The following is a 144,179-nucleotide window of genomic DNA, read 5'->3' as shown; positions in this document are numbered from 1 at the left end:
AACTGTCTCTAAGATATGGCACCTAAAAGAAGCTAAGTCACTGTACGACTTTAGATGGATGTCAGTGCTTCCTCATATTTATTTATGTCCTGATATTTAAGTGAAATAAACAAAATAATTTGAATTAGGTATTCTCCAAGTTTCTTTTCAGTCATCAAATTCAGTTCTTAAGAGAGTAACCAAATTAATCTGCCAAACTAGATAAAGTCAGATTCTAAATATTCCATGCTTCTGACCTTCATGTAGTCTATAATATAAAAATCCCCTTACTTTAATAAATTGTTTTTTTTTCTTACTATTCTATTTGGTAGATTAGATATGTAGTTTTTTGGATGATACGTAAGAAGTGGGATACTAATAATTAATGGCTCTGTTGTATTTTCAATGACTTAAGTCCTAAGGATTAAACTTCTTTGATGTAGGTCAAGAGGAGGGCTTCCCTGGTGACTTAGTTGGTAAAGAATCTGCTTGCAGTGCAGGAGATTTGGGTTTAATCCCTAGATTGGGAAGATGCCCCAGAGAAGGGAATGGCTACCCACTCTAGTATTCTTGCTTGGAGAATTTCATGGATAGAGAAACCTTGTGGGCTACAGTCCATGGGGTCACAAAGATCCTATGTATAGATCAGACATGCCTGTGCAAATCACACACACACACTAACACACACACACCACACATACATAGCCAGAAGAACGTTAAATAAGGAGGTGGGCTCTTTTTAGGGATATCTAAGGCATTTCATAAAGGTAGTAGAAAAGTCAGAGAGAGCTGAAGTCAAAGTAGTTCTGATTTCTACCATAGGAATTTTGTAGAAATGAGGTATATGCATTTGGGAAGAGGAAACTGGAGCCAACACAATTTTGTGTCTGTGTGCTAAAAAGTTCTGGGGACAAACATACGTTTTGTTGTCTGTGCAAAATAGCAAAATAACACTGGGGCTAGGAAAAGATAACTTAGCCACTTTCTCTAGGAAATACGTTTTTCTGAAAGCTAAGACTGTGAACCAATTTAAAAAGCGCATGGTTTGAGCATCAGGCCTCATTTCTGGACCTTAGTTTTGCTGTACCTACAATCAAAAGCTCTTTCATTGTAAACTTTGCCCAGTTAAACCATTCTGGGTCTTGAAAAGTGAAGTGAAGTGAAGTCGCTCAGTCGTGTCCCACTCTTTGCGACCCCATGGACTGTTGCCTACCAGGCTCCTCTGTCCATGGGATTTTCCAGGCAATAGTACTGGAGTGGATTGCCATTTCCTTCTCCAGTGGATCTTCCCCACCCAGGGATCGAACCCGGGTCTCCTGCATTGTAGACAGAGGCTTTACCGTCTGAGCCATCTGCCTTAAAACCTGGCCCAAGCCCAGTTAGTATCCCTCTGCATGCATGCTTCAGTCGTGTCCAACTCGTTGCCACCCTATGGGGCACAGCCCGCAAGTCTCAAGGCAAAAATACTAGAGGGGATCACCATGCCCTCCTCCAGAGGATCTTCCTGACCCAGGGATCGAACCTGCATCTCTTACCTCTCCTGCATTGGCAGGTGGGTTCTTTACCACCAGCATCACCTGGGAAGCCCTCTTGTTTCCTCATTTTGAGACACCATTGATATGGTCAAATTCATGGTCTCTTTTTCTACAGTAAGTCTAACAAACTTAGCTTGGCTTGATCAACAGGTGTGCCTTGTGCTATTTTGGAATATCACAGTTCACATCATAAATTTTATTAATTTGTAAAATCAGATGGTTAGCCTATGTTATGAACTTCACTATAGCTAGCTTGTATTATAGTTTCCACAGCTAGAATCATGCTTTTCTAAAGAGCTTTATCTGTTCTGTGAAAGGTTCAAAATCTCTTGGCCTTGGAAATATTTTCATATATGAAGTTTTTTTTTTGGTAACACTTCCAGCTTGGTTTATTTCTCAAAACTAAGATTTGTCCTTAAGTTAAATAGGAAAGAAACAAAAATGGTAAAAAACTTTGTCTTTCAAATCCTCCCCACACATTTTGTCATTTCCCCTCTATTAACTCTGTCCTAGGGTTGAGAAGCAGACAGCTTCCTGAACTCTCATTAACATACTGCGCTGAAGCTTGGACTCTGGCTGCAGCTTGTTAAATTTATTGACTAGAAGTCCCTTGAGCTATGGAAAACTCTGACTTACTGTTTGAGAGATGCCACATGTAGTCAACTGAAGCTTTTTACTTTCTACCATTTTTCCCACAAACAATTTATATTCCCTATTTTTCCTTAAAAGGAAAGAAAAACATTTATTACAATATACTGGTGGTTTCATTTGCTTAAAATATACAAACAGAAAGGAGAGATGACTCAGGAGAGAGCTCCAGGGATGCATCTACAGCAAAGCCATCTGAGGAATTAACCAAAGACTGTAAATTTGCTCAGATTGTTCTTTGGCTGCAGCGAGCTCTATACTGGAGCTAGTGAGTCAGTACAAAGATTTGTTTTCTAACAACCTTAATACTTCTTTTCTGCAAGAAAGCCCTGAAGTGTGGATGGTCAATCTATTTTGAACCTGGATGTAAAATAAACAAGAAAGCAAAGGAATAACAACAATAAAGTATCCTCAGAAGCCTGATTTATTTTTCACAATGCATAGGAATGTGGGTTAGTTCTTGTCTCCACTAACATTAGAACCTACACCCCTTGCCTCCCAAAAAGGGGATTTGGGAACTTGGGGCGCTCCCTTCTTGATGGGCCAGCCTCTGCTCTCAAGCACTACAAAGGAACGGTTGGGTTAGCTTACTCAGAATGATAGAGTCCTGGTGATAGTGGCAGACAGTGAGTGGCTGGGATAGGTGTATTGACTTAACTGCTTCTCTAAACATATTTTTTACATTGGGACCTACAGAATGGACCATGCAGAGCAGGGGTCCCCAACCTTTTTGGCACCAGGGACTGTTTCATGGAAGAAAAGTTTTCCATGAACTGGAGAGATGGGGGATGGTTGTGGCTGATTCAAATGTGTTACATTTATTGTTCACTTATTTATATTATTATTACATTAGCTCCACCTCTGATCATCAGGCATGAGATCCCGGATGCTGGGGACCCTGATATAGAATAAATTAAGGCCAGACTTCAAACACAAAGAAACTAATTTTGTTACCTGTTTCTCATGTTCGATTTATGATCCTCAGAGATATTATTGTTTATTTTTTCCTTATCCTATTTGTGTATTTCCCCCCCTATTTATATCTTAGTTGTCATCTGTGTCCTTGCCATGTGTGCAGAAATGAAGGCATGTTGTTAAGTCTTCACTGACCAATTTGATTGGTAATTTTTTGCCAAGTTCTGAAGTTATTTAAACCAGTACCCAATATTTTAAAATGGAAAATTGTCATAAAAAATTCTTATCTGTTTTAAAAAAACAGATTATTTCAAAATACTGAGTTGATATTCTCACATGGCAACAATTTCCTGGGTTGAGGAGGCTGATTTCTTTGTTTAGGGCAGAGTTCATAAACCAGTGTACCAATACCTTCATTTGCAGTGCTCAGTAGATTTGGTAAGAATGACTAAACAGTATTTTATGGTTTCAGTCAGTTACATTGGTCCAAAAGGGTAAATGCTTTCAGGAAATTGAACTAGAGAAGTTTGCATTGGCAGCATGGACTTCAAATAAAGGAGTTGACTTAAATAAAATTTCTTCCTCCCTCCCTTTCTTTCTTTCCTCCTCCTTCCTTCATCCCTCCTTCTATTCCTCCCTGCCTTCCTTCCTGCTTTTCAAAAAACATATTGAGGCTCTTCTGTGTCCATGATTTTCTACTAGAATGGCAAATGCAGTGGTAGGTCAAACACATAGTTACATGTTCATATTCATGTAAATAACTACATAAACTATGATAGGAGCAAGGAGAAAAGTAGGTGAGGCGTTGTGACAATTTAATGATGTAGCCTCAGTCACACTGAAATATTAGATGAGTCTTTTACAATGTAGCATTTAGAAAAAAAGCAGTAGCTTTTCAGGTAAACATTGGACAGTGGATCATTTCTTTTTTTCTTTGTTTTTAAATTGATGTATAGATGATTTGGAGCTGCCCTTGTGGCTCAGCAATAAGGAATTTGCTTACCATTGCCTGCCAATGCAGGAGACATGGGTTTGATCCCTGGCTTGGGAAGACCCCCTGGAGAAGGAAATGGCAACCCACTTCAGTATTCTTGCCTAGAGAACCCCATGGGCAAAGGAACCTGGCAGGCTACAGTCCATAGGGTCACAAAAGTGTCAGATACAACTTAGTGACTAAACAACAAATCGTTGATTTACAAAGTTTCAGGTGTACCAGCAAAGTGATTCAGTGTGTTTCTTTTACCAGATTGTTTTCCACTGTAGGTGGAAATATCTTATTATAAGATATTGAATATAGTTCTCTATGCTGCACAGTGGGTCCTTGTTGTTTATATTATATATAGTAGTGTGTATCTGTTAATCCCAAATTTCTGATTTATACCTCCCCTTTCCCCTTTGGTAAACATAAATTTTGTGTTTTATGTCTATGAGTCTATTTCCATTTTGTAAATAAGTTCATTTGTATCATTTTGTAAGATTCCACATACAAGTGATGTCATATGAATGTCTTTCTGTGTCTGATTTACTTCACTTAATATCATTATTTCTAGGACTGTCCATGTTACTACAAATGACATCATTTTTCATAGCTGAGTAATATTCCTTTGTGTATATACACAACTACATCATCTTTATCCATTCATCTGTTGTTGGACATTTAGGTTACTTCTATGTCTTGGTTATTGTAAATAGTGCAGCAATGAATATTGCGGTGCATGTATCTTTCTGAAGGAGACTTTTCATTAATAGAAATAGTAGGCATTATACAGGGAAGGGTGTAGCTCAGAAGGAAACTTTTGAAAGGTTGCTGTGACTGATGTGTCATGAGCAAAATCATGGCACAACTGGGATTGTCACATAAAATTCAGGACACTAGGCTAAATTCAAATTTCAGGGAACAATGGATAATTAAATTTCTGAGTATGAGACCCATTGTTTATCTGAAAACTTAGACATGCCCTGAGACTGTAGAGAAAGAGAACAGCCAGGTGAGGCAACAAGTTGGAAATTACTTTAAGAACTTTTATTTTCAGTTCAGTAAGAATTGGTTTGAGCAGGTGAAAGATGGTACAGTTTATAATTTAAAAATTTCACTCTTCTGCTCTATTTAGAGTGGATCAAAGGGGGTAAGAATGGAAGCAGAAAGACAGTAACAGGGTTGTTGACAGAATTGTTTAGAAAACGAGGTGTCAGCCTGCCACTGTGGCAGTAGCAATGCAGGGAAGTGATTTGAATGTAGATATTTTGTGGAAATATAAACAGTCAGGAAGGCTTGGATGAGTGGCAAAGAGAAGATGAAATCATCAAAGATGGTTCTGGAGTGGAGGATAAAGGGACCATACACTAAAATGTAGATATTCCAATTTTTGGAAAATGTTTGAAAGGGAATTTTCAAAAGTTAATACTTGTCCACATTACATTTGGGATGCTCATAAGATGTTCAAGTATAGATGTCAGGTTGGCAGATGGATATGTAGGTCTAAGGCTGAAAAAAGTGCTCTGGGCTAAAAATATAAATATGTCTTCAGTCAGATTATAATAGAACAGACATAACAGAGTTAGTTGCTATTTTGTTTGGCTTGCTTAAATCACTATTCCAATTACTTCCTTCTGGGAATGTACCTTGTACTTTTGATGGATAATTGGGAAGCAATCTGGTTTAATCTGGAAAATATTTAAAGAAACATTTCATGGGGTGAGTTATCATGAAAATGGCAATCTGTTCTCTCTTGAATTTTCCTTTCTTTCTGTTTCCAAGGGTGATCACCTAAACTTGTTCTTCCATGTGGGAGAGAATGGCAGCCCACGTGCACCCCATTGTCTCCTAGCATGCCTGGACCAGGGCATCAGGCTGATTATTCATGGGGTAGTGTGTGGGGCTGCTTGAAGGAGGGAGAGGCAGGGCATTTGTATATTTTTAGACGTTTTTTGAAAATCCAGGTCAAAAATTATCAGAAAGTAAAAGAAAGAATTTGAGAGCAATTTCAGGGGATTGATAGAACCTCAAAGCTAATTGAAGATGAACTCTAAGGGCAGAGGATGATTTGAGAGTTAGTCTTGTGGTTTTTCTTCCACACGTTATAGAGCTAAAACACAGAGCATTTCTCAGTTATTTCTAGCACTAGCCCAGGCAAAAAGGCTAGCTAGCTAATGGAAAATGTCAGAGGTAAAATTCAGGAATTTCTGAAAGCTCTGGATGCAGCTGTTGGATCTAGAGATATAATGAAATCTAGGGAACCTGGATATTGCATTATCTCACACATGGAGGCAAACAGCTGTCTTTATGTATCATTTTCTGAAATGGTAGGAGATATGCCATTAATTAAGATCTCTTAGTTTAGGAACAATCATGGACATGAGAACTTGAAATTAGGGAAGATTAAACATAGTAAAAGTGGCATCTGTGCATGCTAAGTTGCTTTAAGTCATGTCCAACTCTGCGACCCTGTGGACTGTAGCCCACCAGGCTCCTCTCTTCATGGGATTCTCCAGACAAGAATGCTGGAGTGACCTGTCATGCCCTTCTCCAGGGGAATCTTTCCAACCCAGGAATCGAATGTGTGTCTCTTATGTCTCCTGCATTGACAGCTGGGTTCTTTCCACTAGTGCCATCTGGGAAAGGCAGGGTAATAGGATATAGTGAAGAAGCAGTTCACTGAAGTAGCCAATAGGAAGAAAGGATTCATGCTGATTCTTTGAGATGAGCTCATATGCACACATACTTTAAAATAATACTGATAATAGCAGTAATGATGATAATAATGGTAATAATGATGACAATGTAGACATTTTTTACAGTTTTTTATTCTAATATGGCTCTTAATACACCTCTACAGCATTCAAAATAATGTTACACCCTTTCTTATATTATCCATATTTTAAAATGTGGGTGTTGTCTCATCATTAAATTTAGATTTAATGAAGAAACCTTTAGAGCTAGCCTATTCATATATATATTTGATTTAGAAATGGCAAGTTTGATATAACTGTATCAAACAACTGATGGGTAGTTTGATCAATATGGATAGTTGATTCAGTGGCTAGTTGGATGGATAGTTGGTTCAATGGCTTCCAAGGTGGCATAAAAATCCGCCTGTTAATGCAGGAGATGTAAGAGACCCGGGTTTGTTAAGATTCCTGAGTTGCTAAGATCCCCTGGAGGAGGGAATGGTAATCAACTTCAGTATTCTTGTCTGGAAAATTCCATAGACAGAAGAGCCTGCAGGGTTAAAGTCCATGGGTTTGCAAACAGTTGGACACAGAATGCTCACACACCAGTTGGTTCAATGTATCAGTTGTAGGGAATAAGATTCAGCATTTTATGAAATTCTACAGGTGTTTCTGTTATACAGTTTGTGTAAATTTATATAGACTGAAAGTAACACAAAATCAGAGTTTACTTCTGTTAATCAGTTGTTGTCCAATTTATGAGAATTATTGAATTGACCCTATTTCCTTGTATTTCAATTCAAGGAGCAACTAATGTGGCATGAAGACCCATTTTCAAACTTCTAGTGCTGTTTTAGATTGTATTAGTAGTTTTCTGCATCATGTCTATTTTTGAAATAATAAGTATAATAATACTTGACCTGTTTCCTGAGAAATCTGTATGCAGGTCAAGAAGCAACAGTTAGGACTGGACATAGAACAACAGACTGGTTCCAAATCAGGAAAGGAGTACGTCAAGGCTATACATTGTCACCCTGCTTACTTATATGCAGAGGAGATCATGCAAAATACTGGGCTGGATGAAGCACAAGCTGGAATCAAGACTGCTGGGAGAAATATCAATAACCTCAGATATGCAGATGACACCACCCTTATGGCAGAAAGTGACGAAGAACTAAAGAGCCTCTTGATGAAAGTGAAAGAGGAGAGTGAAAAAGTTGGCTTAAAGCTCAACATTCAGAAAACTAAGACCATGGCATCTGGTCCCATCACTTTATGGCAAATAGATGGGGAAGCAGTGGAAACAGTGTCAGACTTTATTCTTTTGGGCTCTGAAATCACTGCAGATGGTGACTGTAGCCATGAAGTTAAAAGACTCTTGTTCCTTGGAAGAAAAGCTATGACCAACCTAGACAACATATTAAAAAGCAGAGACATTACTTTGCCAACAAAGGTCCATCTAGTCAAAGCTATGGTTTTTCCAGCAGTCATGTATGGATGTGAGAGTTGAACTATAAGGAAAGCTGAGCACCAAAGTATTGATGCCTTTGAACTGTGGTGTTGGAGAAGACTCTTGAGAGTCCCTTGGACTGCAAGGAGATCCAACCAGTCCATCCTAAAGAAAATCAGTCCTAAATATTCATTGGAAGGACTGATGCTGAAGGTGAAACGCCAATAATTTGGCCATCTGATGCGAAGAAGTGACTCTTTTGAAAAAGACCCTAATGCTGAGAAAGGTTGAAGGCAGGAGGAGAAGTGGATGGCAGAGGATGAGATTGTTGGATGGCATCACTGACTTCATGGACATGAGTTTGAGTAGGCTTCAGGTGTTGGTGACAGACAGGGAAGCCTGGCATGCTGCAGTCCATGGGGTAGCAAAGAGTTGGACACAACTGAGCAACTGAACTGAACTGATACTTGTATATTAATGATAAATCTACCATTTGTTGATCACTTCCCATACTCTGTGAATGTTAATTCTCACAATATTCTGCTAGATATGTATTATTATTACAGTTTTATATATGGTGATAGAGCTGAAAAAGGACCTTTATAGACAGTGGGTGCGTGGAGGCCCTGGCATGTGCCTCGCTTTCAGGTGGGTGGGCAACCTGGAATGTTCCTTAACAGTGCACTCAAGTGTTCCTTAACGGTGCAACACTTTCTCCTTTTCTTTTTACTCATTTCCACTCAGGCTGGGAATAGACTTGTGTGGTCCCTATTTGTCCTGGGACATCTTTGCAGAATTGTCACTTTCCTGTTGATGTGGGCAGGGTGGGGGGCGGTGGGGCTGGGCTTCCTTGGTAGCTCAGCTGGTAAAGAATCCACCTGCAGTGCAGGAGACCCTATTTTGATTCCTGGGTTGGGAAAATCCCTGGAGAAGGAATAGGCTAACCACTCCAGTATTCTTGGGCTTCCCTGGTGGCTCGTGTGGTAAAGAATCTGCCTGTAATGTCAGAGACTGGAGTTCAATCCCTATGTGGTGAAGAGAGAATCCCCATAGATAGAGGAGCCTGGTGGGCTATAGTCCTTGGGATTACAGAGTTGGACAGACTGAGTGAATAAACAACAGAAAGGGCAGAGACCAGAATTAGAATGCATGTCTATTTGTCTTTGTAGCCTGAGGTTTGCTTGCTGTTTGTTTCCTCTATAGAATTAGAATCTGTTTCCAATATAAACTACACTTTTTTAATAGTGTAGTAAATTGTAAATCATTTTATAGATATTACCTAATTTATCTTCACAACAACACCATGGGATAAGTTTGCTAGCTAAACCAACATTAAGATTCTGTTTTGAGATTCAGGAGTTTAAATCCCTTTCTCAAGTTCAAATATTTGGGTTTAAATTTAAATTCAGTTTAACTTCTGGTCTTCTAATGTCATTTTATCTTCTCTTGAAGATGGAGCACCTACTTTGTACAAATAACTAGAGAAATAGAAAGTGCTGCCCAGAAGTAATAAAGGGGCTTCTGCGTGTAGGTAAGACTTACAAACTTTTAATTAACAATGCTAGGAAATACTCTATATGCATAAAGACAGAAAAAGTAATAGAAGTTCAGAAGGAAAAACGTGTATTTGTGTGTGTGAGAGTGTGTGTATGTGATCAGAGTGGTAGAATTTGAGCTGATTCTTTAAAGAAGGGTAGCATTTGATAGAAATGAGTGTCTGTTGTAAATTAGGTATAGGAAAAGAGATGAGTGGTATCTGTGTGGCAAACGGCTTTTATCTTTGGTTATCCTCCCTGGCAATAAAATTAAAACAAACAAAAACCCCACAAACCTTGATAGGAATCTCCAGCGAGTCATTCTTCTCAGGTTTAAATACTTCTCAGAGGTTCAGTAAGTTTATTTGTTTTTTCCTTTTCAGAGTAAGTTTTCTTTTGTAATTATACAGCAGTGATTTTAAAGCATCTGCCAAAAGATTCAAAATAATTTTTTACTTTTGCTTTTCATTACTTGTCGTGTAAATGAAATAGACCTGAGGTCAAATCATTCACTGTTTTAAGACTGTAAGCTTTTCATCAGCGTTTTACTTCCTTGTATTAGGCTTGTGTTCTTTCCCTTTCAATGAATAAACTTACCATTTTGAAAAATTTGAGCACCTTTTGCTCACAACCCACCAGTCATCATTGGAAGGTGTTTATTATTTTCTATCAAGATGATTTTTTTTTCTGAAAAAAAGTATATGTAACTAGACTATAATTATAAATTATTTTAACAAATTTGAAGTTTAATTTAGGTTTGCTCTTTCACTCATCTTCAGATTTTTGATAATTATAAGCACAGAAAAATAAAGATAATGATGATTATCTAAGCTATCAAGAAATCTCCTTATATAGAAGTGTCCTTCCCCCCAAAAAAAGATTTTAAAAAATATTTCCATAGGAGCAAGCATTCATTGTAGTTAAGTTATGGTAACAATGAGGAACATTTGAAATTGAACAAGTTTACCTATATTCACAGTATCTTCATTTTATTTTAACTTTTTTTCTTCCCAGTTTTGGTCGTTTTATTCTCTCTATCCGTCCACACAAACGCACACACACACACACACACACACACACAAATACGTGGCAAAACATTCTCGCCATTTTGAGTGCTGCTTGTGATGATTTCAGTGTCATAAAAATGTGTTTTTGACTTCCTACACACTATTCATAATTTTATTATTATTTTTTTTGTTTTGCTCTGCTAAATTATTTGCCAATTATTGAAGAAGATGTAAATATATATATATATATATATATATATATATACACATTTTTAATTCCTGTTTCTCTTCCCTTTTGGTTGTAACCCCTCTTCTGGTCTTTGTTCATCTCTGGTAGATTTAGATAGAATTAAAAAGGATAGAGCTTACTTAAACAGGAATACTTAAGCAGGACACCTTATGCCCAAGACCAAACCTCTGCAAGTATGAATACGGCATTCAATAGTATCACTTGGGAAAGTTTCTAAGTCCTCATTCCTTTAACCTGAGGAAACCTGGTAGCAGAAAGCAAATTGCTGTTGAAATCAGGGTACCTGAGTCTAAATTCTGACTCTGCATGCACCAGTTGCACTTGGTTTGCACAGGATATGATACATCAACTCTCTGGGCCTTGATTTCCTTATCTGTAAATGCAAGTAGTTAGATTTCTAAAATGTCGTGCATATAAGACAGACAAAGGAGAGAGGAAAGTGTCTGAAATGCCATATTTTTCTAACAGGAACAAAGAATGGGATTGGTTTTATGGCCTTTTTAATGCGTGATACTGGCTATGTATTACATGGAAAACAAAAACTAGGCTGGTGAAGATTTAGAGCTGTTAGCAGATGATTGCTGCAGATTGAAACTCTGTAGAGTAGTCACATATAACTACAGTCCATTAAAGCTTTAAATGGTGCGAGGAAGTCTGACTGAATAGAAACCAGCTAAGAGAGGATGAATGGGGTAGAACAGGTTTACTGGTTCTGCATCAATTCATTTCCGCATTGCATCTTGTCAACTAGCTAAAGGGAATAGTTCTCATTTCTTTTCAATACTCTTGCATCTTAATTATGCTGTTATGAATCGAGAATCCTGTTCTTTCACACAGATGTCTGCTACCTCACTTTAGTAGTCTTGAAAAGAATAACTGAAATGTGCTACTGAGGTTGACATAGGAACAGATTAATACATTTACTTATTACATTAAACTGTTCCTGTCATATACCGGCAAAAGATATATTGGTAGATTCCCTCCTATTTATTTTTTCCCCTTCCTTTTGAAATTCTATTTGAGTTGAACCAATTAGCATTATGGGATTGAAGACGTTTTAAAAAAGATTGGCTGATGATTTTTCTGTCATCAGAAAAATGTTTGCTTGTTGTTTTACAATTGATGACAGATTTCACATATGGCACTCTCAAGAATTAGGAAGGTGAGAAAAATGTTGATTTAATGGAAAGAAAGAATATGAGTTCCTGAATCTATCTACTTTTTACTGGGTGTGTCTTCTGTTATCTGTGTCTTCTAAACTCAGTTTGTAAATGATTTTAAGTACAGAAATGATGAGGATGCTAAACTAATTTGCAGAGCTTCTTGAGTGCATCAAATAGGGAAATGGAGGTATATGTGTTTTATGTAAATAACAATACATGTGTGAAGAGGACCTCTTACCATCAATGATCATCTTTTAACATACCCATTTGTATGAGGTGGTGTTGTTGTTGCTGGTATTGTTAGCTGCTCAATCATGTCTGACTCTTTTGCAACCCCATGGACTGCAGCATGCCAGGCCTCCGTGTCCCTCACCATCTTCCAGTTTGCCCAAGATCATGTCAATTGCATTGGTGATACCATCCAGCCATTTTATCCTCTGACACCCACTCTCCTTCTGCTTTCAATCTTTCCTAGCATCAGGGATTTTTCCAATGAGGCGGCTGTTTGCATCAGGTGACTACAATACTGATGTAGTTCAGGTCGGTTCAGTCGCTCAGTCGTGTCTGACTCTTTGCGACCCCATGAATTGCAGCACGCCAGGCCTCCCTGTCCATCCCCAACTCCCAGAGTTCACCCAAACTCATGTCCATCGAATTGGTGATGCCATCCAGCTGTCTCATCCTCTGTCATCCCCTTCTCCTCCTGCCCCCAAATCCTCCCAGCTCCAGAGTCTTTTCCAATGAGTCAACTCTTCACATAGTGGCCAAAGTACTGGAGTTTCAGCTTTAGCATCATTCCTTCCAAAGAACATCCAGGGCTGATCTCCTTTAGAATGAACTGGTTGGATCTCCTTGCAGTCCAAGGGACTCTCAAGAGTCTTCTCCAACACCACAGTTCAAAAGCATCAATTCTTTGGTGCTCAGCTTTCTTCACAGTCCAACTCTCACATCCATACATGACCACTGGAAAAACCATAGCCTTGACTAGACAGACCTTTGTTGGCAAAGTAATGTCTCTGCTTTTCAATATGCTATCTAGGCTGGACATAACTTTCCTTCCAAGGAGTAAGCGTCTTTTAATTTCAGGGCAGCAATCACCATCTGCCGAGATTTTGGAGCCCAGAAAAATAGTCTGACACTGTTTCCACTGTTTCCCCATCTATTCCAGATGAAGTGATGGGACCAGATGCCATGATCTTCGTTTTCTGAATGTTGAGCTTTCAGCCAACTTTTTAACTCTCCTCTTTCACTTTCATCAAGGGGCTTTTTAGTTCCTCTTCACTTTCTGCCATAAGGGTGATGTCATCTGCATATCTGAGGTTATTGATATTTCTCCCAGCAATCTTAATACCAGCTTGTGCTTCTTCCAGCCCAGCATTCCTCATGATGTACTCTGCACAGAAGTTAAATAAACAGGGTGGCAATATATAGCCTTCACGTACTCCTTTTCTGTTTGGAAACAGTCAGTTGTTCCACGTCCAGTTCTAACTGTTGCTTCTTGACCTGCATACAGATTTCTCAAGAGGCAGATCAGGTGGTCTGGTATTCCCATCTCTTTCAGAATTTTCCACAGTTTATTGTGATCCACACAGTCAAAGGCTTTGGCATAGTCAGTAAAGTGGAAATAGATGTTTTTCTGGAACTCTCTTGCTTTTTTGATGATCCAGCAGATGTTGGCAATTTGATCTCTGGTTCCTCTGCCTTTTCTAAAACCAGCTTGAACATCTGGAAATTCACGGTTCACATAGTGCTGAAGCCTGGGTTGGAGAATTTTGAGCATTACTTTACTAGCGTGTGACATGAGTGCAATGTGTGGTAGTCTGAGAATTCTTTGGCATTGCCTTTCTTTGGGATTGGAATGAAAACTGACCTTTTCCAGTCCTGTGGCCACTGCTGAGTTTTCCAAATTTGCTGGCATATTGAGTGCAGCACTTTCACAGCATCATCTTTCAGGATTTGAAATAGCTCCCTTGGAATTCCATCACCTTCACTAGCTTTGTTCGTAGTGATGCTTTCTAAGGCCCACTTGACTTCAAATTCCAGGATGTCTGGCTCTAGGTGAGTGATCATACCATCATGAAAATTGTACAGTTCTTTTGTGTATTCTTGCCACCTCTTCTTAATATCTTCTGCTCCTGTTATGTCCATATCATTTCTGTCCTTTATCGAGCCATCTTTGCATGAAATGTTCCCTTGGTATCTCTAATGTTCTTGAAGAGATCTCTAGTCTTTCCCATTCTGTTGTTTTCCTCTATTTCTTTGCAGTGATCGCTGAGGAAGGCTTTCTTATCTCTCCTTGCTATTCTTTGGAATTCTGCATTTGGATGTTTTTACCTTTCCTTTTCTCCTTTGCTTTTTGCTTCTCTTCTTTTCATAGCTATTTGTAAGACCTCCCCAGGAAGCCATTTTGCTTTTTTGCATTTCTTTTCCATGGGGATGGTCTTGATCCCTGTCTCCTGTACAATGTCATGAACCTCATTCCATAGTTCATCAGGCACTCTATCTATCAGATCTAGTCCCTTGAATCTATTTCTCACTTCCACTATATAATCATAAGAGATTTGATTTAGGTCATTCCTGAATGGTCTAGTGGTTTTCCCTACTTTCTTCAATTTCAGTCTGAATTTGGCAATATGGAGTTCATGATCTGAGCCACAGTCAGCTCCCGGTCTTGTTCTTGTTGACTGTATAGAGCTTCTCCGTCTTTGGCTGCAAAGAATATAATCAACCTGATTTCGGTGTTGACCATCTGGTGATGTCCATGTGTAGAGTCTTCTCTTGTGTTGTTGGAAGAGGGTGTTTGCTATGACCAGTGCGTTCTCTTGGCAAAACTCTATTAGTCTTTGCCCTGCTCCATTCTGTATTCCAAGGCCAAATTTGCCTGTTACCCAAGGTGTTTCTTAACTTCCTACTTTTGCATTCCAGTCCCCTATAATGAAAAGGACATCTTTTTTGGGTGTTAGTTCTTAAAGGTCTTATAGGTGTTCATAGAACCGTTCAACTTCAGCTTCTTCAGCGTTACTGGTTGGGGCATAAACTTGGATTACTGTGGTATTGAATAGTTTGCCTTGAAAACGAACAGAGATCATTCTGTCATTTTTGAGATTGCATCCAAGTACTGCATTTCAGACTCTTATGTTGACCATGATGGCTACTCCATTTCTTCTAAGGGATTCCTGCCCGCAGTAGTAGATATAATGGTCGTCTGAGTTAAATTCACCCATTCCAGTCCATCTTAGTTTGCTGATTCCTAGAATGTTGATGTCCACTCTTTTCTTCTCCTGTTTGACCACTTCCAATTTGCCTTGATTCATGGGCCTAACATTCCAGGTTCCTATGCAATATTGCTTTTTATAGCATTGGACCTTGCTTCTGTCACCAGTCACATCCACAACTGGGTATTGTTTTTACTTTAGCTCCATCCCTTCATTCTTTCTGGAGTTATTTCTCCACTGATCTCCAGTAGCATATTGGGCACCTACTGACCTGGGGAGTTCCTCTTTCAGTATCCTATCATTTTGCCTTTTCATACTGTTCATGGGGTTCTCAAGGCAAGACTACTAAAGTGGTTTGCCATTCCCTTCTCCAGTGGACCACATTCTGTCAGATGTCTCACCTTGACCCGCCTGTCTTGGGTGGCCCAACATAGCATCGCTTAGTTTTATTGAGTTAGACAAGGCTGTGGTCCGTGTGATTAGATTGACTAGTTTTCTCTGATTGTGATTTCAGTGTGTCTGCCCTCTGATGCCTCTCACAACACCTACCATCTCACTTGGGTTTCTCTTACCTTGGTCTGGGGTATCTCTTCATGGCTGCTCCAGCAAAGTGCAGCTGCTGCTCCTTACCTTGGACGAGGGGTATCTCCTCACAGCCACCCCTCATGACCTTGAATGTGGAGTAGCCCCTCTTGGCCCTCCTGTGCCCATGCAGGCACGGCTCCTTGGACATGGGGTAGCTCTTCCTGGCCGCCACCCCTGGAGTATACCTACCTTTAATAATAGTACTACAAAAAATCTCTGTTTATTGAATAGATAACCTCTTTATTTGTTACAAATGCTATGTATGATAAGTTGATTTATTTTTTGGTACAGGGATTGATCATCATTTAAATTACTGAAAAGTTCTTCTGTACTGTGGTTGTGGAAAGCACTTTTATTACACTGTCTAAGTACTTAGTGAAGCTAATTTTTTGAATATCACACACAAGTAACTGGCAGGTTTAGGACCGAAACACCTGTCGGTCTGGTTCCTATGTTGCTGATGTTGCTGCTGCCACATCCTGTGGCATGCTGCTTCCTGACCTGATCCCATCTCTATCCACTAGCTCACTTGATACTGAAAACTACTTGCCCTGCTTTTCAAAGCTCATAACTCTAGTTCAGTGAACTGATAATCTAAAACAGAAATTGATTGCAGTAAAGACCAAAACAGACTCAAACATTAGGTACCTGTTAGGGTGACCTCATTTTAGGTGGGAGACAAGGATAAATTTGTATTATTTATATATGTGGTATAGGTAAGGCATTTGGCATACATTTAAGGCAAGGGATATCAGCAAAAAGAGGATATGCTTGTGGCAAAGCTTAGTTATGGACATTAAGTGCCCTAGAAGCGGAAACCCTGGTTTGAATGTGTGTGGCTTTGCACAGGTCATTTAACCTCTGTAAACCACTCAGTTTCTTCATTTGTAAATTGGGTGTTCAGAAATATTTTCTGCATTATAGTGATATTGTGAGATCATCTGAGAATAAGAGGTCACCAAACCAAGGAGTAAAGAGAAATTTTCACCTAATGGGGAAATGGAATTTCCATGTTAAAATATCCTTGTACATATTTTTGGATTAATTTTCAAGTCTAGATTTAGATACTTTGCTTTTGTTTTATGTTGATTAAACACTGGCATTGATTAAATATTGGCATTGACATTTTTGTTTTTATGTGTGTAAAGCATCTCTTATGGAAACAAAATTAAACCATGGTTCAGCTCCACCCAGAAATATCATGTTGTTGGCACTAGCAAGCTATAGTAAAATGTTTGGAAGATATCAATAATGGATTATGATATAAATATTTATTTAGTGCTATGAGGTAGTTACTTTCCATCAAGCTGGGGACATGCAAAATTGAAGAGATACTGACACTAAGCAGGAATTTGATTAAGTGGCTGTAGCACAACCCTCCAGTATTAAACAAATACCATCTTTAAGACTGTTGGAGATAAAGTGTATTTTGGAATTTTAGTGGCAGCAAAAGTCTCTCTGATAACATATATGTTATTTTAATGGATTATGAACATAGTATGACTTCATTAATATCCATATTTTTCCAAGTTTACACAGTGGGTAGGAAAAAATGAGAAACATATGCCTGTGTTATAAGTACCTAGATATTTTGGAAATAAAAAGTAAGATACTGAATATGTTTGTCCCATAAATAATTGTCATATTAAGACATTGCAATCAGTTTGAATGTTTCTTTTTTATTTTGCTGCTTGATTTTTCCTTCTGAGAAACTATATTAAGAAAGACAGGTACTTCCAGAAAAATGTGGAAATTCTGTTTTAGTAGCCTTTTAGAATTAAGCTGCATATGTACAATAGTTGTAATAAGAACTTAAGCACAAACATATCTCTAAATTGCTATATAAATTCCTTAGAAGATAAAAGATGTCACACATGGATCAAAAACCTTTTTATGGAGTGGATCCATAACTAAACCATCTCTTATGTTTTCCCTAAAGATTATCACAGGCAAATGATGTAAGCTGTTTTAATATCACAAAGATTCTGTAGGCAATATCTTTTTGCTACTGCCTCAGTAGTGGGTATTTTATTGAACTCTAAGTGCTTTACAAATATGAACTTACATAAAACTTATTGCAAAACTGCTAAAAACTACTTACTACAAGCTTGGAGATAGGGCAAAATGATTATTTGTTGATTTTTAAAATTTCATGCTAGATTTTTTTCAATAAACCCATCTGAGCATCATCTGACACATGCACAATATGTAACTTTGTTTGGCTAACAATCAATGACTGATAAATGTGCAGATGGTTTATGGCTTTTTTAGGTTAGAAGTTGACTTGCAGAAATTAACAAGTTCCTATATGTTAATAGCCCTGGAGATATATCAACTCCAAAGGTAATGTATTTTTGTAGCTCTGTTGAAATTTAACCTAGCAAACACTATATCAGTTTACAATTTTACTTCAACATTCCTTTGTAGCTACTTTATCTTTCTGTTGATTTCTTCATAAAAATGTTGTTAGGTAACACTTTACGAAGTGCTAACTAGGACTTTGCTGGAGGATTTTATCCCTTTAGCTATTACAGTTATCCTGGTATTATCCTCATTTTATAGATGGTGAAATTGTAGCCATCTTAAATAACTTGTCCAAATTCAGGCAGCTCAGAAGGAGGTACAGTTGGGATTTAACTTTGTGTGCTTTCTCTTTAAAGTCTATTTTCTTCACCATAAGGAATTTGGCCTTTCTCACTTGCCAAGATATTTATTAATTATACTCTCTCTCTCCACATGTGAACAACAAACAAATCCCTAATCTTTTCATGAAACACATGAGGCATTAATTGCATTCCTCTGTATACAAATGCTCGCTATGGCCTTTAGCCTTCCACCCCCCACAAAATAGTTATGGAGAGCCAGTCAATACAAACACATTGAACTATGGTCTACTTCAATTTGGGTCTCAAGAACTTTTTGTGTAGTGGGAACAAGCATCTTATTAATCATCAAAGTATTTCTAACAGCTTGAGATCACATATTCTGCTTAATAGAATTGATTTTGTGGTGTGATAGTGTGTATTTGAATAGCAAAGGAATTGTTTCTAACTTAAATCTCATTTGAAATTACAATTACAAAACCTAAGAATAAGGCTGATGGTCCAGAAAAGCATTAACAGTTGATGAGAGTGGGTCCTGGAATTCAATTTGGTAACTCAGAGGTAATCAGGACTACTGTACAACTGATTGATCAGTTATCATATTTGTAGCTAACTGAAAAGTCCTGTATATGCTCAGATGGGTTTATTGAAAATACCAGTATAAGGGAACATTTCATGTAAAGATGGACTCAGTAAAGAACAGAAATGGTATGGGCCTAAAAGAAGCAGAAGATATTAAGAAGAGGTGGCAAGAATACACAGAAGAACTATACAAAAAAGATTTTCATGACCCAGATAATCACGATGGTGTGATCACTCACCTAGAGCCAGACATCCTGGAATGTGAAGTCAGGTGGGCCTTAGGAAGCATCACTATGAACAAAGCTAGTGGAGGTGATGGAATTCCAGTTGAACTATTTCAAATCCTGAAAGATGATGCTGTGAAAGTGCTGCACTCAATATGCCAGCAAATTTGGAAAACTCAGCAGTGGCCACAGGACTGGAAAAGGTCAGTTTTCATTCCAATCCCTAAGAAAGGCAATGCCAAAGAATGCTCAAGTTCAGTTCTGTCGCTCAGTCATGTTCAGCTCTTTGCGACCCCATGAATTGCAGCACACCAGGCCTCCTTGTCCATCACCATCTCCCGGAGTTCACTCACACTCATGTCCATCAGGTCGGTGATGCCATCCAGCCATCTCATCCTCTGTTGTCCCCTTTTCCTCCTGCCCCCAATCCCTCCCAGCATCAGTCTTTTCCAATGAGTCAACTCTTCACATGAAGTGGCCAAAGTACTGGAGTTTCAGCTTTAGCATCATTCCTTCCAAAGAACACCCAGGGCTGATCTCCTTTAGAATGGACTAGTTGGATCTCCTTGCAGTCCAAGGGACTCTCAAGAGTCTTCTCCAACACCACAGTTCAAAAGCATCAATTTTTCGTCACTTAGCTTTCTTCACAGTCCAACTCTCACATCCATACATGACTACTGGAAAAACCATAGCCTTGACTAGACGGACCTTTGTTGGCAAAGTAATGTCTCTGGTTTTCAATATGCTATCAAGGTTGGTCATAACTTTTCTTCCAAGGAGTAAGCATCTTTTAATTTCATGGCTGCAATCACCAACTGCAGTGATTTTGGAGCCCCCCAAAAATAAAGTCTGACACTGTTTCCCCATCTATTTCCCATGAAGTGATGGGACCAGATGCCATGATCTTCATTTTCTGAATGTTGAGCTTTCAGCCACTTTTTCACTCTCCTCTTTCACTTTCATCAAGAGGCTCTTTAGTTCCTCTTCACTTTCTGCCATAAGGGTGGTGTCATCTGCATATCTGAGGTTATTGATATTTCTCCCGGCAATCTTGATTCCAGCTTGTGCTTCTTCCAGTCCAGCGTTTCTCATGATGTGCTCTGCATGTAAGTTAAATAAACAGGGTGACAATATACAGCCTTGAATGCTCAAACTACTGCACAATTGCACTCATTTCACATGCTAGTATAGTAATGCTCAAAATTCTCCAAGCCAGGCTTCATTAGTATGTGAACCGTGAACTTCCAGATGTTCAAGCTTGTTTTAGAAAAGACAGAGGAACCAGAAATCAAATTGCCAGTTCTAAATATTCGTTGGAAGGATTGATGCTGAAGGTGAAACTCCAATACTTTGACCACTTGATGCAAAGAACTGACTCATTTGAAAAGACTCGGATGCTGGAAAAGATTGAGGGCAGGAGGAGAAGTGGATGACAGGGGATGAGATGGTTGAATGGCATGACTGACTCAGTGGACATGAGTTTGAATAAACTCCAGGAGTTGGTGATGGACAGGTAGGCCTGGCATGCTGCAGTCCATGGGGTCACAAAGAGTCGGACACAACTGAGCCACTGAACTGATACTGAAAAGTCCTGGGTTTGTTTTCATGTAAACTTCAGGTGATTGGGACCAGTCAGTGCCCAGGAGTGTTTGGCAACCTTATAGGATTAAGATCTGTGCAAATGTAGGATTAAAGTCTCCCTGTGCCAGGAGAGAACTGTGTTTTTCACAGAGAGTGTAGTTTTGGAAGTTTTGCTTTCTATATTACACTGATGGAGAAAGAAGAGAATTAAAGAGAAATGGATGAGGTCACAACATACTGACCTTGGTACTCTAAGCTGACCAGTTCTAAGAATATTCATTATAGGTGGTGCCATAAGAGGTGGTTCAGATTTGAGATATGGTCTGACTCACCTTAAGTGATTTAAGAAGTTTATCACTTTGACCTGAATTCTTCTCTTGTTCTGAAGCAGAGGAGGATAAAAAGACAATTCCCCAAAGGGGTTTTCACAACTGTCTAAAGGCCAAGCATTCACAGTCTGTCTTTCTGAGCAAGGTTATAGGAATCTCATATCAATAAAAGGAGTTCAGAGGAGGTTTCACCAAGGTCAGGGCCAGAGCATAGTTTGTGTTTGGAGGGCAGTTATGCCCATGTATGTGTGTGCTAAGTTGCTTCAGTCGTGTATGATTCTGCAATGCTATGGACTCTAGTCCACCAGGCTCCTTTCTGTCCATGGGACTCTCCAGGCAAGGATATTGGAGTGGGTTGTCATGCCCTCCTCCAGGGGATCTCCCTGACCCAAGGGTTGAACCCCAATCTCTTCCATCTCCTGCATTGGCAGGTGGGTTCTTTACCACTAGCGCCACCTGGGAAGCCCAGTTATGCCCATGATCATCCTTATATTTATGGTAACATGTGAATTAAAACACTGTGTAGACATATGAGGAAGAAACAGCTGCTTTGAGTTTGCCTTTCTTGCTATCAAAATAATTTAGTTTGCAAATTATGTGAAATAAACTTTGCTTTGGCTGCTTCCTTATGATTATGGTATATGCCAAATTCTAAATGCTTCCCATTTGAGTTCAAAACTTAGACTTGTGTATCTTAAGTGTCACTCAAGAGTTAAGCCACTTTATTCTTTTTAGATAAACATTTGTTTTTTAAAGAAATAGTTCAAAAACACATTGATTTTAACCCCCTCACCCTCTCCGCCGCCCTTTTTTTTAGAATACCAACACATCTTGTCATTGCTGTTGCTTACTTGCTAAGTTGTTTGTGGCTCTTCTGTGACGCTATGGGCTACAGCCCCTCAGGCTCCTCACACCATGGGAATACCGAGAATACTGAAGTGGGTTGCCATTTCCTTTTCCTGCGGGATCTTCCTGACCCAGGGATCGAACCCTTGCCTCCTGCATTAGCAGATGGATTCTTTACTGCTTAGCCATCAGAGAAGCCCCCCAAAACATTGATTTTTAAAATTTCTGACCATCCAAGAGAGTTTTTTCAATACTCTTATTCAACATTATGTATTTGGATACCACTTTTTGTTTTGTGGTGAATCATTGATGAATTAATGCACCCTTTGGGGGTATATCCACTCTATAACATCAAAGGCACAGGGATTATACCCACGTTCTCATATCACCACTCTGGCTTTCTGAGTATATTTTTGAGCTGGAAAAAGATATTCATATTTCATTAACTACTAAGACTGTCATGTGTTTTCTGCATTTCAGAGAGAAAATGTTATTGTGTTTTGTTCTCAGTGACCGAAGCGTTCAAACCTTTTGGGTGTATTCGTGTGTAATGTGCCATTATCTCAAAAGCTTCAGGCCTGGTGTGACATCGAGCTGAAACTGGGCATTTGTTTCCACTCTGCTTATTCTTGTATAACACATGTGCATGGAGTTGAAAAACAAAGTGGTATATGTTTAATGTGGGCACTGAAGAATTCTTAGTTTTTCAGTTTAAAACAAAGGGAAAGGGATCCCAAATGGAAGACCACACATCCAAGATGACAGGAAAATATTTTCATTTTAAAATCTCCCCAGAGATCACATAACATGAACCAGAAAACAGATTTCCATTGTTGGAAAACACTTAACTTGTGGTTTATGAATATTTTCTCTTAAATTTTTTTTTTATCCATTGTCCAAATATGAAAAGGAAGAGATTTGGCTTAGTAGGAATTCATTTAAGAAGATTTGAACTTAGTTCATTGTAAACCTTGTTTGGGTAAATAGTGGGATATAGTTTCTATTAATCTTTTATGAAAATTTATCCACAATAAAAGCAGAATAATGGCAACTTTTCTTGGTATTTATCATTTTGTGCTTGGACCCACATGTTAAGTGGGATATAAACACATTTAGAGATAATGATAAGGGAATATGAAGCTCTCATATTAGGAGCAGTTGAGAGAACTGAGATAGATTAGAGAAGATATGATTGCTATCTTCAAATGTGTTAAGAGTTGTCATGGAGAAGAGGGATTAAACTCATTATGTATTGCCCTCCAGAAGATGAGAGCTTGGAAAAATAAGTAGAAGCCATAGGGAGTTAAGTTTCAGCTCAGTAAAAGCAAAATATTGAGTCCAAATTACCTAAGGAAGGAAGGCTGCCTCTGCAGGGTTTGCGCACTGGATCAGTGGACAAATGTATAAGGATTTGCATTCATTTGCAAGGGCTGCTCTACAGTGACATGGAGTCTTGAATGAGTAGTTGGAATGCGTGTGCTACTTTGATTCCATGATATATTGCTTTAGTCAATATTTGTATGACAAGTTTAACTAAAATTTGAGTCAGATTGTGTTTTTTTTTTTTAATAAAAACAACCTGTGATATTCTTGGATACTTTACTTCATTTGCTGCAAAAGGAATAAACCCATAGAGCAGTGTAGACTAAAGAAGATACATCTGCACCTTTATGCTAAGGGTAGAATCCTTGAACATAACAAGTAGATAAAAGTTTTGGAATCATTTAGTCCAGCCCATTAATTGTACAAATGAGAAAATTGAGACTTAAAGATGTGATGTGACTGGCAAAAAGTTTACAGAATTAAATGTGGGGTTGGAGTAGAAAAGAATTCATATTCTTAGTTAGATCCTTTTATACTGCAAGAATTGAAAAGGATGTGTGCTCTGTGCTGGAATGCTACCAGCAATTGCAGGAATAAAGTTACTAAAAAGGCTTAATTCTTTTGAACCCTGACTCATGGTGTGTGTGTGTGTGTGTGTGTGTGTGTGTGTGTGTGTAGTTGTATGTGTGTAAGCTTGCTCAATTATGAACTTGAGCTGTTTTACCTCAAGGTTTTTTTCTCCAATTGCTGTAACTGGTGCTAAGATCTTTGCCCCACTCTTTATATTTAGTAGATCCTTAATTCTGGAAACTCTTAGAGCCCCATCAAACAAAACTTTTTATAGCTTTCTGATTCAAATATGGCCAAATATGAGGATAGTGTTTTAATATGCAGGGAAGTAGAATATCTTTGTCCAGTCTCATTATGAATGTCAATATGACTCTCCAGGTATTTGCCACACCCCAAATTTCCAAACACACATACACACACAAATAATATTTTATAAGGATAAGTATACAACTGCATGCAAAAGGTGTTTGAATATGTATTGTTGCTAAAGAAGGAAGGCTAAAGTTGTATCCTGTCAAAGGCATATTGAGTTATGACCAAAACACACCAGAATTCTACAACTCTGTCAAATGGATTCTTTGAGGCTGGTTAGGCCAAATAGGGTCGCACAGAGTTGGACACGACTGAAGCGACTTAGCAGCAGCAGCAGCAGACTAAATATTAGCTTATATACCTGTTTTTGTTTGTTTGTTTTTTTGCTTTGTGCTTTGTTAGTGAAGTGTATGTGTAGCTAGAAGAGATGATCATATTCATCAACAAAATTAGAGAAAATTTAACTGTTGCAATGGATTCACACAAATATCTCAGTAAGTGAAACCTGCTGGTTTTATTTCCTCTCTTGGTAGTTATGAGACTAAACCACTATCAAGATTTCCCTCTTTTGTATACTTCTCTGTGTATGGCTTAGTTTTCAGAGTAGGTTAGAACAAAATTTTTTTTTTGTATCTGCAACTTAATACCCGCCAATTATTGACCATTCAGTGGGCTCATTCCTACTTTAATTTGCCACTTGCTTCTTTTATTCTGAGAAAACAAGAGACCAATTGCACCTGAATTGAGCCTGATGGAGATTCAGAATAGGAATATTTTAGCAGTTCTGTTTTGGTGTGTGGTTCATCCTTTATAGGAATAAAGCAGTGACATTGTCACACTGCAATGTGTAGCAATATATTTGTGATTATTTTGCTTGTTTTTTAATGTAAATTTTGTTGTAAAATGCAAGGTGATTTGACTCCAGTAACTCAGTGAATTTGTTCTTTGAATTTAAAAGGCATAATCAAAAGACTTTTCTCTAGGTTGATAATGCAAACTCATTGATGTGCAAGCTTAACTTTGAATATGTGGAAAAATAAGGAAGCAAGTATAAAGCAGTTAGTATACATACACATAAGAAAGGAAGAGCTGGTGCAGTAAAGAGTGTGATTTTGATCCCAGGAAAAATGTTACAGATAAAGGTTGAAAATCTTATTTAGATTATTGTGTGTTTGTGTGTGTATGTGTGTATTCTTTTTTTCTGGCTATATGCTACTGCTGCTGCTAAGTTGCTTCAGTTGTGTCCGACTCTGTGCGACTCCATGGACGGAAGCCAACCAGGCTCCACTGTCCCTGGGACTCTCCAGGCAAGAACACTGGAGTGGGTTGCCATTTCCTTCTCCAATGCATGAAAGAGAAAAGTGAAAGTGAAGTCGCTCAGCCGTGTCCAACTCTTCGCAACCCCACAGACTGTAGCCCACCAGGCTCCTCCGTCCATGGGATTTTTCAGGCAAGAGTACTGGAGTGGGGTGCCATTGCCTTCTCCGTTCTGGCTATATAGGTTAGAGTAAAATACAGTACATTTTGGTCAGAACTCTGAAAATTTTCCTTGTGATATATTTATTAATAAAAGGGAAAATGTGATTTAGATTGATCAAGTCCAAGGAGCATGATTATTTTTACAGAGAGATTCATGGGGTTGCAAAGAGTCAGACACAAGGGAGTGACTGAACTGAACTGAACTGAACTGAAATAGATATAAGACACTTGGGGTAGATGGGGGTTGTCATCATATTGACAAATATATTTTGCTTGCTAAATAGACCAGAAAGTGTTACATTGTTCCATTTGAATTATTTTTATACCTCTCATTGTCTAAAAGGGAAAGTCCATTATGCTAATTTGTCAATCAAGGTCCCCCATTCTCTGGCTACTGCCCAATTCTCCAATATTATCTCTCATCAATACTTCCTATGGGTATATAATCCAGGAGTGAAAAGCTGTTTGTACACACCTAGCTATTCTTCAATTCTGTGCCTTTGAGTGATGCTGAAACAAGTCAAGGAATGCCAAGGATTGTCAGGAGCTACCGCCAGCTCCAAAATCACTGTGAATGGTGACTGCAGGCATGAAATTAAAAGATGTTTGCTCTTTGAAAGAAAATATATGAAAAACCTAGGCAGAATATTAAAAAGCAGACACATCACTTTGATGACAAAGGTCTGTATATTCAAAGCTATGAGTTTTCCAGTAGTTATGTACGGATGTAAGAGTTGGACCATAAAGAATGCTGAGTGCTGAAGAACTGATGCTTTTGAACTGTGGTGGGAATTAAGGAAGAGGAAGTAGACAAAAACCCAACAATTCATGCTTTTTACATCTTGTCTGAAATTCTTCTCCCCAACTCTATAGGTTTATCATATTCTACCTTTTACTTAGTTTCATATGATGTTTTCACCAAATGTTGCTCCACTTTCTCTTGAGAGTCCTCTGGACAGCAAAGAGATCAAGCCTGTCCATCTTAAAGGAAATCAACCCAGAAAATTCATTGGAAGGACTGATGCTGAAACTCCAATACTTTGGCCACTTGATATGAAGAGCTGACTCATTGGAAAAGACCCTGATGCAGGAAAAGATTGAGGGCAGGAGAAGAAGGGGACGACAGAGGATGAGATGGTTGGATAGCATCACTGACTCAATGGACATGAGTTTGAGTAAACTCCAGGAGTTGGTGATGGTCAGGGAGGCCTGGCGTGCTGCAGTCCATGGGGTCACAAACAGTTGGACATGACTGAGTGACTGAACTGAACTGATGTAGGGATGTGTCTGAAACCACATCTACAGTGGCTGCCCATTTCCATTTTGATTTTTGATAACTTGAGATATGTCATCAAACCCAAAAAGGACAAAGCCACTAATGACACAGGGATTTCATGAATGACATTTTGAGCTACCCCACCAAGCTAAGAATCCTGACAAACTGAAGAGCTTGTTGAAGAACTTAAAGCACATCACAATCCCACTCTTGGTTTTTACCTTGATGCCTTATTTTACTGGCAAAGCTCTGGATTTAGTTTTTCCACAAGGCCTTGATGCAATGGTCATATCTTTGATTTGATAGAAAATAATGTTATCTTTAAAACTCAAAATTAGTTGGCTTTATATGTCTTCTAAATTTTGCTAAAATTTACTAGTTTCCTTATTGCATCTGTTTCATGAAATTTTCTTGTCAAAAGAAGCTGGTAGAATTGAAAGAGACACGTGTACCCCAATGTTCATTGCAGCACTGTTTATAATAGCCAGGACATGGAAGCAACCTAGATGTCCATCAGCAGATGAATGGATAAGAAAGCTGTGGTACATATACACAATGGAGTATTACTCAGCCATTAAAAAGAATACATTTGAATCAGTTCTAATGAGGTGGATGAAACTGGAGCCTATTATACAGAGTGAAGTAAGCCAGAAAGAAAAACACCAATACAGTATACTAACGCATATATATGGAATTTAGAAAGATGGTAACAATAACCCTGTATACGAGACAGCAAAAGAGACACTGATGTATAGAACAGTCTTTTGGACTCTGTGGGAGAGGGAGAGGGTGGGATGATTTGGGAGAATGGCATTGAAATACGTATAATATCATATATGAAATGAGTCACCAGTCCAGGTTCGATGCATGATACTGGATGCTTGGGGCTGGTGCACTGGGATGACCCAGAGGGATGGTATGGGGAGTGAGGAGGGAGGAGGGTTCAAGATGGGGAACACGTGTATACCTGTGGCAGATTCATTTCGATATTTGGCAAAACCAATACAATATTGTAAAGTTTAAAAATAAAATAAAATAATAAAAAAAAGAAGATGGTAAAAAAAAATTAGAGGAAGCAAGTGAAAACCCAAGAGTTCATGCTTTTTACATCTTGTCTGAAGTTCCTCTCCCCAACTTTGCAGGTTTATCATATATTATACCCCTTACCTAATCTCATACGATGTTTTCACCAAATGCTATTCCAGTATATAGCATAGGTTGTCACTTTACTTTTTCAGTTTTTTACCACATTTCTCACTGTTTTTTCTAGCCTCCTATAATTGTTTCCTTGTTTACAGTTACCTGGTCCAAAATCCAGTGCTTCATATTTTAGATTTTTTGTTACAGCAGCAACACATTCTGGTCAATGTATACATTGGTTCATTTTTGCCTCAGTAATGTTATTTAACAAACCACTCCAAGGCTTAGTGACTTAAAACACAATCATGTATACTTGTGGGTTATCTGGGAAATCTGCTGGTAAACTCTATTGTTGACTTCAAGACAAGTTGAGTACAAGTCTGGTGTCTCTTCTTCTTGTATCAGTGGGCCACCCAGGATTTATCCTTTTCTTGGGAAAAGATAGCAGTGTGAGAAATTATGCTCAACTTTTCTATTTGAAGACTCTGTTGGAAAATGTCTGGTAATAACTTTTGAAAAACAGTTATGTATGGCCTGTTTAAAAGTATTTTTCTCCAAAGAGATTCTACTATTGCTTCTAATCATATGGTTGGTGCCCAATCAAGAAGTGCTCTAAATTAGATCTTTGTCTTGAGGTGTCTTGAATTACTTGGATAGTCGGAGTGAAGGTCCAAAGCTAAATGAGTAATAGAAAAGAACTCATGGGAAAGACATTTTATTTCTGTCCACAACAAACGCCAGAACATGTATCCTCTCTATCTTACATTGCAACATGTTTTGTTTTTCTTTTTCAAATGCAGAATTAAATATTGCATCATAAAATTTTTGAGTGATTTCTCCCTCTTCCTTTCCAGTTCATAATTGTCACCTCACACTTCTAGAAATAGTAATTAAGCTTTATTTTACCTTTTTCAGTTATATAATCAGTTATAATTGCCTAATTTTAGCTGATATAAATTATAATACATCGACAACATGTTTTATATTTATTTGTTTACCAATTTCCAATGCATTTTAAAATTCTGTATTGGGAACAGAAATTCTGAGTTTGACTTATAGCAACAACTTCCTGGAAGTTGGTGTCTCAAAGGAAGTTGGGAAAATTGGGTTACAACTGACTTCATACTAAAGGTTGCCCATTTTCTTTCTAGGGAAAATCAGGTAAATTATTCTCAAAAATGTAGAGTCTAAAAATCCTTATCTGAGTCTATTTGCAAATATCTCTAAGACTATTTTAATAATAACCCAGAAGATAAAAAAAGAAAGATCCCTGAATCTGGTAACTTTAAAACAAATTTATTTTAGATGCCAAATAAATTAAATACTTTCTCTGCTTTTAATAAAACTTTTTTCCTTTTTTATTTGCATTATATCATTTCCTTAGGAAAAAGATTCAAAAGCTCCTATGTTTATAGCTAAGCTAAATATATCTCCATTTTAAAAGCATCTTTTCTCATAATGTAACCTTAGTTTGGGTTAATGGAATCATACTTTCAGATGAATCTGAATAAAGATTAGAGAAGCATTTTATGAGCTAAATTTGGAAATGTTTCATGTAAGTCAGTTCTAGCTGAGTTATGGTAATTTTTGCTTGATTTCTTATTGAAATTTGTGCTTCTTAAAAGTAAACATGATACTCAAGGATCTTAATAGATATCTATTGGTCTTTGTAAAATGTGTAGACAAATTAGGTTTCTTGAAAGATACTTTAAATGTCTCATATCTAAAGGTCTGACCAGGAGCTGTAGTGGCATGAAAGTGAAGGTCGCTTAGTCGTGTATGACTCTGTGACCCCATGGACTATATCGTCCATAGAATTCTCCAGGCCAGAATACTGCAGTGGGTAACCTTTCCTTTCTCCAGAGGATCTTCCCAACCCAGGGATCGAAGCCAGGTCTCCCACCTTGCAGGCGGATTCTTTACCAGCTGAGCCACAAGGGAAGACCAGTAGTGGCATAGTAGGAAAAAAAAATCACATCTGTTCTTTATATAGTAGCATTATATTTAATCATTAACCCACTGCAAGATGGGGAGTAAGATTCCTTATATTATTTCGAGCAGGTAAATTTGGTCTTTAAATGCTTAAGTTCAGTTCTCTCCTTCATACATCCAAAACTATATCTTTGATTATTTAAAGTTTTTTTAAATTATTTTAACTATTTATATTAAAATACACTGTTTCAGGTTTAAAGGTTGTTTTGATTATTTTACTTTAAGGTTATTTTGATTATTTTAACTCTTTGTATTAAAATAAACTTTTTCAGATTTTGGCAATGAGTTAAATGGGAAGATTTAGCCAGACAAGAGCAGAATGTATTGAGCTTAATTATACTGACTTTCACTTTTGTATCAGCAAATTTTATAAAAGAGGACATTTGAGGATAATGTGCATATGATATATGAATACTTAACAAAAATTAGTGGCAATGCTCGTGATAACTATTTGTTGTTATATTCATAAAAGAGAAATACATGGCTATTTAAAAACAAACATCTCAATCTAAAGCAGTAATTCTACTAAGTGACCTAAATAATAATCCCAATGGTATATTTATTCTCCTAATTGGGAAAGGAGTATGTTAAGGCTGTATATTGTCAAACTGCTTATTTAACTTATATGCAGAGCATATCATGTGAAATGCTGGGCTGGATGAAGCACAAGCTGGAATCAAGACTGCTGGGAGAAATAGCAATAACCTCAGATATGCAGATAACACCATCCTTATGGCAGAAAGTGAAAAAGAACTAAAGAGCCTCTTGATGAAAGTGAAAGAGGAGAGTGAAAAAGTTGGTTTAAAACTCAAAATTCAGAAAAGTAAGATCATGGCATCTGGTCCCATCACTTCATGTCAAATAGATGGGGAAACAGTGGAAACAGTGGCAAACTTTATTTTGGGGGCTCCAAAATCACTGCAGATGGTGACTGCAGCCATGAATTAAAAGACGCTTATTCCTTGGAAGAAAAGTTATGACCAACCTAGGTAGCATATTAAAAAGCAGAGACATTACTTTGCCAACAAAGGTCCATTCAGTCAAGGCTATGTTTTTTCCATTAGTCACGTGTGGATGTGAGAGTTGGACTTTAAAAAAGCTGAGCGCCAAAGAATTGATGCTTTTGGACTGTGATGTTGGAGAAGACTCTTGAGAGTCCCTTGGACAGCAAGGAGATCCAACCAGTCCATCCTAAAGGAAATCAATCCTGAATATTCATCGGAAGGACTGATGCTGAAGCTTAAACTCCAGTACTTTGACCACCTGATGCAAAGAACTGACTCATTTAAAAAGACCCTGATGCTGGGAAAGATTGAAGCAGGAGGAGAAGGCGAAGACAGAGGATGAGATGGTTGGATGGCATCACCAACTCAATGGACATGAGTTTGAGTAAACTCCAGGATTTGGTGATGGACAGGGAGGCCTGGCATGCTGCAGTCCATGGGTTTGCAAAGAGCTGGACACAACTGACCGAACTGAACTGAACTGATTTGGAAATATATGTGGGAAGCATATAAGAATTGGGGCGTCGAAATAAACTTATGGTATCCTATTGTAATACATAAAAGATTAATTTTTCTTTTTGTCAGAATTAAATCTAGGCTTAAGAGCTTTTTGAAACAAGAACTCTCCTTATTAATCCTAAAAAATATAAACTAGTAGTAGACTATTGTCAGTCTGTGCCTCCGTTCTTCATGAATGTTTGCCTTCTTGTCAAGCATTGGTTGCCAAGAGACATGATATGAAAGACCCATAAAATCAACCAAGGTATTTATTAAAATGCTATCTTTAGTGGCAAATTCCTATTTATTGAAGTTATGTTCAACCAGTGATTCTGTCTTAAAATGTAAATGCTTTTGGAAAAATGTTATATGTTAAATATGTACCGAGCTCTTTACCTTTCAGAGTGAATAAGGCATAAGGTGACTCCATTTTTTCCTTAGAGTATTTGTGCTTTGGGGGAGAGGAACTCAAACTGGGAAAAATACAGAAAATAAAGACTGGGGAGTTAAGACAAATTTTGCCTAAACTTGAAAATTATGATGAAAAAGAAAATACAGCTACCATTTTGAACTGTTACTGATTTATGGACTTATTATTTTTTTCCAAACCTCAAAAAAAACAAAAACCAAAAAACTATCAATGTTGACATATGTCACTGATGTCCTTGATACGGTTATATGCTCTACATGTGGTAGGCAGTCTCTGTCATTAAGGAGAAGTGCTTTTTCTGGAAGATTCATCAGTTACAATTCCCATTATATAATGATCTCCAAGTAGTTAAATGCAATGATTCTCTGTCTTTCCTTTAGTAGAACAATTAGCAGCACTTGGCATAGTCGATCATTCCTTTTGCCTTTCTAACACTTCATTGGCTAGTAGGAGAAATGTACTGTCACGATTTTCCTCTTACTATAGTGGCAGTTCATTTTCATTATACTTTTCCATATAATCCTTTCATCTTTCCATCTTATAAATGTTGAAGTGTCCCACAGTTATGTCTTTGTACTTTTCTGTAGCTACTTTTATTTCAAATAGTTTTAAATATCAGTTTATATGCTCATGACTTCTAAATATATATCTAAAAAATGCAAACCTCCCTCCTAATTTTCAGGTTGTTATATTTAATTATGAGCAGAGCTTTTTTACTAAGAATTTAATGAAAAGAAAGTAGTGTTAGTAAGTCAGTCATGTCCGACTGTTTGTTACCACATGGGTTGAAGCACACAAGGCTCCTCTGTGCATGGGATTCTTCAGGCAAGAATGAATTCTGGAGAGTGTAGCCATTCCCTTCTTCAGGGGATATTTTCAACCCAGGAATTGAATCTGGGTCTCCCGCATTGCAGGCAGATTCTTTACTATCGGAGACACTAGTAACAAGGATATTTTATCCTATGATTTTGCCACTTAAACTTTTTGTAAATTTTAGCTATGATAATAAAATAAGAATATGGAAGAGAGAAAATTTTGAAAGGAAGAAGTAAAACTGTCATTATTTACAAATGACATGATTATATAAATAGAAGACCAAAATGACTATTAGAATTATTAAGTGAATTAGCAAGATCAATATAAAAGAATCCAAAATTATATATATATATATTCTTTTGTATATATATATATAAAAGAGTCCAAATATATATATATATATATATATACACACACACATATATAAACATTTTACATATACATGTAGAAAGTTAATATACAAAAGATATAAAATCTATATACAAACATAAATAATATTTTAATACATAAGTAACAGATTATAAAATAAAATTAAAATATTCTATTTACCATAGTAGGAAAATCATCTCCTTAAAGATATGTGAGACTTGTACATTGAAACTCATAAAATATTATTGAAAGAATAAATAAATTTATTTCGATAAATAAATAAATAAATATAGAAGTTTACCATGCTAAGGATTGAATGACTCAATATTATACAGATGTCAGTGCTTCCAAAATTCAGCTGTAGGCTTGATACAGTGCCAGAATAAATTCCAGAAGGTTTTCTTTCTTTGAGAGAGTTTGACTTAATATTTATATATATCAAAATTGACAAGTAGATGTTAAAATTTATTATAAATTCACAGGACATAAAGAGCCAAAACAATACTAAAAAGGAACAAATCAGAAATTTGTATTGGTAAATTCTTGAAATATCATAAAAGAATGAAATTAAGATGCTGCGATACCAGCACAAGGATGAACAAATAATGAAATAGAGATTGCATGTAAATATTCACTTGATGGATGACAAAGTGCCACTGCTATTCGGTCGGAAAAAAGGTTTTTTTCCAGTAAGTAATATTGAATCATTGGGTAATCATATGGGAACCACTGAAATGTAATCTACTAAACTTAATGTCTATACAAACTCAATAACAAGTGGTTTATATATATGAAAGCATAAAGCAAATAGAAAGTTTCAATAAAATGTATAAGGGAATATTTTTGGAGCTTCAGAGTAGGTATAACTTTTAACATAGTACACAGAAAAGCACTAATCATATAAGAAAGGGTAGATAAATTGGATTTAATTTAATAAATTAAATTAAATAAATTAATTTAATTAAAAGTAGAAACTTTTGTTTACTAAAAGACACCATTAAGACAAAACGCAAGCCACACACTGAGAAAACATATCAGATACACAGACTTCACAAAGGAATTCCATACAGAATGCAGAGAGCATCTATAAGTCAACTTAAAAAGACAAAAACCCAAAAGTGAGCAAAAATCTTTGAATCACTTCAATTCAGTCTCTAGGTCGTGTCCATATATTTGCAACCCCATGGACTACAGCACGCCAGGCCATTCTGTACATCACCTACACCCAGAGTTTACTCAAACTCATGTCCATTGAGTTGGTGATGCCACCAAACCATCTCATCCTCTGTCGTCACCTTGTCCTCTCACCTTCAATCTTTCCCAGCATCAGGGTCTTTTCGAATGAGTAAGCTCTTTGCATCAGGTGGCCAGAGTATTGGAGTTTAAGCTTCAGCATCAGTCCTTCCAATGAATATTCAGGACTGATTTCCTTTAGGATGGACTGGTTGGATCTTCTTGCAGTCCAAGGGACTCTCAAGAGTCTTCTCCAACACCACAGTTCAAAAGCATCAATTCTTTGGTGTTCAGCTTTCTTTATAGTCCAACTCTCATATCCATACATGACTAATGGAACAACCATAGCCTTGACTGGATGGACCAGTGTTGACAAAGTAATGTCTCTGCTTTTTAATATGTTGTCTAAGTTGATCATAACTTTCCTTCCATGGAGTAACCATCTTTTAATTTCATGGCTGTAGTCACAATCTGTAGTGATTTTTGAGCCTGAAAAAATAAAGTCTGCCACTGTTTCCCCATCTATTTGCCATGAAGTGATGGGACCACATGCCATGATGTTAGGTTTCTGATTGTTGAGCTTTAAGCCAACTTTTTACTCTCCTCTTTCACTTTCAACAAGAGGCTCATTAGTTAGTTCTTCTTTATTTTCTGCCATAAGGGCGGTGTCATCTGCATATCTGAGGTTATTGATATTTCTCCTGGCAATCTTGATTCCAGCTTGTGCTTCATCCAGCCCAGCTTTTCTCATGATGTACTCTGCATATAAGTTAAATAAGCAGGGTGAAAATATACAGCCTTGATGTACCCCTTCCTGAATTGGAACCAGTCTGTTGTTCCATGTCCAGTTCTAATTGTTGCTTCTTGACCTGCATTACAGATTTCTCAGGATGCAGGTCAGGTGGTCTGGTATTCCCATCTCTTTCAGAATTTACTACAGTTTATTGTGATCCACATAGTCAAAGGCTTTGGCAGAGTCAGTAAAGCAGAAATAGATGTTTTTCTGGAACTCTCTTGCTTTTTCAATAATCTAGCGGATGTTGGCAATTTGATCTCTGGTTCCTTTGCCTTTTCTAAAACCAGCTTGAACATCTGGAGGTTCAAGTATCATTGAAGCCTGGCTTGGAGAATTTTGAGCATTACTTTACCAGAGTGTGAGATGAGTGCATTGTGCAGTAGTTTGAGCATTTTTTGGCATTGCCTTTCTTTGGAAATGGAATGAAAACTGACCTTTTCCAGTCCTGTGGCCAATGCTGAGTTTTCCAAATTTTCTGGCATATTGAGTGCTGCACTTTCACAGCATCATCTTTCAGGATTTGAAATAGTCCAACTGGAATTCCATCACCTCCACTAGCTTTGTTTGTAGTGATGCTTTGTAAGGCACACTGGACTTCACATTCCAGGATGTCTGACTCTAGGTGAGTGATCACACCATCATGATTATATGGATTGTGAAGATCTTTTTTGTACAGTTCTTCTGTGTATTCTTGCCACCTCTTCTTAATATCTTCTGCTTCTGTTAGGTCCATACAATTTCTGTCCCTTATTGAGCCCATCTTTGCATGAAATATTCAATTGGTATCTCTAATTTTCTTGAAGAGATCTCTAGTATTTTCCATTCTATTCTTTTCCTCTATTTCTTTGTACTGATTACTGAGGAAGGCTTTCTTGTCTCTCTTTGCTGTTCTTTGGAACTCTGCATTCAAATGGGTATATTTTCCTTTTCTCCTTTGCTTTTCACTTCTCTTCTTTTCACAGCTATTTGTAAGGCCTCCTCAGATAGACATTTTGCTTTTTGTATTTCTTTTTCTTGAGGATGGTCTTGATCCCTGTCTCCTATATAATGTCATGAACCTCCATCCATAGTTCATCAGGCACTCTGTCTTTCAGATCTAATCCCTTAAATCTATTTCTCACTTCCACTGTCTAATTGTAAGGGATTTGATTTAGGTCATAACTGAATGGTCTAGTTGTTTCCCCTACTTTCTTCAATTTAAGTCTGAATTTGGCAATAAGGAGTTCATGATCTGAGCCACAGTCAGCTCCTGGTCTTGTTTTTGCTGACTGTATAGAGCTTCTCCATTTTTGGCTGCAAAGAATATAATCAATCTGGTTTCGGTGTTGACCATCTGGTGATGTCCATGTGTAGAGTCTTCTCTTGTGTTGTTGGAAGAGGGTATTTGCTATGACCAGTGTGTTCTCTTGGCAAAACTCTATTAGCCTTTGCCCTGCTTCATTCTGTACTCCAAGGCCGAATTTGCCTGTTACTCTAGGTGTTTCTTAACTTCCTACTTTTGCATTCCAGTCCCCTATAATGAAAAGACATCTTTTTTAGGTGTTAGTTCTAAAAAGTCTTGTAGGTCTTCATAGAACCATTCAACTTCAGCTTCTTCAGCATTACTGGTCGGGACATAGACTTGGATTACCATGATATTGAATGGTTTGCCTTGAAAATGAAGAGATCATTCTCTCATTTTTGAGACTGTATCCAAGTACTGCATTTCAGACTCTTTTGTCGAGTATGATGGCTACTCCATTTCTTCCAAGGGATTCTTGCCCATTCACCCATTCCAGTCCATTTTAGTACCGATTCCTAAAATGTCGATGTTCACTCTTGCCATCTCTTGTTTGACCACTTCCAATTTACCTTGATTCATGGACCTAACATTCCAGGTTCCTATACATTATTGCTCTTTTCAGCTTTGGGCCTTGCTTCCATCACCAATCACATCCACAACTGGGTGTTGGTTTTGCTTTGGCTTTGTCTCTTCATTGATTCTGGAGTTATTTCTCCACTGATCTCCAGTAGCACATTGGGCACCTACTTAGCTGGGGAGTTCATCTTTCAGTGTCCTTTCTTTTTGCCTTTTCATACTGTTCAATTTAAAAAGATAAAAACCCAAAAATGAGCAGAAATCTTTGAATAGACAGTTCTAAATATTCCAGATGTTCCAATTGTCACTTCGCAAATGAAAAACTGCTTTAATTTTTTAGTAATAAAGAAAATGCAAATTAAAACCACATTGCAACACAAATACAGACTCAAAATAATGGCCAAATTTAAAGAGCCTAATAATATCAAGTGCTCACAAGGGCATTATATTTTTATACATTATACACTATACCTGCTAGATTCTAGTTGGAGTGTGAATTGGCAAAATCACTTTCAATTCAGTTCAGTTCAGTTCAGTAACAACAGTTACTCAGTTGTGTCCAAATCTTTGTGACCCCATGATCCTCAGCATGCCAGGCTTCCATGTTTATCACCAACAAAATCACGTTAGAAACTTCTTTAGCAGTGTCTACCAAATACAAATACTTTTACTCTATGATCAAGCAAATCTATTTTTATATATCTGCCTAGGAAAATTAGTGCATATGTACAAAGGAAGATATGTACTAGTATATTGCTGGCAGTTTTATTCATAATAGTCTAAAATTAGAAGCCACCCAAATGAGTAACAAATGGCCTTTACATTTCATGCAAAAATTGCACAATAAAAGATAAAAATGGTATGGACATAACAGCAGCAGAAGATATTAAGAAAAGATGTCAAGAATACACAGAAGAACTATACAAAAACATCCTAATGACCCAGATAACCACGATGGTATGATCACTCACCTAGAGCCAGACATCCTAGAGTCTGAAGTCAAGTGGGTCTTAGGAAGCATCACTACAAACAAAGCTAGTGGAGGTGATGGAATTCCAGCTGAGCTGGATACTGTTAAAGTGCTGCACTCAATATGCCAGCAAATTTGGAAAACTCAGCAGTGATCACAGGACTGGAAAAGGTCAGTTTTCATTTCAATCCCAAAGAAAGATAATGCCAAAGAATGCTCAAACTACTGCACAATTGCACTCATTTCACATGCTAGCAAAGTAACGCTCAAAATTCTCCAAGCCAGACTTCAACAGTACATGAACCATGAACTTCCCTGTGTTCAAGCTGGTTGCAGAAAAGGCAGACGAACCAGAGATCAAATTACCAATATCTGTCAGATCACAGAAAAAGCAAGAGAATTCCAGAAAAACATCTTCTGCTTTATTGACTACACCAAAGCCATGTGTGGATCACCAAAAACTGTGGAAAATTCTTCAGAAGATGGAAATACCAGATCACCTTACCTGCCTCCTGAGAAATCTGTATGTACATCAAGAAGCGACAGTTAGAACTGGACTTGGAACAACGGACTGGTTCCAAATTGGGAAAGGAGTATGTCAAGGCATATATTGGTCAAGGTATATTGGCATGCTGCAGTCCATGGGGTTGCAAAGAGTCAGACATGACTGGGTAACTGAACAAAAACTATATGAATACTGTAGGACAGTATCTTTATTTGTTTTTTATATATTATTTGTATGAAAAGTATTATTGCTGCTGAGTCATTTCAGTCGTGTCCAACTCTGCGCGACCCCATAGACGGCAGCCCACCAGGCTCCCCCGTCCCTGGGATTCTCCAGGCAAGAACACTGGAGTGGGTTGCCATTTCCTTCTCCAATGCATGAAGGTGAAAAGTGAAAGTGAAGTCGCTCAGTCGTGTCGGACTCCTAGCGACCCCATGGACTGCAGCCCACCAGGCTCCTCCGCCCATGGGATTTGCCAGGCAAGAGTACTGGAGTGGGGTGCCATCGCCAGTACCTAGGCTAACTTTGTTGGACTTATGAACAAATTGGATTTATGAGTGAACTATCAGAACAGAACTCATTTGTAATAGGGTACTTTTTGTACTCCCTTTTTGTGTATTACATCTTGAGTTAAAAATAAGAGAGAAATTTGAGTGACTTTCTATTTTACTCAGAATAATCCAAATATTTTACTAAGGCAGCCAAATTCCTACGTAATCTAGTTTGTGGATATGTCTCTAACTGACCACTCTCCACCTAACTAGGAGAGAGTATCTTTTGAGGCTGTGCACGTGTGTGTGCTTAGTCATGTCTGGATCTTTGCAACCCCATGGATTGCAGCCCACCAGGCCCCTCTGTCCATGGAATTCTCCAGGCAAGAATACTGGAGTAGGTAGCCATCCTTGGACCAATTAAATTCTGTCTTTCAGAAGTTTGGAATTGGAACAAGCAAAGTATAGACATTGAACTAGTGAATATAGGTATAGAAGCTACAAAACTGGCCTGAGGAAAGAGGAGAAACAGGGACAGGCACAGAAAGACCAAGCAGTTCCCTAAATAAACTATAAAAGTGTGCCCTCACCTCCCAATAAACTATGAACATGGAGTCATAGACTTTTGTTAATATAGAACAAAGATCTCAGGGTTCTACCTCTGAGACAAAAGCAGTTCTCATAGGAGGAGGAGAAAGGGAAATGTGTATTACCTATATAATTAAAATTGATGGTGATGGTATTTTACATTTTCTGTTTTGACCTTTGTGTTCATACACAGATTCTCTCATTCCCTCTTACCTTTGTACCTGTCTCAGGTGTGCTGATGTCCCCTAGAGGATCTTCTATTAATACAACTTCTTCATTTTAAGTGATAATGATCATTTACTTTCTGATCAGATTGCTCCCCAATCTGTGAGAAAAGTCTTTTTTCTTTCTTTTGTATTTTATTTATATCTTGCTTTTTTATTTTAACTTAAAGTATATTTGATACAGTATCATGTTAATTCCAGGTGTATGGCCCAATGATTTAGTTATATATATACATATATATATGTATATATATACACACAAGCATATATATTCTTTTTCTCATTCTTTTTCCTCATAGGTTATTACAAATTTATCTATCCCCTTCCCCCTTTTGTAAACATGAATTTGCTTTCTATGTCTATGAGTCTCAGAAAAACCTTTTTTTTTTTTTTCCTAATTATTATGGTCATTTGGAAGCTGTATAAAGCTGAAGTATATAAGGATTCTTATTCTTGAGGTGGTCACAAGGTGGTGGACAGACAAGAAATCCTACAATTGCAATTGATATGTAAGGTGAATGGAGATAACTCTGTTCTTATTGCAAAGTGCCATTTACCTAGGGGCACAGCATAGGATGGAAAGTGCAGCCTATTCATCATGTATACATATACAACAATATAACACCATTACTTGACACAAATAGGCTGTTTCTGTATTTTTATTTAACAGTAGTTGGTTTGCTTTTCATTTAAAGAGAGAATGTGTGATCTCTGTGTAGAAGTATAAGGCTTAACTTTGTAGATACATAGTACATGAAATAAATAGTATTTGTTTATAGTTTGTACTGTGTGAATGTGTACAGGTTTTTAATTATAAGGTATTTTAATGTTCAGGAGTGTTAACAGATAGTATTTTTATTAATTCTGTAACAAACATCAGAGAAGTTGTGTGCATAGGACAAATGACATTCCTTTTTTCTGACCTATTTGAGATTAACTTACCAACCTGATACCCTATAAAATTCCAATACTTAACTCTACAAAGAAGGACAGTATTTAATTGTATTTAGTTGCACATAGGAGGAGCCTGACGGGCTACTGTCCATCGGGTCACATAGATTGGACATGACTGAAGCAACTCAGCATACATGCACAACATTTAGAACCAGTATTTTGTTTTACAAACAAGCACATTCTCTTATATAACTGTAACCATTAAACCCAGAAAGTTAATTTTTGCCCTCAAGTATTCAGGTCTCATTCCAATTTTGCCTGTTTCCCTAATAATGTACTTTATAAATGACAAAGGAATCCAGTTCAGAATCAGTCATTGCATTTAGTTGTCAGTCTCCCACTATCTGCAGCAGTTCTTCAATCTTACATTGATTTCATGGCTTCAACATTTTTGAGAATTAAAGTCTAGTTGTCTTATGCAATAGCCCTCAATATGCAGTTGTGTGATGTTTCCTCATATTTAAATTCAAGCTATTCCTCATAGGCAGGAGTGTTACAGAAATAATGCTGTATTCCTCTCATTGTAGCCTATTTGGTGGCATATAATTTCAAGTTGTTCCATTACTGATGATGCTCACCTGAATCTCTTGTTTACAATCATATATGTCAGAAAATTACTTCAGTTTATTTTTGAAATTAAGCACTTAGGAGGTTACTCTGAATCTATGAAAATACCCCTTTCTTTTTAAACTTTTAATGTATTAATTTTTTTCATAACATGTAGACTCTCAGTTTCCATTTTCTGTTCAATGGGTCATAATCCAATGACGTGTGTGTCTTAGCCTCTCAATTGTGTCTGACTTTGTGACCCCATGGACTGTAACCCTCCAGGTTCCTCTGTGCATGGAAATCTTCAGGCAAGAATACTAGAGACGGTTACCATTCCCTTCTGCAGGGGATAATCCATGGATATTTATTACTTATCCTGAATCTCAAATTATTTCTGGATGTGATCAATTTGAACTCATTTTAACTAGCTATTCTCTCCTTTTTTACATGTTCCCATTGCTCTTTGAGCACTTTTTTCCTAAAATAAAAATATGTTTCAGGTCTACTTTCCCTGTCCCAAACCTGGAATAAGCCATTTCTCCAAGGAGCTTTGATTATTTTCATTGATCTTGTATATATTCGATCTCCCATCACTGCCTTTTCATCCTCCCTTCTGTGGATGCTGTCCTTGTCCAGCTCAGGCTCTGGATGTCCATTCCTGGATAAATGCTCCCAGTTTTGTGGGGTGACTCATCACCCTTCTCAACATGCCACTCTGACGTTTGACTCTCACACCCCAAGCCATGCTGCTCTTTCGCAGTGACCCGTCCTCATTCTGCATAGCCTCTGACGTCCTACTCTGGACGTCAGAGAGGCAACCCCTCTTTTCCCCCATTATAGACATTTACCCTGCTTTAGCCACTAAATAGCTTTAAGATTTAAACGCTCAGAATAGGAAGATTTCAAATTGTTCTGTATAGTATAAAAGTATACTATACTTTTAACTGATCAATGAGAATTTTGTGGGCCTTTTAGGAGATAAGAATACTCTGCTGGCACAGTGTAAGGGAAAAAGAAGCAGAAGACAAGATTCTTATTCTCAAGGAGCTTTTCAGGGTAATTGGAGAGACAAGACAACTCATTTTATCTTTAGAATAATTCTGTAAGGCAGAGATTAGTATCCTTATCTGAGCATAGCTATTAAGAATATGAACTTATTTTCTTTCAGGGGATAATTTCTCAGCAGTTTTGGAATACTATAAATGGAACTGAAGACAAAAACTAATGTGAAAAATTGAGATGCTAAGCAAATTCTAGAAAGTCACAATGACAAATTACGCTTCTTTTTCTCTGACTTTTTCCTCCATTTAGAACGAGTGAATAGCATAGATGATATCCTTTAGGGAAATAAAATCATATTAATTTATATCATTAAAATACTACTGGGAACCCAACAAACCAAGAAAATAACCTTCCAGCATAATAACTCCATAAACAGACCAACTGTTTTCAATTTACAAATAGGGTATCAGACCACATTGATGCCTTTCTTTTGTGTATTAGAGAATTTTTTCTGATTATGAATGTTAAAAACTGGCTATAGAATCTAAGATAAATCTCATGTATTTATAATTCGAATGGGCATGAGGGTAGGAAGAAAGAAATAGGAATGCAATGCTAACCTATCAGAGGAGGAAGGCAGCAAGTTGTGATTATGGTAGTTGGGTCTGTTCTGTTGCCTGTAACAAAAACAAACAAAAAACCTGAAACTACTTTGATAAACTGAGGAATATACTGACTTATGTAACCAATAATTACAGATGCGAAAATGTAAATGACTAGAAGCTGAACCTTCATTTCACTAGAGATTCCCCCCCGCCCCCCGCCTTTCTGTATACTACCTTAATCATCTTCTACCACTAACCACTTTTCAACATATGATTATGGATGGATCACTGGAAGTACAGGTTCAGCTTTATACAGCTTCGTTACCAGAGGAGAAGAGGATTTTACCCTCAGCAATGCTTGGGAAAAATTCAGAGGAAGAACTATAGATGGGTAGAAATCTATCATATTTGTAATCCAATTTCTGCCCCATAGGATTGGAGCAGAGATACTACATTTTCATGTGCTCATCTCTGGAGCACGGGTAATAATAAGTATCACTAATTGAAGCTCCTGTTAGAACCAGTGACGAATGTGTGAATGAAGTAGTTCCCCCTGGGAAGGCAGGATCGCCTAGGCCTGGGTGCTGAGGAATTACTGTGAGCTGCGAAGCGATGCTGATCCATATTTACTGTAATTTCTGAATGGGTCATTGCAAATTCAGTCGGAACAAAGGTAATCTAACTTGATGGGTAAGGCATCATCGTTTGGTGACTTTAGGTAGCATAGATACACAGCTATTCAGGGAATGAATTCATAGCACTTGATGATTAGTCTGTTTGGAATATTGTCCATTTGGCAGCTGGGGGAGTGGGTCAGCAAACTGTATACTCCATTGATATATATGTTTAATGAAAACTGTTAGATAGAAAAAATATATGAGATATAGGAAATCTATCAACTAAGTGATAAACTTAACAGAGATAAAAAAATAAATACAAAGATATATAATATCTAATGGAATGATAGTAACATGTGTCTAGTACCAGATGAGAAGGAATTAAAATATGAAAATAACAAAAATATGGGATAATTGTAAAGTCCAACTCCACAATGAAAGAAGTTAACTACAGCCTGTGTGGAATACTAGATCCAAATTGGAAAGGAGAATTAAGCAGTGGTGTGTCTTGAATCTGGGAGAGACTGATTAAAAGCGTCACCTGTGTCCATCTATGTAGTGAGAAGTCACTTGGGAACTACAGCTTTGAGTCTTCTGCCCTTATCCAAATATTCAGTTTCATCAAATTTAGTGGGATTTTTAAATAAGAATCCCATAGCAGCCATGATAAAATTGTTTTAGCAAACAATTGCAAATTACTTAAAGCCTCCCAGTTGGCTCAGTGGTAAAGAATCTGCATGCAATGCAGAAGTGAGTTTGATACCTGGATCGAGATGATCCCCTGGAGGAGGACATGGCAACCCACTCCAGTATTCTTGCCTGGAGGATCCCGTGGACAGAGGAGCGTGGCAGGCTACAGTCCACAGGGTCGCAAAGAGTGGGACACAACTGAAGCAACTGAGCACAGGCATAAGCCCAAGCAAAGAAACAGAAGAAGCAATAATGAAAGGAGAGATCAGAACTGAAAGTATAACTAAAATAAAAATCTTAGTAAATAATGTCAATAACAGAATGGAGAGAATAGAGGGACAGTTAACAAAGTCTGAGACAGAACAAGAGAAGTTACTCAATCTGAAAAACAGAGAGGGAGTAGATGAAAAATTAATGAAGAAATTCAGAGACATGATGGACTATAACAAAAGATGTAATATTCATGTCATGAGAGTCCCAAAGGAGGAGGATAAAGAGTGCAGAGCTAAAAATGTAAAAAAAAAAACAAAACAAAACAAACAAACAAACAAAAAAAACAGTTGAAAGATTTCCAAATGTGTGAAAAGGGAAAAACAAAAAACAAACCAAAAGAAGTTACAAATTTAAGTCTGAGCAAAACCCAAACTGAATAAATTCAAACAAATCCAATACAAAATTATAATTAACTTTCTGAAAAATAAAGACAAACACAAATCTACTGAGCAGCCAGAAAAAAAAAAGAACTTTACATATAGTGGAAAAGAAATTCAGAAGACATTGAATTTCTTACCTAAAACAGGTGAGAATGAAGTGTTACCAAATGTTTCAGGTGCTGAAAGAAAAGAACTGCCAATACAGAGTTTTATAGTTGGAGAAGATTTCCTTTAGCAATGAAAGGGGAAATTAAAAAAAAAAAAACAAAACTGTGTCAAATAAGGAAAACTAACAGAATTTCTTTCCAGCAGAACTTACTCTAATAAAGGTTAAAGGAAGTTTATAAACAAAATAGAACATCAGGAAGGAAGTTATGTTAGGCCAAAGTACAGTTAAATGCAGTAGATGATGCTTCTCATCTTGAGTGTTTTAAGCAATGTTTGAAAATTGAAGAAAATTTATAATGCTGACTAATGTGGTTCCAGATGTATCTGGGCTTCCCAGGTGGCTCAGTTGTAAAGAATCTGTCTAGCAATGCAGGAGATACAGGAGATGTGTGTTTGATCTCTGCATAGGGAAGATTCCCCTGGCGGAGGAAATGACAACCCACTCCACTATTCTTGTCTGGAAAATTCCATGGACAGAAGGGCCTGGTAGGCTACAGTCCATGGGTTTGCAAAGAGTCAGACATGACTGAGTGAGCAAGTGATGATGATGTGATGTGGTTCTAGATGTATCTAGAGAAAATATTCTAAACAGAGAAGAGTAAATGGATATAAAGGGAAGTAAATTTTGTACATTAGGTCTAACTACGAAAAATGGTAACGTTTATAGTCCATGGCAAGTTATGTATATGTAGTGTAATTCTTAATTACTTAAAATGGCATGAGAAGAAATATACTCAAAAACACTCAAAAAAATCAAAATGAAATTTTAAAAATAGGTTCAAATAAACCATGAGAGGATAGGAAAAAGAAAGCAGACAAACAAAAGCATAATGAAGAAACAAAAAATAACTTGACATGTTTGAACCAACCATATGCTATCTATAAGAAATTCATTTCTGAAAAACAAAAACAAAAAAGAAATTTGCTTCCATTAACAATACAGGCAATTTAAAAGCAAAAGGGTAGAACTAGATGTATCATACCAAACAAAACAGAGAAAATTAACATAGTACTCTGAAAAAATATTAATGAAACAAGAGATATACAATAGAACCTACAGATTTCAAAAAAGTTAATAAGGGAATACTATGCAAAATTATGCACCATATGTTTGACAAGGTAGTTGAAATGGACTGTTTCTTAAAAAACAAAAATTACCATAGTTCACTTAGTGTGAAATAATTTGAATATCTTTATAACTATTTAGGAAATTAACAAAAAGAATTCAGCAATGTAAAAAAGAGTTTTGTACTTTGACAAAGTGGAATTTATTCTAAGGGTGCAAAGAAGAGTCAGTATTCATAGAATAATTTATATAATCTATCTGATGAATCAGCTGAAGAATAAAAAATATCATTATTTAATATATAATTAATTTAATGTTATAATTATTATATCATTTAATCAGAAAAGCATTTGCAAAATTCAGCACTCATTCATGATAAAAACTACCAGAGCAATAAACATAGAGGTGGACTTCTTCATCTTGATGAAGAAATAAGACTACATTTAGAAATGGACGCAAAGAAATCAAGGAAAACAAGAGAATGGGAAAGACTAGATATCTCTTCAAGAAAATTAGATATACCAAGGGAACATTTCATGCAAAGATGGGCTCAATAAAGTACAGAAATGCTATGGACCTAACAGAAGCAGAAAATATTAAGAAGAGGTGGCAAGAATACATGGAAGAACTGTACAAAAAAGATTTTCATGACCCAGATAGTCACGATGGTGTGATCACTCACCCAGAGCCAGACATCCTGGAATGTGAAGTCAAGTGGGCCTTAGGAAGCATCACTACCAACAAAGGAGTGGAGGTGATGGAATTGAATTCCAGTTGAGCTATTTCAAATCCTAAAAGATGATGCTATGAAAGTGCTGCACTCAATATGCCAGCAAATTTGGAAAACTCAGCAGTGGCCACAGGACTGGAAAAAGTCAGTTTTCATTCCAATCCATAAGAAAGGCAATGCCAAAGAATGCTCAACTACTGCACAATTGCACTCATCTCACATGCTAGCAAAGTAATGCTCAAAATTTTCCAAGCCAGGCTTCAATAATACATGAACCGTGAACTTCCAGATGTTCAAGCTAGTTTTAGAAAAGGCAGAGGAACCAGGAATCAAATTGCCAACATCTGTTGGATCATCAAGAAAGCAAGAGAGTTCCAGAAAAACATCTATTTCTGCTTTATTTACTATAATAAAGCCTTTGACTGTGTGGATCACCAAAAACTGTGGAAAATTCTTCAGGAGATGGAAATACCTGACCACCTGATGTGCCTCTTGAGAAATCTATGTAGGTCAGGAAGCAACAGTTAGAACTAGAAATGGAACAACAGACTGGTTCCAAATAGGAATAGAGTACGTTAACGCTGAATATTGTCACCCTGCTTATTTACCTTATACGCAGAGGACATCATGAGAAACGCTGGGTTGGATGAAGCACAAGCTGGAATCAAGATTGTCAGAGAAAAAAAATCAATAACCTCAGATAAGCAGATGACACCACCTTTATGGAAGAAAGTGAGGAACTAAAGGGCTTCTTGATGAAAGTGGAAGAGGAGAGTGAAAAAGTTGGCTTAAAACTCAACATTCAGAAAACTAAGTTCATGGCATCTTGTCCCATTACTTCATGGCAAATAGATGGGGAAACAGTGGAAACAGTAGCAGACTTTATATTTTGGGGCTCCAAAATCACTGCAGATGGTGACTGCAGCCATGAAATTAAAAGATGTGGCTTCCCTGGTGGCTCAGAGGTTAAAGCATCTGCCTCCAATGGGGGAGATCAGGGTTGATCCCTGGGTTGGGAAGATCCCCTGGAGAAGGAAATGGTAACCCACTCCAGTATTCTTGCCTGAAGAATCCCATGGACGAAGAAGTCTGGTAGGCTACAGTCCACAGGGTCGCAGAGAGTCAGATGCGACTTCACTTTCACTTTCACTTTGCTCCTTGAAAGAAAAGTTATGACCAACCTAGACAGCATATTAAAAAGCAGAGACATTACTTTGCCAACAAAAGTCTGTCTAATCAAGGTTATGGCTTTTCCAGTAGTTATGTATGGATGTGAGAGTTGGACTATAAAGAAAGCTGAGTGCCAAAGAATTGATGCTTTTGAACTGTGGTGTTGGATAAGACTCTTGAGAGTCCCTTGGACTGCAGGGAGATCCAATCAGTCTATCCTAAAGATCAGTCCTGAGTGTTCATTGGAAGTACTGATGTTGAAGCTGAAACTCCAATAGTTTGGCCACCTGATGTGAAGAGTTGACTCATTTGAAAAGGCCCTGATGCTGGGAAAGATTGAAGGTGGGAGGAGAAGGGGATGACCAAGGATGAGATGGTTGGATGGCATCACCGACTCAATGGACATGAGTTTGGGTAAACTCTGGGAGTTGGTGATGAACAGGGAGGCCTGGCGTGCTGCAGTCCTTTGGGTTGCAAAGAGTCAGATACAACTGAGTGACTGAACTGAGTGATGGATGCATCTCATCATCTTGCCACCTCCATTGCTCTTAGGATGAAGCAGCAATTGCCTCATGTGACTGACTAGGCTTGAATGAGGTGGCCTATCTCACCATCCTCCTCATAGGCTGCTCTTATCTTCTGCAGACAGACTGACCAACCACCATCTTTTTATTCCCTCTAACAGAGCTTTTTCTTCTCTTCAAGGCCTTTGTAATGGCAAAGTTATAGAGATAATTAAATTAAATGAAGCCATGAGGATAGGCTCTAATCTAATAGGACTGATATTCTTGTATGAAGAGGAAACTGGGACACACAGACTGCCAGGGTCCTGCCCCGGCTGATCCAGGGTATTCGAAGCGGGGACGGTGTCAGCGACCTATTTATTTAAATATTTTATCAAAGATATACAGAGTAATAGGATGAGGATAGCTCAGTAGGAAAATTCAGTGGAGAAAAGAGGCTGAGTAGCTTGGTTTACGCGGGAGACCAATAAAACTTCAAGACAAGAACTTTGCACCACTTACGTAGGCCGCAGGCGTCCTTCCATTCTCCCAAAGGAGAGGAGACACTGAGGCCTCCCCGGTCGGATCTTAAAAGCCCAGGCATAATTAGTAAGCATGGCGGGTTCCGTGCTCCAGATGGAGACTCAACCAGAGTGAGAGAGAGAGCGACATGGGGAGACCAGTATTTCGAGAAACTGATCCCAATTCTTTATTTTCCAGAGTCTGTTTTTATACACTGAGATGTTATACAAAAGTCACGTGGGGACAGCAGTCCTGACTTTTATCAAAGTCAGGTGCTTCACACAAATGCATACAGAGGTCTTAGGGGTGTTACATCATCTTCTGGCCAGGGGGCCTGCTGACAATTTATGACCCTCTCCTTGTGACAACAGTCAGTCAACCAGGACACTTATTTCTCCAGGGGTGATTATTCTTAAAACAGACGCCACCCAAATAAAGTTACATTCCTATAGGGTGAGGGTGTAGTGGGTTTTAGTTAAGGAAAGAATTTACTTAGCCTAAGGTCTAACGTGATTAATATCAAAGGTTAATACTTATTTCTTCTATATATTCATTAATGTGTGTAAGGGCAGGGGATGTGGAGACTTAGCAACAAACATTGGCTCAACAAATGAAAAACCCTTTACCAATACAATTTCTAATCAGCCCATTATACTTATACTAATAGTTTTCTAACTTTTCTAAGGAACCTGTTTTTAGAGGGTTTAAAGCATCTCGTGCCTCTCACGGTTGGGAGGCTGTGAGCAATCACATGTGGCCCGACAAACCTGTCAGGCAGGCAAGAGAACCTTCAGAGGAGTTTGTAGGTTAAAACACTCTTATCACGCCCAGGAATTATTATTAACTGGAGCTCTAGGTTAACTCCTTCTCTGAAAGAGGTGGTGGGGGACAGCCCCCCGTAAAGTCAGAGATGTAGGTGAGAGCACAAAGTAGTAAAGTAGGCAGGCTCTGGTTATGGGGGTAGATGCTTGAGGATTTCCAGGGGGACTCCTGAGGCTCGATCCTGCCTTTGCGTATGTCGAGCCTCCTTCCTCATGACCTTTGTCACGGGCGGAGTACCTCACTCTGGCCCCCAACAACAGACTAAAGACTATGCAAAGATACAGAGAGAAGATGGCTATGTGCAAGCCAGGGAGAGAAACCTCAGAAGAAGCCAGCTCTGCTGACACTTTGGTCTTGGACTGCCAGACTCTGGAGCTGTGAGAAAATGAACAATTTAATTATAACAAGAACAACATAGATAAATAGACTTTTCATTGAAGAAAACATACAGGTTGCAAGTAAGCAAATGAAAAAATGTTCAACATCATATACCATCATGGAAATGTTAATTAAAATGCCAATAAGGTTTTGCTACACATGTATCAGAGTAGCTAAAATCAAAAACACTGACAATGCCAAATGCTGACGTGGATGTGCAACAACTTGATCACTCATACATTGCTGTTGAGAATGTGAAATAGTTTGGCCATGGTGGGAAACTTTTTTTCTCTTTCTTAAACTAAATGTGTAATTACCACAAAACCCAGTGATGCATTGCTGAGTACTTATTTCAGAGAAATAAAGAATTATGCTTACATAACAAGTATGTACACAAAGTTTGTAGGAACTTTATTCATAATATCCAAAAAATAGATCCAACCCAGTTGCCCTTCAATCTGTGTGTGTTAGAACAGTGTTACAGTCATACAATGAGATACTAGTCAACAATAAAAACAAATGAAATATTGATACATGCAACAACCTGAATGAATCCCCAGGGAATTTTGAATGGTGAAAAAAAGCCTATCTCATAAGGTTACACACTGTATCATTCCATTATATAATATTCTTGAGGTGACAAATTTATAGCAATGGAGGAGATATCAGTGGTTCCAGTAGTTGGAGAAAGTGTGAGAGAAGTGAGTATGATTATAAAATGGATCCTTGTGCTGATAAAAATGCCCTATGCCCTGATTTATCAATATCAATGTCTTGGTTGAGATAGTCTGTTATTGTTTGGGAGATGTTAACATTGAGACAAACTTCCTTTTCTGCCTTATGGGCCATTTTCTATTTTATTTCAACACTTGAAGATTTATGAGTAGGGCATTCTCTCTGTTGCAATAGTATTTTTGATAAGGTCTTTCCTTATCTAAGTGCCATTTTGCTTTAATTTGATAGCCATTCTGCCAGCTGAAGACTCTCAATTTCAGAAAGACAGAAGAAACAGCTCAGATAATAGCCTGACCTTTCATTTAATTGGGAAAATTTGATAGGGAAATTATTTACCCCATCTCTACCTCTTGTTTACTTAAAATTATCATCTGGCCCCAAGTATGTAAAATTATCATCTGGTCTCAAAGTAATCAAATTATGGAGGGCCAAGAGAGGGAAACCATTTCAATTTTTGGCAGGTTCTAACAAAATATCAAACTAGAAACAGAACCATAAGCCAAGTTTTATATTTTGCAATTTAGTGGGCATATCCTCAAACCCACTGCATGCTCATTCTTGATCTCAGCTGCTATTGCAAATTAGCTTACAAATATTTTCTTCACTTTGGTCAGGATTGACTAGGTGTCAAAGAGTCTTCACCTATAGGGGAAAAGCTTCAATGCCTATATTTGAGCCATCTGAGAAGTTAAGAAACATAACTAAAAGATGCTAAATTTTAGCTTGAAAGCAATTTATGAAAATGTAGACACTAGTCAGTTCATATACACATGATCTTAAATCAATCAATAATAGAAGATTTATTATAAGAAGCACACTAATTTGTCATCTCCAGGGGCTTCCCTGGTGACTCAACAGTAAAGAATCTGCCTGCAATGCAGGAGACGTAAGAGTCGTGGGTTCGCTCTCTGGGTTGGGATGATGCCCTGGAGAAGGGAATGGCACCCCATTCCAGTATTCTTCCCTGGAGAATCCCATGGACAGAGGAGCCTGATAGGCTACACAGTCTGTGGGGTCTCAAAGAGTTAGACTCAACTGAGGCTACTGAGCATGCATGTCATCGCAGTTGTGAATTCATGTGAAATGTCATCAAGCCATTGAAAGTAGGTGAAAGTTTATATGGACACAGGGAGACATTGTGCAGTCTTTGCCTACATTCCTGTTTTGTGGTTTATTCTGGCAAATTTCAAGGGTGCCGTCTAAAGGAAAGTGTATTTACTCAACAGAGATCAGTTTCCATTTTGACCAACTTAAATTTCAAAGAATTCAGTGAGGCTTATATTCTATTCATCGAGGGGGTGATCTGGTTCAGGTCAGAATTTTTAACATCCAAATCAGAGTAGTTCAGTTCACTTCAGTCACTTAGTCATGTCCAACTCTTTGGACCCCATGGACTGCAGCATGCCAGGCTTCCCTGTCGTGCATCACCAACCACTGCAGCTTACTCAAATTCATGTCCGTAGAGTCGGTGATGCCATCCAAACATTTCATCCTCTTTAAATTTCTCTGCACTTTTACTAAATCCTTCCTCCAACTTTTTTTCCTACACTACTTCTTCTCCTCATCAGGCAAAAGTAAACTCCAAACCTAAAACATCCTTTCATCACCCCTCTCTATCAAAATCTTTTTATCTTTTTAATGGAAGTTTAGAAGTAACAGTAACACTATGACTTATTTCATATGCATACTTTTAAAAGGCTTAAAAATATACTTAGGGATACATGAGAGAGGACAAAAGAGAAGGAAACATAGGGAAATATAGCTGACACAATCATACATTAAATGCTTTGAGTTTTTTTGCTTTTATTATTTCATTTAGAATGCTAGTATTTCATATATTTCCCTGAAATTTGCTGTTTTCATTCAATAGTATTTTTGGAATTTCCTGTTTCATGCCTCCATTGGTGCCATGGTACCTTGTTTTTCCCAGAACTTGCATCTCATTGACAGATTCTTGTAATTTCTCTCTTCAGTACAGCTCCTGTCTTAAACTTGATACAAGGTCACAACCTTAGTCTCCAGTGACCTTGATTTACTTCCTATCTATGTTACCCATCCCCCTAGAGGAGGAAATGGCAACCCACTCCAGTGTCTTTGGCTGGAAAATCCCATGGACAGAGGAGCCTAGTGGACTATAGTCCATAGGGTTGCAAAGAGTCAGACATGACTGAAGCAACTGAGTATACATGTTACCCATCCAGTAGACTTTCCATGGCTTCTTCAATAATACAAAATGTGTTTGCAGCATATATGTTGTATCTTCTTCTCTGGTATTATAAATATATAATAAGAAAGTGAATGCCCTTCAAAGGAAATAAGACCTTTAGAGTATTCATGCACTAGAACAACTGCTGAGTTAAAATAAAATACTGTACCCTTTGATTATATTCAATTGAAAATTCCCATGAAATCTTAAGTAACTTTATAAAGTAGATGAGATTTTCAAAGAAACTAGTTTTCATATGCATTGCATTCACTTGGGTGCTGAGAAAATATCATAAAAAGAATGGAGAGGTTTTTCTTTTTTTGCTTAACTTGACAGTTTTGCCTTTCTACAGGAAGATCTCGGTACAATTTTTTTTCTTTTTAGTTTTATTATGTTTTTAATTAAAAAGGGTAAAGAATTACCTTGATATTTTGCCATCCCAAATATTGTGAATAAAACTTATATCCAACCTTCTTTGAGATATTAGAACACTCTGATCAATTATTTAAAAGGAAGTTATTAATTTCAAAGGTCAGAACTTTCCAATATGCTTGGCATTTCTAGACTATATTAGAAAAATACAACTGGAAAAATAGGATCCAGTGGAATAAATTTTCAAATAATCAGACTCTCTAAAGATAGATTGATGTAAATTAATTAATATAAAATATAAAATTAGAAGGAAATACCTAAATTTTCATGCTATAGGAAATTAAAGTGGCTAACCTTTCACTGTCCAGTTCTAAACAATGGCTATTCAAAGTTATTTACTTTTATGGAATATTTTATGGGGAAACAGTGGAAACAGTGTCAGACTGTTTTCTGGGGCTCCAAAATCACTGCAGATGGTGATTGCAGCCATGAAATTAAAAGACGCTTACTCCTTGCAAGGAAAGTTATGACCAACATAGATAGCATATTCAAAAGCAGAGACATTACTTTGCCAACAAAGGTCTGTCTCGTCAAGGCTATGGTTTTTCCAGTAGTCATGTATGGATGCGAGAGTTGGACTGTGAAGAAAGCTGAGCCCCAAAGAATTGATGCTTTTGAACTGTGGTGTTGGAGAAGACTCTTGAGAGTCCCTTGGGCTGCAAGGAGGTCCAAGCAGTTCATTCTAAAGGAGATCAGTCCTGGGTGTTCTTTGGAAGGAATGACGCTAAAGCTGAAACTCCAGTACTTTGGCTACCTCATGTGAAGAGTTGACTCATTGGAAAAGACTCTGATGCTGGGAGGGATTGGGGGCAGGAGGAGAAGGGGACAATAGAGGATGAGATGGCTGTATAGCATCACCGACTCGATGGATGTGAGTCTGAGTGAACTCCGAGAGTTGGTGATGGACAGGGAGGCCTGGCATGCTGCAATTCATGGGGTCTCAAACAGTCGGACATGACTGAATGACTGGACTGAACTGACTGAACATTGTCAATTTTTGAGATCTATTTGACTGTTTTTTAAGAGACTATGGTAAATACTGAAGTACGATGATATGACAATGGATTGCACAAGACGTGCCATAGACTAGATACTTGCATGAAAAGACTTCTTAGAAGGGCACTGAGAGTCTCTTTATACCCACAAAAACTCTTCCACAAATGCCCCAAGTCTAATGAGGCTATCATTAGTATCATGCTTTAAAGTGAAAGCCTAATCTCAAGAGGACTACTGTGGGAGCTACATTTCCCTGGATAGAGAAGCAGGGGTTATTGTGTGTGTGTATGTATAATTATAGATTAGATAACTTTTAGCTACTCCTTTGCAAAGTACACTTGGTTCTGAGAGAGTGAAAATATTGGCAAGTTTTATTGGCAGGAAGGTCAGAACGAGTTTGACATGGCTCCTAGAGGGCTTGCTCAGGATGATTCCTCCATGGCCAGGAGGACACAGAACGACTGGTAGTGGCCTTGAATATGTGTGTGTATGTGGGGAGGTAGGGGTGGGGACAGGGCACTGAGACATCATGGCAAAATGTGGGCAGGGAGACTTGAAGATCCATTTCATTTTGTCACATGTGCCCTTGAATTGATATTGGAATTCACTAAAAACTTTCAGAGGAAAATGACATATATACTTCAATCTAGTTCTTAGACACAGCAATGACAGTGGAGACATGAGAATGGCATAAATAGTTCAAAACCATTGTCTAAGATATGGGGTGATAAAGGATATTACAGTGACCCAAAATGCATTTTTTTAAATTGAGGTATTTATCTAAACGCTTTAATTTAGACATTTAAGTTTTAAATTTTCCATAGAGACACAAAGTATCTAGAGTAGTAATATTTGATTAGGGGGAATAAAAATTATATATAATTGTTGGTTGATTTTGTTACATGTTTTGTTCTATAGAATCAGTGCCTACCAGGTGGCAAACATTTACAAGTTCATTGCCAGAACTGCACAAATATGCAAATGCTTTAAACGATTTTTAATAAAACCATTCTATTAACATGTAGCAAATAAAATTATGTTAATAAGAGTATTATGCTTTAATTTAAATTTTTAATTTTCTTTAAATCACTTTAACTTATGAGCTCAAGCTTGTGGCTTTTGTTTTAGAATTTGGAGATTTTAAACACCACACAAGTGATGGCTTTTCTTTTTAAAATCTTTTTTAGAATTCCTTTATTATAATATAACATATATGTAAAAGTTTATATACCAGACTCCCTGTAGCTGGTAGAGTTTTCTCAAACTGCATAAACTTGTGTAAAATATACAATCTATTTTATCCCTTCTACTATTGATTGACATTTGAGTAGTTTCAAGTTCAGGGCTAATTTAATTTGTGCTGCTATAAACATTCTAGTATTTGTCTTTAAGAAAACATGTGTATGCAATTCTGTTAGTTATATACCTGTATGTAGAATTGTTGGGTCATAGCTTATTCCTATGTTTGGAGGTAGCTCCAAACACTTCTTTAAACCTTTTTGTTGTACCAAATTATTCTACCAACTGATACATCCTGTCAATATCATTGGAGAATTGTGGTTGTTCCAAAGCTTTCTAATAGAATTTTGGAATTTTCGTCCTTTTCATTTTATCTGTACTCTAGTCCAAATGATTCATTGCCTTTTATTCAAAACACCATATTTTCTTCCTTTGTATTTCACTTTCTCCTTGGATTCCTGGAAGCTGTTCTCTTTCCTGGAGAGTCCATCTATTCATATACAAATAGCACAGCCTTAATTACTTCAGTTTTATAATAGATCTTAATTTCAAATATTCCTTTTGCTTCATTTTTTTCTTAAATATTTTTCAACCATTCTTGACCTTTGCATATACTTATAAATTTTAAATCCAGCTAGTAAATTTCTGCATAAAAGCAGCAATGAAATTAAAAAATTAAATTGCACTGTATATACAGATCAGTTAAATAAATTGATATCTTTAAGTTATTTGGTTTTACAAAGTAAGAACCTAGTTTAGCTTTTTGTTTAATTTTTTAATCTTTTTTCAGTTTCTCATTTTTTGCAGCTATATTTCTGTTGTTGTTGTTGTTCAGTTACTAAGTTGTGTCCAACTCTTTGCAACTCCATGGACTGCAACACACCAGGCTTCCCTGTCTTTCATCATTTCCCAGAGTTTGCTTAAACTCTTGTCCATTGAGTCAGTGATGCCATCCAACCATCTCATCACCTGTCACCCCCTTCTCTTCCTGCCCTCAATCTTTCCCAGCATGGGGGTCTTTTCCAGAATCGGCTCTTCACATCAGGTGGCCAAAGTATTGGAGCTGAATATTTGCTATAAAAATACTATTGTAAAATATATTTTTAAATTTATAATTTCTGTTACTGGTATGTAAATGAGTATTTTTTATATATTGTCTTTATATACAACTACCTTGATAAATTTGTTTATTTCCATCACTTTGGACTTTTTAAACCACATTTTCTGTAGCAATTCTGTGACTATTTTGCCTTTTGGCTTACTGAACAGACTAGGTCACTCAGTAGAGGTTTTAATAGAAGTGGTCATGATGAAACGGAAATCCAAGTTCTTGTTCGTGGAGCTGAAGAATGAGCTTTGCAAACATGCAAACACTCATGTGTTTGCAAATACTGTAGCAAGCAAACAATATTCATTTCAGAGAGAAGGTACAAAGCTCTCAGCATAGAGAGGGTGTAAAGTGCCCTGAAAAGGTGAGACTTAAAGCAGTTTATATCATTGCTAGTATTGATTTATACACATTTGATTGGGTCTTACTTTTAACATGTCATTTCTAACCAATCAGCTTAAAGGTCATGATGTTTAACTTGACATTTTTATGGCTTCTTTTGATCCTCGGATTCTTAGTTTTCTTAGACATGAAGTCACCGTCCTTGCCATTTTCTCATGACCCCCAGCCATTTTACAATGAACCAGATGTATGGGCTAAAGATAATGATCACTAACTGTTTTTCCCTCAGGCATATGGAAAAAAAGTTAATTACTACCCTCTCCTGGATCTCAGTTTTGATTATTTGTTGGACCAGACACATTCCTCTGAGAGCCAGGAATTTGGGATAAAGGGTATAGTTTTAGGTTAGTGGAGTGGTGTATTTATTGAAACAGACCAAGGTCTCAAAGTTCCTACACTAACAGTCTAACAATTTCTACCTCAATTTAGGTGTCCTTTTTTGATTCTGTGCATAGAAATTTAATCAGCTGATGTAAAAAAGAGTTGAGGCAAAATGAGGATTATAACACAAGAAGAGCATCTTAGAAAGCTCTGAGAACTGTTTCATTTGTTAGAAGTCAAGACACAATTTATATAAGTTTTTTTGAGACAGACTATACATTTAATGACATATTATTGATAATTAACATAATCTAGATTTAAGCTACATGGTGGTGAGTCATGTGACTATTTTCAAGCTCAAGAAGGAATGTTATCTTTAAGGAGTTGTCTTGTTGATACTAGGAGAATGTAACTGTTTATGGATGAGCAGATATTCCTTCCTATAGGGAAGCTTTGTTTAATGCAGATACACAATGTACAGTGCAGGGGAAGGGGAGGCCAAAGGACAGAGAAGAATATTTTATGTTCAAATTGTTCTTGTCTTGCCATAAATATGAATTTTATATCACAATTCTAATCTGCAGAGAAAGTATTCAACATTTTACCATTGACTATGAGGTTTGCTATTGGCTATTCCGCCCCCCCCGCCACTTGCCCCACCCCGCCCCCTGGAGAAGGCAATGGCCCCCACTACAGCACTCTTGCCTGGAAAATCCCATGGATGGAGGAGCCTGGTGGGCTGCAGTCCATGGGGTCGCTAAGAGTCAGACAAGACTCAGTGACTTCACTTTCACTTTTCACTTTCATGCATTGGAGAAAGAAATGGCAACCCACTCCAGTGTTCTTGCCTGGAGAATCCCAGGGATGGGGGAGCCTCGTGGGCTGCCATCTATGGGGTCGCACAGAGTTGGACACGACTGAAGCGACTTAGCAGTAGTATTCCCCTCCCCCCACCCCCAATGGATATTCTTTATCACATTGAGATGTTTGTCCTCTACTCCAAGTTTGCTAAGATAATTTTTCAAAGCCATGAATTTGTTACCAAATGCAAGTTTGTGTGCCTGATGTGTAGTGAGGTCAAACAGACTGAAACGTAAGAGTTTGGATCAGAGAAAGGTTTATTGCGGCACCAAGGAAGGAAAACTGGTGGCTTGTGGTCAAAAATCCCAAACTCCCTGATGGTTTAGGATTGAGGCAAAATTTGGGATAAGGACTGCAAGGTGTGTGACGTTCTTCTGATTGGTCAGTGGTAAGGTAACAGGACTTAATTGCCTCTTTATAATGCTGCTCCTCATTAGGGAGAATGCCCACAACTTTTCTCTTCAGGTGTGTATCTCTGCCTTGCTTCTGTCTTAAATAAATGAGCTTTTTCTCTGTGTGCTCTCCCACATGTTGTGCTGTGTCTATAATAATGAACTTTGTACCTGTTTTTACAGTTTTTCCCTCCTTGAAACATTCTTGCTTTCAAATGGGGGCAAGAACGAGAGGAATTTTGCTTCTGTCTTGTAGCACTTGCTGGTCTAGTGGCTAGGATTTCTAGTTTTCATCCAAGCTGTGTGAGCTAAGTTGCTTCAGTTGTATCTGACTCTTTGTGACCCCATGGACTATAGCCCACCAGGCTCCTCTGTCCATGGGATTTCCCAGGCAAAAATACTGGAAAGGGTTGCTGTTCCCTTCTCCAGTGGATCTTCCTGACCAGGGATCAAACCCGGATCTCCTGCATTGCAAACAGATTCTTCATCCAGGCTACCTGGGTCCAATTCCTGGGTAGGGAACTAAGATCTTGCTTCAAGTCACTGCTTACTACTCTCTCCTTGAGATCAGAAAGACAGAATGTAAACAGGAAATTGCTAAGATGTTAGTGCTTCTGTTTGAATTTTAAGGCAGTTATTTACAGGCAATAGTCATAGTGATGATTTTGCAAAATAATCTGTACGGGATTTTGCAGTAAGATTTTGAAACCTGTATCTTGATTTCAAGAAAAAGGGGAAAAAAAATGCTAACTGCAGTTTGGAATTTATATTTACCTATTGCATTACTTTGCCAACAAAGGTTTGTCTAGTCAAGGCTATGATTTTTTCTGTGGTCATGTATGGATGTGAGAGTTGGACTGTGAAGAAAGCTGAGCGCTGAAGAATTGATGCTTTTGAACTGTGGTGTTGGAGAAGACTCTTGAGAGTCCCTTGGACTGCGAGGAGATTCAAGCAGTCCATTCTGAAGGAAATCAGCCCTGGGATTTCTTTGAAAGGAATGATGCTAAAGCTGAAACTCCAATACTTTGGCCACCTCATGTGAAGAGTTGAGTCATTGGAAAAGACTCTGATGCTGGGAGGGACTGGGGGCAAGAGAAGGGGACGACAGAAGATGAGATGGCTGGATGGCATCACTGACTCGATGGACGTGAGTCTGAGTGAACTCCGGGAGTTGGTGATGGATAGGGAGGCCTGGCGTGCTGCGATTCATGGGGTCGCAAAGAGTCGGACACGACTGAGCGACTGATCTGATCTGATTGCTATTCTTTGAAAATGTTACTAAATATTTGGGCTTTTAAGTTCTCTGTCCTCTTTTCCCATTTGAAAAATGTGGATAATAGCAATATCTTTCTCATAGAAATACTTTGAGATTAAATGAATTAATACATGTAAATGTGTGCAACTGGCATATGCACTATGATCAATTTATGATATGAATCATTATTTTTATTAGCTTTATTTAGTGTCATGAATTCCTAATGGAAAAAATGAATGTTTCACAATTTTAATTTTTATTTGTCCATTTTAATATTTTGTACAAAATCACTGATACATAATATGAAAATGAATAAATGAAATGTATGTATGAGGAACTCTGCATTAAAAATAAATTCTCTTCAGTGCTAGATACAGAAAAGAAACAAACAAAATTATTTTCACATTTATAAACTATGTTGTCTGACTCAAGAATTCTGTGCAATTGTGTGGTGTAGTCTCTATATCTTCTGATTCTCATTTTCCCCTTATAGCAAGGGTTGAAACAATCAAGGTTTATTATGAAAACTTAGATGTAGTGGATTTGAAATTAATATTCAAACTAACAAATACTATGTATTGTGGCTCCTTTAATTTGCTTTTATAAATCCCGTGGTGTAAAATGGAGAAATAAATCTCTGGGCCCGAAGATAGTAATAGATTGTAAATTATTTATGCCTTTAACTTTCTTTGTGTTGTGTCAACAAATGGGCAAAATAACTCAGAACAATTAGAACAGTTTATCTCTTGGGGTAACCATTAACTCTACCATAGAGCCACCAGAACTTACACAGGACTGGGGAAACAGATTCCTGGAAGGCACAAATAAAAACCTTGTGTGCACCAGGACCCAGGAGAAAGGAGCAGTGACCACATAAGAGACTGAGCCAGACTTGACCATGAGTGTCCAGGAGTCTCTGGCAGAGGCCTGGGTTGGCAGTGGCCTGCTACAGGGTCTCAGGCACTGAGTGCAACAGTGCATGCATGGGACCTTTTAAAAAGGTCACCATAATCTTCATTACCTCCACCATAGTTTGGCCTCAGATCAAATAACAGAGGAAACACAGCCCAACCCATTAACAAAATTGGATTAAAGATTTACTGAGCATGGCCCCATGCATCAGAACAAGACACAGTTTCTCCTTCAATCAGTCTCTCCCATCAGGAAGCTTCCATAAGCTTCTTATCATTATCCATCAGATGGCCAATAGACTGAAAACCACAATCACAGAAAACTAACTACTCTGATCACATGGACCACAGCTTTGTCTAACTCAAAGAAACTATGAGCCATGCTGTGTAGGGCCACCCAAGATGGACGGGCCATGGTAGAGAGTTCTGACAAAACATGGTCCACTGGAGAAGTGAATGACAAACCACTTCAGTATTCGTGCCTTGAGAACCCATGAACAGTATGAAAATAAAAAAGTTCAGATACTGAAAGATGAACTACCCAGGTCAGTAGGTACACAATATGCTACTGGAGATCAGTGGAGAATTAACTCCAGAAAGAATGAAGAGACAGAGCCAAAGCGAAAACAGCATCCATTTGTGGATGTGATTGATGATGGAAGTAAAGTCTGATGTTATAAAGAACAATATTGCATAGGAACCTGGAATGTTAGGTCCATGAATCAAGGTAAAGTGTAACTGATCAAACAGGAGATGGCAAGAATGAATATTGACATTTTAGGGATCAGTGAACTAAAATGGTTGGATAGCATCACCACTCAATGGACATGAGTTTGAATAAGTCCAGGAGTTGATGATGAACAGGGAGGCCTGGTGTGCTGCAGTCCACGGGGTCGCAAAGAGTTGGACATGACTGAACGACTGAACTGAACTGAACTGAACTAAAACGGACTGGAATGGGTGAATTTAACTCAGATGATCATTATATCTACTACTGTGGGCAAGATTCCCTTAGGTGAAATGGAGTAGCCCTCATAGTCAACAGAAGAGCCTAAATGAAGTACTTGGATGCAATCTCAAAAACGACAGAATGATCTCTATTTGTTTCCAAGGAAAACCTTCAATATCACAGTAATCCAAGTCCATGCACCAACCAGCAATGCTGAAGAAGTTGAAGTTGAATGGTTCTATGAAGACCTACAAGACCTTTTAGAACTAACATGCAAAAAAGATATCTGTTTCATGATAGGGGACTGGAATGCAAAAGTAGGAAGTCAAGAGATACCTGGAGTAACAGGCAAAATTGGCCTTGGAGTACAAAATGAAGTAGGTCAAAATCTAACAGAGTTTTGCCAAGAGAACACACTGGTCATAGCAAACACCCTATTTCAACAATGCAAGAGAAGACTCTACACATGGACATCACCAGGTGGTCAACACCAAAATCAGATTGATTGTATTCTTTGCAGCAAAAGATGGAGAAACTCTATATAGTTAGCAAAAATAAGACCAGGAACTGACTATGGCTTGGATCATGAACTCCTCATTGCCAAATTAAGGCTTAATTGAAGAAAGTAGGGAACACCACTAGACTATTCAGGTATGACCTAAATAAAATCACTTACAATTATACAGTGGAAATGACAAATACATACAAGGGATTAGATCTGATAGACAGAGTACCTGAAGAACTATGGACAAAGGTTTGTGACATCATACAGTAGGCAGTGATCAAGACCATCCCCAAGAAAAGAAATGGAAAAAGGCAAAATGGTTGTCTGAAGAGGCCTTACAAATACCTGGTAAGAGAATAGAGACTGAGGGCAAAGGAGAAAAGGAAAGATATACCCATTTGAATGCAGAGTTACAACAAATAGGAAGGGGATATAAGAAAGCCTTCCTCAGTGAGCAATGCAGAGAAACAGAGGAAAGCAACAGAATGGGAAAGACTAGAGATCTCTTCAAGAAAATTAGAGATACTAAGGGAACATTTCATGCAAAGTTGAGCACAGTAAAGAACAGAAATGGTATGGACCTAACAGAAGCAGAAGATGTTAAGAAGAGGTGGCAAGAATACCCAGAAGAATGGAACAAAAAAGACCTTTATGACCCAGATAATCATGATGGTGTGATCACTCACCTAGAGCCAGATATCCTGGAATGTGAAGTCAAGTGGGCCTTAGGAAGCATCACTACGAACAAAGCTAGTGGAGTTGATGGAATTCCAGTTGAGCTATTTCAAATCCTAAAAGATGATGTTGTGAAAGTGCTGTACTCAATATGCCAGCAAATTTGGAAAACTCAGCAGTGGCCACAGGACTGGGAAAGATCAGTTGTCATTCCAATTCCAAAGAAAGGCAATGCTAAAGAATGTTCAAACTACCACACAGTTGCACTCATTTCACACCTAGCAAAGTAATGCTCAAAAATTTCCAAGCTAGGCTTCAACAGTACATGAACCATGAACTTCCAGATGTTCAAGCTCATCTTAGAAAAGGCAGAGGAACCAGAGATCAAATTGTCAACATCTGTTGAATCATAAAAAAAAAGAGTTCCAGAAAAACATGTCTCTGCTTTATTGACTATGTCAAAGCCTTTGACACTGTAGATCACTTCAAACTGGAAAATTCTTCAGTAGATGGGAATACCTGACTACCTTACCAGCCTCCTGAGAAATCTGTATGCAGGTCAAGAAGCAACAGTTAGGACTGGACATGGAACAACAGATTGGTTCCAAATAGTAAAAGAAGTACTTTAAGGCTGTATATTGTCACCTTGCTTATTTAACTTATATGCAGAGTACATCATGTGGAATGCCAGGTTGGATGAAGAGCAAACTAGAATCAAGACTGCTGGGAGAAATGTGAATAACCTCAGATATGCAGATGAAACCACCCTTAAGGCAGAAAGTGGAGAGGAACTAAAGAGCCTCTTGATGAAAGTGAATTAGGAGAGTGAAAAAGTTGGCTTAAAGCTCAACATTCAGAAAACTAATATCATGGCATCCAGTCCCATCACATCATGACAAATAGAAGGGGAAACAATAGAAACAGACTTCAATTTGGGAGGCTCCAAAATCACTGCAGATGGTGACTGTAGCCATGAAATTAAAAGACGTTTGCTCCTTGGAAGAAAAGCTATGACCAACCTAGGCAGCATATTAAAAAGCAGAGACATTACTTTGCCAACAAAGGTCTGTCTAGTCAAAGCTATGGTTTTTCCAGTAGTCGTGTATGGATGTGAAAGTTGTACTATAAAGAAAGTTGAGCATAAAAGAGTCCCTTGGAAAGCAAGGAGATCCAAACTAGTCCATCCTAAAGGAAATCAGTCCTGAATATTCATTGGAAGGACTGATGCTGAAGCTGAAATTCCAATACTTTGGCCACCTGATGTGAAGAACTAACTCATTTGAAAAGACCCTGATGCTGGGAAAGATTGAATGTGGGAGGAGAAGTGGATGACAGAAGATGAGCTGGTTGGATGACATCACCGACTTGATGGACATGAGTTTGAGTAAGCTCCGGGAGCTGGTGATGGTTAGGGGAGCCTGGTGTGCTGCAGTCCATGGGGTCACAAATTGCTGGACAGGACTGAGACACTGAACTGATATTGACATCTCTTGAGGATTTGTCTCTGACTGGATAGTGGAGATGACATGAATGATTAGATTTCTTTTTTAAAAAGAGGTCATTTTAAAAAATTTTCTTCTTTTTTATATGACCTTGACGTCTTTTCTCCAAATCTTGCATTGGTTTGTTCTAGGCAGAGTTCAATAATGGAGCAACAGAGGTTTAAATCTCTGTTGTTCACTGTAGCTATTATGTTGTTATAGAATCCTTTCAGTTTTAGAAAAGAAGCAAATAATTTTTCAATAGTGAAGCTCAAAGAATTGGAAGAAAAATTTCACATCGTAAAGTAGTTTGTGTTTATTACGTCATCCAAAAAAAAGGTTATCCTTTGGAAAATTGATATTACCTTTAATAGCCACAGGAGTTATCTATAAAATAATAGAGAACACTTAAACAACTAGAAAAAGTAAGAATATATGTATGCTACCAATAATAAATGAGAGAAAAACTGCTTTACTGGACTTTAAATTCAATTCATTCAAACAAATCCTATGAAAATCTGATATTCTGCCATTCAAGGACAGATTATTGTGTGACCCGGGAACAGACAGAATTTTTCTCTGGGAACAATTTTTTTCTGTATAAGAATTGCATAAATCTCAACTATCCATGAGATAGCTATTGTGTTTCCTCTTTGCCTTTTATCTTATGAGCTTTCTTGTGGATAGAGCTGCATATTATGTTTTGTTTATTTAAGCAAATGTTTACCCTTTCATTTTACATTTTGTGAAGAATGAAGGAATTAAGTCAGGTGGGTATTTCATTGAAATGTACTAATATCGATAAATGAAAAAAAATATTTAGCAATTCTCTCTGAGACATGTTCTCCTCTAAGTGACTGTGCGTGCTCCTGTTTGCTAAATGAAAATAAACACGTAGAATCTATTCTGGTATTTGTTGGATTTCTTTTATTTAAAAACCAGAAATCAACAAAATTGGTTTCACAATACAAAAAAATGTCAATGAAAAATTAATCAGTTGATTTAAGAAAGAAATGGAAAATTTTCTTCAAGCAAAATTGAGAATCATAACCCAGGAATAGCCCCTCAGAAAGCTCTAAGAATAGTTCTGCATAGTCAAAGCAGAGTCAGAGACAGAGTTTTGAGACAGAGGGCTATATATTAGATGTATTACTGACAGTTTATATTGTGCAGATTTGAATGTACAAAGTGATGGGTCATTGTGACCCCCTTACAAGATCAAGAAGAAATGCTGCCTTTAAAGAGTTGTCTTGGTGCTACGAGAATGTTGTTCTTTAAGGTTGAGCAGCAGTTTCTGTTGATGGGGGAGGTTTGGTCAACGCGTAATGCAGATATACAGCGCACAGTAGAGGGGACAGAGGAGGACAAAGAGACAAGACAAAATTTATGTTTAATTTTTTTTCTTGTCTTGCTATTAAATGTATATTTTATTTCATAGAAGTAACCTAAACCTATCTCTGCCTCATATGTAAATTAACTTTAAATATCTTCTCTTTTTGAAAGTCATTAGCTTGTATTGTGTTTTTGGTGCAAATAGAACACATGAGTCATATGAAGTCTTGCTAAGTTATTACTTTTGAAAGAAAAATGCTGTATGTATAGATGAATAGCTACAAACCTGCTTTAAAAAATGAAACTCCATCAGAAAATTAAAAAAAATAATGATACTGTAGTCAGAGACTTCAAATTCTAGCAAACTCAAGTTTCTTTATTCTCCTAGTTGTAACATTGCCTCTTATGATCACATTCTATTGGGCATGGCATTTTGCTCATCAATTTTTCTCTACCTCAATAGTTCCTGGTACATAATGGGTATTCCATTTACAACTATTGAAAAAAATGTAAATTATTGTAATGCAAGTCCTTAAACCTATTTCCCTTTGACGAAAACAATTTTCACTGCAGCCAAGTTATAACATATTTGATTTCCTAAATACATTGTAATGTTTACCCTTTCTTTAAGAATCTTACTTGTGTGATTCAAAACTGCACATTAGCTTTCAAACACATGACCAGCATTTGTTTTCACACTTGAAATGTCAACTAAATATTACATCAGATTATTGCTTTATTTTAATTAAACCTTTATTTTTAATTAAAATTTATTTTAAGTGTATGTTCACATGAAGCTGTAAAAATAATAGAATTCCTATGTATTCTTTTCCTAGTTGTTTCCTATGGCAACATCTTGTGAAACTATAGTATATTATCACAGTCAGGATATTAGCATCAATATAGTCCAGACACAGAACATTTCCATCACCACAGAGATCTTTCATATTACCTTTTAGGACCATACCCATTTCACTCACAATCACCCTGTTTTTGATCCCCTGGAAACTACTAATCTATTCTCCATTTCTATTTCTCCACACAAAAATGCATCCTTTCAAAGAGTGTTTTATTAATGCAATCATATAGAATATAACCGGCTATATATATTTTTTTCACTTATGATACCTGTGAAACTGAGCAGGACCTTGTGGGACCCTCCCAGATACAAAAGCCTTTCCATATCCTCCATTTCTTGTTTGTAGAAAAATAGGTTTCTGGGACTTCCCTGCTGGTCCAAGGGTCAAGACTGCACTTTCAATGCAAGGAGTGTGGGTTCGATCCTGGTCAGGGAACTAAGATCCACGTGTCACAGGGCATGTCCAGTTTAAAAAAAATAAATAAATAAAAATAGACTTCAGCCTCCATCCTTTCCTCCCGTTCTAAAGGGAAGATTTAAACAGTTGCTAATTAGGGAGAGAATGCAGAGATAAAGGGCAATCAAGAAACAATAGTAGAGCAATAAAACATTTTTTCTGGTTCCTCATCAAGGGATATTTTGTTGTTGTTCAGTCTTTCCCTGACTCTTTGTGACCCCATGGACTGCAGCATACCAGGATTCTCTTCCTTCACCATCTCCTGGAGCTTGTTCAAACTCATGTCCATTGAGTTGGTGCCAATGGACATTGATGCCCTCCAACCTTCTCTTCCTGCATTGAGTCTACCAGTTTCAGGGTCTTTTCCAATGAGTCAGCTCTTTGCATCAGGTGGCCAACGTATTGGAGCTTCAGCTTCAGCACCAGTTCTTCCAATGAATATTCAGGGTTAATTTCCTTTAGGATTGACTTTGATCTCCTTGCAGTCCAAGGGACTCTCAAGAGTCTTCTTCAACATCACAGTTCAAAAGCATCAATTCTTCAGTGCTCAGCCCTCTTTATGGTCCAGCTGCCACATCTATACATGAATACTGGAAAAACTATAGCTTTGACTGTATGGACCTTTGTTGGTAAAGTAATGTCTCTGCTTTTTAATATTCTGTCTAAGTTGATCATAGCTTTTCTTCCAAGGAGCAAGTGTCTTTTATTCATGGCTGCAGTCACCATCTGCAGTGACTTTGGAGCTCAAGAAAATAGAGTCTGTCACTGTCACTGTTTCCATTGTTTCCCATCTATTTGCCACGAAGGTATGGGACCCGATGTCATGATCTTCATTTTTTGAATGTGGAGTTTAAAGCCAACTTTTTCACTCTGCTCTTTCACGTTCATCAAGAGGCTCTTTAGTTCTTTGCTTTCTTCCAAAAGAGTGGTATCATCTGCATAACAGGTTATTGCTATTTCTCCCAGCAGTCTTGATTCCAGCTTGTGCTTCATCCAGCCCATCATTTCACATTATGTACTCCACATATAAGTTAAATGAGCAGGGTGACAATATACAGCCTTGATGTACTCCTTTCCCAATTTGGAACCAATCTGTTGTTCCATGTCCAGTTCTAACTGTTGCTTCTTGACCTGCATCAGATTTCTCAGGAGTCAGGTAAGGTGGTCTGGTATTCCCATCTCTTTCAGAATTGTCCACAGTTTATTGTGATCCACACAGTCAAAGGCTTTTGCATAGTCAGTGAAGCAGAAGTAGGTATTTCTCTGGAATTCTCTTGTTTTTTCTATGATCCAATGAATGTTGGCGATTTGATCTCTGGTTCCTCTGCCTTTTCTTTTTTTTTTTTTTCCTCTGCCTTTTCTAAATCCAGCTCAAACATCTGGAAGTTATCTGTTCATGGACTGTTGAAACCTAGCTTGGAGAATTAAAATGAGTGCCATTGTGCAGTAGTTTGAAGATTCATTGCCTTTCTCTGGGATTGAGATGAAAATTGGTCTTTTCCAGTCCTGTGGCTGCTGAGTTTTCCAAATTTGCTGGCATGTTGAGTGCAGCACTTTCACAGGCATCATCTTTTAAGATTTGAAATAGCTCATCTGGAATTCTATCACCTCCACTAGAGATATAATAAAGGGATATAGTCATTAATAAATCTTTCAGTTCTATAGAAACTAAGGCCCTCACCCATTCAGGAGATGGTAACTTCAGACTGAGAACAAGATTCTTGGATCACTGCTTTGTTACCACACCACCAATGGATCAGAAGAAAGTCACACATCCTGCAGCCCTCCAAATTTGTCTTTAGAAACTCTTCCCTTCAAACCATGAGGAAGTTTGAGGTTTTTGAGGAAAAGCCATCCATTCTTCTTGCCTGGCAGTAAACTTTTCTCTGTTCCAAACTGCAACATTTCAGTTTGACCTCATTGTAAGTTGGGCATACAAATTTGGGTTCAACAACACCTGGAAATTTGCCATGTTATTGTTTATATCAATAGTTTATTCCTTTTTATTGCTGAGTAATTTTTCATAGTATGGATGTACCACAGTTTGTTTAACCAAACACCCAGTGAAGGACATCTGACTTGTTTTTCGTTTTAGACTATTACAAATAAAGCTTCTATAAATTTTATGTACAGGCTTTTTGTATCACCATTAGTTTTCATTTCTCTAGGATAAATGCCTAGGAACGCAATGGTTGTATGATGATGCACGATTAGTTTTTTAAATAATTGCTGTTTTCCAGACTGGCTCTTCCAATTTACATTCCCAACAGAGATGTATGTGATCAAATCGCCCTGTACGCATGTCAGCATTTGGCATTGACAGTATTTTTTATTTTAGCCATTTAATAAGTGTGTAGTGATATCCCATTGGGATGTAATTAACATTTCTCTAATTGGGGTTACCCAATAGCTCAGCATAAAAATAATCCACCTGGAGTGCAGGAGACACAGGAGATGTGGGTTAGATCCCTGACTCAGGAAGAACCCCTGAAGAAGAAAATGGAAACTCACTCCAGTATTCTTGTCTGAAAAATCCCATGGTCAGAGGAGCCTGGTGGGCTACTGGTCGCAAAGAGTCGAACGTGACAGAGTAACTATGCACAAGCAACAAAACACAAGTTGCCATTGGTATATCCTCCTTTGTGAAATACATATGCATGTATTTCTAACTGAATTTTTCTAACTGTGTATTTTACTACTGAGTTTTGAGAGTTTATCAAGTATTCTAAATTTTAGTCCTTTGTAAGATTATGTGCTTTGCACATATTCTCCACCAGTCTATAAGTTTCTTTTCTTGTTCTAAACAGTCTTTCACAGAAGAAAATTTTAAAATTTTGCTGAATTCTGATTTATTATTTTTTCCTTTTATGTATCGTGTTGATGTCAGATCTAAGAGCTCTTTGCCTAGCCCTAGATCACAAAGATTATCTTTTTTTTTTTCTAAAAATTATATGTTTTGCATTTATGTTTGCAATTCATTTTGAGTTAATTTTTATATAGATTTGAGACTTGGATTGAATTTAATTTTGGGTGGGCATATGAATGTACAATTGTAGCAGTACCATTATTTGAAAAAGCTATCTTTCCTCCATTGAATTGCTCATGCATGCTAATCAAAAATTTGTTGGGTATATTTACGTGAGTCATTGTTGCTGTTTGCTGGAGTCCGACTCCAGCAACCAGGGATTCAACCTGAAGAGATGATGGTGTCTGTCAATGAGACAGCCTCTCATTTTTCTATGGACTGCCTGTTTATTCCAAATTTAAGATTCTCTTTTATACTTCTACAAAAACATTAGGCCAGAGATTTGACATTTTCAGTTCCCCCTCTCCCAGATTTATTATCTCCATAAATCATTGTTGCTCTTCAAACAGAGTTTCTGCGTCAGTGATTCTCTCGGAATAAGCCTTATCATCTATTATCTACCTCCTCTAATGTGTCCTCCTCCTATAGTTAACTTGTGATTATATTGTAACTCATGCTACATTCCTCAGTTTACTACTTATCTTCCTAAATCCTGTTTGCCCCTAACATCCTGAGCTCACTAGCTCTCAAAAAGGCTTCTAGCTAAAATGTCTCTAAAAAATTCCTAACTTCTGTCAGTTCAGTTCAGTTCAGTTCAGTCGCTCAGTCATGTCCGACTCTTTGCGACCCCATGAATCTCAGCACGCCAGGCCTCTAACCCTAACTTCTATAAGCTATAGTAAAATATGCTAACTTTACAACATTCCTTAAATCTTTAACTTCTAACTATTTTAATTATTTCTAAGCCCTAAATTCAGTTAACTCCTTTGCCATAAACTTTCTCCTCACAAATAGGCTTCAGATATCAATCCCTCTTATGGCCTCAAGCTACAGCCTATGTACTCATCCGGGAACACTCTTTTGTAAAAGTCCTTGAACAAATGTCAATGATTAACTTTATGAATTATTTTCTGAGCATAACTGCAGAAGGCTTTGTGCCTTCTCATGCTCCTCTCAAGAACAATAAGCACCTTAATATTCCTTTTCAGTCAACTCAGCCAAGGAGAGGAAAGGATAAGTCAGAATTACAAGGCCTAACTCCTTCATCCCGGGATCCGTGCCTGCGGAATGAGGAGAGGGGGCTGGGGACTATGCCTCCAGTTTGTCAGTAATGCCTAACACGGCTCCCACCAGTTGTTCTGTCGCTAAGTTGTGTCTGACTCTTTGTGACCCCATGAGCCGCAGCATGCCAGGCTTCCCTGTCCTTCACTATCTCCCTGAGTTTGCTCAAAGTCATGTCCATTGAGACAATGATGCCATCCAAGCATCTCATCCTCTGTCACCCCCTTCTTCTCTTGCCCTTAAACTTTTCCAGCATTAGGGTCTTTTGCAGTGGGTTGGCTCTTCGTATCAGGTGGCCAAAGTATTGGAGTTTCAGCTTCAGCATCAGTTCTTCCAATGAATATTCAAGGTTGATGTCCTTTAGGACTGACTGGTTTGATCTTTTTGCTGTCAAAGGGAATCACAAGAGTCTTCTCCAGTACCACAGTTTGAAGGCATCAGTTCTTCGGCACTCAACCTTACTTATGGTCCAACTCTCACATCTACTAGAAAAACCATAGTTTTGACACTATGGAGCTTTGTTGGCAAAGTGATAACTCTGATTTTTTAATACATTGTTTAGGTTTCCCATAACTATTCTTCCAACAACCAAACGTCTTTTAATTTTGTAGCTGCAGTCACTGTCCACAGTGATTTTGGAGGTTTGCTTCTTGACCTGCATACAGGTTTCTGAGTAGACAGATAAGGTGGTCTGGTATTTCCATCTCTTTAAAAATTTTCCATAGTTTGTTGTGATCCTCACAGTCAAATGCTTTAGTGTAGACAGTGAAGCAGAAGTACACGATTTTCTGGAATTCTCTTGCTTCTTCTTTGATATAACGGATGTTGGCAATTTGATCTCTGGTTCCTCTGCATTTTCTAAATCCAATTGTACGTGTGGAAGTTCTTGGTTCACATACTGTTGGAGAATAGCTTGAAGGATTTTGAGCCGTTATCTTGCTAGCATGTGAAATGAGTGCAATTGTGTAGTATTTGAACATTCTTTGGCATGGCCCTTCTTTTGGATTGTAATGAAAACTGACCTTTTCCAGTCCTGTGGCCACTGTTGAGTTTTCCAAATTTGCCAGCATATTAAACCAGCATTATCTTTTAGGATTTGATATTGCTCAGCTGGAATTCCATCACATCCACTAAGTTTGTTCATATTGATGCTTCCTAAGACCCACTTGACTTCACACTTCAGAATGTCTGGCTCTAGTGACCACACCATCATGGTTATCTGGGTTACTAAGACCTTTTTTTGTACAGTCCTTCTCTGTGTTCTTACCACCTCTTCTTAATCTCTTCTGCTTCTGTTAGATCCTTACTGTTTCTGTCCTTTATTTGGGTCTACTTCTAAGTTTTTTACATTGCACTGACTGATAAGTGTATCTCTATATCAGTATAAAGTGGTTTTGATTATTACATCTATAAGTCTCAAAATGAAGTAGACTATTTACTACTGCTTTATTCTTTTCCAAAATTACTATAGCAATTTTAGTTCTTTTACATTTCCATATATGTTTTAGAAGAGTCTTTTCTGTATCTACAAATAATCTTGCTCGAATTTTGAAAGTAAAGATGTTAAACCTGTATAGCAATTTGGTGAGAATTGATGTCTTAACTGTGTTGCATCTTCAGATTCATTAACATCATATTTATCAATTTATTTAATTTAAAAAATTTTTTCATTAGCATTTTCTAATGATCAGTATACAGATTTTGTGCATGTTTTGTTAGACGTACATGTTATTTCATTTCTTTCTGAGTAATTATAAATTTTACTGCATTTTCAATTTTGTTTTTTATGTATATATCCATTGGGAATATATAGAATACAACTGAGTTTTTAAATGTTTATCTTACATCCTTATCTTACATGCCACCTTGCCTAACTTACTTGTTAATGATTGATTTTTCTTGTGAATTCCTTAGAATATTTTACATAGACAACTGTGCATCAGAAAATAAGGACATTTTTAATCCCTTCTTTCTCATGTATAGGTGCTTATTTGCTTTATTGCCTTATTTTGATAGCTTAAACTTCAGGTTTTATTTTGAGTAAGAATGTTGAGAGAAGACATCCATGAATTGTTCCCAGTCTTAGAAAGCATTAAGTTTTCCTGTATTAGATGTGATGTTAGCTTTTTTTTTTTTTTGGTACATATTTTTTTTATTAAGTTGAGGAAGTTCTCCTCTATAACATGTGTATAACATGAAATTTGTCATTGCTTTTTCTTCATAGTTTTATATGATTATGTGATTTTTCTTCTCCAGTTCATTAATTTGACAGATTACATTGATTTGATTTTGAATACTGAACTAGCTTTGCATCCTTGGAATAAACTGTACTTGGTCACAGTGTAGAATTCTTTCTATATGCTGCTGAATTCTTCTTATTAATATTTTGTCAAGAAATTTTTCATTTATACTCAGGAGAGATATTGGAGTTCTCTACTTTCTGTTTTTTTGAAAGTGATTATATAGAATTAGTGATAATTCTTTAAGTATTTGTAGAGTTCTGTATTGAAAACTCCTGAGCATGAAGATTACTTTTTTTGGGAATTTTTGAATTATGAATTCAATTTCCTCTTGTTAAAGGATTATATAAATTATTTCATACTGGAAATGTTGTAGTAGTTTTTGTTTTAAGAAATTGGTCCATTTAACCTAAATTGTGAAACTTATCTGTGTGGATTTGTTAATAATATTCTATTATATTATCACTTCTCAACCTTTTGACTAAGATCAAGTTAGTATTCTGTTATATTTTTTCTTTTTCATCATTTTTTATATTAGGAGTATATCGTGATCTGATTTTATTTCTGAAATTGGTACTTGCATCATTTCTCTGTTAGTTTACTTGAAGTTTGGCAGTTGTTGATTTGTTCAATATATACTCCTTTTCATTATCTTTTATTTTGATTTTCAGTTTTTTTCAATAGCAAAAATATTGCTATTATTTCTTTTCTCCTGCTTGCTTTAGGTTTACTTTGGTGTTCTTGATTCTGCAAGTGGAAGTTTAGATTATTGATTTGAGACTTTTCCATTTTTCCAATGTATGTATTGTGCTATCATTTTTTTTCTCAGTACTGCTTTAGCTGTGCTTAATCTTTGAATCAAAGTTGTTAATTTTCAAATTATGATGCTATATTTTTATATTACCTTAGTTCAATTAATCTTTAAATTTATGTGTTGAAATTTTTAGAAATTTGTTGTCTAGTTTCTAAATTTTTAGAAGTTTTTTTTAATTGTGTTTCTCTTATCATTTGACTCCATCATGGTTGAGGAACACACTTTATGATTTCAATTCTTTTAAAATTTTTTGAGATTTGTTTTATAGCCCAGGATTTGGTTTGTTTTTGGTGTATGTTCTGTGGACATGAATAAAACTTGTGTTCTACACTAGTCATGTGGACTGCTTTATAAGGGTTAATCAGATACTGTTGCTTGATAGTGTTTTTAAGGTATTTTTTACCCATGCTGATTTTATGTTTAGTTCTACTAATTTTAGGAGAAGAATGTTAATATCTCCAGTAATAAATATGTATTCATCTATTTCTCCTTTCAGTGCTATACATGCTTCATATTTTGCCAATTTCTTGTCTGATGCACATACATTTAGGATTGTTGTGTCTTCTTGGTGGATTGACCATCTTATCATTATGTAATATCCTTCTCTATCTCCAGCATTTCCCTTTGTTCTGAAGTTTACATTGTCAGACATTAATATATTCACTGCGTCTACCTTTGAGTTGTTATCTATTTCTATCTTTTTAACCTGCCTAAATTGCTATATTTGAAGTGAGTTTCCTATAGATAACAGATAGCCGGTTCATGTTTATTAATGCACTCTGACAATTTCTGTGTTTTATCTAGTATATTTAAACAATTTACATTTAATGTAATTATTGATATATTGAGCCTATAGTTTGCCATACTACTTTTATTTTCTGTTTGCTTACAATTTTTTTTCATTTGTTTTCTTTATTCTATCTGCCTGTGGCTTAGTTGAACAATTACTTAGGATTTCGTTTTTATCTTTAGTGTTTGGAGGCTCGTTTATAGTTTTTTCAATGGTTGGTATAGGTTTCATAGTAGATATGTATATGTCACTTTATCAAAGTCTACTTGATATAATTTTACTAAATAAAGCAAAGTATATAAATCTTATCTCCTTATGTATCTTTTTACTTTCCTTATTTAGGACATAATTTTCTACATCTAGAATCACATCAATGTTACAATTGTTACTCTGATCATCAAATACCATTAAGAACACTCAAGATGAGAAGAATCATCTATAGCATCCACTCGCTGTTTTGCTTTGTATGTCCTTTCTTCCTTCCTATGTTTTAAGGCTTCTTCTTTTATAGTTTCCTTCTTGTTTATAGAACTTTCTTTAGTCATTTATTAGGGTAGATATACTGGGAACACACACTATTAATGTTCCTTCAATTGAACATGTTGTGATTTCTCCTTCATTCCTGAAGGATATTTTCATTGGATATAGGGTGCTGGGTTGACAGTTCTTTTCTTTTGGTACTGAAAACATTTTATATCACTTTCTTCTGAGCTCAGTAGTTTGTGGTGAGAAATCTGCTATAATTAGAATTGTTGTTTTCTCCTATAAGCATGATGACACTTCTCTTTCACTTCTTTTTAAGATTCTCTTTTCATTTTTAGTTTCAAGAGTTTGACTGTGGTGTGTATTGGTATGCATTTATTTGAAATCAGAATTTTAATTAAGCTTTTTTCTGTTTATATCTATTGGCATTTTAGGGTTACCAGTTTTTTCAGCTCTAAATCTGAGATGTAGGAGACAAAACAAAACCTATAGAATCTTTGTATCTTGGATTCCATGGTCCTTGACCAGACTGCTTTCTTCAACTCCTCTTTCAGGGTCTTCTATGTTTATTTTACATATATTCTATTTTACATATATTGTTTTTAATTGTGCATAGCATGAGGAATAAAAAGAAGCAAATCCACTACCCCCTTCTTTTTTTTTTCTGAAAGTATGCTCATCTGTGCTTAAACATGAGAGTTAAATAATTCCACAGATTAAGGATGAATTTCCTCCATTAATGGACAGTTAGTCACTATTGAAAGGACTGATGCTGAAGCTGAAACTCCAATACTTTGGCCACCTGATGTGAAGAACTGATTCATTGGTAAAGATGCTGATGCTGGGAAAGATTGAGGGCAGGAGGAAAAGGGGGCAGTAGAGGATGAGATGGGTGGGTGGCATCACCGACTCGATGGGCATGAGTTTGAACAGTCTCTGGGAGTTGGTGATGGACAGGGAGGCCTGGTGTGCTGCAGTCCATGGGGTTGCAAAGAGTTGGATATAACTGAGTGACTGAACTGAACTGAGTCACTAGGACTTTAGTGCTTACAGATTGTTATATAAAATTTCAACATGTTTTTGATGACAAGACAAAAGACACTGACACTTGGTTAAAGGAAAGGCAGGATGCTCTTTTACTTGTCACTCCAAACAGGAGAAAGCTGTCGGGCAGGACCACACAGGGAGTTGTGACAGAGATAGCACAACAGCAAATGTAGCTTCAGTATCAATTGTGCATGGCAAGTGAGAAGGAGTTAGCTGGGTTCCCTGGGTTCTTAATTTGAATTAGGGTAGGTTGGCTAATTTGAATGATTTCCTGGGCTCTAGGGCAAAGGGACTGTCCTTACTTATTTGATTCTTGGCTTTAGTGCCTTAAGACACGTATGTACATGGTAGTCTAGAGTGTGAAGACTCGATAAAGAAGTGATTGAAGTGTATACTCAATCAGTTGTTCAAGATTAGCCAGGATCTCCAACTCTAGCCAGACCTCAACACTGGGTTGAGACCATATTTTTTTAACTGTATTTCAGGGACCCATCTAGTTCAGTAGCAGGAAATGATGTCCAGTAATTAGTTGTGGTTTCTTGTTGAAAATACCATTGTGTACACAATATTATTCAGCAGAGATGACTATTATATATACATTTGTGGCTTCTTTATTTTTCTACCTATTTATTTACTTATTGGTACTCACAGTTGTTTGGCCTTTGTGTAATAATACATTTTCATATACTAGTGAAAAAACTTTAATTCCTTCCTTTGTTCCCAAGATTACCAGGATATAATTGTTGCAGCTTTAATAGAAAACTTAACATAAGGAAAGCTTGTGATGAGGTCTAGTCTGCTCTGAAAGGCATTAGAAAATGAAATTAAAAGTAAAATTAAAGTATATTATTACTTGAAAGTTTCCATTAGTCGCAATTCTCCTTGACTCTCACTGAATAACGATAGTTCTTTACTGAGTAGCTTTCACCTGTGAAAACCTCTTGAAATGCTGTTTGAATAGTGACAGGACTTGCTTGTTTTCCTTATTTTGTATTGAGGATTTGGGAAATAAATTTAAATGAAGAGTTCTCCAAGTGTCACTGTCTTATCTGTGTAGTTAAAAAGGCTGTATTTTATAAAAGATGGTCATATCATTTCAATTGTCATTATGAATAAATATGTTGGCCATAAGTTAACTCTGAGAATGACATACAGTTAATTGAGTTGGCCAGAGAAAATAGATTGGTTGTACAGGGGCCCGTGTCATTGGTAGTTGCACATGTTGCTTTTGGTTGTATTTGTACAATTGCTGAAGTGACCTTGAATTTCAGGTGCTTTCCTTCTTTCTTTCTTTCTTTTTTTTTTTTTAATTGTCAAGACCATAAAGGTTTGTGTTGGTCACTCATTGTTCAGTTACCTCATACACAGTTGTTCTGAAGACCAAAACTATTGATGTGGGCCAAAATTCCTCATAGCTGTCAAAATGAATGTTTTTTTTGTGAAGTACATGGCATGCAAATGCTAAAGGAAAGAGGTAAAAACAAACAAAAAACAACCGCAAACCCCAATAAAACCTAAGAAAATGTTGAGAATAGATGCTAGTACCACCTTCTTTCTGGCCACCTTTCTCTTCTCATTACTCTTTGCCTTCCTAAAAACTTTTTCTTAAAATATTATGATAATATTAGCAGTGATCAGTATGTTAGCTTGAAGAAGTGTATAATTGTAAATGACTGTATACTGCCAGATGAATGTATGATTTGTACAGGAAAAAATTCTGTAGACTTCAGGAGGAGTGATGAAATGGATCTCTCTGAAGTTCTAGAGAAATCAGATATGCTAAAAAAAAGTCTATACCATACTGTGGAAAGTGTTCTTTATTTCTTTATCGAGGGAAATATATATATATTTTTTCTGATGTAAAGCTTATTGCTGAAAAAAAGCTTCACTGGGAATTGCTTCTACTGAAGGAATGTTGTTGCTGGTGTTGAGTTCCTAAGTTGTGTCCGACTCTTTGCGACCCCATTGACTGAAACATGCCAGGCATCCCTATTCTTTGCTATCTCCTGGAGTTTGCTCAGACTCATACCCATTGAGTCAATGATGCCATCCAACAATCTAATCCTCTGCCATCCCCTTATTCTGAAGGAATAAGATGAGTTTGTGGAAAATTTTGAAACTCTATTAAAATGTTAAGCATCAAACCCACATCTCTTGTGTTTTCTGCTTTAGCAGATGTATTCTTTACCACTGTGGCACATGAGTTACTAGTCAACAACCTAGAAGTCTAAATTAGAGGAGCATTTGCCTTCTGAAACTTGCCTCTGGAATATGTTTGTGACCCAATTTTCAGAACTATAAGAATTGCCGTATTAGTCATTTTGAGGGTAAAGTCTGTGTAATATAACGATTAAGATTAATGATCTGAAAAGGTAAGAATTACTAAAAATTCTCCTGCACACCATGCATGAATAACACATTGATTTGCTTTCAGTGTTACTCAGCATTTAAACTTCTATACCATCTTTTTGAATATTAAAAGAATAGATGGGTCCAAACCCAAAACTTAACATTTTCAAGCATAACCAAATTATTGTAGCACCATGAGAACAGTGTATTACAATTGTGTATTTCCAAACTATCCAGAAACTATTTTGCGGTCTCAATCTGGAGTTTTTTTTTTTTTTTTTTGCAATTGAAAAGCAAGTACAAAAACAAACATAAAACCAGTTGTGCCTTTTATAATATGGAGCCAGAGGTTTCTAGGGTTAAGCTATTCTGAAGCTCTCCCAGTTCCCTGCTTGCTGATGTTTGACCTCGGTCTCAGCCTTTGAAGGGTAATAGAAATCTTTACTTAGGGCACAGTGAGAAGGGACAGTTTTACTCCCATGAGGCTGATAGTTTAAATCCATACTGTGTTTGGCCCATACTGATTTCTCAGCTACTATCATTCTAGATTTCCTGTTCACATGATGCACAGTGAAATGGAAAGGGATGTGGTTACTGTGGGATAGCATTACTACTGAAAAATTCAGACATGCAGGCACAAGGCATAAATATTGATGCCACCAACTGTAAATGCTACCTTTATGCTCCAGGTTTAGCAGAGATTACAAATGTGAGAACCAACATGCAAAATGGTGTCATGTAATTGTTTAACCCTGATGAACAGATTTTCAAATGATATACATGAACCCTTACTACATAATACTGCTCAGTAAAATGTTCCTAATTATTGATTTTATCATGTTACTTCCTAAATCAAATACCTTTAATAGTACTTCTCGTGTCCTGTAGGAATACACTGTAGCATCTTAGAAAGAGCAAGTCTGTGGGATCTATGGATGATAAACTTGTGTTCTTACTTACCTAGGTATTTGAAGCTACACAACTTACAAGGTCTCTGAGTTTAAATTTTATTATTTATGAAATCGGAAATACTGTCCTAACTTGTCCAGAGCGTTGTGGTGAGGGCTAATATAGATAAACATTGTCAACTCATAGTTGTGCTTCAGCACAGAACATTAAAAACACATAATATTACCTTATTGCAATTTCTGTTTTACCCTTGCCTTTAGTGAAAATTTTGCCCACTTGAAAGGCCAAACCACATATCATTATTACTTTAGTTTGCATTTATGTCACTACTGTCAGTGTTGCTTTTTCCCTTTTCATATGTGACTGGCACAAATATATATATATTTAATTTTCTTGTTCATGATTTTCCCTATTCTTGTGTTTTCATTATAGATGTTGATCTGTCCTCTATTCATTTTTTGTCATGTCCCTTTTTATTTTACTTGGATATATTTCACTTAAAACATCTTAAGATTTTAAGTAGCCAACTCTGTGGTGGTGGTTTAGTCACTAAGTCACATTCGACACTTGTGACCCCTAACCCAGCAGCCTCCTCTGTCCATGAGATTTTCCAGGCAAGAATACTGGAGTGGGTTGCCATTTCCTTCTCTGAGCCAACTCTACGTAACTCATTTATTTATTATATCTGCTTATAGTTTCATCCTCATAAAGAAATTTCCATATCCCAGCTGTATATATAACTGCGTAACTTGTTTTTATTCTTTTATAGGCTTTCATATATTTAATTCTTTAGGCACTTGGAATATATTTGAATGTACTGGGTGTGTGGTAGATCTTTTTTCCCCAGTTTCAACAAGATTTAATTTGTTAATTGGATAATTTACTCTCCTTTATTGGTTGTAGTAACATGTTTATCATACAGTACGTTCCTATATAGCTAGTATGATAGTTTCATTTAGCAAGGGCTTTTGTCACTGCACAGGGTCTCTGATGTAACCTTTAGGTAAGGGGAAATGGCACCACTGTTGCTGTTTCCCCATTTTGCTGGTCATTGATTGGCATGTGCTTTTTCTTCCAGTAGACATACAGGGGAGCAGTTGGCCATCAGTGATGAGGGAAGAATGTGATACCCTCTTCCACATCTTCTGGATGTTATTTTCTCTATTATTCATGAGACCTTATCTAGTGTACATCAGGCAATGCTTAAGCATTCTTCGTATTGATTTGGCCAGGAAGTTCATTTGGGTTTTTTATCTTAACATCTTACAGAAAAAACTGAACAAATCTTTTGACCAGCCCAATAAAAGAAGTTATAAAGTACTGATACTGTACAGAGCTGGGACTAGAGATTCGATGTGCCGTGAAGTGCTTTACTCTCTCCTACTGCATAAGGAATAAGGTCCCTAGCCTAGCCTGGTGAAGGAAGTTTCACAGAGTCACCTCCACCCCTGGTGTCTCATCCATACAGCTTCCTTAGTTACTATTCCTTTCTCTTCCCTTTCTTTCTGTGATTTCTTCCTCTAGGCTCCTGCTCTTCATTTTTTATTTTTCTGTTATACTATGATAAGTCATCCCTTCCAAAAAGAATAATCAAATCTCAGTATCTTTGAATTTTGCAGGTTTTACATCCTCAACTTATGAATTTCAGTGGCTTTTCTCTCTAGCCTAATTTAGTGTAGCTCTTCAGAGGACAGTCAGATTTGTATAGGACGTAGAAGCTGACTCATTTGAAAGGGCTCTGATGCTGGGAAAGATCGAGGGCAGGAGGAGAAGGGGACAACAGAGGATGAGATGCTTGGATTGCATCACTGACTCAATGGACATGAGTTTTGTAAACTCCGGGAGTTGGTGATGGACAGGAAGGCCTGGCGTGCTGCGGTTCATGGGGTTGCAAAGAGTTGGACACGTCTGAGTGACTGAACTGAACTGAACTAGAAGGCAAAGAGGTGAATTCTGACCCTTAAATGAGTGAGGACTTTCCAGTCTGACATGGCTTATTCTCCTCTATTAGATTTAAATTTTTACTTTAATAAAATTTTGTTGAAACTGTTTAATTCCTCCAAGAATTAGCCCTCATCCAGAAAAATTCAGTTATCATAATAGTGCTTTTGTTGCCTGTATTTCTGGTGACATATCCATAAAATCATTGCCAAGACCAAAGTAAGATGGTAGGCACTAGACTGGCCATGAGGAGATAGCCCACATCCAAGGGCAAAGGAGAAGCTCTAGCAAGATGGTAGGTGGCGCGAATTTGCATTTAGAATCAAACCCTATTCCCACCAGAGATGCTAAAAGGGTTCAGACAAACCTTGTGTACATCAGGACCCAGGGACCCCACAGAGACAGAGACGGAACTGTTTTTGAGCATCTCCTGAGGAGGTACGGGTCAGCAGTGGCCTGCCGCAGGGGCAGGGGCTCTAGGTGCACCAGACTAAGGTATGGCATAAGCCCTCTTGGTAGAGGTCACCATTAACCCCATGAGAGAGCTGCCAGAACTTACACAGGACTAGGAAATAGACTCTTGGAGGGCACAAACTGGACCTTGCGCAACAGGACCCAAAAGAAAGGATCAGTGACCCTACAAGAGTCTGACCCAGACTTGCCTGTGAGTGTCTAGGAGTCTCCAGCAGAGGTGTGGGTTGGTGGTGGCCTGCTGCAGGGTTGGGGGTCCTGAGTGTAGCAGTGCATACATGGGATCTTTTGAAGGAGGTAACCATTATCTTCATTACCTCCACCATAGTTTGGCCCCAGGTAAATAGCAGGGAGGGAACACAGCTCCACCCATCAACAGATTGGATTAAAGATATACTGAGCATGGCCCTGCCCATCAGAACAAGACTCAGTTTCACCCTCAGTCAGTCTTTCCCATCAGGAAGCTTCCATAAGGTTCTAATCCTTCTTCATCAGAGGGCAGAAAGACTGAAAACCACAATCACAGAAAATTAACCATCTAATCACATGGACCATGGCCATATCCTATTTCAATGAAACTATGAGTCATGCCATGTAAGGCCACCCAAGACGGATGGGTGATGGTGGAGAGTTCTGACAAAATGTGGTCCACTGGAGAAGGGAATGGCAAACCATTTCAGTATTCTTGCCTTGAGAACCCTATGAACAGTATGAAAAAGCAAAACTATAGGACACTGAAAGGTGAACTCCCCAGGTCAATATGCTACTGAAGATCAATGGAGAAATAACTCCAGAAAGAATGAAGAGATGGAGCCAAAGCAAAAACAACACCCAGTTGTGGATGTGACTGGTGATGGAGTAAAGTCTGATGCTATAAAGAACAATATTGCATAGGAACCTGGAATATTTAGTCCATGAATCAAGGCAAATTGAAAGTGGTCAAATAGGAGATGGCAAGAGTGAACATCAACATTTAGGAATCAGTGAACTAAAAGGATTGGAATAGTTATATTTAACTCAGATGACCATTATATCTACTATTGTGGGCAAGAATCCTTTAGAAGAAATGTCATAGCCATATTAGTCAACAAAAGAGACTGAAATGCAGTACTTGGATGCAATCTCAAAAACAAAAGAATGATCTCTGTTCATTTACAAGGCAAAACATTCAATATCACGGTAGTCCAAATCTATGCCCCGACCAATAATGCTGAAGCAGCTGAAGTTAAGTGGTTCTATGAAGACCTACAAGACCTTTCAAAACTAACACCCAATAAAGATATCCTTTTCATTATAGAGGACTGGAATGCAAAAGTAGGAAATCAAGAAACAGCTGAATTAACAGGCAAATTTGGCCTTGGAGTACAAAATGAAGAGGGCAAAGGCTAACAGAGTTTTGCCAGAAGAACACACTGGTCATAGCAAACACCCTCTTCCAACAACACAAGAGAAGACTCTACACATGGACATCACCAGATGGTCAATACCGAAATCAGATTGATTATGTTTTTTGCAGCTAAAGATGGAAAAGCACTATAGATTCAAAAAACAAGACCAGGAGCTAACTGTGGCTCAGATCATGAACACTTTATTGTCAAATTCAGACTTAAATTGAAGAAAGTAGGGAAAACCACTAGACCATTCAAGTATGACCTAAATCAAATCCCTTACAATTAGACAGTGCAGGTAACAGATAGATTTAAAGGACTAGATCTGATAGAGTGCCTGATGAACTATGGACAGAGTTTCGTGACATTGTATAGGAGACAGGGATCAAGACCATCACCAAGGCGGGGAAAAATGCAAAAATGCAAAATGGCTGTCTGAGGAGTTCTTATAAATAGCTGTGAAAAGAAGAGAAGTGAAAAGCAAATGAGAAAAGGAAAGATATACCCATTTGAATGCAGAGTTCCAAAGAACAGCAAGGAGGGATAATAAAGTCTTCCTCAGTGACCAGTGCAAAGAAATAGAAGAAAACAATAGAATGAGAAAGACTAGAGATCTCTTCGAGAAAATCAGAGATACCAAGGGAATATTTCATGCAAAGATGGGCTCAATAAAGGACAGAAATGGTATGGACCTAACAGAAGCAGAAGATATTAAGAAGACGTGGGAAGAATACACAGGAGAACTGTAGAAAAAGAACTTCATGACTCAGATAACCACAATGGTGTGGTCACTCACCTATAGCCAGACATCCTGGAATGTGAAGTCAAATGGGCCTTAGGAAACATCACTATGAACAAAGCTAGTGGAGGTGATGGAATTCCAGTTGAGCTATTTCAAATCTAAAGGATGATGCTGTGAAGGTGCTGCACTCAATATGCCAGCAAATTTGGAAAACTCAGCAGTGGCCATTGGAATGGAAAAGTTCAGTTTTCATTCCAATCCTTAAGAAAGGCAATGCCAATGAATACTCAAACTACCTCGCAATTGAACTCATCTCACATGCTAGGAAAGTAACGCTCAAAATTCTCTAAGCCAGGCTTCAACAAAACGTGAACCGTGAACTTCGAGATGTTCAAGCTGGTTTTAGAAAAGGCAGAGGAACGAGAGATCCAATTGCCAACATCTGCTGGTTCATCAAAAAAGCAAGAGAGTTCCAGAAAAACATCTATTTCTGCTTTATTGTCTATGCCAAAGCCTTTGACTGTGTGGATCACAATAAACTGTGGAAAATTCTGAAAGAGATGGGAATACCAGACCACCTGACCTGCCTCTTGAGAAATTTGTATGCAGGTTAAGAAGCAACAGTTAGATGTGGACATGGAACAACAGACTGGTTCCAAATAGGGAAAGGAGTTTGTCGAAGCTGTATATTGTCACCCTGCTTATTTACTTTATATGCAGAATACATCATGAGAAATGCTGGGCTAGACAAAGCACAATCTGGATTGAAGATTGCTAGGAGAAATATCAATAACTTCAGATATGCATATGACACCACCCTTATGGCAGAAAGTGAAGAAGAACTAATGAGCCTAATGAAAGAGGAGAGTGAAAAAGTTGGCTTAAAGCTGAACATTCAGAAAACTAAGATCATGGCATCTGGTCTTATCACTTCATGTGGAGTAGATGAGGAAACAGTGGAAACAGTGGCGACTTTATTTTTTTGGACTGCAAAATCACTACGGATGGTGAGTGCAGTCATGAAATTAAAAGACACTTACTCCTTGGCAGGAAAGTTATGACCAACCTAGACAGCATTTTGTAAAGTAGAGACATTACTTTGCTAACAAAGGTCCGTCTAGTCAAGGCTATCGTTTTTCCAGTGGTCATGTATGGATGTGAGTGTTGGAGTATAAAGAAACTGAGTGCCAAAGAGTTGATGCTTTTGAACTGTGGTGTTGGAGAAGACTCTTGAGAGTCCCTTGGAAAGCAAGGAGATCCAACCAATCCATCCTAAAGGAGAGCAGTCCTGAGTGTTCATTGGAAGGACATATGTTGAAGCTGAAACTTCAATACTTTGGTCACCTGATGTGAGGAACTGACTCATTGGAAAAGACCTTGATGCTGGGAAATATTGAAGGCAGGAGGAGAAGGGGACGACAGTGGATGAGATGGTTGGATTGCATCACCGACTCAATGGACATGAGTTTGGGTAAACTCTGGGAGTTGGTGATAGACAGGGAGGTCTGGCGTGCTGCAGTCCATGGGGTTGCAAAGAGTAGGACACGACTGAGTAACTGAACTTAACTGAAGATCAAAGTTATGAAGCTTTTCCCCTGTTTTCTTCTATGAGTTTTAAATTTCATGTTTAATATTTAAGTTTTTAATTTATTTTGAGTCAATTTTTGTGTATCGTAAAGATCAAGTTCCAATTTCATTCTTCAGCATGCAGATATTCAGTTTTTTCAACCTGAATTGTTGAAAAGACTGTTCTTTCCCTATTCTGTGTTATTGACATTCTTGTTGAAAATCAATGACCATATTATCTGTGGAATAATTTCTGGGCTCTTTTTTTCTGTTTTATTGTTGTATTAGTCTATATCCCTGTCTTACTGCCGGTTCATACTTTTATTTAGTTTTGCTTTGTAATTACTTTTGGAGTAAACATGTGTGATGCATCTAGCTTTGTTCTTTCTCAAGACTGATTTGTTTACTCTCGATCTTTTGCAGCTCCATGTGAATTTTAATACTGCTTTTTCTATTTCTAAAAAATTCCATTGGAACTTTGCTGTGGATTGCACTGAATCCATGGGTTTTTTTGAGCAGTTCAATCCATGAACATGAACTGTCTTTCTGTTTTTTTGTCTTCTTTAATTTCTTTCATTAATGTTTTTTAGTTTTCAGTATCCAAGTCTTTCTCTTAGTTTATTTCTAAGTATGTATTCTTTTTGGTGCTATTTTAAATGGGATTATTCTATCTAATTTCCTTTTCACATAGTTTACTATTAATATATAGAAATAAATCTGAATTTTCTATGTTCAAATAGGGCTTAACTCTATGTTTCCTGGAAATGAGCCAGCTGAAATGGGTGGTTTGCCTGTGAAAGGCATTTCCAAAAGCCACAGTTGTGTATTATTTACCCAGTAATAAGCGTGCTCCTACACTTGCCCTGTAAGGAGAGAAGAGGGAGTGATGGGAGAGGAAATCAAGAGAGCAATGACCTACCATTGAAGTAATAATCTTAGAATACATCTTGATAATGGGTGCACAAAATAATTGGAGCTAAACTACAGATGCTTACACATACAGTTCAAAGCTATGGTTGCTTGAGGCTGAGATTGAGTCTAGTTCCCAGAGAAGGAGCTTGGTGGTGCCACTCACTGCTTGGATCGGTGCTGCCTCTATAATGACTCACTGCTAAACAAGTGTTGAGTGCTATTTTTGTTTTTCACCTTGGATTTCTTTCAGTTTGTGAAAACAGTCACTAATGTAATTTTTTTGGAGAACTGAGTTGATGTAAGTCTATCAAGTCAATGTATGGTTCTCTTGAACTTTCAAAATGTTATATATGTTAATTTTTTCTCAAAGTTGGGAAAAAAGCATAAAGAAAATAATGAATAGCAGCCAATGAACAGTAATTACAAAAAAGTAATTTCTGTCATACTCATTTAAAAAACTATTTTCTGAATGTCACTTTTCTAGGCAATTTTATTCACATCTTTGAATTCATTCATGTGAATAGTTTGAGAATGTTATTTTCTTCCATCAACTAAGGATAAAATAAAGCAGTAGAGCTTCTAATTAAACTGGTAAGCCAACAAAAACAAGGTTTGTTTTTTTTTAAATGTAAGGAATTTCTATAAATCAAAAGTGAAAAAAAAAAAAAAGATCTAAAGATTGAACAGACATTTCTCCAAAGAAGATATATAAATGACCAACAGGCATATGAAAAAAACAATTAACATCACTAATCTTCAGGGAAATGTAAATCAAAACTATAATGAGCTATCACATGCCACCTGTTAGGATGCCTGCTGTTGAAATGACAAGGACAATAGTGCTGGCAAGAATGTAGAGAAGTTGATGCACTTGTACATTGTCAGTGGGAATGCAAAATGGTATAGCCACTATAAAACACACAGTATAGAGATGCTTCAAAAATAAAAACTATCATATAATCCAGCAATCCTACTTCTAAGAATTTATCCAAAATAATTGAAATAAGGATCTCAAAGAAATGTTGACACTCTAGTGTTCATTGCAACATTATTCCTAATAGCCTCATTGTAAAAACAGCCAAAGGATCCTTTGGATAAGTAGATAAAGAACATGTAGCTTATATACAGTGGAATATTATTAAGCCTCAAAAAAGGAGGAAATCTTGCAATATGTGACAACATGGCTTTGAAGCCATTACGCTAAGTGAAATAAGCCTGTCATAGGAGGGTGAATATCACATATACATATATGAAATAGCTAAAACAGTCAGTTTCATAGAATCAGAAGGTAAGATACTGGCTGTGAGGCACTGGGAGTATGGTGAATTGGGGAGTTGAAATGGGGAGGATGGTGAAATGGGGAGTTGCTGATCAAGGGGCATAAGTCTCAGTTACTCAAGACAAATAAGATCTAATTGTCTAGGTATCTGCTGTACAACACCGTTTCTATAACAACAGAATACTGTAATTTTATGAAGAGGGTAGATCTCATGTTAAGTGTTCTTATAACAATAAAATAAAATTTTAAAAAACGAATGTAGTAACCTTTGGTGTTTGAACATAAGGTTCTTCAAGAAGTAATTAAGTTAAAATGAGGACATGAGAATGGACCTAATCCAATATCAACTGGTGTCCTTAAAAAGAGGATATAGGACACAGATAAACATGGACAAGAAGAGAAACTTAAGAAAATCCAACTGTATTGACACCTTGATTTTGCACTTCTAGGCTCCAGAGCTGTGAAAATATAAATATTTGCTGTTTAAGCGACTAGTCTATGATATTTTATTTCAGAATCCCTAGCAAACTAATACTTACTTTATTTCTATTTACTTCACCTGAATAGTGACCTACATTTAGTATATATTTGGTAAAATTTAATTTGAAGTTGGTAGCTCCTAAAAATTTGTCAGCATACTTTTGTACATCTGAAATATACTTGTACCCTTATAATTATGATTTTTAAAGTATTAAATGCAAAAGACTGTCTTGATCTAATTGGGTTTCTTTAAAAATGTTTTTTGTAAAATACCAACCCTAATTTAATAATCTATTTGTTTATCTTTCTCGTTAGCCATCCAGATGCTAGTGAAACCAATTTTTTATGGAATCCATAGATGAAAAATATCTGAGAAATGTAATTAACGGATAAGTGTGTGAGCTTCTTGGGAGTCACTTAAATGATGAACACCTGTCTTGTCGTTAGCTTAACAGGCTCTCATTATGGAGAGTATCAACAAAATGATAATTGGTGGCATTTTTTATCATTCCCATTGAACTAGTGGGAATACTGTAGTAATGAGTAATTGACATTTACCTTGTCCTAAGATGCTTTCTCTTAATAGAACAGAGATATAATGGTAACTTTTCTCCCTGATGTGGAAATTACTTTGTCGACAATGACTTTGGTAACTCTCGCTTAAAAACCATTACATACAGATTATTAAGTTAATACCTTCATTTATAGCTACAAAAGCAAAGAAGAATGGAAAATAAATCTAAAAACATTAATACCAATTTGCTGCAGCATACACAGATGAGTAATGACTACTTGCTGAAACTTAGAAGCATTTTTTATTTTAGTTGTACTCTTTATTTTAGTTGTGTGTCTTCTCATTGTTAAATCAGATTGATGTGTGGATCATGAAATTTCTCTACTCTCACATTTGTTGATAATTTTTTTTCTAGTGGGTAATTTATTTTATGTATTTACATCAGTGATTTAATTTCCTTGTCTATCTATTCCTTCAACAAGTATTTGCCAAGTGTAGAATGAGTATTTGGGAAAACATAAAGCAACTTTGGCAATTCTTTAACCCCTGAGGGTGAGCAAGGGAAATCCACAACATAGTTATAAAATAGTGCAGAGTTTTGTTTGGTATCCACCTTGTTCTCTGTTTAAGCATGTGCAATTTTAATTCTAGATCTCCATGGTATCTTCTGCCACAGGGCTGCATAGCACCTCCCAATACCAATTCCCCTATTGGACCTATTCTTGACATATTATACTCTAGAAATTCACTGTCCAATATAGGAGTCACTTGCCACATATAGCCATTCAAATTTAAATTAATAGCATTAAAAATACATTTCCTCATTGACACTAGACACATCAAAAGTATATACAAGTCATATGTGGCTTCTGTATTGGACAATGCAGATGGGCATTTCTATTCTCATAAAAAGCTCCATTGGAAAGTACTAATCTAGAACTTCTCTGTTCTCCAGTCTCCAATCAAAATTCAGCAAAGCTCTATCCTGGTCTGTTGATAACTTATTCCTTTGCTTTGCATGTTATCTAATGGAAAACTTGTGCTTAGATGCTAATTATTTAAGCGATATAATACTAAACTTTCTAAGGAGCTTTGGTACAGTCCTGTTATACAGACATTAAATAATAATTTTAATTAATTAAATTTTATTATGGAAAATTATTGATAAGTGATGAAAAACTGTTAGGTTAAGACAAGTTGATTTTTCTTATTTTGCAATGCAAAGTAAGTATAAGAGTCTGAGGAAGTCATGACTCGTATTTTCCAAAATGATAAAGGAAAAATCATAACAAAATTTATTATGAGAAATTATTCAGAAAGTAAGAAACAAGCACATGAAAAGGCAGAATTCCTTAAAGACATCATGCTTCTGAGTTTGAGGAAGTAAAAAGTGATAAAAATATTCATCAAATGTTTAAAATTATTGATAATGGTAATTGAAATTTGCAAAGTACAAAACACAATTTTATTTAATATATACTCTTTCTTTTTAATCTATTGTATATTGATTACTTTTATAAAAGCAGGTACTTCTAATAACAGGATTACTCATAAGTTTCATACTTCTTCCCTTGATTTGAGATACAGACATTTAAAACTACTGGGTAAAATACCTTTTAGCATTTCTACTATTTCCCTAATTCCATTTAACACTATTGGGCATGTTAATGGGCTCTGTGTTGACAGCTATAGGAATACACAATTGAGTAAGGTATGGTCTTGGCCACTTAGGAGCCTGCATTTCAGCAGAGAATGCCGTGAATATTCAATAATGATAAAAACTGTCCTGTAAAATGTGCTATAACAGAGTTCTGAGTATATATTTTTGGAACTTAAAAAACATATATATTCAGAACAGGGAATTAAGAAAGTTTTTTGGAGGAGTTGGAATTTGACTGAAAGATCTATAAAAGAGCATGGAGAAGGGTACATTTGTCAGAAAGCACTGTTGAAATACAGGATATGTGATTAGGAGTAATGGGACTTAAAGCTGAACAGGTGGACTGGGACCAGATTATGGACATTAAAAATGCTAGGGTGGTGACTTTAGACATTATTCTCTGGGAAAATGAGAGTCACCAAATTCTAATGCAACATTTTAAGATGAGGAGCCATATAATATAATAAATATAAAGAAATTTCCAATCAAGGAAAAATTATTTCAAATATTTGACTAAAATTGGGACTGGTGACAGTTTTGTCACAAGAAGGGTCAGTGTAATGTCACTCCAGATGCTCTTTTTTAAAAAGAATAAGATCTAATTGAAACATTTACCTATATTTTCCTCCATTTTCCATAATTATTTAACATAGGTATCAAGTTCCTGTGGTGTTAAAACATTTATATTTGATTTCCAGCTCTTGCACCTTTTCACTGGGTAATGTTGGGCTAATACAGAACCTCTCTGGGGCAGTTTTCTCATTTGTAAAATGTAAATAACAAAAGGACCTCATTCACTTGTTGAAAATTAAATGTGTTAATGCAAGAAGGGTGCCTATAATAGTTCTTAGTACTTAGTTTATAGTACTTAGTAAACTGTTTAGTTCATAGCAGTTTCCTAATAAATAGTGAATAATATTATAATAATTGGAAAAGACTCTGATGCTGGGAGGGATTGGGGGCAGGAGGAAAAGGGGACGAGAGGATGAGATGGCTGGATGGCATCACCCACTCAATGGACCCGAGTTTGAGTGAACTCCTGGAGTTGGTGATGGACAGGGAGGCCTGGTGTGCTGCAATTCATGGGGTCACAAAGACTTGGACACGACTGAGCGACTGAACTGAACTGAGTATAATAATTGTTAATTTGGTAAATAATGGCATTGAATGCCTCAAAGTTGAGCTTTAAAGGTTGTTACATTATGAAAATTCTATTAATCTCTCAAATTTCCCCATAATCTATTTTTTCAACATTAAACATATTCATATTGATTTGATGATTAAGTGAATTATTAGTTCATTCATCTATTATTCCAGTAATAGTTTTGTTAATTCTCAATCTGGAATAATTTAAGTATCAAAGGGGAAAAGTTAATTTTGGCTTGAGTTTCACAGTTGAATTCACAACGAAGTTACAATTTAGGCATCACTTATGATGCCCTGGTTCCCCTTCACTCATGATCCACTACATGACAGGCTGGAATTTTGGGTGGGAATTGACCTATCTCAAGCCCCAGAGGTAGCCCTAGATGGGCCCAAGGCCCTCATTTTAATCTCATCTCTTTTGCTACAGTACTTGGTACAAAACTGGGCACCTGTCATAAACGATCCATATTAGAATGAAGTTCCCTTTTTTTTTCAGTAACTGGAAAAATCAAGCATTCTCTTTTTCCCATTTGATATGAACAAAGGAGCATACAACTTCTAGCCCCCATTTGTGCAACCGTAGGGTAGAGCTGCCCTAGGAATAACATCAAAACTGAAAAGGAAGAGTTGGGAAATACAAAGATGAAATCAGGACCGGATCACATTGTTTCAGCTAGGATAAAGCCACATTTGGAGAATCTTCAGTAAGATGAGCCAAAGGACACCCTGCTATGTAATCCTTTCTTAAGATCATAACTCTTGCCCCATAGTCTCTACAGAGTTGTGATTCTAAATCCTTTCACATGCTTGTGGTAACTACCTCTTCCCAGAATTCTTCCTATCCTGGATATTGTACCTGATTTTTGTTGTTCCTTATAACTGGACTTCCTGTCTCCTCTTTGACTTCCCAGATCTTCTGTAATCTATGAAACTGATGCTATATATTACATTATCTTCCTTTGAAATTCCTAGTGATATCTGTTTTTCTACTAAGTCATGGTTGATTTGGAGCTCCACAATGGAAAGATTATATTCTCTTCTTCAAAGTTTTACACTTTCAGTATTTGCAATAGGAAGAAAACAACTTGTATGTGTGTGTGTGTGTAAAATTTTACAGTGGTTTTTATGCTTAATGCCATTTATCCAAGTATGAATCTGTGATATTGTTTATATGATCACCACACTCTTTGTTAGTGGAATTGGGCTCTTGGAGAAAATTGGTTTGTGAAGGTCAAATATAAAGGCAGGCATTCTTAGGGAAAATCAAATCATAGTCACTTGTGGTGATGCATGCTAAGTCAATAATGGTGCCAGAGACAATATCATAGTAGAAGTTTCCTAAGAGTGCTTTGTCTTCCAGGGAAGGGCGGTTAGGCACTGCTCAACAGGACTTTATACAATTCATCCAGAAAAACAGCTTTGCTTGCTTATTTCTAGGTTTTCATTTTAAAATACTCTCTCTGGAATAAAGTTTGTAAAGAGAAGCTCACCTATATTTTGTAATTATCCTCAGAACATATTTTCCTATATAAAGCAACAAAAGATAGAAAACAGGAGCCCCAACCATAAAATATGTGACAAACAAGGAAAGGTATGAAGGAGACAAAAAAAAAAATTCTGATGCCTCTCATGTTTGATTCATTTGGATGAAGTAATGCCTTATCCAACAGGGTAAATAATCTCTGACTCTTCTATAGGCAGAGATGAGATTTATGGTTTGAACTTGCTCAATGGTTGTCATTGGTAGTATTTTGACTTGAAGTTTGTAGTTATAGTAATTTGGCCCTTGCTGTAAGTAATTCCAGCTGTACTCTAAGACTCTATGGAGGTGACTTAGAAAAGTGAAGAAAGAGTTTTTCAAACTGAATGATAATTAACTCCTTAATGCTCTATGTCTCTGGTCCTTGATCTAAATAATGTCAAATTATATAGATGGTGACATGGATCGATTTGTATTAGTCTTTTTGTTTGACAGTTCTCATTACCCTTGAATAGAAGGTAAGTGAGAAGTTATATAATCTTGTTGACAGTTAAGACAATGGGACATTTTAAGTTCAGTTTTAAGGAGGATATTAAAATAAAGTTGGAGTGGCCTACCAGGTTGATAGATATTCTAACTAGGTCTTAAAATGAAGGCTGGTTATGTTCATCCTGGAGATATATAAGAAAGAAAGAGAACAGACGTCTTCACACTTTTTCTACACTCTCATTGAAACAGATGCCCATAATTATATGTGGTCTTAGAAGGGAGAGTTAGAATCACGTGGATGCTTGGGGCTGGTGCACTGGGACGACCCAGAGGGATGGTGTGGGGAGGGAGGAGGGAGGGGGGTTCAGGATGGGGAACACATGTATACCCATGGTGGATTCATTTTGATGTTTGGCAGAACTAATACAATTATGTAAAGTTTGAGAATAGAATAAAATTAATTAAAAAAAAAAGAATCAAAAGGCATAATATTAGAGCAATGGATTTTCAACTAAAACAAAGATAATTTTCCTAATAAACTGAAGTGCTAATATTCACAAATGAAGTACATTGTCTTATGAGAAATTTAGTTTCTGAGCATTACAAAATTTTAACAAGGAAGAAAATAAATTTCAGGAGCACTTTTATTTTTTAAAGTTGAGAATGTAATACACCCCAAATAAAGATTTTAATATTCTTTCCCCTCTTTTGTAGCCTAATCCATCCCTTTAAAGTCTCATATCAGTAAATATACTTTTATCTCTGTGAACCTATTTAAGCCATCTCACATATAGATTACCTACTTTAAAAAAAAACAAAAACATTCTTACCATTTTTTAATGACTGAAAAATTTTAAAAAGAATATTAGATGATACTTAAAAGTTACATGAGATTCAAATTTCCATGTCTGTAAATAAAGTTTTATTCCAGTCCAGCCAAGCTCATTTATTATATATTGTCTATGAATGTATTATCTGCTACAATGGCAGAACTGAGTAGTCATTATCTTCCGGCCCACTACAACAAAGGCTTGCTGATCCCTTATCTAGACCATTCAAACAGTTTTTTGTTAGCCTCCTGGCTTCTATCTTTGAGCACAATAATCTGCTCTGCACATGGCCAGCAAAGTAATTTTTCAAAAATGTAAATAAGGTCATTTTGCTCTCCCGTTTAAATTCTCCAGTGGCTTTGTGCTGAACTTGGGGTAAATTTAATACTCCTTATCATGACTTATGAGGCCTTACATGATCTAACCTTGCATGCCTAGAGATTTTGCTTCTCATTGTACCATCCTCTCCTTCATCCATTAAAATCTACAATTAAAATTGTACCATCCTCTCCTTCATCCATTAAAATCTTCATCCATTGATACTCCATCAATTTATAAAGCGTGACAAAATGTCAGACTTACTCTTCATGAAGCCTTTGCCCACTCCTTCTTCTGACTAGAAGGTACTTATCTGATCATTGATCAAGAGATGTTTTCTTATACTTCAGTTTGCAGCATAAAATGTGACCTTGTCTCATCTATTAATATATAAATTTCACCACTCTCCCCATCTCTATCATATTACCTTCTTTTATTTTAAATTTTACGTTAATTATTATTATTGCCTCACCCACACATTAACTTGCAGTTAGCTTAAGCAGATAAACAGTGTATGTATCTCTAATGTTTTTGACAGCTGCTGCTGTTCAACAGTTGTAAAATGAATGATCTCACATTACTATTTCATTGCTTATATTACTATGGCCTTTGCTGTAAGTAGGGAAAAATGATAAAAAGATGGATATTTCCAGGAATCTAAAGTCTATCTTCCCTGGTGGCTCAATGGTAAAGAATCTGCTTGCCAAAGCAGGAGATGCAGGTTCCATCCCTGGTCTGGGAAGATCCCACATGCTGTGGAGCAACCAAGCTGGTACACCATGACTATTGACTATTTAGCCTGTGCTCTAGAGCCTGGGAGCCACAGCTACTGAGCTCATGCACCACAGCTACTGACCCATGTGCCCTAGAGTCCGTGCTCCTCAACAGGAGAGGCCACCACAATGAGAAGCCCGCACACTGCAACAAGGACTTGCTCTCTGCAACTAGAGAAAAGCCTACACAGCAACAAAGACCTAGCACAGTCAAAAATAAATAAAGAAAATTTAAAAATACGTAAAGTCTGAGAAAAATGTGCTTGCCAACCTCTAAAATCATTAAGTTACACGATAAAGGGGCTGCATGCCTTCAGGGATAAGCGTTTTGGAGTCAGACTGCAGGAGTTTGATGCCCAGTGGCACCAAGCATTAGCTTTGTGATCTAGGACAATTGATGTGACTTTTTCGTGCTCAATTATTAAATCTGTAGAATGGAGTAAAAAGTATCTTTCTCATGGATGTTTTGTAGATTAATTGTGTTAATAAATGTAAAAAAAGTTAGTTCTGGCACATAAGAAAAACTGCATCAATGTCTGTTGAGTTAGAAATTGAGTTGCTAAGAGTCCGTTATGGGTACCCAGTCCAGGAAGTCTTGCCTGTACTAACAGCTTGTTGTTTATTCGAGGACTCTAGGAAAGTTTTCCAATAAAAATGCATTGTGATTAACATTGTTTCTAGAAAGATGAATATGTTGCAAAGAAAAGTTAGGAGGGAGATCCACAGTTAAAGGAAGAGTGGCTCCTGCATTGGTTCAAAGAAAAAGTAATGAGAGGCAAACTTAGAAAGTGGAAAGATGAGGCAGGAGAGCAGAGGGCTTCAGAGCTGGAGTTAACCATATCTGAGTTTGAATCAGGGATGTCTTCCCTATTTTGTGATCAAGAGCAAGTGTTCTCTGAATCTTCTCAGTTTCTTCACTTCAGATATCTTCTCTATGGTGCCACTTAGAAGGTTAAATGATAATTTGCAGAAAATGCTTCATATAGTTCTAATTGGAAAATATATGCCAAGAATGGTGGTATTGGTGGGGGTACTTGATAGTATCCTTGTTGCTATCATTGTCTTATCATATGAATAATATTGGGGAGGTAGATGAAAGGATTTGGCAACTCATTAGCTACAGTGAATCATAGAGAAAAGCACATATAAGTCAGCTTTAACATTTTTAGACTACATCCCAGGAGGAAAGTGGTCCTGTTAATTGAGATAGGAAACCAGGAAAGGGAAACGATTTAGAGAGAGACTTCCATGGAGCCACATCTTGAAATATAGAGTAGAGACTTGGCTAATAGAGTCTTTCTTGGATGATGGGGGAGGAAATTTATTGAATTAAATGAGCTGTCCCAGAATGAAAAGGGAGAGAAATAGGAAAAACAAAACAGGATTTAGGGGAAGGATTGTTAAAAGAGTAGCAGAAAAATAGGTAAGAGTGGAGACCAAGGAGTACAGGAGCAAGGTTAAGGAGTAGAAAAGAATGAAGTGCAGTGTTTTTGAAAGTCGAGGAGAGTTTGTGGAAGGAAGCAGTGATCAGCAGAGAGGTGGCAGAGGCTAAGACTGAGGACAGCCTGTGGGGATGCCAGAATTCATGATGGACACCTGAGAGTCTACTGAGTGAACTGTAGGTGGGAAGTCATGTCCACTAAGAATATAGAGTTTGAAAATAGCTGCCTAGTAAGAAGGACATATTTAGACATTTATCATCATTTAATGTAATTATCATGAAAGAACTGCAGTTTAACACTTCTAGAGTGAGCAAGCTTCTATTTTTGAAGAGATGGCCATCAAAGATTCTTTTGGAAGTGAGGTATGCTTGAGGATTAAATTATCAGGTTTATAAGTGGTCTGAACTTGAATATTCTGAAATGGAACTGGACTCTGGTGAGAGAAGCAAAGCAGAAAAGAATTTTGTCTTCATCAGTTATTAGCCAGATAACTCTGGGTAAGTTGCCTAACCTTTATGAGCCCCTTTCACCATCTAAAAATTGGAATCCTATCATTTCCTTCTTGGCAGGCATGAAAATAAAGCACACTAAATTTTTGAATGCTGGCATAGATGTAAGGTTATTTTTATCTGACTCTCTGTGCTCTCAGCAAGCTTCCTGCCTGGGTACATTTTTTACATATACGGTAAAGTTAGTTAGACTAAAGTCAGTTCTGTGAAGACCAAGACTCACTGATAAGAAACACTTTGATTAATGTCCCAATTTCTACTAATGGCACAACTCTCCTTCCAGAGACTCATCTTCAAAGCTTTGTCATCTTTCACTTTTCCTCTTCAGAATAATAAATTATCTAATTTGTAGTTGTTCATAATGCAGGTTTAGAGTCAGAAATTATGGATTCAAATCCTGCCTCCACTTATCATTACTTATGAGAGGTTGCACAAGTTGTTAAACCTCTTGGAATCTCCATTTCCTCATTGGAAAGATATAGATGACACTTCTACTCATGATTGTAGCTTAGTGATAATAATGTATAGTGCTTAGTCCAGGGCTTGGCACATAGTGCTGTTGTGCAATTGTTATGTCATGTCTGACTCTGTGATACTCCATGGACTGCAGCTCGCCAGGCTTCCCTGTCCTCTACTATATCCCAGAGTTTGTTCAAGTTCATGTCCGTTGAGTCAGTGATGTCGTCTAAATATCTCATCCTCTGCCATCCTCTTCTCCTTTGCCTTCAATCTTTTCCAGTAGCAGGGTCTTTTCCAATGAGTCAACTCTTCATATCAGGCAGTCAAAGTAGTGGAGCTTCAGCTTTAATATCAGTCCATCCAATGAATATTCAGGATTGATTTCCTTTAGGACTGACTGGTTTAATCTCCTTGCAGTCCAAGCGGGTCTCAACAGTCTTATCCAGCATCACAATTTGAAAGCACCAATAAATTCAATAAATGTTAGTTACCATGTTAATATTAGTGTCATCATGTATTAAGATTTTCCCATGATATCTTGCTCCTCATCCTCCTCTGTGCTCAACTATAACTTGCATAGACTTTCCTAATAAATAACTAAACATATGTCCATCCTTAATTCACCATTTCAACTGATCACCCCTACCAACTTGCTTGTGTACTCGACTTTGAAACACAGTGCTGTTAATATCATTATACTATTAACTACCCTTGGTTTCCTATAAGATATGTAGCAATTTTAGGATAACATTTATTGCTCTCCTCTATGATTCTCTGTGTTTCTAACTTTACTTTTTTCTGTTCCATTTTCTGGATCTGATGCTGACACTGCGTGAACTACTCATTCCTCTCAGAATTGCCAGTTCTCTACCACTGTAAATGGGAACACTGTACATAATCATTAAATCTACTTTCTCACACTAACTGAAGATGAAAATAAACCTGGGCTTGTTCTCATGTGGAATTATCCTAGAAGGACGTATGCCATGCATCTTTATTGTATTCTTTTTTTTTTAAATCAAAGTTTATATTACTGAGGACCATAATTACTTTCAAAAACATCTCTTGTCCTTGTACTGAAACTATATTAGGAAAACACTGGAAAAGAAATACAATCATTTCAAGATAATTCACATTTTAATGGCTCTATTAAACACTACATTAATAGCTTATTTAAATTGATTTGCACACTTGAAGACATATTTTTAAATGAGAAAAATGTGTTTGATTGCTTTCTGACATTGAGGAGAATGTTTCATACAGGAGAAAATGATTTTTTATGTTGATAAACGTGTGTTGATTTATAAAAATAGTAAGAAATTATAATCAATGTAGAGGAATCATCTATAAAATTTTTGAAACAAAATATTAAGTGCATTTTTTATTCTAAGATATTTGTTGTTCACTATTTAAACAATCTTCTAGTATTGGTGAGGGATAGAGAGTTCTGGCATGCTGCTGTCCTTGGGTTTGCAAAAAGTCGGGCATGACTTGGTAACTGAACAATGATAACAAAGTAACTACTGAAGAATTTAGAAGAAAATACAAAAATATTGGATATAGATATTATAATTTTTAGTGGCCACTAGAATCAACTTTATCTTTTTAAAGTAGAGAAATATTTGCAAACTTATTTTTTGTTTTCTAAAGATTAATCTATACAGCTTTGTGTTAAAAATAGTTTATTCTGTGTTTTGATGAAAAGAGAGAAACTTTCCTGGGATACACAGTTTATGCTTGCATTTTTATCTAATCAGGCAAACAATTTTAATTAATTCAGACAGTTACCTCTATGGTGTCTATGCCCTTTAGGGACTCTTTCATTACACATGCAAATGTGTTTCTAAAATAATGAGAATGTCATTATCTTGCTTTATTCATTTAGGTGGTCAGGAAGAGAACAAAAAAATCATTTGGTGGTGAGGTAATTCTTTTAATATACGGTAATGGCATTAACTTTGGTATTTCTCTGTCTCATTTTCTTGATCATTCTCAAACAATGCTCCCCTGTGCAAGACAGTGAAGGTGATGAGGGCAAGGATGCCAAGAAAACAGGAACTGAGAATCTTTGTGTTTCACACTGTCAAAACATAGATTGGGACTTACTTAATTTGCATTCGTTAGAGAGTAAGTACCTGCCAGTCTAAGCATGTAAATTGCATAAAAATACTAGTTTAAGAAACTAGGCATTTTAATAAAGAGTTTAATTTTTAAAATTTTAATCAGGTTTCTAATTATGAAATTTATTGCTATTATTCTTAGAAAAAGACACCCACAATGGAGATGAGTAATGTCTAGTGTATTGAGTCCCTTCAGGTCCACTATGAGAATCTGTGGAAAAAAATTTTTGTCACAAGGCAGAACTTACTTATGAAAAGTTACTCCAATGCAATGCTTCATCCCTCATTTACACATTCATTTATTTGCTAAAATTTCCCTGTGTGCTTATCATGTGCCAGAGGGGGAAAATAAATATAGAAACTAGTCCAATAGAGTTCATGTTATCATAACAATCTAAGTAATGAGTGTACAAAGGAGAAAACCAAATATTTAGGCATAGGAAGCAGAGTGTACAGAGCCTAAAGAGAGTATCATCCATTTGGGAAACTGCTACAAATTATTGAAACCTGGATATCAGCTAGAGATGATGCTGCAGAAATGCCTTGCATGCAGAACTTTGATTTTTTTTTTTCCTATAGTGAGAAACAGAAATTAAATATTGAAAAAAATTTACTGTGAAATAAAAGTTGCAGTGGAGCACAGGGCTGTTTCAACCCAGTTGTTCTCTTCCTAGCAAACCTAATATAATCATCAAATTAAGCATGTCCCAGAAGGGATAGGCTACCCACTCCCTTATTCTGGCCTGGGGAATTCCATGGACTGTATAGCCCATGGGGTCTCAAAGAGTCGGATACAACTGAGCTACTTTCACACACACACAAACCAAACACATCATCTATTTCAAAACAGTAGCCTCTGCCCTTTATCCCTGGCTTCCTCATCCCACACCTGAATGGCTCCAGTCATGGTTATTTAATCTCTTTGACTAGTCTTAAGACTATTCTTCACACTACACCTAGACTAGTTGTCCTAAAGTTCTGTGATTTTATAGCTCATTCATATCCTTCACATCAAGTCTGAATGTCTGTATGTCAGTCAACTTCACAATCTGTCCCTATTTAAGCTTTTAAGCCCCTGATTATCAACTACCATTCTCCCAGAGTCTTTATGTGCTATCCACCCAAGTATCCAATTTTCTTAAGCAATATTTGCTGTCATCCCTCCATTCTCATATAATGTATATGTGGTATTTATTCCATAGTGAATCCTCTCTCCCCATGAAAAGCTTTTTTCTTTCAAGCCTCAACTCAAGTATTGTCCCTATATGAAGTTTTCTCTGATAGCCAAAGACAGACATGGTCCCTCTCTACTTGGAGGCCTCACAGTATTTACAATTTTCCTTAATTAAAGTGTTGTAATATTTTGTTGATGTTTATACATCTGCCTCTCCCAACCACAGTACAGACTTCAAGGATATAGAAATCATATCTTCTACTCTCCCCAGTTCCTGGTATAGTATCTGGCTCCTGCTAGATGCTAAATAAATGTGAACAAAGTATATAGCACATGAAAATAAAACTTTACCTGTGTTATCAAGTGCTGGTTTTGTGAAGTATTAGAATTACAGAGGGCTTCCCAGGTGGCTCAACAGTACAGAATCCACCTGCAATGCAGGAGACGTGGGTTCAATCCCTGGCTCAAGAAGATCCCTGGAAGAATGAAATGGCAACTCACTCCAGTATTCTTGCCTGGGAAATCCCATGGACAGAAGAGTCGGATGGGCTATAGTCATGGGTCACAAAAGAGTCAGATATAACTTAGTGACTAAACAGCAGCATGATTGCAGGTGTAGAGACTGAGGCTCAGAGATATTTGACTTGCCCTTTGTTACATTGCTAGTAATTAGCTGAGCTGGGAATCAAAATCAGGCCTTCTAACAAAACATAAATTTTTCCAATCTTAATATAGTTTTCTTGGTAAATCAATGATATTCAGAAGAATGTTTAATGTTTATAAGAATTTATATTTAAAGCAGGGAATTTCTTTTTTATTGGTATGAGTTAAGGTATATTTTTATGATATGAGACTGCAATTAGTCTGATTGAGGATCAAGAATGAAACTTTGGAGTGTCCCTAAAGAATTAAGATCTTTACTGAATTTTAGCTGAATTAAGGGCTTATTCTTACTTTCTTTCACTGCATGCATGCTCAGTCATGTCTAACTCTTTGCAGCCACCAGGCTCCACTGTCGATGGGATTCACTGGAGTGGGTTGCCCTTTCCTTCTCCAGGCTTTCTGCCAGACCCAAGGCTGGAACCCGCATCTCCTGCAGCTTATTGCATTGGCAGGCAGATTCTTTACCACTGAGCCACCTGGGAAGCCCAAAGAATTAAGATCTTTACTGAATTTTACCTGAATTAAGACCTTATTCTTACTTAAGGTTATCACTTTTTTTTTTTTCCCCAAAGGCATGATCTCCTCAAATTGCACATAGGTGGCTTATACCTCCTTGTCAGATATACTGAGGTACTGAGAGTAATAAAAATTTTTAAATGTCAGAAATTGTTGGTTTTCTAAATGCATTTTTATTTGATAATTGGATATCAGCACTACCTATCTTTCAGATACCAGAAAGCCTACAAAACTGGTCCAACCACGTCTCTTCTTTGAAATGGTTTCCCAGTCATGTCCATTGCATTTGGCTTTTTTGTGGGGCATTTTTTAGTCTGTGCCCTTTAAAATTCTAAGAGAAAGAAACATTTGCAACACAAACAGAAAATCAGTTGACCATGCCTCTCTGTTGCTTCATGATGCTTTGTTTAGAGGGAAAAGAAGAAAGAATATAAACACCTTTGACTGATTTTTGTCTTTAGTTATCCTGACACTTTTGGTTCATTATAAAAATCAGTTAAGTCTAACAAAAAAAGGAAACCCCCCCTTTTGGCAGCATCATAGCAGTGAAACTTGTGGGTTAAGATGGAAGTTTCTAAAACATCAAACCATGAAGATTTAACATATATCCCTGGCATATTCACTTTTATTTGATAAAGATTTAAACATAGATTTAAAACCTTTTATAGAAGTAGGTGGGCTTCTTTGGTGACTGAAATGTTAAAGAATCTGTCTGCAATGCAGGAGACCCAGGTTCGGTCTCTGGGTAGGGAAGATCCCCTGGAGTAGGAAATGGCAATACACTCCAGTATTTTTACCTGAAGGATCCCATGGACAGGAGAAGCTGGTGGGTTACAGTCCATAGGATTGCAAAGAGTCAGACACGACTGAGTGACTAACACACACACACATAGAATTAAGTTGAATTTTCAGTCTATAAATAAAGGGAGAGGAGGAGCAATAACAAAGCAAGCAACAAGTCAACAGAAAATGTGCCAGAGAGAATTTTTCACAGAAGAAAATGAGGGAAGGCAAAGTGTTAGGTCCAAGTAATGGGAAACTTAGTGAGTATTTTAACTAAAATTGTCAGACTTTCAAGGATGACTTTGCATATCCTTGTTCTACTCTTTGTTTGGTTTAACCCATTGCTGGTAGCTTTGGCTACCGTGATCATAAAATATTATGTTGAAATTTGGAAGCACAAATTTCCCCAATAGTGATAAACTGGTACTAAAAATACTTGATTCATCACAAGCATTTTTTTTTATTGTTCTTAGAATTCACAAGCAAGAAAATAAAGTCAAGGTAAAGTTGGTCTAATGCAGTGTAGTGATAAAAAGTACTGTAGTGATGATCAAACAGTATAGCTGTGGTAAATAACATTTCATAAGGGAAAAAACCCACTCATTGAAATGAATTATTCAATAATTATGGGCATAATATACAGGATAACTACATTTCCTTTTGTGATAACAGCCTTTCTAAAGGCATCTATTAAAACCAAACTAATAAAAACAACACAGGATTATAGAACCATACATTTGCAAAAAAATCTTTTAATTAAACTTCGTAAGGGTGTGATGAATTAAAAGGCATATATTTGCATTTATTTTTCCTCAAAAAGCACACTTCAGTGAAGTGATTTTTGAAGAGGTTTTAACTAAGAAAGTATATAAGATGGCAGAGAAATTAAATTCAAACAAAGAACCACTTCAATTTCACTTGCTACTTCCATCATTTCTGTGATTTAAAAGCCTATTGATCTGGTGTTTATCTCCATCAGATTCCAGTTGTTTCAGAGATCTGATTTTGTTATTGAACTTACTCACTTGGTAAATGTCTAAAGGGCAGCTCTACTAATGCAAGTCTCTTAACGAACGATTCTTGTTCTATCTGTTTGGCTGTGCTGTATTTGGAATCTGTTGAAATGGGAGGAAAAATGCAAGTACACAGGGCCATATGGTGTCGAATATAGGTAATACCTATGTGCATATTGGATTGAGCTTCTTTTGGTCAATCTTTTTCTTTTCGTTGACAGTCTGCAATAGCTGATTCAATTGGTAGAACTGATAGTCTATCAGTTGGAAGAAACCAGGATAAAACAGCAAGTGTGTTTACTTTACTTGCTAGTTTTAGTTCCATTAAAAATAAAGAAAAGGCTAGTTACCTAGTTTTTTTGCATATTGTGAATGAATGAAATTGAAACAAAATATAATAGACAATGTTATGGATAACACATTGAGATTGAACAGGTAAATACATTTGTGTTCCTTGCAGAGATATGATAGGACCTGTTAACATGAAAATTGAGTTTACCTCTCTTATATCTAGAGCAGATCCCTCTTAATTCACCAGTTACTTGAAAAAAAATAAATAAAGAAAGAAAGCCAAAAGACCAAAGCTAAAAGCCAAAGCCAGAAGAAAATGACCAGGAGAAGGAATCCAGTGGGTAGCATATAAAACACAACAGGCAGATGTGAGAACTTTCAACCTATATTAAAACATCATCTCCAAATATTCAGACTGCTGTCACCTCTGTCATCTATGTCCTTGGATTTGATCCATCAGAACTTTCTTCCTCTGGGGTGGAGTAGGGGGAGAGAGTGGCACTGAATGAATAATCCCTAGAGGTAACAGTAAGACATGGCATCGACCTCTATTGGCATAACTAGTCTTTTCCTTTGCTTCTAACAAAGCTGTAAACCCTTTGTTACTAATTTACAGATTTGAAATTCATGAGCTTTGCAACATCTTCACATCAGGACAAATAACCCCCCTGCTGTTGAAATCACTTGCATAATTTATATCTTTCAAAATTGGAATTGCATCATTGCCTCCTGTGTAATTATCCTATAGTCAAGCTTTTCACCTCATTGAAAGGTCTTTATTTTTTCTTGATTCATAAGCATTTCTACATTTTCATTGGGCATATTTGTATATCTTGGGATATGACAGTATCTGTTCTTATCTGTATAATAGTATAGAATTTTAACTATGTACAGATTATGTCCAAATTTAAAGTCAAACTCTTTGCAAATGTTACTTACATACCAGTTTATGTTGGAAAAAAATTAGCTAGTGAACTTTCAAAACAAATATTATCAATACTGAATAGAAAATCATTTTAAACTATGAATTTGTCATTTATGCTTCCAAAATGCTAGTATTTCTGTGCTAAAATTATTATTTTATAAAATTTCTTATTTGTGAATATCTTTCTAATTGGACCATGAGCTCCTTGAAATATTGGCTATATTTTATTTACCTATTTATTCCCAATGTGTAGTTTATTATCCAAAAGGTACTGTTTCGTTGTTATTGTTCAGTTGTTCAGTCGTGTCTGACTCTTTGTGACCCCATGGACTGCAGCCTGCCAGGCTTCCCAGTCCTTCACCATCTCCCAGAGCTTGCTCAAATTCACATCCACTGAGTTGGTGATACCATCCAACGATTTCATCCTCTGTCATCCCCTTCTCCCCCTGCCTTCAATCTTTCCCAGCATCTAGGTTTTTTCTAATGAGTTGGCTCTTTGCATCAGGTGGTCAGTGTATTGGAGCTTCAGCTACAGTACCAGTCCTTCCAATGAACACCCAGGACTGATCTCCTTTAGGATGGACTGGTTGGATCTCCTTGCAGTCCCAGGGACTCTCAAGAGTCTTCTCCAACACCACAGTTCAAAAGCATCGATTCTTTGGTGCTCAGCCTTCTTTATGGTCCAACTCTCACATCCATATGTGACTACTGTATAGCTGTGACTGTCCGTTTAGCTTTGACTACGGAACTTCGTTGGCAAAGTAATGTCTCTGATTTTCAATATACTGTCTAGGTTGGTCATAGCTTTTCTTCCAAAGAGTAAGCATCTTTTAATCTCATGGCTGCAGTCACCATCTGCAGTGACTTTGAAGCCCAAGAAAATAAAGTCTGTCACTCTTTCCATTGTTTCCCCATCAATTTGCCATGAAGTGATGGGGCCAGATGCCATAATCTTTGTTTTTTGAATATTGAGTTTTAAGCCAACTTTTTCACTCTCCTCTTTCACTTTCATCAAGAGGCTCTTCAGTTCCTCTTTGCTTTCTGCCACAAGGATGGTGTCATCTACATATCAGAGATTATTGATGTTTCTCCTGGAAATCTTGATTCCAGCTTGTGCTTCATCCAGCCTGGCATTCTGCATGATGTACTCTGTATATAAGTTAAATACGCAGGGTGACAATATAAAGCCTTGATGTACTCCTTCCCAATTTGCAACCAGTCGGTTATTCCATGTCCTGTTCTAACTGTTGCTTCTTGACCTGCATACACGTTTCTCAGAAGACAGGTAAGGTGATCTAGTATTCCCATCTCTAAGAACTTTCCACATTTTGTTGTGATCCACGCAGTCAAAGGCTTTAGTATAGTCGATGAAGCAGAAGTAGATGATTTTCTGGAAATCATTTGTTTTTTTTCTATGATCCAACAGATGCTAGCAATTTGATCTCTGGTTTCTCTGCCTTTTCTGAATCCAGCTTGAGCATTTGAAGTTTTCAGTTCACGTACTGTTGAAGCCTAGCTTAGGGAATTTTAAATTTTACTTTGCTAGTGTGTGAAATGTACTGTTTACTCAATAAATATTTTTTGGTTCATTTAGCAAATTTTGGTATATCAAAACAGCTAGATATCATTTATCATGTAAAGAAAATTGTGATGACAATGCTATTTCAGAGCCTAGTTTGATCTACCTTAGTAATTTTCATTGGCATATAACATCCTTGAAAGATGAATATCTGACCTTTTCTTAAAGATAACATTGAGTAGCAGGTCATTCGAAATGTGCTTACTCATTTTAGGTCAGTATTTCTTTCATCAAGACCATTTTCCATTCTTTGAAACATTGTAGAGTGAGTCTAAATTATCCTTTGAGAGTCCTTCAAATGTTTGAAGGCAGCCATAATTCTTCCTCTATCTCCTCTTTAGGTTAAACATCTGAAGTTTTTTTCCCGATTGTCAAATGATATCCAGATCTCCATTCTCTCTTAATTATTTAATTATTTGAGAAAAAAAATAAGAAATGGGAAAAGATAGATGTTTCCAATGGTTCATACACTTTTTTATTCATTTTTCCTATTGGGAATATGTGTAAATGAAAAGATGAAGTATTCTCTTCTGCCTTTTCATTTTGCCTCTCACAGGTAACCATAGTCAACAGTTTGAGTTAAATTCTTCCATAACATTAGCTTTGCTTATTATCACGTGTGCACACACACATACACACACACAACCTAGGATGCATTTTGGAGTTTTGTTCTGTTTCAAAGAAAAACATAACTTGCTATAATGTCACTATTCCATTCTGTCTCCCACAAAACCATCATTAGCTATGGTTCTCTTAGCTTTTATTTGTCAGTGAATCTCTTGAAATGTTGCACGTGGGACTAAATATAAATGCAGATATAATTAACTTTCATTAAGCATTTACTAGATTCCAGGCACTATATTTGGTACTCAAAATATTATTTTAATTCTAAAAACATTATATGAAATAGTATTCTAATTTTACACATATATATGTCTGTGCTTTGCTGTGCTAGTCGCTCAGTCATGTCTTACTCTGTGATCCCATGGGCTGTAGCCCACCAGGCTCCTCTGTCCTTGGGGATTCTCTAGGCAAGAATAATGGAGTGGGTTGCCATGCCCTCCTCCTGGGGATTTTCCCAACCCAGGGATCAAACCCAAGTCTCCTGCATTGCAGGCAGATTCTTTACCAACTGAGACACCAGGGAAGACCAAATATGTCTAAAGAGATGAGTTAAATTGTTCAAGATCATTCATAGGTAGTTGAAGATCTGTGTATTTGTTTGCTTATTTATACTCCAAGTTGATTCAGAAGGTATTTCAGACCTTTTCTCAGGATACACACATATAACCATATAGATTATATATAGAAAATAGAAAAAAGAAACAAGAAGAAATAATCAAAATTAAGAAAATGAAATTAAATCAAGAATAAGGCTAGTAAAAAAATGAAAATAATGTACTTGCTATAAATTGTCACAGGTATGATACAGATATTCTTAATGAATATGAGACAATGGCCAATGATTAGCTTAATAAAATCAATACAATAAAATAAAAAGTCAAGTTATTTTTAAAAATACTACTAGATTTGGCACTAAAAATGAAGAATTTCTAAAAAGAAAAAAGAAAGAATAAAACTTTCTGCTGTATACTCAAAAAAGAAAAAAAAAAGACAGGAATATGAGGAGATGAACATTTTCATAAAAGATATAACAGTAAATTTCATAGGCTATTTTTTATAGTGTCTCTTGACGGGATCAATGTTGACATCAAACCTGGATTAAAAAGGCAGTTCTCTAGGAAACCAAGAGAACTTGGTTATGCTCTGGATACCCAGAGTTCTATTTGTTTATTTCTTTACTAGATCAGTGGTAAAGTTCAGAACATCCAGAGAAATAAATGGATTGCAAGTCTTTCTAGTAATATGTCTATATACTGTAATTGAACTTTAGGTAATCATAGATAATAATAGGGTAAGTGGTTAAAAATCATGTGTCACTAGGACAGCTATTATACTTGTGTGTTAAATATAGACCTTAGACCTTGGAGTGGAATTGTGATAAATCTGTATTATTTCACCTCCAGCACTCTTTCTAGGCTGTCTGTAAATGTAGACTTCACGGTGCAGAGACAGAGGGATAATTATTTGAATTGATCTGGCAATTATGCCTCCATTAATATTGACTAAGTTTATTATGAATAGTTAAATATGCCCAACCTGAATTACTTCTCTCCTGTTTTATTTCTACTGCTTCTTCCAAGCTTTATCCCCAAAGGAAAAAAAAATCCAGCATTGGTCCCCATGGTCATTTCCCAGAGACCAAGAAACAAGCAGTAGGTAACTATCATAAAATGTCATAGTAAGTCGATATTTCTGGGCCCACAAATCTCCAAAAAATGAATATGTCTTGAGGGAGTGGAAAATGAACTGCTGAAGTCATTCTGCATTTTTTAGCAGGAATATCATTGCCAGGTTTGCCAAGTCAGAATGTGTAAACTCTCCTACATTATGGATCTCTGTTGGTGATAGCCACAGCAAGAAATCTTATGTAAACCAGTCCTTTCCTGTAAATGAAGTCACATGCTTTTTATTGAAATTAGCCCCAAATGCTGCCAGTAGCTGCTGTTCTTGGAGAGAATGGTGACTGTGGTACAGACTAGAATTGTTTTTCCCCTTTGCAGATAGCATAGGAGCAGCTCATCTTCATCAGCTGGTTGAACATGGAAACTGGCAAGGCAGATCTGAAACGAGATAAGAATCAGGCTTTATGTGGAACATGCCTGAAATAGGAGGCCTTAGTGGTGGTTATGGGAACCAAAGAAGACTGAAGACAAAGGCTTTGCCTCTATAGGTAGGCACTTTCTGGGCTGGTGTGATTAGCTGGCAGGTAGAAAGGAAGCTCGGAGAAGGCAATGGCACCCCACTCCAGTACTCTTGCCTGGAAAATCCCATGGACAAAGGAGCCTGGTAGGCTGTAGTCCGTGAGGTCACTAAGAGTCAGCCACGACTGAGCGACTTCACTTTCACTTTTCATTTTCATGCATTGGGGAAGGAAATGGCAACCCACTCCAGTGTTCTTGCCTGGAGAATCCCAGGGACGGGGGAGCCTGGTGGGCTGCCGTCTATGGGGTTGCACAGAGTCGGACACAACTGAAGCGACTTAGCAGCAGCAACAGCAGCAGAAAGGAAGCTAGGATGCTGCTAAGATAGGCTGAACTGAGCAAGGCCAACCTTGTTCTACTTTCAGACAACTAAACTTTTGAAGTCAAATTAGCCTCCCTCCAGTAAATATAAATATTCAATAGAAAGTTTTTAAAAATCCAAATTTTTGGTTTTTGTGTTTATTCAGTTCACAGACTATGGGAACTTTGAGTGCGACAAAAACTAAATGAAACTATTGGAAAGTGTTAAACTAAATCTCATTTTGATTTTTGTTATTTTTGAAGGTATTTATAGATCCCCTGGAGAAGGAAATGGCAACCCACTCCAGTACTCTTGCCTACAAAATTCCATGGATGGAGGAGCCTGGTGGGCTACAGTCCATGGGGTCACCAAGAGTCAGACATGACTGAGTGACATCACTTTCACTTTCACTATAGACAAATTCTAATTGATCTAATCAGATTAAAAGTAAAAGGAGACAAATTTCTGTTAGAAATGTTCATAGAAGGTTGGGTCTTAATTCTATTTAGAAGCAGTTTCTAATTCTTAAGCTGATACCATATAACTGTGGCCGTCTCTTCACTTTCTGGACTTCAAGTTTCTCATTCTTTAAATGCAAGTTTGTATTAGTCTGCCTCCAAGGACTCTTCTAGGAGCATATTTTATAAGTCTATATGTAAAGACTTACTATTTTTTTTAATATAGAGAGATTTATTTCTACCCACATCTTCAATTTTATATCTTAAATAACAGTTGATAATTTTCCTCAAATCCCTCTGTCAGTTGGGAGTACTGACTCCCAGCAACATTTACTAGCAGAGGATATGACTTGTTAGACCTTAAGAAATCAAGAGAATGTTGAGATTACTTTAATCTCCCTGTTGTGGACAACCAAGCTAAGGCATCTTGATTCACTTTATGGCTCTCTCCTCATCATGCTCTTTTATATTTTCATCTCTAAAGGTACAAAAATTCAGTTGAAATATATTACCTGCATAAATAAGAAAAATGAAAAACTAGACATAATTAATAGTTTTTATTGAACATTTTGTTTCCTGTGCACATTAACAACTATGATGATGCTCATTTTTCTCTTTATGGTCCAGCTACTGAAAGATAGACATTTTACAACTCTCTGTCTGCCTTATGATGTCTTTGATATTTACAATATAGGAAAGACTGTAATTTTCTTACAATCAAAACTGCTCTTATTTTTCCCCTTAGAGAACTGTATTGATGCCCAAACTGAGCAATGCATGCTCTGTATCTGAGTAGTCTGCATAAAGTTTACAACACATCACTTATAAAATTAAAGCATCCATCAGAATATTTTGTAAGTTGGGAAAAGCTTATATTTACTTACTGCATTTTCATCTGAAACTCTGATCTCAGTACACTGAAATGCAGACATCGTTCACATTACCCGTATGTTGAATTGTGCTTCATGTACAATATTACTCTGTTTCAAACAATGCAGTAGAAAAAGATTTTAAGAAAACTGATAATTAAAAGTTACTTTAAAAGGAAAAATGAATATGTTTTAGTAATTAAAGTGAAGTGAAAGTCATTCAGTCATGCCCAACCCTTTGCAACCCCATAGACTATACAGTTCATGGAATTCTCCAGGCCAGAAGACTGGAGTGGGTAGCCTTTCCTTTCTCAACCCAGGGATCCAAAGAAATAGAGGAAAACAATAGAATGGGAAAGACTAGACATCTCTTCAAGAAAATTAGAGATACCAAGGGAAGATTTTTGCAAAGATGGGCACAGTAAAGGACAGAAATGGTATGGTCCTAACAGAAGCAGAAGATATTAAGAAGAGGTGGCACGAATTCACAGAAGAACTATACAAAAAAGATCTTTATGACCCAGATAACTACAATGGTGAGATCACTCTCCTAGAGCCAGACATTCTAGAGTGTGAAGTCAAGTGAGCCCTAGGAACCATCACTGTGAACAAAGCTAGTGGAGGTGATGGAATTCCAGCTGAGCTATTTCAAATACTAAAAGATGATGCTGTGAAAGTGCTGCACTCAAAATGCCAGCAAATCTGGAAAACTCAGCAGTGGTCACAGGACTGGAAAAGATCAGTTTTCATTCCAATCCCAAAGAAAGGCAATGGCCAAGAAGGTTCAAACTACTGCACAATTGCACTCAATTCACTAGGAAAATAATGCTCAAAATTCTCCAAGCCAAGCTTCAATAGTACATGAACTGAGAACTTCCAGATGTTCAAGCTGGATTTAGAAAAGGCAGAGGAACCAGAGATCAAATTGCCAACATCTGTTGGATAATAGAAAAAGCAAGGGAATTCCAGAAAAACATCTACTTCTGCTTTATTGACTACACCAAAGCTTTTGACTGTGTGGATCACAAAAAACTGTGGAAGGTTCTTCAAGAGATGGGAATACCAGACCACCTGACCTGTCTCCTGAGAAACCTATATGCAGGTCAAGAAGCAATAGTTAGCACTGGATATGGAACAACAGCTTGGTTCCAAATAGGGAAAGGCGTACGTCAAGGCTGTATATTGTCACCCTGCTTATTTAACCTATATTCAAAGTACATCATGAGAAATGCTGGGCTGGATGAAGCACAAGCTGGAATCAAGATTGCTGGGAGAAATATCAATAACCTCAGACATGCATCTGACACCACCCTTGTGGCAGAAAATGAAGAGGAACTGAAGAGCCTTTTGATAAATGTGAAAGAGGAGAGTAAAAAAGCTGGCTTGAAGCTCATCATTCAGAAAACTAAGATCATGGCACCTGGTCCCATCACTTCATGGCAAATAGATGGGGAAACAATGGAAACAGTGACAGATTTTAGTTTCTTGATCTCCAAAATCACTCCAGATGGTGACTGCAGCCACGAAATTAAAAGACGCTTGCTACTTGGAAGAAAAACTATGACCAACCTAGATAGCTTATTAAAAAGTAGAGACATTACTTTGCAGCAAAGGCCCATCTAGTTAAAGCTATGATTTTTCCAGTAGTCATGTATGGATGTGAAAGTTGGACAATAAAGAAAGCTGAGCATTGAAGAATTGGTTCTTTTGAACGGTGGTGTTGGAGAAGATTCTTGAGAGTCTCTTGGACTGCAAGGAGATCAGTCCAGTCAATCTGAGTCCTGAATATTCATTGGAGGGACTGATCCTGAAGGTGAAACTCCAATACTTTGGCCACCTGATGCAAAGAACTGACTTATTGGAAAAGACCTTGATGCTGAGAAAGATTGAAGGCAGGGAAAGATTGAAGGCAGGAGAAGAAAGGACAACAGAGGATGAGATATCTAGATGTCATCATCGACTCAATGGACATGAGTTTGAGCAAGCTCCAGGAGTTGGTGAGGGACACGGAAGCCTGGTGTGCTGCAGTCCATGGGGTCACAGAGTCAGACATGAATTGACATCTTAACTGAATTGAACTAGTAATTAACATTTATATTTTTAGATATTTAAAAGGTAGACAATTGGCTAGAAAGTCAAAGATGAAATATCTATTTTAGGGTAATGGGTTGTAACTATAAAATAGCAGAGCTCTCTTTTTTGTTTTACAATTTTTATTGGAGTATAGTTGACTCACAATGTTGTGATACTTTATTCTGTACAGCAAAGTGAATTAGTTATACATATATACATGTCCAATTTTTAGATATTGGTCATTATGATCCCATATTGATCAACACAGAGTATTGAGTAGAGTTCCCTCTGCTATACAGTAGGTCCTTATTAGTTATCTATGTTATATATAGTATTGTGTATTTGTCAATCACAATTTCCAATTCATCCCTCCCCTCAGTAACCAAGCTTCCCTGATAGCTCAGTTAGTAAAGAATCCACCTGCAATGTAGGAGACACCAGTTCGATTCCTGGGTTGGAAATATCCCCTGAAGAAGGGATAGGCTGTCCACTCCAGTATTCTTGGGCTTCCCTTGTGGCTTAGCTGGTAAAGAATCCACCTGCAATGTGGGAGACCTGGGATTGATCCCTGGGTTGGGAAGATCCACTGGAGAAGGGAAGGCTACCCACTCCAGTCTTCTGGCCTGGAGAATCCCATGAACTGTATAGTCCATGGAGCCCTAAATAGTTGGACATGACTGAAAGACTTTCACTCAATAACCCTAAATGGTTTTCTACATCTATAATTCTTTTCTGTTTTGTAAATGAGTTCATTTGTACCATATTTTTAAAAGATCCACATTAAACGGTGCATGCTAAGTCACTTCCTTTGTATCCAACTCTTTGTGACTCTATGGACTGTAGCCCACCAGTCTCCTCTGTCCATGGGATTCTCTAGGCAATAATACTGAAGTGGATTGCTGTGCCCTCCTCCAGGAGATCTTCCTGACCCAGGTATCAAACCCAGTACTCTTACATCTCTTTCATAGGCAGGCAAGTTCTTTACCACTAGGACCATGGTATCATATGATATTTGTCCTTCTCTGTCTGACTTACTTCACTCAGAATGACAATCTCTAGATCCATTCATGTTGCTGGAAATGGTGTTATTTCATTATGTACCACATCGTCTTTATCCATTGCTGTGTCTAGAGACATTTATGTTGCTTTCACGTCCTAGCTATTGTAAATAGCATTACAATGAACATTGGGGTATGTTATCGTTTTGAATTGTGGTTTTCTCTGAGTATACGCCCAGGAGTGGGATTCTTGGATAATACGGTAGCTCTGTTTTTAGCTTTATAAGGAACCTCTATACTATTCTCCACAGTGGGTGTAGCTATTTTCAACAGTGTAGAAGGGTTCCCTTTCTTCACACCTCCAGAATTTATTGTTGATAGATTTTTTAATGATGGTGATTCTGGTGGGTATGAGGTGATACTTCATTATATTTTTGATTTGCATTTCTCTAATAATTAGTGATGTTGAGCATCTTTTGATGTGTTTTTTGGCCATCTGTATATCTTTTTTGGAAATGTCAATTCAGATCTTCTACCCATTGAAATATTTTTAAAACATTTTATTTATTTAGCTAGTTATTTTTGGCTGCACTGGGTCTTTGTTGCTGCATGCGGGCTTTCTCTAGTGGCACCAAGCAGGGGTTACTCTGTGGTTGCAGTGCTCGGGCTTATTACAGAGGCTGCTCTTGTGGAGCATGGCCTCCAGAGTGCATGGGGTTCAGTAGCTGTGATGCATGGTCTTGGAATTGTGACTTACAGGCTCTAAATGCAGGCTCAGTAGTCGTGGCTCACAGACTCTGTTGCTCCATGGCATTTGAGATCTTCCCGGTCCAGGGATCAAACTCGTGTCCCCTGCATTGCAAATCAGACTCTTAACCACTGGACCACCAGAGAAACCCTAGCCCATTTTTTATTGTTTTTTTGTTCTTGATATTGAGCTATATGAGCTGTTTATATATTTTGGAGATTATGCTTTGTTGGTTACTTCATTTGCAAGTATTTTCCACCGTTCTGTGGGTTGGATTCTTGTTTTGCTTATGGTTTTATTTGATGTGAAAAAGTTTTTATATTTAATTAAGTCCTGTTTATTTTTGTTTGTATTTTTATTACTCTAGGAGGTGGGTCGAAAAAGATCTTGCTGTGATTTATGTCAGAGAGTGTTCTTCCTATGTTTTTCTCTAAGAGTTTTATAGTATCCAGCCTTACACTTGTCTTTAATCCATTTTGAGTTTATTTCAACGTATGGTTTATCTTTGAATTTGGTAAAGTTTCAGGATACAAAATTAATACACATAATTCTCTTGTATTCTTATATACGAGCAATAAAATCTCATAAAAAGAAATTAAAGAAACAGTCTCATTTACCATTGTATCAGCATAGGATTTCCCTTGTGGTCCAGTGGCCAAGACTCCAAGATCCCAATTGAGGGAGCTTGGGTTTGACCCCTAGTCAGGGAACTAGATCCCACACGCTGCAACTAAAAGACCCTGCATGCTGCAAAAAAGATTGAAAATCCCATGTGCTGCAGCTAAGACCTGGCACAGTCAAATAAATAAATAAATATTTAACAACAACAAAAAACCCAAAGAATAAAATACCTGGGGATAAATCTACCTAAAGAGTCAAAGAACCTATACTCAGAAAGCTATAGGATACTGATGAAAGAACTTAAAGATGACATAAACAGATGGAGACAGAGATATACTATGATCTTGGGTTTGAAAAATCAGTATTATCAAAATGACTGTACTACCCAAAGCAATCTACAGATTCAATGTTATCCCTATTAAATTACCAATGGCATTTTTCACAGAATTAGATTTTTTATTTTAAATTTGTATGAAGCACAAAAGACCCAAAATAGCCAAAGAAATCTTGAAAAAGAAAAATGGAGGTGGGGGCATCAGGCTCCTTAACTTCAGATTATGCAATAAAGCTACAGTCATGAAACAGTCTGATACTGGTTCAGAAACAGAAATATAAATCAATGGAACAGGATAGAAAATTCAGCTAAAGCCACACAACTGTGGTCAACCAATCTATGACAAGGAGGCAAGAATATACAATGGAGAAAAGAGGACTCTTCAATAAGTGGTGCTGGGAAAACTAGACAACCACATGCAAAAAATGAAATAAGAGCTCTTTTCTATCAATAAACAATGTTCATATAATTTTTTAAAAAATCAGTGGTCATATTCATTCAAAAATATTTTACTATGAAGTCCATGAGTGGTATATAAGAAATATGGCACATGATTGAGGTATGGCTTCCTTTTAAGAATTCTACACTAACCTGGGAAATATTTAAAAACCACTAAGTATAAAGAGCCATCTGTTGGATCATTGCAAAAGCAAGAGAGTTCCAGAAAAACATCTACTTCTGTTTTATTAACTACGCCAAAGCTTTTCACTGTGTGGATCACAACAAACTGGAAAATTCTTCAAGAGATGGGAATACCAGACCACCTGACCTGTCTCCTGAGAAATCTGTATGCAGATCAAGAAGCAACAGTTAGAACTGGGTATGGAACAACAGACCGGTTCCAAATCAGGAAAGGCATACATCAAGGCTGTATATTGTCACCCTGCTTATTTAACTTCTATGCAGAGTACATCATGAGAAATGCTGGGCTGGATGAAGCACAAGCTGGAATCCAGATTGCCAGGAGAAATATCAATAACCTCAGATATGCAGATGACACCATCCTTATGACAGAAAGTGAAGAAGAACTAAAGAGCTTCTTGATGAAAGTGGAAGAGAAGAGTGAAAAAGTTGGCTTAAAACTCAACATTCAGAAAACTAAGATCATGGCATATAGATGAGGAAACAGTGAAAACAGTGGCAGACTTTATTTTGGGGGATCCAAAATCACTGCAGATGGTGACTGCAGTCATGAAATTAAAAAATGCTTGCTCCTAGAGAGAAAAGCTATGACCAACCTAGACAGCTTATTAAAAAGCAGAGACATTACTTTTCCAACAAAGGTCTGTCTAGTCAAAGCTATGGTTTTTCTAGTAGTCATGTATGGATATGAGAGTTGGACTATAAAGAAAGTTGAACACAAAAGAATTGATGCTTTTGAATTGTGGTGTTGTAGATGACTCTTGAGAGTCCCTTGGAAAGCAAGGAGATCCAACCAGTCCATCCTAAAGGAGATCAGTCCTGGGTGTTCATTGGAAAGACTGATGTTGAAGCTGAAACTCCAATACTTTGGCCACCTGGTGTGAAGAACTGACTCATTGAAAAAGACCCCGGTCCTGGGAATGATTGAAGGCAGGGGAGAAGGGGATGACAGAGGATGAGAGGGTTGGATGGCATCACTGACTCAATGGACATGAGTTTGAGTAAACTCTGGGTGTTGGCTATGGACTGGGAGGCCTGGCGTCCTGCAGGGCATGGGGTCACAAAGAGTCTGACATGACTGAGTGACTTAACTGAACTGAATATAAAGAAAAAGAGTTGGAAAAAGTAAATGCCAAAAAGAAATACAATAATTGTTATTTAAAGAAGATGAATATATTTTTGATTAGAAGAAGCCTCAATGGAAGAGGGGTCCTGTGAGTTAATCCATAAAATAAAAGTAAGGTTTTAGTAGGTACAGTGGAGAGGCTAAGTGTTGTGTTCTATTTAGATACAATAGAGTTCAGAGGTATATGAGAACAGGGCATATCCAGAGAATAAGTTAAATGTGAATATCAGTGATTCAGATGAGTTGATAGATGGAGTGGGAGGTAGCCCCTAAAAAATGAAGATAAAACCATGGAAAGTAATCAAACTACCAAAGGAATTAGAATTTTATTCTTTAAAAGAAAGAGACAAATTAAAGGTTTTTTCCAAAGGGGACTATGTGATTCAGTCTGCATTTTAGAAAAATAACAGAGTTATAGTTTGTAAAAGTATTTAAGACAATAAATCCAATGACATATTTCATAAAGATAAATAAATATTACATCAGATTGATTTTCATATTAACTATTTTACGTATTTTTAAAAATTTAGGAATGTTCTCAGTTTATAAATTGATAGGTTATTGAAACTTTAAAATCTGTGTTTTAATTTATAAGAAGAATATTTAAAATATTTCTTGGAAAACTGAACATTGACATAAACATTTATAGAAGAAAAGAAAGCAATAGTAGATGCTATAGACTATGTCCCCGTTACAACATAAAAACAGGATTAATTGAGAAAAAAATTTTTTATAAAGAACTGGAGGGAGAGCCATGGAAGCAGAGAAGATTAAATGAATGGAAATTCCAATCATTTCCTTCTCTGTGGTCACTTCTAGGCTCAAATTGGACTGGCAATTGGGAGTGCCAAAGCAGAAGAATCGGCTTCCCTGGTGGCTCAGATGGTAAAGAATCTGCCTGCAATGCAGGAAACCTGGGTTCAGTCCCTGGGTCAGGAAGATCCCCTGGAGAAGAAAATGGCAACCCATTTCAGTATTCTTGCCTGGGAAAACCCATGGACAGAGGAGCCTGGTGGGCTACAGTCCATGGGGGTCACAAGAGTTGGGCATGACTTAGCAACTAACAAGCAGAGTAATGTTACTAGACAGAGTATATAAACCATCAATGATTCTGTTTGCTGAGTGCATTATGGAAAATGTTAGGTCCTTAAAAGATCCGAAAGGCCCTTTTTTTCCCCTACCATCTACCTGTTGCAGGCTGGATCATGTAGGTTGTAGGGGGCTTAAAAATGTTGAAACTGAGATGTCCTGCGGTCTTCCATTATTTAGGAAAACAAATCCTACTTCAGGGACGTGCCTGTCTCATACTCAAAACTGGTCACCTTTTCAAAATATTTGCCAAACTTTAAAGTAGTGTGGCATGTGGTAAACCAAAGAGCAAAACTCAAAACCTCTGAAAAAAATATTAAATTTCTCACAAACATTCTGTCTAAGCAGTTTGAGATAACCAGGCTCTTATCAAAAACATGGAAAGGAAAAGCCTAAGATACAGGAAAGAACCAGAAACCCTTTGGGTCTTACTCCCTGGTGCTCATCCAATCTGCCTGAAAGAGGGAAACAGAAGCCCTGAGTTGTTTCCTGTTTGGGACAATTGTGAATAAAATTACTATGAATATTTGTAGACAAGTCTTTGTGTAAATGTGGTTTTTCATTTCTTTTAGAGAAACATCTAGAAGTGAGGTTGGTGGTCCTTGTGGTAAATGTGTATCCAACTTTATAAGAAATTGCAAACTGTTTTCTAAACTGTCTATATCACATTTCATTTATATTAGAAATATTTAAAATTTCTAGCTGTTCTGAATTCTTGCCAATACTTGATATAATTATGCTTTAATATTAGTCATTCTCATAAAGATATATTGGCCTCTTCGTACAGCAAATTTTTCCCCCTCACCCCCAGCATCTTTTTTTTTTTTCACACTTAAAAAAAAATTTTTTATTGGAGTATAGTTGACTTACAATGTTGTGTTAGTTTCAGGTACACAGAAATGTGATTCAGTTATACATATACATATATTCATTCTATTTCAGATTCTTTACCCATCTTCTTAACAATGTTTTATAAAATCAGAAATTAAAAAATATTATTAACTCCAGCTTACCCATTTTCACTTTTATGATTATTCCTTTTTGTGATACATCAAATAAAATAAATAAAACAACATTAGGAGTGTAAGAAGGCAATACAAGTGGGAGAAAATATTTGCAATATATATTTCTAATGCATGAATCATATTCCAAATGTATGAAGGATTCCTACAAGTCACTAAGAAAAGGAAAACCCAATAGAAACAAGTGGTCCAAAATACGAACAAATAGTTTTTAAAGTGAAAGTGAAGTCGCTCAGTCGTGTCCGACTCTTTGCGACCCCATGGACTGTAGCCTACCAGGCTCCTCCATCCATGGGATTTTCCAGGCAAGAGTACTGGCAGATATTCACCTAAAGAGATGGAAGTTCATTAGTAACTAGGGAAATGTAAATTAAAACTGCAGTGGGATACTACATACTTAACAGAATGATTGAACTGCAAACCAGACAAAAGCCAGGCAGAAGCATACAGAGTGTTAGCAAGGATGCAGAGCAGTTGGAGCACTGATGCACTGCTGATGGTAGTGTACATTGGTAAACTTTAGAAAACCTCTTGCCAACATGTGCTAAGGCTCAACACATACAGACTCTGTCGTCCAGCAATTCCTTTCCCATGCAAATGCCCATTAGGGATGCATACATATGTTCTCCCAAAGATGTGTAGTAAAATGGTCATAGCAATATTGCTGAAAACAAACCAAACTGAAAAATACCTGAATTTACATCTGTTATTCCAATATGGAAAAATAAAATGTGCCATAATTACATAGTAATGAGAATTAGCAATTTACATCTGCACTCAATATGTGTAAACCTCACAAATATAATGGTGAGTGGAAGAGGCCAGACACAAAGAGTTTAGACTCTGATTCCATTTCCATCAGAATAAAAACAGAAAAACTGATTTAATTTGTTAGAAGTCAAGCTGGTATTAAAATCTGATGTGTGGGTGGGTGTTGTTTACATGGCTGTGTTAAGTTTGCAAAAATGTAGCTAGTTGCACCATTATGATATATGAACTTACTTTTATGTATATTTTTCAATGCAAATTAAAACTAACTCAAACACTTCCTCGTATAAAAAATAACAAGACAACAAGATAAAGATCCTAGAATATTAACCCCACTGTTATTTATCTTCAATAATTTTAATCTTCTGTATTTAAATTTGATAGCAAATTGAATGTCTAAATCAAAGATTAGCATTCAAATAAATAGTAATAGTGTTTGATAAATGATTCACATACATACATTTAAAAACTCTTAACAAAATGGGTTTATCTTAGAATATTATAAAAATTTCATACCAAAACATTGTTCTTGTCTTGATTCAGTTAATATTATGCTATTGTTGTCATTTGAAAAATTATAAATTAACACACTTTTCTTTACCTCATCAAGAAAGAGACAAAACAAACCTCTGGGACTTGCAGACTTTTACATTGCCCTGCTTCTATTTTTTGTGCTATTTTGAACTGGGACTGGGGAAAAATTGCAAGGAGTATTACCATTTATCTGTCTAAAACAGCACTCCATTATTATATCTATTTTTCTAACTTTGCTTTATAGTACTCCTTCTAGTTTGTTCTTATTCATTGTTTCTACTTTTCTCTTTATTGCCTGTTTACTGAGTCCCTCCCAAACATACTACAGTGTGAAAGTTACATCAGTGTAGGAGCTTTGTTTTGTGTAGTATTATCTTAACCCAAAGAACAAGGTCTATCATGAATAAGCAACTCAAATATTTGTTGAATATAAGAATAACTTTTGATCCAGATTAATGGATTTCAAACTTTAAGTTCCTCCCTCTTCTTTCTTTTATAGGCATATCATAGTGGTGACAATTGTATTAATATTTAATCTAACATTTTACCAAAAAATATGGGCAGAAGTTGTTTCCTAACTTAAAAAATGCATAAAAATACAATTCTGTTTTATTAAAGCAGGACATATAAAATTTTTCATTATTTATATTTAAAAATATGTATATAATTTGTTCTAGCAATTCATTTGGAAAATTTAACATTATATTAGTAACTGACTTCTATTAAAATGTAAGCTCCAAAAGGTGGTTAGTCTGCAAAATTTGGTGAAATTGTTTCCGAACTTGTGTTTTGCCTTCTACCTGAAAAATAAGTCTGCCTAAAAGTTATCTGCTTGCATGCTGAACATAATAAAGATTTTTAAATTGAATACATTACCCCTAAAGTGTCAGGATAACAGACATTCCTTCACTACCTTTCATGTTGCTCATAGTATCTTGTATTTAATTGTTAGAACAAGGCAAAATAGCAGTAAGTCATGGACTATTTGTGTTGGGAAAAAAAATCAATTCTGGAATTTCAGAAAAGGTGATGTTTTCTTAAGAAATTGATATGATTGAAATAGATGATTGAATATGTCTTGGGGAACAAAGTAGTGTGTTAAATCATCCTTTGAATGTCATTTAAAAGTGAAAGGCACTGATTTTTTTAAAGACACAGTTTTTGAGGACATAATACAATTAATGGATATACTGCTTAACTTGGTCTCAATAATTACTTTTTTAGATCTGTTATCCATTTGAGGAGATCAATCTATCATATATGTTAGTGAAAGAGTAGAATAAAAAATACTTTGAAATTTGTGTATATATTGTTGTTTAGTCGCTCAGTTGTGTCTGACTCTTTTGCCTTCCCCGCCCCACTCATGGATTGTAGCCCGCCAGGCTCCTCTGTACATGGAATTTTCCAGGCAAGAATACTGGAGTGGGTTGTCATTCCCTTCTCCAGGGAATCTTCCTGACCCAGGGATCAAACCCATGTCTCCTGCATTGGCAGGCAGATTCTTTACTACTGAGCCACCTGGGAAGCCCATCTGAAACTATAGCATAGTACAATAATTGAATGTGGTCACAATGCATATTCCTCAAGAAAAGATAAATCAATTTGCAGTAAGACTACTTACTCAGAGAGTATGTAATACAGTCTAGAAATATTAAAAAAAAAACAGTTTAAAGAATAATGTATTCATTCTAAATATTGGCTTTTTCTTATTTACACAACAGTGTTCTCTAGACTGGCTGGATAACTGAATATAGAAAGTTTTACTGTAAGACCAAGATGTCAATAAAGTTCATACAAAAAGAGAAAGTTCTCTCCACAAAAAAACAAAATTTCATGATTAACCAAGAGTCAAGGATATGGGCAAGCATTAATCTGTGGAGACTTAACGGTGGTTGCAAGTTATTGCCTCTTACTCTGGATTTGATGGTTAAATATCCTTGGCAGGAGACTAATTTCTGACTAATGATTTATGAGTGCCATTCTATGCTTAGTTGCTCAGTCACATCCGACTCTGCAGCCCCACGGACTGTAGCCTGTCAGGCTCCTCTATTCATGGGGATTCTCCAGGCAAGAATGCTGGAGTGGGTTGCCATGCCCTTCTCCAGGGGATCTTCCCAACCCAGGAATGGAACCCAGGTCTCCTGCATTGTAGGTGGATTCTTTGCCAGCTGAGCCACCAGGGAAGCCCAAGAATACTGGAGTAGGTAGCCTATCCCGTCTCCAGGGGATCTTCCCCACCCGGGTATCGAACCTGGGTCTCCTGCATTGCAGGCGGATTCTTTACCAGCTGAGCTACCAGGGAAACTCCATGATATATGAGTTGCTGCTGCTGCTGCTCCTGCTAAGTCGCTTCAGTCGTGTCCGACTCTGTGTGACCCCATAGACGGCAGCCCACCCGGCTCCCCTGTACCTGGGATTCTCCAGGCAAGAACACTGGAGTGGGTTGCCATTTCCTTCTCCAATGCATGAAAGTGAAAACTGAAAGTAAAGTCGCTCAGTCGTATCCGACTCTTCACGACCCCATAGCCTACCAGGCTCCTCCATCCATGGTATTTTCCAGGCAAGAGTACTGGAATGGGGTGCCATCGCCTTCTCCGATATGTATATGAGTAGAGGATGCTCATTGAAAGGAGAAATTAAGAGTATTGACAAATTCCTATATACATTTTGTGGTAGTCATGCAGGCACAGCAGTTGAGTGTTCCTTCAAGAAGAAACTTGGCCTTCCAGCTGCAAAGAATGTAGTTACCTGTCACCCTACATACAGAAGCTTCAGGATTCACCTCATTTTTTTCCCCGGTGGGTCCAACATCTTCCTGGTCAGCCAAACCAGGCATGATAGGGACAATAGAGCCAGACTTGTTCAATCTAATGGAGTGCAACTATAACTGATAAGCCTTATTATTCTTAACTAAACTGGCTAAGAACTTCTCTGGTGGCTCAGATAGTAAAGAATCTACCTGCAATGCTAGAGACCCAAGTTTGATCCCTGAAACAGGAAGATCCCCTGGAGAAGGGAATCGCTACCCACTCCAGTATTCTTGCCTGGAGAATTCCATGGACAGAGGAGCTTGACATGCTACAGTCCATGGGGTCACAGAGAGTTGGACCCAATTGAATGACTAACAGTTTCACACTTCCAGACTGATTAACGTAATCAAGATCTGTATACAGTCCTCCCTACCCAATCCTGCTTTCTCTTGACATTCCTTTCACAGGTGTCAGATCTACATCATGGTCTGAACACTTTCTCTGTCCAAATCTACTTCCTCTCCCTTTTATTTTATTTCTCATTGAAGTATAATTGATTTACACTTTCCCTTTTATTTTTCATAGGCATTGCTTCTCCTCCCAAATGTTCTCATATTCATCACTACATTCTATCATCTGTTTCTTGCTAAAAATATATAAATTTGCATTCATATATTTTATTTAGGGCTGTTTCATATTGTGATTGTTAATTATGTCAAAAGCCTGATAGCATGAAAGTTCAATGCTTTTTGTCTTGCTCACCATGCTTCTGGCAGCAACTGTATATATGTATTTTGGTTCTAAACTTCTACGTAGTGCTGCAGTAATCTACGTGTTGAGCTGTGCTAGACTGTTTATACCCCAGCTAGCCTAGATCAGTGGCTATCTCTCCTAGTTTCATAATGTAATCACTTGAGCAACCTATAAATAAATTGATGCCAAAAGCCCATACTAGAGATTCCTATGTATCAAAGATTGGTTCAGAGAGGAGCCAAGGTTAAGAAACATCATTTCAATGCTGAGAAAGTAGACTGTTTGGCTCTTACTTCACAAATCCACATCCTGATTTTAGCTTTAGAATTTCATTATCCTTTAGCAAGATACACAGAAAGGCAAACACAGAGGTAAGCATTTGCGTCAATCTCTGCCCATTTAAACTGGCAATGTAGCAATCTCTGCTACATTTAAATCTCTGCCCTAACAAAATCTCACAAGCTAGAGCTGAGTCTTAGTTTTTGTATTTTCAAATGGCATATTGTTGGCCTGTATCAGAAGTACTAATTAGTAGAGACTGTGAACTCCTCCAAAGGTAGGGTGATGCCATTAAAACTGCTGATCAGATGCCAGGAAACATAATACAAGCTTTGAAAAAATTGATCTTTTCATATCAACATGAACTTTTCTTATTATTAAACAATAAAATAGCATTTTTTCTTTTTATGTCATTTACTGTTGTGCTTAAATATCAACATTTTATTTGTTTTTTTTTCTATTTTTAGTTTGTACCCATGATTTTATATGTTACAAGCACTTTTAATTAAATAAATAATAAATTAAAAGACAAGGCTTAACTATGAGCACAAATCAGAATGATCCAATCCTCAGAATCTCAGCTCAAGCCATCATTTCCTGGTTTGTTTACTACTGGTACGCATCAGTATCAGCACATGTACAGACCCCACTGACACCACTAAGCTTGTGTGGTTTAATTAAAAGGAAGAAATCTGCATCTTAATATGTAAAAGCTATTCATAATAATGGGTGATAATGGGATGTTTATTAGCGTATCAACAATTAAAAATTATTTGCCACTTACTCTTTTTTCAAGTTTATATGGTATAATTTACATGCTAATTTTATATTAGGCATAAGGCTTGACAAATTGCTGTTAGAATGCAGAGATTATAGTGATGGTTCTTTTTACTAATTCAATTTTATTAAACAATAATACACTGAAGATGAATAATTTAAAAGGGAATAAAGCAAACATTTTTATAAGACATACTGCCACTGCAATTTTGTATAGTTTTATATTATGAAACATAATATGAATATAAATATGGAAAACAAATTTTAGAGGAAATTTCTGTCTCTAGCTGTTACACTTTGTTGGATGGATTAGTTGGGCATGGTATATAAACAGACATACTATTTCCTGTCTCTAGAGATTCAATGGCACCCCACTCCAGTACTCTTGCCTGGAGAATCCCATGGGCGGAGTAGCCTGGTGGGCTGCAGTCCATGGGGTCGCGAAGAGTCTGACACAACTGAGTGACTTCACTTTCACTTTCATGCATTGGAGAAGGAAATGGCAACCCACTCCAGTGTTCTTGCCTGGAGAATCCCAGGGACGACGGAGCCTGGTGGGCTGCCATCTGTGGGGTCGCACAGAGTCGGACACGACTGAAGTGACTTAGCAGCAGCAGAGATTCAATATGATTTTTCTGCAATTTATTTTTCATTAATAAAAATACTGACTACAGAAACTTAATTGCCCTATTGAGTCAAAATAAGGAGTATTTTTGTAAAATTCTACAAGTACTTTCTTTCACCTAATGAATAAAAGCCAAAACATACTGCTGACATATTGGTAGCTAAATGTATTTGGCTTAGTGCACTGTGTGCTGTGTCAGCAATAATTAATACTGTTATGTCTCAGTTTAGGTGGAGGATAAAAGTTACAATGGACAATCAAAGGCTGAAGTAATTCTGTTTTTAACCTGAACAGTATTTTTAAATAATTCAATTAGCTGTCCTGTTTAAAAACTGGGACATTTCACATAAAATAAATCAGAATCTGGCTTTTCTTGAAAAAGCAAAAGATTTCAAAGTGCTACTTCTACATTCATCCCGGGAAACAGTGGAGCCAAGTATGCTTGTCTTTTTTTTCAAATAATGAAACAAGTTATCCTACCTGCTAAAAGAAAGATTCCATGAAAGTCTATAGAGACAGACAAACTGTCTTCAGAAAGAATTCTTCCTCATGAATACTACCAGTAGCAAAAAAGTTGCCCCTTATAAAAAAATTTCACTCCTGAAGAAATTTTGGTTGGAGGCGCTAAGTCTTACATTTTATCGTGTCTCTTTCTCCCTGACAGATACGAAACTCAAAGACAATATGAACTCCTGAAAGTCTCAAAACCATTCTTCTCAAAAATGTTCCTAAACCAAAACCAAATATCACTTTTCTTCTAGATGCCTAAAGTAACAAACTCAAGATCATTTTAAATACAAGTATAAGCTTATAAAATTTGTCTTTGTCTAACTTAACATAATGTACCCCAAGTCCATCTGTGTTGTTAAAAGTAGCAAAATTTCATTTTCTTTGTTTATGACTAATATTCCATTGTATGTATATACTACATCTTCCTTATTCATTCCTCTTTTGATAGACATTTATTTAGGTGGATTCCATGTTCTGGCTCTTGTAAATGGTGCTGTAATGAGGATCAGAGTGAATGTATCTTTTCAAATTATGGTTTTCTCTGGATTTATGCCCAGGAGTGGGATCATGCGGTAGCTATATTTTTAATTTTTAAGGACTCTTAGTGGCTATTCTCCATAGTGGCTGCACCAACTTACATTCTCACCAATAGTGTAGGAAGATTCCCTTTTCTCCACACCTTCTCCAGAATTATTTGAAGACTTTTTGATGATGGCTACTCTGACTGATAAGAGGTGATGTCTCACTGCAGTTTTGATTTACAGTTTTATAATAATTATATTGAACATTTTTTCATGTGTTTGGCTATCTGTATGTCTTCTTTATATTCTGCCCATTATTTCATTTGGTCTTTTTTTTTATATTGATCTGCATGAGCTGTTTATATATTTTGGAGATTAATGCCTTGATGGTTGCTTCATTCGCAAATAGTGTTGTCTTTGTTTATAGTTTCCTTTGCTGTGTTCCTTTTTTTCCTAATGAGTTTGGCTATAGGTTTATTAGTCTTGTTTATCTTTTCAAACAACCAGTTTTTAGTTTCATTGATCTTTTCCCTAATTTTTTTTAGTCTCTATTTTAATTTCTGCTCTAATGTTTAATATTTCTTTCCTTCTACTAACTTTGGGTTTTGTTTTTTTTTCTTTCTCTGGTTGCTTTAGGTGTAAATTTACATTGGTATTTGAGGTTTTTCCTGAGGTAAGCTTGTATCACTATAAACTTCCCTTTTAGAACTGCTTTTGCTGCATTCCTTGGGCTTCCCTGGTGGCCCAGATGGTAAAGAATCTGCCTGCAAAGCAGGAGACCCAGGTTTGATCCCTGGTTGGGAAGATCCCTTGGAGAAGAGATATCAATCCACTGCAGTATACTTGCCTGGAGAATTTCATGGATAGAGGAGCCTGGCAGGCTACAGTCCATTGGGTTGCAAAGAGTTAGACGCGACCGAACAACTTTCACGGTACTCCCTATACCATACAGGTTTTGGATCATTATGTTTTTGCTTAACTTACCTCTAGATAATATATTTTTTAAAGTTTCCTCTTTGATTTCTAGAGATTCAGTATGGTTTGAATGATCCATATGGTTTGAATGGATCCAACCAATGATCCATTGATTGTTTAGTAGCATATCGTTTATACCATACTCTTCTAAATCATTAGATTAGAAAGCAAAAGACTCAACATGTGTTACTAGCCTTAACTTAGGTGACACAATTGCATCTTTCTAAATCAATCCTCAAACAAATTAAGATCTTCAGATGACATAAAATTTTGTCATTAGAAAACAATCACAATGTAACTATAATAGAAAAATATTGTATAATTAAAACAAAATTTGATAGAAACAAAAATCAGTAGATATTTAATATTTATTATTTCTCATATTGATAAAGTAAAACAAGAACTGTCTATGTCTAGTAGTTGACTTTGAAGCTGGAAAATTTTATCTAATATCTCATGCTGTTGTATTCATTTAAGCTTTCAAATTGGTTGAAAGCTTTTGTTAGTATCTTTCAGTATTTAATCTTTGCAGTTATTAAATGATTATTCCCTGTAAATTAAGAAGAAATAAAGCTTTTGAATGTCCTTTGTTTGAAACTCTACAGGTGAAAATTATAGCAATTATTCTATTTCCTAGATTCCTAAGACTTGTTTTTCTTTAGTCAGGGTAACATTGTCTAAAAATTAATCAGTCAACTTCCTTTTCTTTCGGGCACCCTACAGATGCCATTGTATTTTTTCTCTCAGCCAGTATTTCATGGCTTCTTATTTGGGTCATATTTTAACATATATAGAACATGGTATGATATCTGTAAAATTGGTATTGAAAATTATATTCTTCAAGGTAAAAGAGATTTTTTAAATATTTACAAATAAATAGATTTAAATGTTACATGCCTTTCCTTAATGTTCATCTGTTACTTCTATTTTAATATTGCAATTATATGAATCCATAGAGGAAATTTAAAAAACGAAACAGAGTCAATAAAACACACACATTGTTGTATCAAAGGTTTAGATCTGTGTATGTAAAGCCCACAAAGCTAAAAAATGTTGTCCATTGTGCCTCTACTATAGCCCTCTTTCTTTAAAAATAGCTTCGGACTCACTTATGTCTGCATTAGTATAGATCTGACTTACACATCATCAGTGGGAACTTTATACTTATCCCTAGAGATGTATGGAACCAACTATAATATTGACTGTTGGACAAAATAACAAGGAAGCATTTGAACTAATAAATTGCAGTGTACTAAGACCAAAACTTCCTTAGGGGCATCCTCTACCATCTTGTCTAAATTATTATAGTAAATATATTACTTGATGGTCTAAACCTGGTTTTTCAAATTACATGTCCTGGTGGAGAACTGGTAAGGACCTTATGGATGACCATCGATCTCTCAGTAAACATGAGACTGAGACCACTTGTATTTATCTTAGCGATCTGTGATGTGTAGATTAAGTTTGTCCTGTGTGACTGAAAGGACTTTAGAAGCTATGCTCAGATGCCTCATCCTGCCTGGTCTTTTCTTTCTCTTGCTGTATTGTATCCTTTGTCTTTATTAAAGGGCTACATTTGTATGCAGAGTGGTGTGTCATGAGTGTCTGCATTTTCTTACCCTCTGTAGTTGCTGCAATGTATGACTTCATTAAAAGAATCCAAGAATTAACTGGTCTGAGAACTGACCTTCCCAAGATTGTTTGGCTTCTCCAAGTACCAAGTTTGCCTTTCTTAAATCATTTTTAATATTTTCCTATTATTTTTGATGACTATATTAAACACACTTGAAGTTCTTCCAAGTAAATGTTCATGTAATGCATGTTCCCTCCCTAATTGTAAGAGCTGTGAATTTAGATAATGTTGACTTTGTCTGTTTTCCCCATCACTGGGGTCAATGTTCTGAAAACAGCCAAGGTTAAGAATAACAGTCAAGGCAACTACAAATGCTACAATCTAAATCAATTTATAAAAGTCAACAGAGGGGTAAGCACCATAATATTCCAGTATAGAATTCAATTGGCAGAACAGTTGACACAACCTGGTTTCTGAAACTTTATTTATTTATTCTGTGTAACCACAACACAAGAAGAAATAGCTGACATGACCACTCCCACAAAGTTCTCCATCTTTCATGATCCAGGGCATCCACTAAAGACAAAAACTTTGTATGTTCTCGGTCACTGTTCCCTATCAGAACTGCTCTCTCATCCTGCTTCCCTTCCTTTCTCTTTGTTGTAATCACAAGAATTTACATCTCTATCACCTGCATGTGCTCAAGTTTCACGCTGACACATTAATCTGATGAGTTTTCATGGTTTCCTAATCTTATTGGTTCTATCCATTCTATTTATTTTGGTTTAGTCAAAATAACACATCAACATGGTCAAAAAGGCTAAAGAGTCAAATTATATTAACTTCATAATGTTCGTAGCAAGACATGGCTTCATCCTTTCCTACTCCTGATTCTTACTACACTGAGGCAATTTCAGCTCCTTTTAGCTATTTCTCTTTTTTTTTACTTTTGTTCTAAGTGACACATTAATACAAATATTTCTTGAATCTTTCAATTTTACACATTTGTTACTGAATTATAAGTGATAATTGTAAGAAATTAGCTATCTTATAACCCTCATTTCAGCACACACTAATGCACACATTTCCTTCTGCCATTTCATTCCATCCTACCAATGTAATTAGAACATCATTTTGCTTAATTCCTTACCTTTGGCTATATAAGTAGTTAGCTTTTTCAAAGCTAAACTACTAAAGAACTATAATTATCTGAAAGGGAGGATGAATGAAACAGAGACCTAAGGCAGAAATCAGCTAGGTGTTTTCCATCTCCATTTCTCATTTCTTCCTGGGCACATAACTGAACTACCCCCCACCCTTTCAGTTAGTTGAGTTGACGTGTCCGTGTTTAAGAGAAAGGAATGGATAAAAGTGATGTAAATCACTTTACAGCTTGCCACACACACAGTCCTTCCTACTCTTTTCCTTTTATATAAGCTTATGACTGAGCGACTTCACTTTCACTTTTCACTTTCATGCATTGGAGAAGGAAATGGCAACCACTCCAGTGTTCTTGCCTGGAGAATCCCAGGGACAGGGGAGCCTGGTGGGCTGCCGTCTATGGGGTCGCACAGAGTCGGACACGACTGAAGTGACTTAGCAGCAGCAGCGGCGGCAAGACAAGTTTAGAAATCTTAGAAACAACCAGTTTTTGGTTGTTGGCTGAGTCTCAAGAAGGAGATTATTGTGACTGAGGAAGAGAGTTGAATGTCAGGAGCACCAATTTCAAGTCAATATACTGAATTTTAGGTTTGTCTGTTACAGTTTTGTTAGGTAATACTTGCTATATTCTAAATACTTTTTAATGCACTGTACATGTATTAATGTAATCTGCTAACAAACTTATTAGCTGCCTATTTTCATTTTACTGAAAATGGATCTAGGAAAGTTAAAAAAACAAAACTTCTTTACCTGCATTTATCTGATAACTGGTGAAGCTAGAATTTTGCTTCTTGTGTTCTGATCTCAAGTCCAACTTTATTATATTTCTTTCTAAAGAAAGATTCTAAGGCCAGATCTTGGGGTCTTCTTGCTGATTGCAAGCTTGTCCTAATATTTGCTGGCAATTCCTTTGTTAATACTTGCCTCAGAATCTCATTTTTCCAGGAGAGTGGAAGAACTTAAAATAGGTAGTGATCCTAAAGATCTATGCAATACTAAACCCATTCTCCCTTCTGAAACTTTATATTGGAGAAGCAGAGTTACTTTCTTCTGAAGGTGAATCTGGGTATATTAAAATGTATATTAAAATGACTTTTTTGGCATTCACAAAGCTGGAAGGAGAAATTCAGTGGGATTCAAGGTGTTCTCTAAACACAGCCAAGAAAGATAATTTGAAAAGAGGTCAGTGATGTACATAGTAATATTTTACTGGGTCAGAATTCATATTATGACCCCACACACTCATAACAGCAATCACATTTCCTGTGCAACAATCGTAGTTACCAGCATTACATTACCGTAATGTTACCAGCACTTCATGGACACCATAGTGCTTCCGCATACCTGGCTTCATTTAGTCCACCTAATAAAACTGTGAGACAATATTTTTCATTACTGTTTTAAGGATACACATTTTATTGATGTATAACACATATGCATGAAGTGGATATTTTGGAAGTATATAACACAATGGATTTCCACATGAAAACATTGATATAGCAGTCACTCAGAATGAGAAATGAAAGATTGACAACACAATAGAAACCATGATGTCCTTCCTAGTCACTCAACTTCTCCAAATATAACTACTCTCCAAATATAACTACTCTCCAAATATAACGACTTTTGCACTGCACATTAATTTTGTCTGATTTAAAATTTAAAATTTATATTTGGAATCAAGTTGCTTATATTCTTTTGTGTCTTACTTTTTTCACTCCTAGATTCATCTATGTTCTTGCATATAGCTATATAGAACATTTGAATTATTAGGTAGTATTCCATTGCATAAATATACCATGATTCGTTTGTCTGCCTTTGATTTGATGGTATTTATACTGTTTCCAGTTTTGTTTATTACAGTAGTGCTTCTGGGACCTCCATCTGCATGTATATTGATGAATATGCACATACATTTCTATTAAGTTTTTATCTTTGAGTTGAAGTGCCCTGTCAAGTGTTATGCATGTGTTCAAACATAGTAGATTCTGTCAAAAAAGGTTCTATAGTGATGGTGTAGTATCAACATATACTAAAATCAGCAATATATGAGCATTCCAGTTGCTTCACACTTGCACTAACACTTGATATTCTTTTTCTAAATCTTCTTTTTAAATAAAATATTACTGTAGTATATTTGCTTTACAATATTATATTTGTTTCCAGTGTACACCAAAGTGAATCAGTTATACATATATATGCATGTCCTCTTTTTTAGCAGAGAAAGCAATGGCACCCCACTCTAGTACTCTTGCCTGGAAAATCCCAGGGATGGAGGAGCCTGGTAGGCTGCAGTCCATGGGGTTGTGAAGAGCCGGACACGACTGAACGACTTCACTTTCACTTTTCACTTTCATGCATTGGAGAAGGAAATGGCAGCCCACTCCAATGTTCTTGCCTGGAGAATCCCAGGAACAGGGGAGCCTGGTGGGCTGCCGTCTATGGAGTTGCACAGAGACAGGACTGATGCGACTTAGCAGCAGCAGCAGCCTCTTTTTTGGATTTTCTTTCCATTTAGGTCACCACAGAACACTGAGTAGAGTTCCCTGTGCTATACAGTAGTTATCTATTAGTTACCTATTTTATAAATAGTGTGTGTGTGTATATATATATATATATATATATATATATATATATACATATATATGTATATATATATATATGTCAATCCCAATCTCCCAATTTGTTGCACTCCCCACTCCCACCTTGGTATCCATAAGTTTGTTCCTTTCATCTGTGTCTCTATTTCTGCTTTGCAAATAAATCAATCTATATTTTTAGATTCCATATGTAACAATATTATACAATATTTGCTTTTCTTTTTCTGACCTACTTCTCTCAGTATGATAGTCTCTAGTTCTAAGCAATAGCACCCCACTCCAGCACTCTTGCCTGGAAAATCCCATGCATGGAGGAGCCTGATGGGCCACAGTCCATGGGGTCACTGAGTCGGACATGACTGAGTGACTTCACTTTCACTTTTCACTTTCATGCATTGGAGAAGGAAATGGCAACCCACTCCAGTGTTCTTGCCTGGAGAATCCCAGGGACGGGGGAGCCTGGTGGGCTTCCATCTATGGGGTCGCACAGAGTCGGACACGACTGAAGCGACTTAGCAGCAGCAGCAGCAGTTCTACCCACATCTCTGCAAATGACATTACATTATTCCATTCCTTTTGATGACTGAGTAATATTTTTCCATTGTATATATGTGCATCTTCTTTATTCATTCCTCTGTTGATGGACATTTAGGTTGCTTCCATGTCCTGGGTATTGTAAACAATGCTGCAATGAACATTGGGATGTATGGATCTTTTTCAGTTATGTTTTTTTCTGGATATGTGCCCAGGCATGGGATTGCTGGGCCATATGCTAATCTTATTTTTATTTTTTTGAGGACCCTCCATACTGTTCTCCACAGTGGCTGCACAAATTTACATATCCAACAGTGTAGGAGGGTTCCCTTTTCTCCGCATCCACTCCAGCATTTATTGTTCATAAATTTTTGATGATGCCCATTCTGACTGGTGTCAGTTGTACCTCCTTATACTTTTGCTTTGTATTTCTCTAATACTTAGCAATACTGAGCATCTTTTCATGTGCCTGTTGGCCATTTTCATATCTTCTTTGGAGAAATGTGTATCTAGTTCTTCTTCCAATTTTCTGATTGGCTTTTTAAAATATTAAGCTGTGTGAGCTGTTTGTATATTATAGATATTAACCTTTTGTCAGTAGCATTGTTTGCAAATATATTCTCCCATTCTGTAGGTTGTCTTTTTGTTTTATTTATGGTTTCCTTGGTAATGCAAAAGCTTTTAAGTTTAATTAAGTCTCATTTATTTTTGTTTTTATTTTCATTACTCTAGGAGACAGATGCAAAAAATATTGCTGCCATATAAGTCAAAGAGTGTTCTGCCTATAATTTCCTGGCTATATAGGTATTTAATAGTATCTGGTCTTATATTTAGGTCTTTAGTCCCCTTTGAGTTTATTTTTGTATATGATGCTAGATAGTGTTCTAATTTCATTTTTTGCATGTTGCCATCCAGTTTTCCCAAAATCACTTATTAAAAGAGGCTGTCTTTTCTTCATTGTATATTCTTGCCTTTGTTACAAGTTAATTGATCATAAGTGTGTGGGTTTATTTCTGGGCTCTCTCAACTGTTCCATTGACCTAAGTACTTTTGGGCCATTACCTTATTGTTTTGATGATTATAGGTTTGTAGTATAGTCTGAATTTAGGGAACATGATTCCTCCAGGTTTGTTCTTCTTTCTCAAGGTTATTTTGGCTATTTTGGGTCTTTCATGTTTCCATACAAATAAAATTTTGTTCTAGTTCTATGAAAAATGCCATTGCTGATTTGATAAGAATTACATTGAATCTGTACATTTCCTGGGGTAGTATGGTCATTTTAACAATGAGGATACTTAACAATATTGACATACAATAATCTGTTGCATTTCCATACACTAACAATGAAATATCAGAAAGAGAAATTAAGGAAATAATCCCATTTACCATAACATCAAAAAGAATGAAATACATAAGAATAAACCTACCCAAGAAGACAAAAGACTTGGGCCCCCAAAACTGTAAGATATTGATGAAAGAAATTATAGATGACACAAAAATATGGAAAGATATATTGTGTTCTTGGGGTTCTTATTTCCCCCTCCCTGGCCAAAACATTGATTATAAACTTATAATCACAGTCAGACACAGAAAACTAGAGTAGTTGGTGGTAATGTGGAAATTGAGAAATAGTAACATTAAATCAATGAAATCACTTCTGCCATTTGAGGGATGGAGCATGGAGAAAACGGAACCCTCCCACACTGTTATTGGGAATGTAAATTGGGCAGGGAGGGAGGGATAAATTAGGAATTTGGAATTAACACGTACAAACTACTATATAGTATATAGTATTATATGTATATATATAATAAAATTTATAATGAACATGAACTTACTTTATAACATAGGGAACTGCATTAACTTATTGACTGTATTAACTATATGTATATATACATGTATATATAAAACTATATATATTGTTTCCCTATGGAAAACGGTATGGAGGTTCATTTAAAAACTAAAATCAGAGCTACCATATGATGCTGCAAGTTCACTCCTGGGTATCTGTGTGTAAATACTAAGTTGCTTTGGTTTTGTCCAACTCTTTGCAACCCTTAGACTGTAGCCCTCCAGTCTCTTGTCCATGGGATTCTCCAGGCAAGAATACTGGAGTGGGTTGCTCTGCCCTCCTCCAGGGGATCTTCCCAACCCAGGGATTGAATCCATGGTTCCTATGTCTCCTGAATAATTTAAATTTAAAAAGACACATACACCACAATGTTCATAGCAGGACTATTTATAATAGCCTGGACATGCAAACAACCCGTGTCCATTGATAGATAAATGGGAAAAAAAAAAAAGTGGTATACATATGCAATGGGATAATATATAGTCCTTAGGAATTAGTTTAGTTCTGAACCTAATTCAGGTGTCAAGAATCCATAATCAATCCAATGCAGTTAATGTCTCCATTGCAAATGGCTCTTTATTCTGAAGGAGCTGAAGGATTCCAAATATTAGGAGCCCACTTAATCAGTGGAATCAATTTGCATCTAAACCCATGTTGTAATAAATTTTATGGAATGTAAAAAAATGAAGCAAATAAACAGAATATTGTCTATATTAGAGTGAAAGAAAAATTAAGAAGATAAACATAATGTATTGTGATGTGAAACTTCTGATGTTATTTTTTCAGGAGAGAAGGGAGAATAAATCTTAAAGAGAAATCAACTGTCTGTCTCCCAGATCACTTGTGAATCCTTTCAAATGCATAAATAGCTTCCCAACCACATCAGTGTTATTTTAAAAATCTAGACAATGAACTTGAATCATCTGCAGATGGCAAGTCTTTTACTAAAACAAGAAAAAAGTATGAATCCAGAGGGATATTATGACCCACTAACAGTAGGACGCAGACCTACATTGAATAATAATTTAGAGCTATTACTAGGATAATTAGGAAGCCAATCTTCTGCCAGAAGGGTTAGACCTTGGCTTCTCAATTTATTAAAAAACAGACTCTGATCTGTGAATGAGAAGAACCCTTAGTTCACTAATACCATAACCCCAACATCTGCCTGCCATAAAAAGATAATGTTTTAGTATAAATTAATTTCAATTCTTCAGGTAGCTCACGTTTTATCAGACAGTTATACACCATTGGCATTCATTTTCATATTGTATTACAACTTTAAATGTTTCCTGATGTTTGTTAAACAACAGATATTATGGGAAAAGCATTTTAGGAAGATAATTTTTTGTCTTACTTATACTTAGAGTTTTTATATATAATATCTCCAGATTTTACTGTGCTTCATTTACAAGAGCACAATAAAATTCTGAATCAAGCTAATACATCGATGTGGTTGTATAAAAACCACCATCACAATCACACTGAGCCCTTGTGAAAAGAATTCACATGGTTCATTTTACCAAGGCTTTGCAATCTATTTAGAGGTCAATAAGTTTACTTTTTCCCCTCCATATTTCTACTTTGTCGCAAACACTGATTTTGTTTCTGCAAGCAGAGCTTCTCTAAGAATCAAGTCAACTCTTGCCATGGGATAACTTAACACGGAGACAGTGTATACCTAATGATTATAACTGATGCCCTCCCCTTCATGCCCAATCATTCCTCCATCTTAGGACATTTCATTGTAGAGATAGCAATTCAAATGCCCCGATTCTCTTTCTATCAATAAAGAGATTTTAATGGCAAGATAGAGCTAAAACATTTTGCTTTTTCTTTAGTTTTTAGACTAACATTATCAAAACTCATGTTTGAATCAGTTCAGTTCAGTTCAGTCGCTAGTCGTGTCCAACTCTTTGCGACCCCATGAATCGCAGTAAGCCAGCCCTCCCTGTCCATCACCAACTCCTGGAGTTCACCCAAACTCACGTACATCGAGTTGGTGATGCCATCCAGCCATCTCATCCTCTGTCATCCCCTTCTCCTCCTGCCCTCAAGCCCTCCCAGCATCAGGGTCTTTTCCAATGGGTCAACTCTTCGCGTGAGGTGCCCAAAGTATTGAAGTTTCAGCCTCAGCATGAGTCCTTCCAATAAACACCCAGGACTGGTCTCCTTTAGGATGGATGGGTTGGATCTCCTTGCAGTCTAAGGGACTCTCAAGAGTCTTCTCCAACACCACAGTTCAAAAGCATCAATTCTTCGGTGCTCAGCCTTCTTCACAGTCCAACTCTCACATCCATACATGACCACAGGAAAAACCATAGCCTTGACTAGATGAACCTTTGTTGGCAAAGTAATGTCTCTGTTTTTCAATATGCTATCTAGGTTGGTCATAACTTTCCTTCCAAGGAGTAAGTGTCTTTTAATTTCATGGCTGCAGTCACCATCTGCAGTGATTTTGGAGCCCAGAAAAATAAAGTCTGACACTGTTTCCACTGTTTCCCCATTTATTTGCTATGAAATGATGGAACCAGATGCCACGATCTTCGTTTTCTGAACGTTGAGCTTTAAGCCAACTTTTTCACTCTCCTTTTTCACTTTCATCAAGAGACTTTTTAGTTCATCTTCACTTTCTGCCATAAGGGTGGTGTCATCTGCATATCTGAGGTTATTGATATTTCTCCCAGCAATCTTGATTCCAGCTTGTGCTTCTTCCAGTCCAGCGTTTCTCATGATGTACTCTGCCTATAAGTTAAATAAGCAGGGTGACAATATACATCCTTGATGTACTCCTTTTCCTATTTGGAACCAGTCTGTTGTTCCATGTCCAGTTCTAACTGTTGCTTCCTGACCTGCATATAGGTTTCTCAAGAGGCAGGTCAGGTGGTTTGGTATTCCCATCTCTTTCAGAATTTTCCACAGTTATTGTGATCCATAGTGTCAATAAGCACTCTTAATTTCCTTGAAAATGGTTTTGTTGGTGTTGTTCTTATATTCTTACACTTTTATAATTAGAGAAATTATAAAATTAGATAGATATCTAAACCAGCAATCAAAATACCCAGTTTAACTCAGAGTGCCACTGTGTTCTTTGACCTTGGACAGCTGGTCAAATCTTTTGAGGCATTATTTTTTAGTTTATCCAAGTGGAACATTTGAATTAAATTGCCTGCAAGCTATAAAATTCTACAAATTCTTATTGAAAGTAAAGGATATGAAATGATCTTAGTATTAGGCTGTGCTGGATTGATTTCTGTTCTTTTTTCTTTTTAAACTGTCCTGCAAATTTTAAAGGTTACTTTTCATTTATAGTTATTAAAAATTATTGGCTCTCTATCTTACACTCAATAACTTGTATGTCTCATTTCCCCACCCCTATATTTCTCCTCCTGCCCTCCCCACTGATAACCACTAGTTTGTTTTCTATATCTGTGTCTGCTTTTTTTAAGAAAATATATTCACTAGTGTGTTGTATTTTTTAGAATCCACGTTGATATCATATAGTAGTTTGTCTTTCTCTGTCTGACTTATTTCACTAAGCACAATGTCCTCCGAGTTCATCCGTATTGCTGCAAAAGGAAAAAAAAAAATCATCTTTTTTACAGCTTAGCAGTATTTCACTGTGCATGTATAAACGTACATATATGGATGCATTTGTGTGAGTATGCCATATCTTCTTTATACATTTATTTGTTGGTGAACACTAATGTTGCTTCCATATCTTGGCAACTATAAGTAATACTACTATGAATAATGGGGGTGCCTATATTTTTTTGAATTACTGTTTTTGTTTTTTTCAGACAGGTACCCAAGAGTAGATTTTCTTGGTCATATGGTAGTTCTGTTTTTAGTTTTTTGAGAAACCTCCATTCCATTTTCCACAGCAGCTGCACCAATTTAAATGCTTACAAACAGTGTACAAAGGGTCCCTTTTTTCAATACCTTGCCAATTTTTGTTATTTGCATTCTTTTTGGTGACAGACATCCTGACAGGTGTGAGTTGATATCTCTTTGTGGTTTTGATTTGCATTTCCCTGATAATTAGTGATGCTGAGCTTTTTTCATGTTCCTGTTGGCCATCTATATGGCTTCTTTGGAAAAATGTCTATTCAGTTCTGCCAATATTTTAATCAGGCTTTTTAAATATTGATTTATATGAACTGTTTTTATATGATGGACATTAATCCCTTATCTGTCAAGTCATTTTCAAATATTTTCTCCCATTCTGTAGGTTGTCTCTTTGTTTCATTGATGATTTCCTTTGCTGTGCAAAAGCTTTTACATTTAGTTAGATTCCATTTGTTTTCATTTTACTTTTATTTCCTTGAAGAGATATATCCAAAAATATTGCTGTTATTTATGTCAAAGACTGTACTGGCTATGTTTTTCTTTAAGAGTTTCAAAGTGCCCAATATTATATTTAATCCATTTTGAATTTATCTTTGTATATGGTGTTAGAGAATGTTTTAATTTCATTTTTTACATATTGCCATCCAGTTTTCCGAGAACAACTTCTTTTTTTTTCTTGCTATTATAATGCATTTATTACATAGACACAAGCATACAAATACAAAATTATATATAGTTATGTTATATAGATACAAACTAAATGAAACTTAAAATATGCCATTATTTTATCAAATTAAGTTCAAAAAGAAAAGTAGCTGAATTCTATCATAGGCTTTATCAATTTAATTACTGAGTTTGACCAAATCTTGTCTTTCAATAACACACTCTTTAAATTTTCCTCCTTATTAAAGTTTAAACAGATAATTCTAGAATCAGATTAGTCCATTCAATGTATTTTTTTTTTTTTGCTTATATGATATTATACATTTTTTAATGTCATTCTACCAAATCATCCCCCTCCTCCCTCTCCCACAGAGTCCAAAAGACTGTTCTATACACCTGTGTCTCTTTTGCTGTCTCGCATACAGGGTTGTCATTACCATCTTTCTAAATTCCATATATATGTGTTAGTATACTGTATTGGTGTTTTTCTTTCTGGCTTACTTCACTCTGTATAATAGGCTCCAGTTTCATCCACCTCATTAGAACTGATTCAAATGTATTCTTTTTAATGACTGAATAATACTCCATTGTGTATATGTACCACAGCTTTCTTATCCATTCATCTGCTGATGGACATCCAGGTTGCTTCCATGTCCTGGCTATTATAAACAGTGCTGCGATGAACACTGGAGTACACGTGTCTCTTTCAATTCTGGTTTCCTCGGTGTGTATGCCCAGCAGTGGGATTGCTGGGTCGTATGGCAGTTCTTTTTCCAATTTTTTAAGGAATCTCCACACTGTTCTCCATAGTGGCTGTACTAGTTTGCATTCCCACCAACAGTGTAAGAGGGTTCCCTTTTCTCCACACTCTCTCCAGAATTTATTGCTTATAGACTTTTGGATTGCAGCCATTCTGACTGGGGTGAAATGGTACCTCATTGTGGTTTTGATTTGCATTTCTCTGATAATGAGTGATGTTGAACATCTTTTCATGTGTTTGTTAGCATCTGTATGTCTTCTTTGGAGAAATGTCTATTTAGTTCTTTGGCCCATTTTTTGACTGGGTCATTTATTTTTCTGGAATTGAGCTGTAGGAGTTGCTTGTATATTTTTGAGATGAGTTGTTTGTCAGTTGCTTCATTTGCTATTATTTTCTCCCATTCTGAAGGCTGTCTTTTCACCTTGCTTATAGTTTCTTTTGTTGTGCAGAAGCTTTTAATTTTAACTAGATCCCATTTGTTTATTTTTGCTTTTATTTCCAATTTTCTGGGAGGTGGGTCATAGAAGATCCTGCTGTGATGTATGTTGGAGAGTGTTTTGCCTATGTTCTCCTCTAAGAGTTTTATAGTTTCTGGTCTTATGTTTAGATCTTTAATCCATTTTGAGTTTATTTTTGTGTATGGTGTTAGAAAGTGTTCTAGTTTCATTCTTTTACAAGTGGTTGACCAGTTTTCCCAGCACCACTTGTTAAAGAGATTGTCTTTAATCCATTGTATATTCTTGCCTCCTTTGTCAAAGAAAAGGTGTCCATAGGTGCGAAGCTGTGCTCATAAAATAAAGTTTTAAATCAAGCTTCCCAAAGCAGTTAGTACAAGTAAATTCATGTATTAGATGAAAATAATTTCCCCCTTGTCATATACATACCGGTATGAAACTATTGTTAGCTACTTATTTAAAATGACAGTGTTACAATCCTGCTACTAGGTTGTAAAAAATTATTACTTGTATGTATTTTGTGTATGTATAATTTATGATTAAATTATATTTCATACACAAAATATATTTTAATGTTTATTCTTAAAATTGATGGCATTTAACATGGTCTATAGAAGCAATTTCACCCTTCAAAAGGAAAATAAAAGCATATAACTTCAAGGTGGTAACTGAAATGCAGGTTAGGAAAGTATTTAAAGGAACGGAGGTAGATTTACAGAAGCTGCTGCTGCTGCTAAGTTGCGTCAGTAGTGTCTGACTCTGTGCGACCCCATAAAGGGCAGCCCACAGGCTCCTCCATCCATGGGATTTTCCAGGCAAGACTACTGGAGTGTGTTGCCATTGCCTTCTCCAGATTTATAGGAGAGGGCCCTACATTTGCATGTTTTCCTTTTATGTTCCATGACTTTTCCTATTCTCTATCATAATATTGATCATTAATGTCTACTTTATAATATTGATTTATTTATACTACAAATAGACATAATTCCTAGTGTCTTACCCTTTAATAATACTTTTACATGAAAGGCAATGTAAATGGTTGCTTGTATTACAAATTTAGTTGTCAATTAGTCTCCTGCTCCTAGTTATGAACTTGGAGATGATTGCCTTGATAGTTAATTTTTTTAAGGAAAGTGCTCAACATGGTAATGTGCCTCAATCCTTTGGCAAATGCAGGTTTTGCCTTAGTGATCTGAGTTGCCAATATGTTTGCTTTAGTCTTTGAAATGTGGTCCTAGGAGTAGAAATGTGGATGATGAGGAAGGTAGGGGGAGGATAATAAAAAAAAATATTTTACAAAAAGTTATCCTTGAGATGTTCTGAAACTTTGTCTGTCTCAGAAACGACTCAGTCTCCTTGGAACCTTAAACCACACCCCCAAATACAGAAATAACTTGATTAGTAATTCTCTTGTACT

Source organism: Bos grunniens, chromosome 1 (genome assembly GCF_055505025.1).
Source record: "Bos grunniens cultivar Pamir isolate PY7600 chromosome 1, Bosgru_T2T1.0, whole genome shotgun sequence".
NCBI classification, from domain to species: domain Eukaryota; kingdom Metazoa; phylum Chordata; class Mammalia; order Artiodactyla; family Bovidae; genus Bos; species Bos grunniens.
Note: the sequence above shows the minus strand (reverse complement) of the source record.